Source organism: Stegodyphus dumicola, chromosome 1 (genome assembly GCF_044657685.1).
Source record: "Stegodyphus dumicola isolate Sdum_Otavi_A_Nest chromosome 1, ASM4465768v1".
Taxonomy (NCBI): Eukaryota; Metazoa; Arthropoda; class Arachnida; order Araneae; family Eresidae; genus Stegodyphus; species Stegodyphus dumicola.
The window spans coordinates 201,046,197-201,190,375 of record NC_140768.1 but is presented as its reverse complement, the minus strand read 5'-3'; the positions used below and the strand labels follow the sequence as shown (position 1 = coordinate 201,190,375).

General features: G+C 35.6%; 1 protein-coding gene across 1 annotated transcript; it reads right to left on the bottom strand.

The window, feature by feature from the left end:
- Nucleotides 1-43,983: 43,983 nt before the first annotated feature.
- Nucleotides 43,984-129,947, bottom strand: LOC118191183 (uncharacterized). The gene is made up of 6 exons (XM_035361986.2): nt 129,687-129,947; nt 90,434-92,646; nt 68,385-68,705; nt 65,174-65,448; nt 49,583-49,776; nt 43,984-45,200 (listed from the first exon to the last, which is right to left on the bottom strand). Exons 1-6 carry the CDS (start codon nt 129,705-129,707, stop codon nt 44,502-44,504), a joined length of 3,723 nt encoding a protein of 1,240 aa, XP_035217877.1. The 5' UTR covers nt 129,708-129,947; the 3' UTR covers nt 43,984-44,501.
- Between the last annotated feature and the right edge of the window lie 14,232 nt (nt 129,948-144,179).

Genomic DNA, 144,179 nt, shown 5'->3' with positions numbered 1-144,179 from the left:
TGGCTTGAAAACAAAATGAATAAATTTCTAAGCAGGTTCGGGGTTTACAGGGGTGCGAAATTATTAGAAACAGCTGCCACCCCTGGAAGCTAAAACGACTCTTATCCGGTTGGGCATGGAGTCGAAATGGGCTTGGATGACCCAAACGGGCAACTCATTCCATGCTGCTTCAAGTCTATGCCACACTTCATCAACCGTATTAGCTGGAGAGGGGTGAGCCAGTCTCTCAGCAACCCATGACGATATGTTTTCTCAGTGGGTGACAGATCTGGAGACCGTGCAGGCCAGGGCAGCAATTGAATACCCTGTGCATCGAGGAAGGTCAGAACACAACTTGCAACACGTGGTCTTGCATTATCTTGTTGGAAGACGACGTTTGACAGGCCTCGAAGATAGGGCACAAACACTGGACATAAGATGTTAAAAATGTACCGTCAACCCGATCTAGAGATGTGCGTGTTGTGTACCCAATGGCTGCTAAAACCATCACACAAGGTGAAGTTCCCCTAAGCTGACATCGAACGCAAGCAGGCGACGTACGGTCTCCTCAGAGCTTCCAGACAAGTGTACGGCCATCAGAATACTTCACGTAGAACCAGGATTCGTCTGAAAAGACGACATTGTGCCATTCCTGTATCCAGTTTTGTCGTTTGACACATCAGAGTCGTCGTTTTTCTCTATGCTGCATTATCAAGGAAGTCGATGTAATGGTCGCTGTGCTGATAGTTCACGCTGCTGCAAGTGTCGACACTCTGTACGAGCTGATACTGGGCGTTCTGCAAACATGTCATTTTCTGACTATAATGGTCCGTGATATGGTTATTCGGTTTTTCAGGGCTGACATCATAATGTGTCTGTAATCTCTGGCGTTAGTCATGGGAGGGCATTGATGGCAACCCATGGGCAACCCATTGATTCCATATTCGCATGACTATTTTTTGGATGTCGACCTGTACGAGGGGCGATATCACGGAATCATAATCCACACTCTCGATAGGCGGCGACAGGTGACGGAGGACGGGGACACCTGGTGTTTAACGGAGGTAAACAGGCATATGTCCCACGCCCTCCCCTATATAGATACAAGAACTCCCTGGGGTCCCACAAAGCCGCACCGGGAGTTACTGAGCCTTCATGAAAAAGTTTACATGGCCTTACAGGGGCTATTCCAGTTTGACATTGGTTCTGTACAGATTCTTATGTTAATGGTTGACCTGGGTGTTCATAGGCCATAATGCATACATGAAACATAACATTACATACATGATATATGACATGACATTAAACTTATACATAATACTTGCATGAATTAGTACATACATACTTGACATTAGACTACACATACATAATGCATGACATTAATCTACACTTATTAGAGTTATAACCTGACTGTATACTACGTTAAGCTAATTGTATTGCGAACTTGCTAAGTTACTTTATAACTGGATTACTTATAGTTTACATTATTGCTATTACTTCTTAAATGACATTATGCTATATAACAAGATAGGCACATATACTTTGCCTTATAATCATATATGTGTTACTTAAAATAATACACATGGGGCACGCGTTACACGCGCTAATGACTACATTACCGATTACGTTATGTTAAAAGTACACATAGTACGACGTATTACACTCATTGATTAAATTACTTACATTACACTATTACTTACATTACTTACATTACACAGTTACTTATACACTTTCATATTTACAATTTTAGACATAACACCTGCTAAGTTACAATAGAGACATAAAATTATTGCACTGTGTATGCTATTATTCCTATGTTGGTTGGCAGACATCCTGCCCTAGGGCGCTCAGCTGCTGTATAATTTTACATATATTTCTTATCGCAGGTGCGTGTTTGATGATGAACCTCTTGTAAGGTACTATATCCGTAGTGGGATATGGTAGGTGATGGCTCGTCGTGAGGCTACAGTTGAACACGTAGTGGTCGGGAGAGCCAATTTCCCCACACACACACGCTTCTGTAATGGAGATAGCACGCTTATAAAAGAAGGTGGGAAAAGGGCCATGCCCCGTGATATAGTTTACTAAAGGGGGTATGGCCTGTAAGCGTTCTTTATCTACTACAGGGTAGAATTCGAAAGTCCTTCTGCCGGTATCTCCATTCTCCCATTCGTGTTGCCATTGTTTATTCCCTATGTCTCTTAGTTGTCTTTTTAAAAATGACGGCGGGATTAGTGCTGAGACAGCCTGTGCATTATTGTTGATCTGCCATCTCATTGCCTGCGATCCCAGAGTGGCCTCTTACCCATTTTAGCTTGATGTTAGATTGCTGGTTGCTATGCAATGTCTGTTGGATTTGCAGGATTATGGGAGATGTGTGATGATGATTCTTTAATGCCTGCAGCACTGACATGCTGTCTGTGCAGATTTCTGTTCGTGCAAGTTGTATGTCATGTGCGTACTGTATTGCCGTTTCAATTGCTATGGCCTCCGCCTGGAAGATGCTATTGTGAGCTGCAAGATGACCTTTCCATTAACTGTGAAGTGTACCATGCTCATAATAAGCATAAGCACAACCCACTCCGTTATCATGTTTGGAGCCATCTGTGTAGAATTGCGAGGCGACTGGTACATCCTCTATTCGCGGCCTAGATCTCTTTGCTATTTTGACGTGTATGCCCGAGTTTTTATGTGCTGGGTGCACGTGCTGTGTGCTGCCTGGTGTTTCGTATTGCAGCGTGCTGAAGATTGTGGTGCCGAGTGCAGCATTCTCCTTTAATCTTATTACTCGCTCATATATTGCTTCTAACTTGGCCCTGATGTGAACGGGTGTGAGCCCGGTAAGCACAAGTGCTGCATTTGTCGCGGTTGTTCTATATGCCTTGCTAATGTTGAGAGCAAAAGGTCTTTGTATTGTTGACTGGGCTTTTATTTTACGGCTGCCCATTGGTAGTGCCCAAATAACTGAGGCATAGAGTACAATCCTTTCTGCAACCGTCAAGTAGAGCAGTTTTTGAATGTAAGGGTTCTGCCCCCAGTTTTGTCCCCGAAACTGCCTGGCTTTCTTTGCAATGTTGGCTGTTCTGACTTTGACTTCTTGTAGATGTGGTAGCCAGGTCAAGCCTTGGTCCCACATGACTCCAAGGTATTTCAACGTTTTGGTGATTTTCAAGTTTCTGCCCATTAGCTTAATACAAGGTCGTCTCGTGGGGTTTGTACCTTGTTTCAAAATATTCTAAGATCTATAAATCGACATCAATCACTTTTTAAATGTAACTTTTAATATGTAGAATATTTACAGATTATAGATCAAAACATGGTGGTTCAGTTGACAAATAAATCTATATGCTTTCATAATCGAAATCAAAATAGGAACCCAAGTGTTCCTAATCAAATAGTGTGCGAAGTATCAACATCCATCTATCGAGCTGCCGGTGGAGAGTCTCTGGAAATTCAGAAGGCACGTCGCGTCTCGTTAACAGGCAACGCTAGCGCCATCTATCAATTAATCAAAATAATTTCCACACACTCCCCACCTGAACTCTGTCAAGAGTTCACATCAATCTAACAACAATCAAATTTATACCAATAAGTATTTTAACATATAATTATAAAACAATTGATAAGTATATTAAATGAATAGAAAATATATTCAAATTATAATCACTATACTAAATTCTAAAAAAAGGTATGTTATCATCAAATACAATTTGACACTACTTTAGTAAATCTAAACTATTCTTAATCTAAGCATATGAAATTAAACTAGTAAAATAAACAATTGCATAAAAAACATATTCAATCTTATTCATATTATTAAACAATAAAAAATGTTTTTAAAGTTCCAAAGGATATAATAATTGAACTGGTCGTTTTATTATTGTTCCATCAGGAGTTTTTAGTTCACAAGAACGAACTTTGTTGTCACGACCATGAAAAATGTTTATCACTCTACCACAATTCCACAAAAGTTTGCACTTATTGTTGCCTTCAATTAATACAAGATCATCAACTTTTTGATCATCATAAACGTTAGGATTTTTTAATTGATGAGCTGTCCGAAGATCCATCAAATATTGTTTTTTCCATTTAGTCCACAATTGCCTAACCAATAAATCTTGATAAATCTTTCTTTTGGTCAGAGAGGACTTGGTATAGCCATCTTTAACAATGGAATTAAAGTTGATAGGTAATGTAGAATCTTTGTTTCCAAAAATCAAAAAATTGACTGGCTTCAGTGGCAACGGTTCCTTGTGGTCATTGTACACATATGTCAAAGGACGAGAATTCAAAACAGCTTCCACTTGTGCTAAAACTGTTGACAATTCTTCAAACGTTAGTAAAGCTTTACCGAGAATTTTTCGTAAGCACTCTTTCACTGATTTTACTAATCTCTCGTAGAAGCCTCCCCACCAAGCCCCTCGTTCTATTATAAACTTCCAACTGATTCTTTCATTCGACAGAAAATCTTGGAATTTCTCATTCGACAATAGTTTAGAGAAATGTTCGAGTTCTTTTTTTTCCCTTTTTAAAAGTTTTCGCGTTGTCCGAATAAATTACTCGACAATTGCCTCTCCTAGATGTGAATCTTTTTAATGCCATCAAGAAAGAATCTGTAGAGAGATTCGGTACAAGTTCCAGATGTATGGCTCTAGTGATAGCGCATGTAAATAATGTTACATAGGCTTTTTGACTTCCTTCGATGTTTTTTACGTAAATCGGTCCAGCAAAATCTATGCCAGATACGTAGAATGGTGGTGTCTCATTGATTCTGTCTTCTGGAAGTTGAGAAGTGGTCTGGTCAGCAGACTTCAATGAATATCTTTTACAAATAAGACACTTGTTTATTATTTTCTTGATAAATTGACGTCCTTTTGGGATCCAAAAGCGACTTTGAATTTCAGCTAAGGTCGTTGCTACTCCTCCATGCATCATTTTAACATGTGCACTTTCTAATATCAAATTTGTTAGCCAGGAGTCTCTTGAAAGAATTGCCGGATGTTTTTCATCATGTGACAAACTAGAATGTTCTAATCTTCCACTTGCTCTCAGTATCCCGTTCTGGTCTAAAAATGGGTTAAAAAGATATAAGGATGATTTCTTTTCGACTTTATTCGCTCTCTTCAGAGACTCAACTTCTTCGGGATAAAAACGTTCTTGTTCAGATCGAATCCAATAATTTTCGGCATCTACTATTTCTTCAGTCGTTAATGGACCTGTCAAATGGTTTGTTTTCCTAATTTTACCAATGAATCGTTTCATCCAACCAGTTATTCTCAACAATCTTCTTAAATTACTATATTTTGAGATGTCTATTACCCTTTCTTCAACTGCCGTGCATACAAATTCATAAATATCATTAATATTTTTGCGGTATTCTAATTCTTCTTCAGTGACAGGTTTCTCTTCATTCTGTCGAGGCCACAACTCAGACTACATTCTAAGCCATTCTGGTCCTTGAAACCAGATAGGATTGTTTTTCAAATCTGGAAGTTTAGCTCCTCTCGAAGCCAAATCAGCGGGATTACATTTACCGGGGCAATAAAGCCAATTTTCTGGGGATGTCAAATTTTGTATTTCCTGAATACGATTTTTAACGAAAAGCTTAAATTTCTTTGCACAGTCTTTTATCCAGAAAAGTGTGATTTTTGAATCAGTCCAGAAAAAAACAAGAAAGTTGTAACTTCAAAACTTTATTGATGCTAGTGCCTAATTTGGCTGACAAAAGAGCTCCCATTAGTTCCAACCTAGGTAAGGTGAGTGGTTTTAAAGGCGCTACTCTAGTCTTTGAAGCAACAAAAACCGTATATATTTGTTCATTGCTAGAAATTATACGTAGATACGCTACTGTATCATATGCCCTTTTGCTAGCGTCAGAAAAACAGTGCAGTTCAATCCGTTCCACATCACTATTACCGATTGCAGAAAAATAGTATCGTGGAATACCGATTTCGTCTAAATTGGAAACTTCTTTGCACCATGTTTTCCAAACAGAACATAAATTTTCTGGTAGTTCATCATCCCAATCTAAAGCAAGTGTCCAAATTTGCTGCAATAAGATTTTGACTCTAAGTACAAACGGTGATAATAGACCTATAGGATCAAAAATTCGTCCTATTGCTTGTAGGACGAAACGTTTAGTATTAACTTGTTTTGAGATAAATGTTATCAAATTTTTTACATCAAAGTAAATTATGTCACTTTGGTTGTCCCAAGCGACTCCTAACACTTTCAATGGAGGATTTCCAGCTTCCGAAACATGACTAGATTCCTCGAATTCAATACCTTCTTTAATCCATAATTCGCGCAGTTCTTGAGAATTGGTGTGCCATTTATGTAGAATCATACTAGCATCTCTAAAAATGCTGACGCATTCTAAACTGGTATTGAAAGCAAGTTCAACGTTTTGGTGTCCTCCAATGATGTCATCTACATAAATGTGATCATTTAGAAATTCGCAAGTGGCAGGGTAGGTTTTCTCATATTGTTTCAAATGGTGTTTAATGGTTGCAGCCAGTAAAAATGGACTGCTGTTTACACCAAATAACACACGTGTGAACCGATAAGTTATAAAATTTTGTGGATCATCGAATGGGTTTTTAGTAAACAGAAAACGCGTTACATCTCTGTCCTTCTCATCTACTTCTATCTGAAGAAAAGCCTGCTTTATGTCACTTGTAAATGCTACAGGATGAAGCCTGAAGGCCAACAGAAGTTCAAGAATGTCAGGATACAAATTTGGACCAATATGCAAGCAGTCATTTAACGAGATTTCACCAGGTCCATGTGAAGACGCGTCGAATACGATACGTAGTTTACTAGTAGTTCGATCACTACGAACGATTTCTCTGTGAGGCAAATAAAATGTGATTTGAGATTCACTATCAACAGTGTCTGGAACTGGTTCAATGATGTTTTGTTGTAAATAATCTTGTAGAACTGTTTGATACGAATAAAAGAGTTCAGGGTTATTCTGAAATCGCTTTACAAGTTTCTCAAATCGTTTCAGCGCAATCGCTTTATTGTCATGTAACTCATATTTTCTATCAGACTTCCATGGCAGCCTAACCTTGTAACGAGAATTTCTGTATAAAATTTCCGATTCGAAATTTTCCATTATGGTATTGTCTAATGGTTCGGATAATTCATTTTCAGGTTTTATACCTAAACTTTCAAGCTCCCAAAATTTCTTTATCTGATCAGATATTATATCTTCCTCAACTATGATATTAAAGGCTGTGGACGTGTGTGTTGTACCTTTAGTGTAACCTAGCAGAGACCAACCGAATAACGTTTCAGCAGCTACTAAATGTTTGTCTAAACGCTTAAGTTTCCCAGTTATTACATCATAATAATGATCAGCTCCTATCAAAAGAGTAATTTTTTCTTTGCAATTCCAAGAATCTGCGAGTTGTAAACCTTCTAACTGTTTGCCTAAAATGTGTCTATCCAGATTAGGAGGTGGTAAATCAGAACTTGAAATTTGTTCAGTCACGAGAGCTTCAATTTCGATTTTCAAATTCGGTGTTTCCTTGTTCTGTAATTTTATCTTAACAACGTCAAATGTTTTTCTAATGGGTGTTTTATTTCCAAACGTAAATACCGAAAGAGTCTCTGTTCGAATAACAGGAAGCTTCAATTTATCCGCGATTTCTTTTCTTAGGAAGGAACGCATACTACCTGAATCCAGTAGAGCTCTAATTAAAACCGACTGCGTAGTTGTTCGAAGTGTTACGCAACAAGTTTGAAGTGAAATAGTTTTAATTTTGCTGCGTGAGAATGCTGAAAGAACATGCGAATCTTCTATACTTTTATTTTTTTCATTTCGTTCTTTCTCAGCGCGAAAGCATATTGAACGGTTATGTCGACCTTTGCACTTGGAGCAGACGAGATCGCTTCGACACTGCTTTAGGCGGTGGTTTAATTTCAGGCAAAGGTAACATCGGGAATGTTTACGTAATAAATTTCTCTTCTCATCAACTGTCAGTGATTCACAGTCTTCAGTAACATGTTTGGATGTATTACAAAACAGACAGCAATTAGTAGTTTTGTTTTCTTTAACCGGCGCCAGCAGCTGCTGAGTGGAATGGACGATACTCCCCTTCCCACCCTTCTCTTTATAAACACAGGAAGTGCTTTCTGATTTATGAGTGGAAAGCAAAAGATGGCTTCTCTCGCGACTTTCCAATTCTAAACGAACAAAGTGCAATAATTCGTCAACATTAAAAAAGGATGACGAATCCGTTTTACGATTGAATTCTAAGGTTATATCAGACGGCAGAGTTTTCATTATGGCTGGAATCAACATATAACTGTATTTATCCGGTGTGACTTCTAATGATTTCAAGCTGCGTATTTGAGTTTCGATAGTGTCACAAAGTTTGCGAAGTTTTACAGTGTCACTGGATTTGGTTACTGGGGTAAGATTCAGGAGTTTTTGCATGTGTGAGTTTATAATTATATCTTTTCTGCCAAACCTGTTTTTAAGTATTTCGACAACTTCATCGTAATTTGGTTCCGAAATGCAAAAGCCTTCTATCGCGTTTGCGGCGTTGCCGCATAAGTACGATTTTAAATAATTAAATTTTTCGATCTTTGTTAAAGATTCATTATCGTGGATTGCTACCTTGAAAGAGTTCCAAAAACTTGTCCACTGGGTGTAATCTCCATAGAATTCAGCGATGGTTAATTTTGGTAGACGCGTACATTTATTGCTTTCGATTTTAGAATTAGTTTCGTTAAGAGAGTTTTCATTATCCGAATTTGTTACTTTATTCAATTCTTTCAATTTTTTATTTGCTCTGAATTGCCATAACTGAATTTTCTCTTCGTATTCGATACAAGATAGAATTTCTGTTTCAAACTCTTCTGCCTCTGATTTCAAGTCACGCTCTATCTGAGCATCTAACTCACTCAGAGCTTTTGATTTCGTGATTAATTGATCTAAATTTTCTTCTAATGTACATGTATCAATTTCTTCTTTATTCAACACCGATTCGATTTTTTTTAGAATCTTGGACACGGTGGTCCTGATAACTTTGCGTTTCGATTTTAATTTAACAACAGACTCTTCCGCCATAGTTACTCTACAAATCAGAAAGTTTAGCCTTACCTTTTTTGCCGACTTCGCACACTTGCAACGTGCTAAATCCAATTCTTGACGGCCTAATGCACCAGCTGTTTCAAAATATTCTAAGATCTATAAATCGACATCAATCACTTTTTAAATGTAACTTTTAATATGTACAATATTTACAGATTATAGATCAAAACATGGTGGTTCAGTTGACAAATAAATCTATATGCTTTCATAATCGAAATCAAAATAGGAACCCAAGTGTTCCTAATCAAATAGTGTGCGAAGTATCAACATCCATCTATCGAGCTGCCGGTGGAGAGTCTCTGGAAATTCAGAAGGCACGTCGCGTCTCGTTAACACGCAACGCTAGCGCCATCTATCAATTAATCAAAATAATTTCCACATACCTAGACGCGGTATGATCATGGCCGTAGATTTCTGGGCTGAGATAACGAGTTTCAGCTTTTGGCACGTGTCATAGAATTTGAAGCAAGTGGAGGAGCCGTTCCTCTCCAGTTCGTCTCGCGTACGGCCAGTAACTAGCAGTGCCGCATCATCGACATACGCCACTACTTTGGTGTGGTCAGGCCAATTGAGTTGCAGTAGCGCATTGAACGTAATTATCCAAAGCAGGGGCCCCGCGCAAGAGCCTTGTGGGCAGCCCCTCTCCTGCTTCTTTGTATAGACACCACTATTGTTTTCGATTATGAGACTTCTTGAGTCCAGATAATCGTTGAAGATGTTATATAGATTCCTGGGGCACTTTGCCTCCCTGAGGGCCTGCTTGATTGCAGGCCACCAGAGGGAGTCAAAAGCACTCTGAAGATCTAGTGATATGAATGCCGTGTGCCGGTTATTGGCTCTATTATCGTTAATGTGGCTTCTGATCTTATCTAGAGCGTATACTGTAGAGAGGCCAGTTCTGAACACATATTGGTTATTGCTAAGGAATTTGGTACGGTGAAGGTGGTACTTTAGCCTATTTACCAGAAGTTTCTCGTAAACCTTCCCCAGCGCAGACAATAAACATATCGGTCTGTAGGAGCTGGGGTCTTCTGGTGATTTATTCTTTTTAAGAAAGAATACGACTTGGCCCTTTTTGAAGGCCGATAGAAATATCTGCTGTCTTAGCAATTTATTAAAGAAGGCCTTGAAGTATGTTGGGCAGGCAGTGTATGCGACCCTGATGATTGCATAGTCCAGTCCGTCAGGGCCTGGCGCTTTCTTGAGCGGAAGATATTTGAAGACTTGCTTAATCTCCTCCGTTTCGAAAGGGATATCATCCGGGGTATCTGGGACGTCTTGACAGTCTCTTGTTAGTCTTTGTTGTGGCGTGTCATCCTCTGGGTTATCTTCCCTGAAGGCTGCATTCAGATATGTGGTAGCAGTATCTTCTGCTATGTTGCCGGTGGAGGGTGGATTTGTGGTCTCAGCGTACAGATGATCCGGCTTGAAGACTTTGGAGATTGCTATTTTGTGCAGTATTCCATATGGATTTGAGTTCTCCGTACAGAACTTCCGCCAGCTGGCGATCTTCGCCTTTAGGAGGTTAATCTTGTACGCTGCTCTTTCCTTTCTGAATGCTGCGAGGATTGTAATCTTTGCTTCCTCGTCTGTCGTAGAGCGTAGACGGCGTCTTAACGCCCTGCACTTCTGCCGTTGTTGGCGCAGTTCTTTCGTCCACCACGCAATACCCTGTAGTCGTTTTGCAGTCCTGGTGAGCAGGTATTGATCACATATGCATCGGATGGTGTCTAGAAGTTGTTCTGTATGGTCATTAAGGTCATTCTGATTATTGCATAAATCCAACGCTTGCTCCTTTTGTTGAAGCGCCTGCGAAAAGGCCCTTGTGAGTGCCTGTATTCTGTTCTTTGGTAACTTAAATCTCCTGAGTATGCTAATGCTCGTATCACCTTCTATATTGAAGTAAACATATCGGTGGTCCGAACAACTTTCGTCTTCGGCCACCTGCCAGTCATGGACATTGTTGGCGATGTCCTGGGTAGTGATAGTGATATCCGGCCAGCCCTGATGGTAGGTATTATCAAAGGTTGGCTGTGCATGAGGTGCATTGATAATTTGAAGGCCGTTAGAATTCAGGAAATCTTCTAGCAGTTGCCCTTTAGGGGTAGTGGTGGGATACCCCCATATGGTACAATGGGCATTGAAATCACCACCGAGTAAGTGCGGGATCGATGGGTACTTAAAGCTAATGTCCTCAATGCTTGAAATAGTCTCTTGAATGTCATCTGGAGGGGGGCTGTAAATTGAAGATATAATTAACTGCATCCTCGCAAAACTTAATAGTATTGCTACGTGGTCTCGCTGTTGCTTTATAATGAGAGGCGACCAGGCTGTGTTGCAGCAAACTATTGCAGTTCTTGGTGCAGGTTCATTTGCTGCGGCTTTGCACTGGTAAATCTTCCAGGCAATTGGTAGGCATGCCACCTCTCCAGTTCTGCAGTACGGCTCCTGTATTAAGAGTATATCTGGCTTATGGGTTACTGCGTGCTGTGAAAGATGCGCCGTTGCGGCTTCTGCCTTCTGCAGGTTTATTTGAATACATTTTATAGAGTCTCCTGGGGTACGCGATGCTGTCAGTTGTTGATCACGCAGTTGCGGTTCAGTCATATTTTGTGCCTCTTCTGATTGTAGTGACGTACCTGCCGTACGACGGGCAGTTGACATCGTAGGCAGGGTGGTTACAAGAGATGCTTCTGCCGGTCCTGTAGTTGTAGTCCGCGCAGTTAATGCAAGCAGGTCGTTGTGCACGGCAGTTTCTCGATAGGCAACGATCCTGCCTCTATCGCATTCTGACACTTGCTGGAAAGCATTCCTTGTTATTTAAGACATAATACGACATATTCTGAGTAAACGCTGACCTTACAAAGCGCTTTTCGAATGAGAAATGCACTATACAATTTTTCTTTTATGCAGATCTTCAGATGTCTTTTAAGTATTTGTGCTACTGAGTTATGTAGTATTGAGATTCTGCGAAAACTAAGATCTTTGATTTATCTTCATGCAACCAGTCTAATTACATCTTATTGATTTGTTGCCATTTTCTGTAATATAAAATCATTAGTTTTTCTTCCAGTTAAAGTAATCTAATTTTCTAACAAACTTAGTAGTTCAAAAGAATTTTTCTTGATAAGTTCAATATTTATATTACTGTTAATAATGCATCTAACTGATATGACTGAAAAAGAAACATTTATTATGAAAGAGCATTTATTTTACGTTATAGAGATGTGATAATCTTATAAAAATATGCAGTATTATTATAATTTAGTTAAAGGTTTCCAACACCAATAAAGGTATAAAATGAAAAGAAAATATTCACAAATTTTAAATCGTTTACTTCCTTAAGTATCTCAAATTATAGATAAATAGATAAATTAATTAAAGCAAAAATGTTAGTGAAAATAGTTAGTGGTAACAGTTTGAAGACTGGCTACTTGCGGTGTCCGCCGATAACATCGCGGCAAAAACACCGCGGACGAAAACGTCGCGGAGAAAACTACGGAAGGCGAAAACGTCGTGCTACAAAACATCGTGGGAGAAAACACCGTGAAGAAAAAACATCGCAGTTCCAAAACATCGTGGTACAAAATATCGTCGTCGAAAATAAAGCGGTTCAAAAACTTCGCAGTTTAAAAATATCGCCGTCGAAAATATCGTGGTAAAAAATAAAGTATCTACAAATCATCGCATGAAGATAACATCGCAGACATGCTTTTTTCAGGCTTTATTAATTGTAAATGGATATTCCCATGATGATTTGTGAGCGCAAGATAGAAAGAAGGATAATTTTTGCTTTCATATTTTTTATTCATTAATAATTTTTGCTGATAAAGTAAGAAGGAAACTTAAGCATAGAAATTCATGCAACTTATAGCACTTAACAGAATGTTAAACCGACATACTAGTTAACTATCTAAGGTCATTAATAAATAATTTTTGATAAAGTTTTTGCTGGTAATTTTTCATGAAAAGTATAATCTAAAAAAGATTAGAAAAAGGAAGGTAAGAAACTGCATGACGTTAAATATGAGAAAATTGCTAAATTATGAGATTATATTCTTCACTTTTGTTTTAATCTAATACTCTTATAGTAAAAATTATTTCTTGTTTTGTTTCAATTTATTCTTCAGCGTGCAGTCAGTTACTTGAATGTCGATTTGCTCGTTATGACGAAAATCAGCTATATAATATTTCAGCAGTGTTTAGATTTATTAGATTATGCCAAAGTACACTACGGCTATCTGCTTAAGGGTTGGGATTCCTTTGTGGGGTACATTCTCAGGAACTGGTTCATATGCACATTATACTTCAGGAAATTCACGAAAATCTTCACGCAGCTTTTTTTTTTTTTTTTTTTTTTTTTTTTTTTTTTTATATATATATAGAAATAATGTATGCTTGCAGTGAACCTTCTTGGTGACTATCTCCCTAAGACGAACAATGTTTTTGAGAACAATAAAAATATGTTTTAAGCATTGCGCAAATCCACCACATCCACACAAGATTAAAAAAAAATATGGAGTTTTGAGTGGTCGCTTTAAATTGGATAGCTTACATTAACTTTTTGATTTATGCCGCCAAAACGGTATGGGGAGCCGGGCTGCGATACCAAAGGTCCCGGGCTCGAATCTCGGAGAAGGCATGTTTGTAACTGTCCGTCATAGGAGGCAAAGGTGGTCCACGTATTTGGTGCCTCCATAATAAAGTAGGTCTTAGTAGTGGCCTAGCCAAAGTCGGCTGAGGGCCCGCCATTGGTAAAAAAAATTTTAGATTTAAACATTTCTTATTAAGCACTTAAAATTATTTTATTGAGATTCTATTTTGTGGCGATTTTTGTCGTCGGAATTCTTTGCCTAACAACTTTGAAGCGACTATATTTTCTTATAAATTTTTAATTAAAGATAAAGTTTAATGAAATAAAAACTTATTAAATTTCCCTTAAATTTTAGAAAGGATTAAAACTGCACATATTTTACATTGACTTTTATTTTCAGTGACTGAAACGTTTCAAGTACACTTTTTTTTTACTTAAATGACAATTTTTTTGAATAAGAAAATGTAACTTTTTTCTGTATTTCTTTAAATGTTTTATAAACATATGATTTTCAATATCGACCATAAATAAATTTTACAATCCGAGTTCGCTTCGTACATGATTATGTTTTAAGTAAAATAATCAGAAAGAATATTTTTCCATAAAATGAAAGTATTTAGTGTTCTACGCATTCAACTAAAAGTATTTAACACATTTTGGAAAAAGTTCTCTTTAGAGATAAGATATCGAAAAAGAAGTGAGTATCAGGGTTTGGCTGGAAACTATAGCAAACTGTATGCAAGATGAAAGCAATTAGGAACTTTTCCGGGAACTAATGCTTGAAGCTCTAGTTCTGAATATGCTGAAAAACAAGCTTAAGTGGCGGAACTCCGAGGGGGGGAGGGACGAATTACAGCTAATTGTACCATGGAGGTAGGAAGGTCCTTTCTTACTTCTATGAATTATACTATGGAGTCAACCGTGGGAGCGGGTGTTTCGATCAAGTTTAACTAATGGGGATCTGTCCCTTCTTGGCGCTTAAAGCTATTTGCTTAATAAAATACAGCTGAAAATTTCAGTCATTACTGACTCTACATGTCTGTACTCCACGTACAGACAGAAATAGCATTTTTTAACTTATTAGTACTTGTGTGTTTTACTGCTACCATGTAGTTTAAAAAGAGAACCCAGAAAAGTTTAGTTAGGGGTTTACCAAACATACTCAGATCGCCCTTCCTTGTTTGTTTTTGATAAAGCCCTTTGCCTCTTTTGCATATATGTATTCATACATACAGATTCATTTAATTAATATATAATTTCATCAAAGAATTATATTAAAATATAGATTTAATTGACATTTTTTCTTTTTCTTTCTTTTTTGGCTAAACTTCAGCAATACGAATAATTAATAATACAACATTTTAATCTTTTTCCAATAAAATGACATATATATTTAATTCGATTAAGGAGACGAAAGTATCCGATCATGCGTATGATAAAAACATAAATTTAAACTTTGTCGCTGAGAGTGGAAAATATTTAGAATCTGAGGAACAAGATTTTCCAAAATTAAATAATTTTTTTAAATTATATAAATTTTAAGCAGTGTCTTTTCAGAACTGTGCAATATGCATTTATTTCTTTATTTTTAAATACTTCTTCAGACCAAAAAGAGAAATATACAGATTTTCCTGAAACATGTTTTAACTGTCAAAATAACTTTAAAAATTTGGTGTCCGGTCTTTACACACAAACATTATAAAATTTGCGATGTCTTTGTTGTGTACAGGATCAATGCGAATTCGTAAATATTACTAAATTACATTATTATGATATGTAATATAATAAGGACTATTAAATACGGACAATATACAAAACGAATAAGGACTGTATGTAGTCCTCTTATATACTCACCATCACCACTACACTTTATATAAAAATTAGTCATGTTGCAATAATAAAATGAAAAAGAAGTTTATTTATTTTTTTGAGCAATTTAGCACTCAATAAAGCATGTGATTCGAGTATATACAAGTATAAATATATAGTATGAATCACAACCAACATGCTAATTAAGCCTTACATGAATATTAAAGATAATGCATGTCCCATATAAAACATGGTTGACTCTATGAAGTTATAAACTTATATGCAACATTTTGTTCCTTTTGTTTTATGCAGATGCAATAATAAACACTATAGTAGAGTTTTTATGGCTGGGAAAACAGATAAAGAAGCCTTTTTACCTCCCTGTGAAGTGAAAGATGAAGAAAATGTTTAATCTCGAGGTAAAGAAATCAGACAAGCTAGTACATTTGTTATTTACAGTGATGTGCATGGATAAACTGAATTCTATATTTACCTAATAACGCACCTCTCATTGATTTAGTTAATTCACAGTATATCTTTGTTTATTATTATGAACTGTAAAACTAAAACTACAGTTAATTACAGATGGAGAAAAACTATAAGATTTGTAAAATTATTAAAAGAAAAAGATACTTTTGTTTGATTTAAAACGTAAAATATGGAAATTAACATGCCTTCTTTCAAGATATCTTTTTCCAATAGTTTAATGCGTAGAACCACTAAATACTTTCAATTTATTAAAAAAAATTCGTTCTGGTGAATTTAATTAAAAAATAATCATGCAACAAAGCGAACCCGGATTTTAAAATTTAGTTATGATTGATATTCAAAATCATGTTTCTAAAGCATTTAAAATGATACATAAAAATGTTACATTTTCTTATTCCAATCAGTTTGTCATTTAATACAAAAAATTGTACTTGAAACGTTTCAGTCACTGAAAATAAAAGTCAATGTAAAATATGTGCACTTGTTATCCTTAAAAATAATATAAGGTAAATTTGATTAAGTTTTTATTTCATTAAATTTTATCTTTAATTAAAAATTTTCAAGAAAAATTAGTCTCTTCAAAGTTGCTAGGCAAAGAATTCCGACGACAAAGAATCGCCACAAAATAGAATCTCAGAAATTCAGAAATATTAATTTTAATTCGTTATAGATTTCTGGAGTGCATAAATTAAAATACTCTGAAAATTAAAAAACACGGTAAGGAAAACATTAAAAATTGGCTTAGGAAGTTGGTCACTGTAAGTTCAATAAGTAACTACGAAACTTTCGAATAAAATGTATATGAAAAATTAAGTAATACATTTAAAGTGCTAGAAGATTTTCGTGATTTTTCTGAAGTTTAATGTGCATATGAACCAGTTCCTGAGAATGTACCCCAAAAAGGAATGCCACCCCTTAAGCAGATAGCCGTAGTGTACTTTGGCATAATCTAATAAATCTAAACACTGCTGAAATATTATATAGCTGATTTTCGTCATAACGAGCAAATCGACATTCAAGTAACTGACTGCACGCTGCAAGAATAAATTGAAACAAAACAAGAAATAATTTTTACTATAAGAGTATTATATTAAAACAAAAGTGAAGAATATAATCTCATAATTTAGCAATTTTCTCATATTCAACGTCATGCAGTTTCTTACCTTCCTTTTCTAATCTTTTTTAGATTATACTTTTCGTGAAAAATTACCAGCAAAAACTTTATAAAAATAATTTATTAATGACCTAAGATAGTTAACTAGTATGTCGGTTTAACATTCATTAAGTGCTATATGTTGCATGAATTTCTATGCTTAAGTTTTCTTCTTACTTTATCAGCAAAAATTACTAGTGAATAAAAAATATGAAAGCAAAAATTATCCTTCTTTCCATCTTGTTCTCACAAATCATCATGGGAATATTCATTTACAATTAATAAAGCCTGAAAAAAGCATGTCTGCGATGTTATCGTCATGCGATGATTTGTAGATACTTAATTAAATTGGCTTAGGAAGTTGATTAAAAATTGGCTTAGGAAATTAGTCCCTGTAAGTTCAATAAGTAACTACGAAACTTTCGAATAAAATGTATATGAAAATTAAGTAATACATTTAAAGTGCTAGAAGATTTTCGTGATTTTCCTGAAGTATAATGTGCATGTGAACCTCTTCCTGAGAATGTACCTCACAAAGGAATGCCACCCCTTAAGCAGATAGCCGTAGTGTACTTTGGCATAATCTAATAAATCCAAACACTGCTGAAATATTATATAGCTGATTTTCGTCATAACGAGCAAATCGACATTCAAGTAACTGACTGCACGCTGAAGAATAAATTGAAACAAAACAAGAAATAATTTTTACTATAAGAGTATTAGATTAAAACAAAAGTGAAGAATATAATCTCATAATTTAGCAATTTTCTCATATTTAACGTCATGCAGTTTCTTACCTTCCTTTTCTAATCTTTTTTAGATTATACTTTTCATGAAAAATTACCAGCAAAAACTTTATCAAAAATTATTTATTAATGACCTTAGATAGTTAACTAGTATGTCGGTTTAACATTCTATTAAGTGCTATAAGTTGCATGAATTTCTATGCTTAAGTTTCCTTCTTACTTTATCAGCAAAAATTATTAATGAATAAAAAATATGAAAGCAAAAATTATCCTTCTTTCCATCTTGCGCTCACAAATCATCATGGGAATATCCATTTACAATTAATAAAGCCTGAAAAAAGCATGTCTGCGATGTTATCTTCATGCGATGATTTGTAGATACTTTATTTTTTACCACGATATTTTCGACGGCGATGTTTTTGAACTGCGAAGTTTTTTAACCGCTTTATTTTCGACGACGATATTTTGTACAACGATGTTTTAGAACTGTGCTGTTTTCTCTTTACGATGTTTTCTCCCACGATGTTTTTAGCACGACGTTTTCGCCTTGCGTTGTTTTCTCCGCGACGTTTTCGTCCGCGGTGTTTTTGCCGCGATGTTTTCGGCTATAACCGCTACTTGCAGTGCTGTGTAAAATGTAAAAGTACGATCTCACGTCTTGTGCACTTGCTAAATCAAGTAACAAATAAATGGAACTAATGCTCCAAATAAATGGAACAAATAAATGATCTAAAAATCTGGAAAGAATTCGCTATGGCTGTTTTTAATTTGAAAACCTTCTTCAATTAATTTAAAAATCTCTATAAATTTTCCATAGTTGATATTTATACCTTTTTCGTAATTTTTTAAATATGTCAAAAACATTTCGTTTCTTCTAGTATTTCAGCTTCTATTACCTTTAAGCACTTGCTTAGACGAATTTATAAAACTTTGCACAGAGTTTAACATATTTTGATTTTTTTACTGCATGCACTTTAAAAGCCAAATTTGAAACGTTCATATGCATCTGAAATTTTCCAGTGACCTTTAGACCCATCGTGTGCGGTGAATGGGAGCATTCTTATGTATTCAGAGCTCTTTTGATAAAGGATTTGCATTTTACGAAACAAGTGCGAAATATTTCTCCAAAGATTTGTCGACAAATTTTGCCTTTTAGGATCAATGCTTTGTCTGAACTGTTTGCCTATCTAACATCCTTCTAGCACTTTAATCTGCTATTATCATAGCTTGCATAACAATTTCCATTCTGAAGACTTTAGGTACTTCGGTAAACAATTTAAATAATTAAAGAAGATGTTTGCAAGAAATATTAAAAAGAACGGCTTTTCATTTGATGGTGAATGAAATAAATTAAAATGAAGGCTGTTCATTTGACGGTGAATGAAATAAATTAATGAAATTAATTAAAATTAATTAAAATTAATGGTAACAAAATATTAGACAATAAAAATATTTTCGTGTGAGATGCGTGCATAAAATGTTTAATGATCTCATTCAAAAATATGTAAAGGAAAAAAAAAATCTGTTGTGGATACCAATGACTTATGGCCTATTAAATTATAAACATTTTTTGCTGCATTTCATTTAAAATTATTTCCTCGAATTTCATTAGAGGTATATATCTCATTCAATGAATTCAGTTCCCATTTCGTAACAAAGCAAAAGTACTTAAAATCTAAAAACATCTGCATTAAAAATTATAAAATACAGAAAAACACAAAACACTAAATACAGTTAAAACAGTAAAACAGAAAAAAATTACAGTTTCAATTAGAATTTCTACGCAATAGCAAGCAAATCGGTCGACGGCAAGAAGGCAGATTTTTTGGTGCACAAAACTGAAAGATTACTTTTGGTCCCACCTAGGCAAAAAGACACTGAAGGAGCAGAAACTGAATGAATCCTTTACACTACTGAGTTTCAAATGCAAACAAATGGTGGTTCGTTAGGCTTAACTCGCCACTTTTAAATTGTTGATAATTCTACTACTACTGCATATAGGTTGGCTAAAGGCATAAAATCAACCGGAAAATGATTCCATGATTCATTAAAAACCACATGATTCAATCACTTCAAAGCAAAAAATGCTCAGTATACCAATATGCAGGGTGCGACAGCGTTCATAGTAGGATATTCAAAATACACCATAAGGTAGTAACTGTAATTTATTTATTATAACTTATGTCAATTAATAGTTAAAGGTATGCCATTTACTAATGTGCAAGTCTTTGTTCATTGCGTGGATTACTTTATTAATATGATGCCTGTCAAATGAGGCCCCCCCTCTGCACAACACATTCATCTAGGTGGCGTTGGAAGCTTGTAAGGATCTTAAGTTTTACTAACGTTTATTTTATTTTAAATCTTTACTATCACTTCTTATTTTCTACTTCCGGCCAGAATTAAAAGCGTTAACTTATTTATGCAAAATTTGTCTGGCGAACGCCAAGTACTTAAGTTGTGGCTTTTTGCCAAGCGAGAGAGAGGAAGGAGTTAGTCGAAGCAGGCCGCTTGCCATAGAAGTTTTACTCGGTTGCTGTTTGCCTTCCAGGCCAGAGGTTTAATCCTCGTGATAATTTTAAACGTATTGTAGTGTTAACAGTTCTCTGTACTACATACGGCTTCCTGTTAATATCCGGCCAATCTTACACGTAGGCCCTTGTTGATTATTCCAAATTTAAGTTAGAGTTTAGTTATAATTTCATATTCTTACGTTCAGACCACAAGTAGTTGGTCTCTGTATGCCGAAGTACGGAAATTATTGTAAAGAGTGAAAAATAAAGGGTTTCGTATACCCTTCCTGTGTGTATTGTCTACTTCACAATTTATTGAACATAGCTTTAGTAAGCTCCCTGTTCCGAGTCAGGTCTGTGCATGTTCCCAAAGAAAGTAAGACGGAACATAGAACCTGATAGTGGCGCCCAACGAAGAAGAATAACCATGGCCGAGTTTCAAGAAGAACCTGTGCTGCCTGCAGAAGCGGCTCAGAATCCAGAAATGCCAGCTGCCGCCCTGGAAGGATTTGGTTACATCGTCCAGACCATGCGCGCTTCGATGAAACCAGAAGCAACATTTAATGGAAACTCACCGGTAACCAGTTTTTTGGAAAAATTGGATGACCACTTCATGCTCTACCCCGTGCACGAGTTTCAAAAAGTTACCTTAGCTACCAGCGCTTTGAGGGGCCAAGCGCTTAATTGGTTCAAATGTATAGGCAGAAGTCTCTTGGGTCAAGCAGGAAGTCCCACCTATACTTACGAAAATTTCAAGACTGCCCTAGTAAAAGCCTTCCCTGTCGTAAGGGATCGTGCGAAATTAGAAACGGAACTTTTCAGCATATATCAGCAAAGAATCGAAAATCTCTCAAGCTTTATTTTAAGAAAAATTCACGTCTTCAAACTCTTGTATGGAAACCGTCCGGATCCTGAGATAATTCAAGTGATTTTGCCGAGGTTACTTCCCCAAGTGCAAGACTTTATTGAATTAAGGAATCCGACTACACTGGAAAAGTTATTTGAGCTAACAATCCAGTTTGAAAGTAGAAGAACGGCGGACATTGAAAGAAGACGCCAATATCAACAACGAAACCAATTTGGTGCGCCAAGACCACAGCAAAGTCAAGCACATGGCTACGGAAGCAAAGCGAATCAGTGGGCAAGGAAACCCGAGCATTCAAAAACAGCCGGTGAACGTCGACAGTTCAATAGCAATCCAGGAAAAAAGTCTCAAGGCCAGTGGAAAAAGAAGGAAAGCATGGAAATGAAAAATGATTTAAACTAAAACGGATTTCTGCTGACGGGAGGGTGCGGAAATCCGAAAGCCAAGAAAACCCCTCTTCCTTCAAGTTAAATACAGTAATGGTGAAAAATTTGACTCTTCCGAAGATTGAAGTGTTGGTGAATAATATCCCAGCCACCGCATTCCTGGATACAGGCGCGCAGTGTTGTTCCTACGTGGCAGAAGATTTTTTTAGGAAGTATTTTCGTAAATATCGCATATATAATTCGGATAATAAGACAGTGTTAGCTGCGCAAGGAGAAAGATGTAAGTGCATAGGTAAATTACCGCTATACATCCGTATCAAGGACGAACAAATAAAGGTTATGTTTTTCATAGTAAAGAATCTGCAAGCACATATTATCTTAGGAATAGATTTTCTTTCAGAGGCACAAGCAACGCTGGATTTTAATGAAGCGTCTCTTAAGCTGACGATGAAACCAGTTCGAGAAGAAAAAACAGAACCACCAACGTTAAACCTCGACCACCTGCCTAAGGAAGATCAACAAAAAATTCGACAAGTGGTAAGTGAATTTGCTTTGTTATTTAGTGATATTCCAGGATTTACTCAGGTTACTAACCATAGTATTGACACCGCAGATTCAATGCCAGTTCGCCACAAAGCATACCGGTATGATAAGAATAAGGAAAAAATTATAGAATGTCATATTACCGATATGCTACGTAAAAAGATCACAACGCCCATCTCAAGTAGTTATGCTAGCCCGGTGGTTTTATGTAAGAAAAATAATGACTATCCATTGACACATCCAAAAAGGTGGCGATTCGCGATTGACTACCGTAAATTAAACTCCATAACTAAATATCCGGTATATCCGTTACCTATTATTGAAGAAATTCTAAGGAACATAACGTCCACCAAATATATGACGACTTTAGACTTAACGACTGGTTATTTTCAAATAGGGGTTACGCCTGAGGACGTGCCTAAGACTGCTTTTATAACCAAGTCTGGCACTTATGCATTTCTGCGTATGCCGTTTGGCCTTTCAGGGGTAACGGCAACATTTCAGCGATGTATGGACTTTGTGTTAAGGCCTGTTCTTGGAAAGACCACATTTACATATTTAGATGATATCATTATTACTAGTGATAATCTCGACCAACATGTACAGGATTTAAGACAGGTGTTTTCTTTATTAAATGAGGCCGGTCTAAAAGTTAATGTCGAAAAGTGCAAATTTGCAGCCCCTGAATTAAAATATTTAGGTTACAAAATATCTCAGAAAGGAATCGAGACAGACGAATCAAAAATAATTGCTGTACAAAAGTATCCGACTCCAAACACGGCGAAGAAGCTCTCTTCTTTTCTAGGACTTTGTTCTTATTATAGGTCCTTTATAAAAGATTTTGCAGCTATTGCTGAACCATTGTTAAAATTAAAAAGGAAAAAGGCAAGATTCTCGTGGACGGCCGAAGCCAATAGTGCTTTCGAAAAATTAAAGCAAGCATTAAAGCAAGCCCCTGTGTTGAAATTTCAGCGGATGCTTCGGATTATGCGGTAGGAGCGGTACTTTCACAAAATCAGCAGCCCGTGGCATTTTTTAGCCGAACTTTAAATCAAACACAAAGAAACTATTCCGCGACCGAGAGAGAGGCACTTGCAGTTCTGTTAGCAGTGCAAAAGTTCCGAGTCTATTTTGGAGAGGCGCCAATAACAGTGTACTCTGATCATGCGGCGGTAACTAGATTGTACTCAGGGGAAAACTTATCCCCAAGGTTAATAAGATGGGCACTCAAGCTACAAGAATATAATCTGGTAATCAAGCATACCCCCGGAAAGGAAAATATCGTAGCACATGCCCTATCCAGAATTAAAATAGATGAAGAAGGTAATACTGTAAAGGTGGCAATGCTCATAGCATGTACAATATATTCCCGAGAAACTGTAATAACCGAACTGGGTAAGGATCCTAAGTTTGGAAGCATTTATGAGTATTTAAAGGATCCTGAAAATTTTAGCCACCAAGATATTGTGGCGATAAGAAATATGGCGGCCCATTACGAACTAATAGATGGTCTATTATTTTATGCAAAAACTACAAATTCCAACAGCGAATTTCAACCTGTTATCCCAGCTAGTCTTAGATTAAATATCCTGCAGGAGTTGCATGACAGCCCTTTAGCTTCTCATGCTGGTATTCGAAAAACTATACAACGCGTACGCGAGGCAGTCTATTTTCCTGAACTGCAAAAGTTAACAAGGCCGTACGTCCAGTCCTGCCCAACATGTCAAGCAGTTAATTATATTAATTTCCGCCCGGCCGGGTTTCTAAATAGTATTAAATCCGAATTTTCAAATAAAATAATTGGCATCGATTTATTGGGCCCTTTCCCAAAAAGTCAGTTAAATAAACGTCGCTATCTCCTTGTTATGGTTGATCATTTTAGTAAGTGGACCGAAATTGTTCCCTTAAAACGAGCCTCCGCGAAATTAGTTACTGATTCTATTTTAAATCAATATATTTTAAAATACGGGGCGTCCCTAAAAGTTATATCGGATAATGGTCCTCAATTTGTAAGTAATGTATTTGAAGACATGTGCCAAAAACTGGGCATACGTCATTTAAAAATGGTCCCGTATCGGCCGCAATCAAATACAGCGGAACGGGTCAATAGAAATATAGTGAAAATTATCCGTAGTTATGTTAAAAATTTTCATAAAAGCTGGGATAACTATGTCAATGAATTTGCTTTCGCCCTTAGGACCGCAAAACATGATACAACGGGCAAAACTCCTGCTGAGTTATTTTTAGGCAGAAAGATTATAACGCCGTTAGATAAATTATTTTATGTTCAACAAAGAGGCCCAGAATTTAAAATGAGCGATATAGAAAAATTAATTAAAGAAGCATAAAAGAACACAGAAGTAGCACAGAGAAAACCGAAACTTTATTATGATATGAAACGACGGGGAGTAACTTATAAAGTAGGAGATGAAGTGTTAAAAATTAAGCATTCACTTTCTTCAGCACCAGAAGATAAAACTGCCAAATTTTTTCCACGATTTGAAGGACCATATATCATAGAAAAAATAACTCACGCTGTAGTGGTGTTAAAAGCCAGAAATGGTGAAACATGCTCCGCAAACATTGATCAAATAAAACCCTACTTTGATCGTAATAAAATGCAAATTTTCAAAGATCTTTTGCAGGATCCGGCACGGCAGACACGGCAGGCACAAGCTCCAGAGGTGGAACAACGTCAAGCACAAGGACAAGCCATTAGGAGGCAGGAGCAATTGAAAAGAAAGTTTCCCCGTTGGAAAATTGAAGGTAACAAGAAAAAGAAGCCGTTCCACCGTCCAGAAAAGAGAGCTCACGAACACCCTCAGAATGAAGAAGGGAGAAGTACGACGAATGCAAAGAAAGCCAGGAGAAATAACGCCAACTATAACCCGGCTCCCAAACGGAAGATCGACTCATCGGACAGGACTCTCCGCAGCAAATGTCGCCGAACTGCGGAAGGGCCACTAGCGGCCGAGGAAAAGATACAAGGAAAATTTGAACGGCCAGCAACGAGGTCCAAGCAGGAACGCGAAAGAAGTGTCCCGGTTCCGCCAAGACCAGCTGCCATCAAACGGCCAAGACCACAGGCAGATGCGAAAAAGAAGGTATTCAATGGTGACCGAACTGGAGGAAAAAAAAGTTTCTAGAGGAAGAAACTGAGGGGCGAGCCCGCACAAGAAGGAGGATAAATCAAACGAGAATCTGCGCTACCTTCCAGGACTGGGCTCAGAAAAGAATGTCCGAATATCACAAAGATAAGTAAAATTTTATGTTACTTTGCAAACTTAAGTTAATCTTTCATTCTTACTGCAAGTGGCAGATTTCAAGAAGTTTTACCTCATGTGAGGTCTACCTTTATCGCCAAAAAGGCGAGAAATGAGTTGTTACCGATTTTGGTATTATGTTTTTCAATTACTCGCGCGTAAAACTAAAGTTGATGTATAATAGGAATATGTAAATACTTAAATATTGTAAAAGTTATTGTATAAATTTTATTTAAAACATTCTGGCAAGAAAGAAGTTTTAGTCTGAAAGACTTATTGAAATGTAGTATTTCAATGTAGAAGAATTGGCACTTGCTTGGAAAAGAATAGAAGTTAACAATGTACTACTAATGTATGTTTTAAAATGCGTAAAATTAAAGGCATGTTAATACGTTCTTATATACAATGTGAACTGTTATTTTAAATGTTAAGAAATACTGTGATATGGTAAAAGTGAAAGTAATGCCAAAAAAATTTTTTTATTCGTGTGACTGTAAAAAGACCAAATTATGGTGAATATGTGTTAAAGGTTGAATGAATGTAGTTAGGCTCTCTGACGCTACACTTCAGAGTTAGCCACTTTCAGAATAGTACCTCAGGGTTTAGAGTTGAAGATAGGGTGTGTTACGAGGTCTTGTGATATTGAATTTTAACACGTTAGTGTTTTGATTGTAGGAGGCAGTGTTGAACACGTATACATAAACACATTCGTGTTTGGTGTTCTTTTACAACACATGTCAGAGAGCACGGGGAGAGATAATTAAAGTCATGAATGAAATAAGAATGTTAAGAGAAATGTAAATATTTATGTGACTTGCCATTTCATTGTGTAACATTTCATTAAACTAGTTTTCCTTCCAGATCTCTGGAAGGAACAAGATTTGAATAAAAGCTCCTGTTTAGATGCAGTACAGATGAAAAATTGGTTGTCCATGGAGCTGCTATTGTAAAAACAAATTTTTTTTTTAATTTCTAGTTTCTAGTGAGAAATGTTTGTAAAAGATTGGCCTCGCGTTAGATTCTAGAGCTAAAAGTTTTCAATTAGGTCGTTTTAGACCTCAGTTTCAAACTAATTAACTCTGGCGGGAAGTATGTAAGGATCTTAAGTTTTACTAACGTTTATTTTATTTTAAATCTTTACTATCACTTCTTATTTTCTACTTCCGGCCAGAATTAAAAGCGTTAACTTATTTATGCAAAATTTGTCTGGCGAACGCCAAGTACTTAAGTTGTGGCTTTTTGCCAAGCGAGAGAGAGGAAGGAGTTAGTCGAAGCAGGCCGCTTGCCTTAGAAGTTTTACTCGGTTGCTGTTTGCCTTCCAGGCCAGAGGTTTAATCCTCGTGATAATTTTAAACGTATTGTAGTGTTAACAGTTCTCTGTACTACATACGGCTTCCTGTTAATATCCGGCCAATCTTACACTTAGGCCCTTGTTGATTATTCCAAATTTAAGTTAGAGTTTAGTTATATTTTTATATTCTTACGTTCAGACCACAAGTAGTTGGTCTCTGTATTCCGAAGTACGGAAATTATTGTAAAGAGTGAAAAATAAAGGGTTTCGTATACCCTTCCTGTGTATCTTGTCTACTTCCCACATTTATTGAACATAGCTTTAGTACGCTCCCTGTTCCGAGTCAGGTCTTTGCATGTTCCCAAAGAAAGTAAGACGGAACATAGAACCTGATAAGCTTGCCATAACTCGGCGTAACGTATTCCCTGGGACATTGCCGACAGCAGTTCTGATGCGATCCTTCAACTCAGGAATGGTGGCACAACGTATTCGGAAAACTTCTTGCTTCAGGTGGCCTCTAAGGAAAAGGTCTGCACATGAAAGATCAGGTGAGCGAGGCGGCCAGGAAATGTCACCAAAGCGGGAAATTACTCTACCTGGAAATGTCAGTCGCAATGGTCCGTCTATCTGGAACTTTCCCGTGACGTCCCAAATTGAAATGTTGCCGAAATAGACGCTGGGTAACAATAACAGAGTATTTATTCTTGAAATAACTTTCAACAGCAAAGGCACGATGCTGTGCACTCCACCGATCTATATCACTGTCGCACTCGGAATGGCAGCTCATTAGTACATGAATGCGGCACGAGCTGGCGAGCATTCATGCAGTACGTCATTGTACTACGCCACTCAAATTACGCTATGAAAGCTGCCGTAACCCAAAGCAACCAAAAACAAAAATAATATTTATTCTATTGTTAGTATTATTAACGATCTGTCTTAAAAATTGTACTATCATAACTGGTGACCCGTATTTATTACGAATAGCAACCTTCAATGTTGCACGAATATAGTGTTTATATGTCAAAATTCTGAGCAACAGTAAGTTATCCAGCGTGATGAGATGCAAGTAAGACATTTCACCTGTGATTTCAAGCATTGTGAAGCATTCTGGTGAGTCAACATATTTCTGTCATAATTTTAGCGGATATATGTATCGTCTGCTGCATTTGAGTTGCCAATTTCTCTGATTTCAAGTACCAAGAAACAGTATCACTATATACATATTGATTATTTTTCTATACATATTATTATTGTGCATATTCTATACATATTATTATTGTACATATTCTTTACATATTATTATTGTACATATTCTATACATATTCTATACATATTATTATTGTGCGTATTCTATACATATTATTATTGTGTATATTGGATTGATCTAAAATGGTTGACAACGATGCTGCTTCACAAATGGCGCGAGTGGCAGTTAAGCCACCGCCTTTTTGTCGCCGAGACCCAACATTGTGGTTCATTCAATTGGATGCGCAGTTTAAATTGAGTCGCATTACTGCCGACGAAACTCAATTTTATACTGCGATCGCCCCGTTAGAATCAGAGGTACTGCAATCAGCTCGTGAAATAATTTCGGCGACGGAAAAATATAAATCTTTAAAAAAAAATTAATTTCTGTCTATGAAGAATCCGAGACAGTTAAAGCTGTTGCACGATTTACAGTTGGGTGATATGAGACCTTCTCAGTTACTGTCTAAAATGTCAGACTTAGCCGCCCGTAACCTAACGGATAACATTTTTAAAACATTATGGATGAATATACTCCCATCTAACATGCAAGTCATTTTAGCAGCCAGAAGCGAGCCACTTAAAAGTCTTCCCGAAATCCCTGATAAAATTCACGAGCTGGCCATTCCAGCGCAAATACACGCAGTGCAAGTTCCTGGTGCAGGTATTGTTGCGTTACAGGCTCAAATTGATGATTTGTCCAAACAGATTGCTCAGTTAGTAGCCATCCAAGCTGAACCTTTACAGCACAACCGCTCCACATCACGTGGTCGAAATACACGTCGTAGCCCACTGAGGATACGTTATGAAAGCTCTCCTCCGGGTATTTGTTTTTACCACCACAAATTTGGAAACAAGGCAAACAAATGCCGCCCACCGTGTCGTTATAACAACCAGGAAAACGAGAAGGGCCGTCGTTCGAAGTCGTGAACGACAGCGGCCGGAATTTTGCACGCCTTTTCGTCATCGATAAGAATTCGGGCTTAATGTTTCTTGTAGACACCGGGGCTGATGTTTCTGTTGTTCCACCACATTTTCACGAGTAAAAATGCTACAAGAACACGCTCGGGTCGTCGATCAACCCAAAGTGTTTGTAAGATATTGTTAGCTCTGGATGGGAAGTACTGTGGCAACTTGCTTGCTACAACTCAACGCTGCCAGTCTGGTAACCCATAGCAACCAAAAACAAAAATAATATTTATTCTATTGTTAGTATTATTAACTATCTGTCTCAAAAATTGTACTACCATATATAAGAATAAAAAGGTAAGCTGACCGAGCCAGGTAACAGAGTGGGAATATATATATATATATACATGTGTGTGTGTGTGTGTGTGTGTACGACTGGTGCAGCCACTTGCAACGAAAAAGGGAGGGGCACAAGTACATGTTATAGCAGTCCAATACAATACTGTCATCCTTCTCTACTTCGCGCTTCATCTATCGCGGCCTCAGTACATTGCGAATTGCTCAAAAATATTCATCAAAAGTTCAAAATTGAGAAATTATAGCACGAAAGTTGCCCACGCCAGCAGAAGGCAGGAAGTGGCCACACAATTCAAAATTCACGTCACTTCTGACACGCAGCCTCTGAATTGTCTGGTTACGAGAGGTCTGATGTCACCCATAACTACGAGGGATTTACGCCTGATGAAGTTCATCACTCCGCCACACATAAGGCTGTGAGGCTCGCTTGGTTGGTAGAATTCTCCGACATGACAACGGAAGAAGTGAACACACAGATCGAGTGCCACTCGAACCCCCTAACCGATGAAGAACTCGTTGAAATGACAAGATCGGCGGGTGAGGAAGAAGAGGAGGTAGCTGACGACGGTGACGACAACCAAGCTGAAGGACGTAGCCTTACCTTGAAAAACCTGCAAGAGCTCTGCAACAAAGGGCCCAAGAAATCGACGACAACATGTTCAGAACCGTAGAATTCAGTAACTGTATTGACGGTGTAATGGCATTGTGCAAGGGCATCTTTGCTCAAAAGAAAAAAACAACGGTCACAACTTTCCATCACAACGTTCCTTATGCGCCGAAAACGTTCTGCAGAAGCTCCTCCTGCTCTCTCTATGCCGCCTCCTACAGCTACCCCAGCTCTATCCGAAGCTGCCCGCGATACTGCAGCGCCCCTAGTACCTGACGATGAGGCGTCATTCTGAGGAGCGGTAAAAACTCTCATTAACCTATGCAGTAAAATCATCTTCATCTTCTTACTTCCATCGTACTGCACAAGTGTTTCATCGACATTTATAAAGATTAAGTGAAGAGAAGTTATTGTCAGAGGTGAATTACGTACCTTGTTATAAAAGAAAAGCTGTTATAAGTATAAAAGAGTTTTAAAAGCATATTTACAGTATGTACACTTTAGTTACATCTACGTATGTTACACACACACACACACACGTATCATGTTTATATTATTTTTACATTATTTTATGTATGTAATTTATACTATTAACATTTTATTTGCATATTTGAAACTATTCTTTAATGTTCTAATGATAACATATGCACTTATATGGTTTCATATACACTTATTGATATTATACATACACAAAAAATGTACGTATGTTAAAAATGAGAGGGTGACACTACTTCGCGGTTTTGCACTTATTGCGGCCGGTTCTGTCCTTATTATCTGTGTTATGTTGCTAGTAGCTAGATTTCATTACGAATGAAATCAGACTAATTATTTTTCTTATTTAGAAAAATCTTAATTTTTATTTAATTCTTTGAATTATTTATGATTAATTCAATATTCGGTTACATAAATTCTTTAATTTTGAGGAAAACAGATGCTTCAATGAATTTATATTATTTTTCATTTACTTGAATTTAATCAAGATTTCTATGTCTTTGTGAGAGGATTCGAAAAAAGAGACGAATTTCGCCTAGTCATTCTCGCTCAGGGGGCTTTATTTCCTTAGAAAGATATATAAGGAATTGCTTTGTTTCGGGTGTCCTTTAGGACAGGTTACAGGTTACGGCGGACAGGGACGTCTGGTGTCTAACAGGGGTTAAACAGGCGTATGTCCCACGCCCTCCCCTATCTAGCGGCAACAACTCCCTGGAGCTCCAATAGGCTGCGTCGGGAATTTATTGAGACATGAAAAAGGTTGCACATGACCAAACAATGGCGCTCGTGTTTTGTTTTACACGCGGCGCCCTTGTTTGGCCATGTAAAACCTTTTTCATGTCTCAGTAAACTTTAGGACTGATCTTTAGGACAGGTGACCGGTGACGGAGGAAGGGGACACCTGATGTCTAACAAAGGTAAGCAGGTATATGTTCCACGCTCTCCACTATCTTGAACCGGCATCTCCTGAGTCTCAGGACAACATAACAAATCAGTATCAATTATAATAATTCTTAAATGCATGAAATCAGGAAGTACGTGACGAAAGGTTAAGGTTGTCATTTCACCTACAGTGGAGGTCGTTTAATTGGCGATCTAAGTGTCCGGTCGTTTGGCCGCTTTAGAGAGGTAGCGCATGTGCAGTATGCATTTTCCGGTCTTTTAGGGTGAAAATGGAAATTTAGTACCGAAGAGGAGGCGAAAAATGAAGCCATTATGATCAAAGAGAATGTATTGTTAAGAAGGAAAGCTTCGCAGCAGCAGGAGTGGCTCCCTCCGAACGAAAAGGGACTCAACTGCATGCGTGAAATATCTATCGCCAAAAAACTCCAAAGTTCGAAGCTGATGTCGAAGTTCGAACAGGTTCGACGGTCACGTTTATCAAGAATTTAAAGCTGTGTGACTCCATTTTTTTCCCTACATATTGACAGATATAAAATCGGACAACTGCGATATAGATAATACAAGTTCAAGTAGTAAAGCAAAAAAGCACGAAAATTCGAGTTTAAATTATCGCGAAAAGTCAAAGAACGATTCATCTTAACCCGCGTTCCTCAATTTCCTGTACACGTGGCGGAGGTGGAAAATCTCGGCCAGGTACATCACATAGGGGGAAATTCTCGCCAGCAGGTTCCGTCGCCTAATTCCTTGGCGCCAGCAGGTTCCGTCGCCAAATCCCTTGGCGAATTGTCCCTCTTCTTTCTAGCGTCGCAGAAGACAAACTGGTTTACATTACGTCTATGGATCCTTTCCTTCTTTACATAGACTTTCTTTGATTATGATAGCCGTGTTTTTGAAAGAAATGAAGGAAGATTTCGATGATTGAGCACTTTGGGCTCGGGTTTAAGTAAGTGATGGTCATTTTTAGTGCAAGCTACGAGGGCTAAGGAAAAAGGGGAAGCTGTTTTTATGCTTTCGACTTTTAGAGATGTTTTAGAGTGATAGTAATTTTGCTACCCGGCTGGGCTGGATGAACGCTAATGGAAGCATTCGGCTGAAAAGCGTGATAAAAAATATTGTTCCGCATTTTCGTCGCAGTTTCATCCTGCTTAGAGCTAGTATAGCCGTACGCTATGCCTCGTAGCCTGTTGCACGTTGAACGTTAGTCTTACCTTCCATGGGGTATGGAGGAGTCTTGGTCATCCCGAGTTCCATATATCGGACTGCTGCTCACTACAAAAATGTATGAATACTACTGTATGAGATGTCTATTATCCCTTCCTGCAGCCATTTGATGAAGATAGAATTGTGTGTACGAGTTGGGAATTAAACCTTCTTAATTGAAAACGGAAGAAGTTGTTTTGGATTTATACTCCCATGTGACAAGCCTTTAGCTGAAATGCTACAAGTCGTCGTGTTGAAAAAAAAATCCTGACTGTGGTCTGATGTTTTCTTCATCTAGGAGCAGAGCTGCGTCGCAGTATTTTGAGAACTTTTGGTTCCTTTCAAGCATTTTCGACGGCGTTCATCAGGTATCTCGGTTGGAGTCCTGGTTCTCCTACTATCTACAGATAAGTTATTTTTTTTTATTCATCTTACAACTAAGAAAGAGACTATTCGTTACGTATGAAAGTAATTCAAACTTTATCTTGGTAGAAAATTCGTCTTGCTCCTGCCTTTGCAGTTCATGGCAAGAAAAGGGCTAGTTCAACCAGAACGAACCGGACAAAAAAAAAGATAACGGTCCATAATTCACGGCAATAAAATAACTTTTTCTTGGTCCACGCAAAAGAACTACCTTCTATCCAGACAGTCAAAACTCAAGTGCCTGTTCTCGAAAACTTCCTACACTTCTTTCAGCCAACACGTCTACCATAATGGCTTCATTTATCGAACCCCCCCCCTTTTGGACTAAATTCCCCTTTTCTTACCTTGAAGAACCAAAATAGGTTCAATACACATGCACACCCTTCTCTCACTTAGCTAAAAACCGGACACCCAAATCGCCAACCAAGATGACTTACTTCGAATATGAAGTGTCAACCTTTCCTTCACGTAGATCCTGTCCTAAAGGTCAATTACGCAAAATAAATTTGTTCTCGAATGTTCTAAATGACAAAACGACCCTGCGAAGAATGATTTAGCAAAATTCGTCTCTTTTTTGGAATCCTTTTTACAATGAATAGAAATCTTGGATAAATTTAAATAAGGAAAAATAAATAATATTCATGGAAGCATCTGTTTTTCCTCCAAAATTAAAACCTTTTCAAAACTGAATACTGAATTAATAAGACACTAAATTAATAATTCAGAATTAAATAAAATTAAGAAAAGTAATTGACTGGATTTCGTTCATAACACCTAATTCATTGTAATTATCAACACAACAGTTTTACCTAAAAGGAATTTCTATTCAAAACATTCTTAAGTTGAAAAATCAATGTTTTTCTGTAGTTTAATTTCTGAAAATCAGATTTCTTCCCATTATAGTGTAATTCTAATTTATATGAAAACGCCCTGACTCTTAACTTTGAGGCTAAGCAACTGATAGGACATAATTTTAGTTTAAATTGGGTGGATTGTTCGAATCCTGTTTCAAGCGCAGTTGATTCTCAGGCCTTTTGTTATGCTGTACGAAAGCATCAATTTTTGCCGTTTTCAGAAAGCATTTTGAGTCTCAGCTCCTTCATTTGATGATTTTCATGATACAGTTTTATTGGAACCTTTATATCAGTTTCAGCATAGGAACTTCACGGTAGCGAGATCAATAAATTTAAATAACCCGAAAAAATTTTTCAAGTTAAAGTTGAAAATTTTACGCCAAATGTTATTCATATCAAAAAGCGAACGAAAGTGGTTGGTGTTTCTCCCGTTAATGTAACCCAGTTGACAGACGCCTTTGTGAATAACACTACAATGGAGAAAGGAGAAGATTTCGAGTCTTGGGGGTGGGAGATTTTGATCTTATTCATTTGTCAAGTGACCTGCAGCAAGAGTTAGAGGCGACTTTTAAACCAGTATACTGGCGTTTTCGCTTTCTCGGTGACGCAGTTTTCCGGATGCGATACAATTTAAGAGACAATATTCAGGTTAGGCAGAAGCCGTACAAGGTGCCATATCACCTTCGTGAGGAACTGGATAATCAGGTGGCGGAATTGTTAGAAGCCGGGTATTATTTAGAAGAGCGATAGCCCTTACAGCGCGCCGGTTCTCTTCGTAAAAAAAGGGGATAATACGTTTTGGCTTGTCACTGACTTTAGGAAACTTAATGAAAAAACAGTTCAAAACTCCTTTTCTCTTCCTAATATGGTTGAGCTTATTGAACAATTGGGGGACGCTAATTTTTTTTCTACTTTGAACTTAACCTCGGGATTCTTTCAGATAAAGATACACCCGGAGGTTACGTTCAAAAGTGATCATCAACAAAAAAACCAGCAAAGTCTGCCCAAAGCATAAGAAGCGCAGTGAAACAACGTGGGAATGCATAAAATGGCATTAAATGTTCCTGATTGTTTTGGAAAATACCACACACTGAAGTATTTTTAATTTCCTGTCATTGATTTGAAATGTTAGTAATAAAGCAATATACCTAATACATTTAAATAAAATTTTGACTAATACCCTGCTTACAGGTTAGAAATTATTCTTATTCAAGCAATAAATTTTACAGAGCAAATATTTAAACGACTGAAAATTTTTGCTTTTCTTGTTACACAACCATTAAAATATTGCATGAAAAAAAAACATTAATGCATGATTTCATAAAAGTGAAATGAAACAATAATAATATAATTATCGAATTCTGTGGTTTTAATCAAATAATAAAGATAGTATGTAAAAAGTAAAATTATTAATGTCTACCGGTTTGCACAAAATTTGGCCTGCGATAAAACTGCTTATGGTCACGACGCATAAGAAAAGATTTCATCGAAAAAAAAGCACACAAAATCGCCGCTCCATTCAAAAGACAAGGGGTAAATACACTGGTGTGCAAAAATTAAGGACGAAGTCCAAAAATTAGCATATCAGCTTGTAAGGATCTTAAGTTTTACTAACGTTTATTTTATTTTAAATCTTTACTATCACTTCTTATTTTCTACTTCCGGCCAGAATTATAAGCGTGAAGGAGTTTATGCAAAGTTGTCTGGCGAACGCCAAGTATTTAAGTGTGGCCTTTTTGCCAAGCAGAAGAGAGGAAGCCGTGAGTTCGAAGCAGGCCGCTTACCTTAGATATTACGCAGTTGCTACTTTGCCTTCCAGGCCAGAGGTTTTAATCCTCTTGATAAATTAAACGTATTGTAGTGTTCACAGTCTCTGTGCTACATACGCTTCCTGTTATTATAAGGCCAATCTTATTCTAAAGTTAAATTAGAGTTTAGTTTTATTTTGATATCTTTTAAGTTAGACCCCGAGTGGAGGGTCATTGTATTCCGAAGTACGGAAGTCATTGTATATAAAGAAAAAAATAAAGGGTTTTGTATACCCTTCGTCTGTATCCTGTCTACTTACTACAATTAGTGAACATAGCTTTAGTAAGCTCTTTGTTCTAGTCAGGTCATTGTATGTTTCCGAAGAAGGTTAGAAGAAACATTGAACCTGATAGTGGCGCCCGACGAAGAATAACCATGGCCGAGTTTCAAGAAGAACCTGTGCTGCCTGCAGAAACAGCTCAGAATCCAGAAATGCCAGCTGCCGCCCTGGAAGGATTTGGGTATATTGTCCAGACCATGCGCGCTTCGATGAAACCAGAAGCAACGTTTAATGGAAACTCACAGGTAACCAGGTTTTTGGAAAAATTGGATGACCACTTCATGCTCTACCCCGTGCACGAGTTTCAAAAAGTTACCTTAGCTACCAGCGCTTTGAGGGGCCAAGCGCTTAACTGGTTCAAATGTATCGGCAGAAGTCTCTTGGGTCAAGCAGGAAGTCCCACCTATACCTACGAAAATTTCAAGACTGCCCTACTAAAAGCCTTCCCTGTTGTAAGGGATCGTGCGAAATTAGAAACAGAACTTTTCAGTATATATCAACAAAGAATGGAAAACATCTCGAGTTTTATTTTAAGAAAAATTCACGTTTTCAAGCTCTTGTATGGAAACCGTCCGGATCCTGAAATAATTCAAGTGATTTTGCCGAGGTTACTACCCCAAGTGCAAGACTTTATTGAATTGAGAAATCCGACTACACTGGAAAAATTATTTGAGCTAGCAATCCAGTTTGAAAGTAGAAGAACGGCGGACGTCGAAAGAAGACGCCAATATCAACAGCGAAACCAATTTGGTACGCCAAGACTACAGCAAACTCAAGCACATGGCTACGGAGAAAAAGCGAATCAGTGGGCAAGGAAACCCGAGCATTCAAAAACAGCCGGCGAACGTCGACAGTTCAATAGCAACCCAGGAAAAAAGTCTCAAGGCCAGTGGAGAAAGAAGGAAAGCACCGAAAGGAAAAATAATTTAAACTAAAACGGATTTCTGCTGACGAGAGGGTGCGGAAATCCGAAGGCCACGAAAACCCCTCTTCCTACAAGTTAAATACAGTAATGGTGAAAAATTTAACTCTTCCGAAGATTGAAGTCTTGGTAAATAATATCCCGGCCACCGCACTCCTGGATACCGGCGCGCAGTGTTCCTGTGTGGCAGAAGTCTTTTTTAGAAAGTATTTTCGCAAATACCGCATATATAATGCGGATAATACAACAGTATTAGCGGCGCAAGGAGAACAATGTAAGTGCGTAGGTAAAGTACCTTTGTACATCCGTATCAAGGACGAACAAGTAAAGGTGATGTTTTTTATAGTAAAGAATTTGCAAGCACACTTAATACTAGGAATAGACTTTCTTTCAGACGCACAAGCTACACTGGATTTTAATGAAGCGTCTCTTAAGCTGACGATGAAACCAGTGCGTGTAGAAAAGGTTGAACCGCCAAGGTTAAATCTCGACCACCTGCCTAATGACGAGCAAGATAGAATCCGACAAGTGGTAAGTGAATTTGCTTTCTTATTTAGTGATATTCCAGGATTTACCCAGGTTACTAACCATAGTATTGACACCGGAGATGCATTGCCGGTTCGTCAAAAACCATACCGGTATGATAAGAATAAGGAAAAAATTATAGAATGGCATATTACCGATATGCTACGTAAAAAGATCGTAACGCCTATCTCAAGTAGTTATGCTAGTCCGGTGGTTTTATGTAAGAAAAATAATGATTATCCTTTGGAGCATCCAAAAAGGTGGAGATTCGCTATTGATTACCGTAAATTAAATTCCATAACGAAATATCCGGTATATCCGTTACCGATTATAGAAGAAATTTTAAGGAACATAAAATCAACCAAATTTATGACAACTTTAGACTTAACGAATGGTTATTTTCAAATAGGGATCAGGCCTGAGGACGTGCCTAAGACTGCTTTTATAACCAAGTCTGGCACTTATGCATTTTTGCGAATGCCGTTTGGCCTTTCAGGCGCCCCAGCAACATTTCAGCGATGCATGGACATTGTGTTAAGACCTGTTCTCGGAAAGTCCACATTTATCTATTTAGACGATATCATTATTACTAGTGATAATCTAGACCAACATGTACAGGATTTAAGACAGGTGTTTTCTTTATTAAATGAGGCCGGTCTAAAAGTTAATGTCGAAAAATGCAAATTTGCAGCCCCTGAATTAAAATATTTAGGTTACAAAATATCGCAAAAAGGGATCGAGACAGATGAATCAAAAATAATCGCTGTACAAAAGTATCCGACTCCAAACACGGCAAAGAAGCTCTCTTCTTTTCTAGGACTTTGTTCATATTATAGGTCCTTTATAAAAGATTTTGCGGCTATCGCTGAGCCATTGTTAAAATTAAAAAGGAAAAAGGCAAGATTCTCGTGGACGGCCGAAGCCAATAGTGCTTTCGAAAAATTAAAACAAGCATTAACGCAAGCCCCTGTGTTGAAATTTCCTGAAAAGGATGAAAATTTAGAAATTTCAGCGGATGCTTCGGATTATGCGGTAGGAGCGGTACTTTCGCAAAATCAGCAGCCAGTGGCATTTTTTAGCCGAACTTTAAATCAAACACAAAGAAACTATTCCGCGACCGAGAGAGAGGCACTTGCAGTTCTGTTAGCAGTGCAAAAGTTCCGAGTCTATTTTGGAAAGGCGCCGATAACAGTATATTCTGATCATGCGGCGGTAACTAGATTGTACTCTGGAAAAAATTTATCCCCAAGGTTAATAAGATGGGCACTCAAGCTGCAAGAATATAATCTGGTAATCAAGCATACCCCCGGAAAGGAAAATATCGTAGCAGATGCCCTGTCACGAATTAAATTAGACGAACAGGGTAATACCGTAAAAGTTGCAATGCTGACAGCGTGTACAATAAATTCCCGAGAAACTGTAATAACCGAACTGGGTAAGGATCCTGAGTTTGGAAGTATTTATGAGTATTTGAAGGATCCTGAAAATTTTAGCCACCAAGATATTGTGGCGATAAGAAATAGGGCGGCCCATTACGAACTAATAGATGGTCTATTATTTTATACAAAAACTACGAATTCCAACAACGAATTTCGACCTGTTATCCCAGCTAGTCTTAGATTAAATATCCTGCAAGAGCTCCATGACAGCCCTTTAGCTTCTCATGCTGGTATTCGAAAAACTATCCAACGCGTACGCGAGGCAGTCTACTTTCCTGAACTGCAAAAGTTAACAAGGGCGTATGTCCAGTCCTGCCCAACATGTCAAGCCGTTAATTATATTAATTTCCGCCCGGCCGGGTTTCTAAATAGTATTAAATCCGAATTTCCAAATGAAATAATCGGCATCGATTTATTGGGCCCTTTCCCAAAAAGTCAGTTAAACAAAAGTCGCTATCTCCTTGTTATAGTTGATCATTTTAGTAAATGGACCGAAATTGTTCCCTTAAAACGAGCCTCCGCGAAATTAGTTACCGATTCTATTTTAAATAAATATATTTTAAAATACGGGGCGCCCCTAAAAGTTATATCGGGTAATGGTCCTCAATTTGTAAGTAATATATTTGAAGACATGTGCCAAAAACTGGGCATACGTCATTTAAAAATGGTCCCGTATCGGCCGCAATCAAATATAGCGGAACGGGTCAACAGAAATATAGTGAAAATTATCCGTAGTTATGTTAAAAATTTTCATAAAAGCTGGGATAACTATGTCAATGAATTTGCTTTCGCCCTTAGGACCGCAAAACATGATACAACGGGAAAAACTCCTGCTGAGTTATTTCTAGGCAGAAAGGTTATAACACCGTTAGATAAACTATTTTATGTGCAACAAAGAGCCCCAGAATTTAAAATGGGTGATATAGACAAACTAATAAAAGAAGCAAAAAAGAATACGGAAGTAGCACAAAGAAAACAAAAATTGTATTATGACTTGAAACGACGGGGAGTAACTTATAAAGTAGGGGATGAAGTACTAAAAATTAAGCATTCACTTTCTTCAGCACCAGAAGATAAAACTGCCAAATTTTTTCCACGCTTTGAAGGACCATATGTTATAGAAAAAATAACTCACGCTGTTGTAGTGTTAAAGGCAAGAAATGGTGAAACCTGTTCCGCAAACATTGACCAGATAAAACCATTCTATGACCGTAATAAAATGCAAATCTTTTCAGATCTTTTGCAGGATCCGGTACGGCAGACACCGCAGGTACAAGTTCCAGAGGTGGGAAAACGACAAGTACAAGGGCAAGCCAATGAGAGACAGAAGCAAGTGAAAAGAAAATTGCCCCGCGGAAAAATTGAAGGTACAAAGAAAAAGAAGCCGTTCCACCGTCCAAAAAACAGAGTTCACGAACACCCCCAGAATGAAGAAGGGAGAAGGACGACGTATGTGGAAAAGACCGGGAGAAAGGACGGCAACTATAACCCGGCTGTGAAACGGAAGATTGACTCATCCGACAGAACTCTCCGCAGCAAAAGTCGCCGAACTGCGGAAGGGCCATCAGCGGCGGAGGAAAAAGTACAAGAAAAATTTGAACGGCCAACAACGAGGTCCAAGCAGGATCACGACAGAAGTTTCCCGGTTCCACCAAGACCAGCTGCCTTCAAACGGCCAAGACCACAAGCAGAGGACAGAAGGAAGATGTTCAAGGGTGGCCGTAGTGGTGAAAAACGGAAGCTTCCAGAGGAAAGCACTGAAGGGCGAGCCCGTACAAGAAGAAGGATCAACCAAGCTACGGTCTGCAGCACCTTTAAAGACTGGGCCCAGAAAAGGATGTCTGAATATTACAAAGATAAGTAAAATTTTATGTTACTTTACAAACTTAAGTTAATCTTTCATTCTTACTGCAAGTGGCAGATTTCAAGAAGTTTTACCTCATGCGAGGTCTACCTTTATCGCCAAAAGGGCGAGAAATGAGTTGTGACCGATTTTCTTATTATGTTTTTCAATTACTCGCGCGTAAAACTAAAGTTGATGTATAATAGCGTTGTATAAAGACATAAATATTGTAAAAAGTTATTGTATAAATTTTATTTAAAACATTCTAACAAGAAAGAAGTTTTAGTCTGAAAGACTTTTTGAAATGTAGTATTATTTCAATGTAGAAAGAATTGGCACTTGCTTTGAAAAGAATAGAAGTTAACAATGTACTACTAATGTATGTTTTCAAATGTGTAAAATTAACGGCATCTTGATATGTTCTTGTATACATGTGAACTGTTATTTTGAATGTTTAGAAATAACGTGATATGGTAAAAGTGAAAGTAATGTTAAAAAATTTGTTATTCGTGTGACTGTAAAGATTAAATCATGGTGAATATGTGTTAAAGGTTGAATGATGTAGTTAGGCTCTCTGACGCTACACTTTAGAGTTAGCCACTTTCAGAATAGTACCTCAGGGTCTAGAGTTGAAATTAGGGTGTGTTAAGAGGTCTCGTATGTTGAATTTTAACACGTTAGTGTTTTGATTGTAAGAGGAAGTGTTGAACACATAGACAGAAACACATTCGTGTTTGGTGTTTTTACAACACATGTCAGAGAGCACGGGGAGAGATAATTAAAATAGTCATGAATGAAATAAGAATGTTAAGAAAAGCATATTCTATATGTTATTTGCAATGTCATTCTGTAACATTTCATTAAACTAGTTTTCCTTCCAGATCTCTGGAAGGAACCAGAATTGAATAAAGCTCCTGTTTTGATGCAGTACAGATGAAAAAGAAAAAAGATTGTTGTATATTCCGGGAGCTGCTATTGTAACAAATTTCTTTCTTTTAAAAATTTCTAGTTTCTAGCTAAGTTATGATTGTAAAAGTTTGGCCTCGCGTTAGTTTCTAGAGCTAAAAGTTTTCAACAAGGTCGTTTTAGACCTCAGTTTCAAACTAATTAACTCTCGCGGGAAGTATGTAAGGATCTTAAGTTTTACTAACGTTTATTTTATTTTAAATCTTTACTATCACTTCTTATTTTCTACTTCCGGCCAGAATTATAAGCGTGAAGGAGTTTATGCAAAGTTGTCTGGCGAACGCCAAGTATTTAAGTGTGGCCTTTTTGCCAAGCAGAAGAGAGGAAGCCGTGAGTTCGAAGCAGGCCGCTTACCTTAGAAGTTACGCAGTTGCTACTTTGCCTTCCAGGCCAGAGGTTTTAATCCTCTTGATAAATTAAACGTATTGTAGTGTTCACAGTCTCTGTGCTACATACGCTTTCTGTTATTATAAGGCCAATCTTATTCTAAAGTTAAATTAGAGTTTAGTTTTATTTTGATATCTTTTAAGTTAGACCCCGAGTGGAGGGTCATTGTATTCCGAAGTACGGAAGTCATTGTATATAAAGAAAAAAATAAAGGGTTTTGTATACCCTTCGTCTGTATCCTGTCTACTTACTACAATTAGTGAACATAGCTTTAGTAAGCTCTTTGTTCTAGTCAGGTCATTGTATGTTTCCGAAGAAGGTTAGAAGAAACATTGAACCTGATAAGCTGAACGAAGAGGCAGAGCGGACAGAAAGACCAATCAGGAGATTAAGTAAGGTGATGTACGGTAGCACATGCACAGATATGCAGGTAGACGTAATGGGGGAGTGTCTGAGTAGTATAAAGCATGTTGTCGGTGTAAGATCAGTATTTCTGGCAAAGAGATTACACGCCGTACAGCAGTGAAAATCACACCGAGTTGCTGCCTCAGCGAGAAATGGCGAATAATCAATCTGTTAGACGACATATGGATGCTTTTACCCGAGGTCGAATCATTGGGAAGTTGGAGGAAGGCCGCAGTGTGACAAGTGTGGCTGCAGAGTTCGGAATTGCTCACAGCATCGTTTCACGACGTTGGAAACAATTTCAAACTACAGGAACAGCTATCCGGGGGGGTTAGTAGTGGTCGTTCACGAGGAACCACACCCGCAGATGACCGATATATTGCCTTACAGGGCAGAAGAAACAGGCGACAGACAGCGGGAGAAATCGCTAGACACACGAAACAGGCGACTGGACGACCGATATCGCGTTTTATCGTGGCCAGAAGACTGCACGGTGGTGGTCTGTTTGCACGACGCCCTGTACGGTGTGTACCTCTAACGCCTGCATATCGGAGAAGGCGTTCTCTGTGGTGCCGGGAACACCGGAATTGGAGAGACAATGAATGGGGACGAGTACTCTTTACAGATGAGAGCAGATTCAGTCTGAGTAGCGATTCTCATCGCATACTCATCTAGAGAGAGCGGGGAAGCCGCAATCAGCCCTCGAACATCATTGAAAGGAACAGGTATGGAGGTGGCGGTGTTCTCGTTTGGGGAGGCACATGCTTGGTAGTCGTACAGACCTTCACATCTTCGACGCAGGTTCAGTCAACGGGACCCGTTATTATAACGAGATTCTTCTTCCATATGTGCGTCTTTTTAGAGGCGTTATGGGTCCGCAGTTCCTTTTCATGGACGACAATGCACCATGTCATCGCACAGTAGCTGCCGAACAGCTCTTAGAGAGTGAGGATATTGAACGTATGGATTGGCCTGCACGATCTCCGGTTCTCAATCCCATCGAGCATGTATGGGATTTTCTAGGCAGACGCTTGGCAGCTCGTACCTTACCACCAGTAACGATTCCGGAGCTTCGATTGGCGCTGCAAGACGAATGGGCAGCAATGCCTCAACAACTCATTGACACCCTCATTCTCAGCATGGGCAGACGCTGTGAAACCTGCCTAGCAGTCAGGGGAGATCATGTCCCCTATTAAAGACCGGATGTTTCTTGCTGGACACCCATCAGAGGGATGTTTCGGCCTTCAGTCGCATTGCGCTCCATGCTACTTTTTCAATAAAGCTTCTTTTTATCCCTCTGATTTCTCTTTTTAGTAAGTGTTGCTTACATTACTCATGTTCTTACGTATTGGGGATCTTACGGTATTAAATGTGTTGATTTGGAAAGCTTTTGTACAAAGTTATATTGAAAAAAACCATCTCGTCCTTAATTTTTGCACACCAGTGTATATAGTATAGCAAGCATGTGTTCTGTCTCATTCTGCCTTTAATTACAGTGTTAAATTACATTTTATTACTAATACCGTTTTCCAAAAATTATTTTCAATTACAGTTTCATGTGTGCTTTTAGCCTCAAAACGAAAGCTTTGACAAACTGAAATAAGACACCTGTCATATGATAAGCTTATACAAACCAAAAAAATAAAAAAGAACTTACAATTGGTAAGAAATTGTTCAAACACCGGTATAAAAATTGTTTTATTTATCTTCAATTAATCACCTACTGAATATTTCAGTACTAATATTAATATACGAATCAATCATTTAGTAATATGTTTAAGAAAATGCAATGGTCTGCCAGCAATAAAATCGTCTATTTACAAAATAAATTACATGAAATGATTTGTAACGGATATTTCCGAAAGGGAAGATTGTGTCGTTCAAATGCAAGATGAAGCAGCTAATCTATACAGTGATTCATATAAATGAACTGAACCTAAAGCTTTATGATATAGATTCAAAAGTGATTATAAAGGCAGATTTCTAGAAGTTTCTATACCAAAACTTTTGGACTTCGTTTCATATGAATCACTACGTAGTATGTTTTAATGTTTGGAATAAATTAGTAAAATGAGTAAAAAGGTGCCATTTTCTAATCAGCAAGAATTTCCTCAGATTTCAGCCAAGATGGTAAAACGACCTTAAAAAGCAGACATTCCATTAAGCTCGATAGCTGCTAGTACTAAAATTTCAGTTTTTTACATATTTAAATATTCTAAAATAGGATGATATGAAAAGTTGATTCTGGAATCCTTCTCTTGAGATTCCTCACGTTTATTATTCTCCTTTTCAATTTTAAAAGTATGGAAATCTTCCGATTTCTCAACTGCTATCAGATCTTCGTCTTCAACAATCCTTTTGTCTGAACCCTTTGGAGCGGGCATGGGCTTGAGGATTGGTTTGAAGTTTCCATCGGAGTTGCCATCATCAGAGAATTGTGGAGCTACCGGTACCAGGCTCGCCTCAGACACATGCATCTGTTCGCCGCTGTTTAAGGAATACATCCCTGGACGGATTTTGAAGGTCGACCTGGACGAGGTCGTTCCGATTCGTAGTCGCTGATCGCCCTCCGAGCTGGTTATTCTTATGACCTCCGTGGGTCCTTCCTTAGTCAGACTGAATATCTTTGTCGGTTCGGAGGTTGAAACAGTTATGACTTTCGCATGTCCATCAGGAGGCAGTTTAAAGATGGGACGGGTGTCGATGGGCACGGCACTAACCACGGGTCTCCGGGCTATCATTTGAGGGGGAGGAGGAGGAGCAGGCAAAGGCACAGCGACGGGTACCGACTGAGTGGCATATCCCCCGGATGGTAGGCGTTCGGACGGCTGGTGGCGGATTCTTTGACGTCGAATGCTATAGTCTTCCTCATCATCCTCCAGAAGCTGTTTTAGGACCTGAGAAAAAGGAATGATAAGTTAGATAAAAAGTTTAATCTTGAACTGCTGTTATCATGTCTCACAGCCATTTATGTTATTAAAAAAAAAATCCACTTCCTCCCTTTCAGATGGAAAATGAGGTTCACTATTTCGCTTGCAATATGCCAAATAAATATCAGATTCACTATTTTGTTAACAATATTATAAAAATAACCATTAATAACTTTTTGATTTTATTATATTTTAATATAATACAAACTACCATCTGATAGGTTGCATAATAGCAGAATTTATACCATTTTCTATCGATAGCAGCTAAAAGTTAGTTTTAATACTTAAGTTCGTTCTGTCAATACTGCAACAATTTGACAAATGTTAACTTTTGCTCTGAAAGAGTCATATTAGTTGGTTCAGTTGTGTTTGTTATGCAACGGATATCGAATGAGCACGCTTTGCAAAGCGTTCATACTCGTATAACTTCCACATCAGACATAATAGAATCTATGTAGGCTTTATTTAATTTGTTTAAACAATGTTTTGAATGTTTACTGTCACTTCTCTCTTTCGGTTTTCCCGCTTAGTAAGAGTAACTTAGTAAGAGTTAAGTGAGGGTTTGAGATTGTTTAGACGGAGGATGTTCTGCTATTGAAGGCCGCTTTACAAGGATTTTTATTTTGAGATAAGAGTTCCTGTCTTCGGCCGTACATTATACTTTCCAATAGCAATTTCACGCCAGTGAAAGTCTTAGAGCCAAATTCGCAATTAATTTACTCTGCGTAGCCTTTGGCTATTAAATATCTAGATTTAGTTGACTTTCTACTTTGAGTTCTCGCCATAAATGCTAGCTGATTTGTAAGCCCCAGGTATGTTCATCTATTTTTAGTTTAAAATAAAGGTTCATTTACACTTTTCTTAAGTTTCCGTAGTACTTTTAAGACATAGCGATAAATCTCTTACAGTCTTACTGAGGTTTGGTCAGAGGTTACAACAGAGAAAAACTACATATCTTACAAGTACATTAAAATTAGTTTATTGCTGTTGAAAGACTTTTCTCATTATAGTGTGAAGGTTTTAATTACGTAATTTGGATGCATAGAGTAATTTTGATTAACTCCTGATCATAAGTAGATATATATAAGTGTACAAAAAAAATGTAATCCTTCGAAATTTTTGGTGTGCCACCAAAAACTGTCTCCCGACCTAAACTTCGCAAAGCACTATACTAGGTTTTTCAAATAAGAACCGGTTAAGCAGAATGATTGAAAAAGTGGCATTGTTACACCTGCAAATTGTGTCACAATTTGAAGTAGTTATCCTATATGCAAAGCACTTGGCATAATGTTCTGGAAGGCTTTTATCCTCTCTTTCAAAAAAGCACTTAATTAGGTGCATATCTAAACTAAATAATTTTTTGAAAGAAATTAAACACTTTTTGATGATACTAGGGAACAGTGGATTTTAAATCCGAAATCTAATGAGGAAGTGGCAACACATACGCATGACAGATATTGTGCTGACAGACAGATAGTACATGGCAGATATTCTCTCCATATCGTCTCCGGAGGCTGGCCTGCCATCCTTTCTTCCATTAAGATCTTAACGACAACTTTTCCTTCCATGGACCATTCACACAGGTGCCATAACATGCTAACAGAAGGAAGTTTCCATTGCGTAGTAGGTAACCCCAAACAATCAGAATATCCATTGCTATTTACTGAGCCACTAGAATCATCGCGAAAAACATCAAACATTCCAGTTCATAATTCAGAAGTCAAACAACAAAAATCAGCGTTAATTTTCAAAATTTTCACAGGACTAGTTTCGAGGGTTTACCGAACCACCATCCTCAGCTGCAAAACCGCAAATGAACAAGATAGGAAATAATGATTAGATAAGATAAGAAAGCCTGGACAAGAATAAGCAAGTGGCGCCATCTGTTGGTGAAACCAGAACTAAAACATAATTTCTTTAAAGGCCGAAGGCAAATTTGGATTGGAATTAGGATCGTTAACAAGAACAGAAAGATTTTTTTGAATGTGAAATGCCTCTAGAAAATCTAGTTCTCCAATGGTAGATGCTTTTTGAATAATTTTGGCAGCAGAAAAATTGAAAGTGTGATTTTCGGACCAACAATGTTGAGCAACAGAAGACTTCTGTGTTTCCTTTTTTCTAACATATGCCTCATGTTCCTTGACGCGAAATTTTAAGGCTCTCTTAGTTTGGCCAATGTAAATTAAATCACACTGGCAAGGAATCCTATAAATACCCCAAGAATTCATATCCGGAATGGGGTCCTTGAGTATGGAACTCGGAATTTTATTGATGGGAGAATAAACAATCCGAAAGTTAAATTTCTGCAAAATATGAGCAACTTTATAGCTAATTGATGGAAAGAAGGGAATGACAACAGAATTTTTATAATCTCCTGAAACAAGAGTGTGCCTTTTAGTGTGTTGAAATGAGAATTTTTTAACTGCTTGATTAACAATGTTGGGTGAAAAGCCCCTGTCAATAGCTATTGCTTTTAAATAATTTAGTTCTTCATCAAGGGCTAGTTTGGAGGAGCAAACTTGAAGAGCACGGAAAACATAGGAATAAAATGAAGCTAACTTTTGTTTAGTCGGATGACATGATTTAAAGTGTGGTGGAAGGCAAACCGATGAAGGTTTACGGTAAACCGTAGTACTGAAGTTGGATGTTACGTGTGGCCAGAATATCAAGAAACGGAAGAGAATTGCAAGTCTCAAGTTCAGAAGTGAACTGAATAGCAGGATCAATAGAACTCATTGTTGAAAGAACTTTATTTAAATCATCTTTATTACCTTCAAACAGGGTAAAAGTACCGTCTACATAGCAGAACCATGCAGGGAAGTTTAAAGTTTCAAACAATTTTGATTCATAATAATGCATGTAGATATCAGCCAGAATGGGACTGAGGGGGCTTCCCATAGCCAATCCCTCAGTTTGTATGTGTTATTTTGGAAAACAAAATGTGTTTGTTTCAAACAGAGTTGAGTGAGAGAACAGAGTTGAGTTTCAAACAGAGTTGAGTGAGAGAACAGAGTTGAGTTTCAAACAGAGTTGAGTGAGTTTGTTTCAAACAGAGTTAAAAGCAATAGCTATTGACAGGGGCTTTTCACCCAACATTATTAATCAAGCAGTTAAAAATAATAAAATGAAAGTAATAAAGATGATTTAAATAAAGTTCTTTCAACAATGAATTCTATTGATCCTGCTATTCAGTTCACTTTTGAACTTGAGACTTGCAATTCTCTTCCATTTCTCGACATTCTGGTCACACGTAACACATACAACTTCAGTACTACGGTTTACCGTAAACCTTCATCGGTTTGCCTTCCACCACACTTTAAATCATGTCATCCGACTAAACAAAAGTTAGCTTCATTTTATTCCTATGTTTTCCGTGCTCTTCAAGTTTGCTCCTCCAAATTAAAATTAGCCCTTGATGAAGAACTAAATTATTTAAAAGCAATAGCTATTGACAGGGGCTTTCCACCCAACATTATTAATCAAGCAGTTAAAAAATTCTCATCTCAACACACTAAAAGGCACACTCTTGTTTCAGGAGATTATAAAAATTCTGTTGTCATTCCCTTCTTTCCATCAATTAGCTATAAAGTTGCTCATATTTTGCAGAAATTTAACTTTCGGATTGTTTATTCTCCCATCAATAAAATTCCGAGTTCCATACTCAAGGACCCCATTCCGGATATGAATTCTTGGGGTATTTATAGGATTCCTTGCCAGTTTGGTTTAATTTACATTGGCCAAACTAAGAGAGCCTTAAAATTTCGCATCAAGGAACATGAGGCATATGTTAGAAAAAAGGAAACACAGAAGTCTTCTGTTGCTCAACTTTGTTGGTCCGAAAATCACACTTTCAATTTTTCTGCTGCCAAAATTATTCAAAAAGCATCTACCATTGGAGAACTGGATTTTCTAGAGGCATTTCACATTCAAAAAAAAATCTTTCTGCTCTTGTTAACGATCCTAATTCCAATCCATCTTTGCCTTTGGCCTTTAAAGAAATTATGTTTTAGTTCTGATTTCACCAACAGATGGCGCCACTTGCTTATTCTTGTCCAGGCTTTCTTAACTTATCTAATCATTATTTCCTATCTTGTTTATTTGCGGTTTTGCAGCTGAGGATGGTGGTTCGGTAAAACCATCGAAACTAGTCCTGTGAAAATTTTGAAAATTAACGCTGATTTTTGTTGTTTGACTTCTGAATTAGTACTTATTCGGCGTGTTATTGTGTCTTAATTATTCGAGTTCATATCTGAGTAGACTAGCATTTATTTTAAAAAATGCCACCTGGCAGAAGGCGAACTGTACCCATTGAAAGGGAATGGCTTTAAATTTTACTAAAACTTTCTTACCTGATTGGGAGATATCTGCTTCAGAAGTTGAGGAAATTGTTTTAGTTGCTGGGTCCAAGTAATTTGTTTTTGAACTTCATCTAGGAATTGCGGCTGTTGAGCGAGTTGGCTTGCTTGCTTGCCGCCTCCTAAAATGGCCCAGAGAGTACTGCTGAAAGAATTTTTCTTTTTCTCTTGGTTTTCATCATCAGAATCTAAAATATGATCAGAAAATAGAAGAATTATATTAGAAAGTCGACATGCTGTAAACTCGAAAATAACTTAGCGTATCTTTAATTTAAACGAAGAATGAATTTAATTATGATGCACATTATCACATAAGAAGTTTTGAAACAGATAAATTCCAATCTGAATTTCACATTGGTCTTGCAGGGAGGAAAACGATCCTGTGCCGTGGTGTATAAATATACGGCTTTAAAAACATGTTTCATTTAGTTATAATTGTGCTGCAAGTGTTTATTTATCGACTGGATATTAGGCTTGAATCTTGGAGAAGGTATGTATGTTTAGATATACATAACAGCTTTGCACAATGAGTCATATAAAATACTATCGAGCCAAATGTCAGTATTTTTGTTTGGTTAATTAACTAACGCAGAGTATCGAAGGTTGTTTTGCTTATCGTCCATCGGGAACTTCATAATCTGAACTGGCCCCCAATACTTTCATTACATATAGTCAAAAAACCAGCCACACACATAAAAAAAATCTGAAAGGTTTCAGATTTTAGCGGTTGCTCAAAGTTGTTTGTTGAGGATGTTTTACGCTCTCGCTGAGTCGCAGTCTACCAGTCTGCTATTACACTCCCTCCTACAAACCCTCTTTTTTTTTTTTTTTTTTTTTTTTTTTTAACCATATTATTAAACATCATTTTCTTCGCCCTTACGCCATATACAATTCAACAGTAAAATTGCAAAAATTTTAAAAGCAGCATACGTGTAGAATTCCCGGTGCAGCATTAAGTGCAGCATACATTTTTCTGTTTTTTCAGTCTTTTCTTAGTTCATCATATCAATGTTCAGTTTTCTTACTAAGATGGCTTTGCAAAAACTTTTGTCTTTTTATTATTAACATTTGTATGCTTGCTTTATTAAATATCACGTTCTTGGCGCTTACGCCACGTAAAATCCATTTAACATTCATTTAACAACAGAATCACAAAATATTTGAAAACAGCAAGTGTTTAAAATTTCCGATAGATAGTCTCGGACGCTGGGGTTAAAAATGTTTTATTCCGTACAGCGTTGCCATTGCTCGCTTTGAAATCGTTTGAGTTTTTTAATCAAATATTAGTTAACGTTTTACAAAATATGAATAAAACAAATTCAAAATTCCAAGGTGCGCATATTCAGGTGGAGAAGTTATTTAATGGCTATAGATACTGTTTTTTTTTTTTTTTTTTTTCAAAATGCGAGAAACATACATACATTCATGGAGTTTCTTCGTTATTTAATTTCTTTAACCATGATACAGGGCGATAGTATTTGGTTGCAACAATTTGAAACGTGAAACGAACATTTATAGTGAACCGATGCAAAATGCCGTTTCGAGACTAATAGTCCTTATGAGCTAACACTGTTTTGGGTTTAAAAAAACCAACCTCCTTACCAGGTTATTTACCGACATTGAGTTGAACGCAGGCTGAAATAGTAAGCTTCGAAAGCGTATTCCTCTAGTGGTCTCAAAATTCAAATTGCATGCTTGCCAAATGTTGACGCCTGAAACCAGTTGACGGGCTGGAATTTCTTTTTAACTAAAACAAAACTAAATTTTAACTTAGTTTCAACTTTTTTTTATTATTATGTATATTTATGAAAACATACATAATAATAAAAAGTAGAAAAAACTAAAATCTGAAAGAAAAAACTAAAATCTGAAGGTTTTTCAGATTTTAAAGTACGTCCAAAAGGGCTTTTTCTTTTAAAATTTTGTGTGTTATCTTTATTTATTAAATATTTGCAGCAATCTTGCTTTTAAGCAAGAAGAAAAGAGATGGGGACTTGAACGAACGCCGTTTCCTCCAGTCCGTGAGTATATTAAATATCATATTCTTCGCATTTAACCATAAAATTCACTTCAAGAGCCATATCGCTAAATAATTTTAAATTGAGCATATATCTTTAATTTCCGATACACAGTCTCACGCGCTGGAGATAAAAATGTTTTTTTCTGTACAACGTTGCCATGGCTCGCTTTGAAGTCCTTGAGTTTTTTAATCAAAATTCGTTAAAGTTTTACAAAATTGGACATGGATAATAAAACAAATTCCAAATTTCAAATCTGGGCTTCCAGATGACCATATTTTCTGTAGGATTACGTCATTGAAAATTGGATGTCTCTTGGTAAGTTGTTTTAACGCAATGCGAGAAACATACATACATTTATGCTGATTATTATTTAATTTCTTCAAATAGCGATAATATTTGGTGGCAATAGTTTGAAAGATGAAACAGACATTCAGAGTTATTCGAGGCAAAATCGCAAAACGAAAACAATAGTCCCTCAGGGACAAAGCCCCTTTGGACTAATAATAATAATGACGCATAGGAAAAATTCAAGTTTCCAGCATTAATTTTCTGTAAGAAATTACCTATACGAAATATTTTTTGATTATACTTTGGAATTCAAACATATCAACATATATATTCAAACATATCAACATATATATTCAAACATATCAACTAAATATTCAATTTTTCGAGAATTTTGAACACAAAAGTGCGGAAGGTTTGTTTGTGTTATAGCGAATTTAGAGAGCCCTAATAATTTTAAGTTTTTCGTTTGGTATGCTGTACGTATGAAGGATCTCATTATGTTTGTATGCAGATGGTTATAATGGTGACACTATATCGTTTAAAGGGGAAGCCACGTGAAAATTTAGTAACCCAACTGATCGGCTGCAAGGAAGAAAAAAAAGAAAAAAGATTGCCGATTATTACAGCAGTGATCATGAAAGCAGATCTTCGAAAAGAAGCATCAGACGAATTCCCACCGGTGGAAAAAAAGGAGCCAGTTGCCCTGATAGGAATTATTTTGTACTTACTACTTATCCGTACACCCGACACCGTACAGACCACATTTATGAAAGGCATGCCCACAGTAAAAGTTCACAAAATAAAGTTTACCGTACAGAAATCGTCCTAGCTAAATTGATTGTTTGTTTAGTCAAATACAAGTGACAAGTGACGGGGTACGTGGGCACTGTGCCTCTACCATGCTGGTTAAGCACCACGTCCACCTCTAGAACAGCCCCAGATGTCAAGAAGGGGGACCACACTGACGCTTCGCTAAATTAGTACGCATTGATTGTATATATAAATACAGTGTCTTATACGTCGTTCAGGCGAATACAACAAAGCATATGAAAGCTGTCTAGTGCCACCTAGAACTTTCTTAGGGACGTTGCTTGTAGGCGTTAAATGACGAAAACATCCAAGCGGCCAGCCCCTTCCTTGAAATTCGAACGTGGTTGAACTACCAGTATTCGGTGGTCTTTGTTACACTGATAGACCGTAACTTAGTTGATTGCTTAAAAGAAACCTAGTTAGGCTTAGTGCAATAGATGGTATTAACTTTGCCTAAAGTTTTTTACAATTGTCTTGTTCTTAAACAGAGTATAATTGGTTCTTAATATGTCTCTAGCCATCTGATTTTTTTAAATTCTCTCTTATTTTATTTTTATCCATTTGTAAATAAAATACACATTTCTGTTAATAAATAATGAAAAATCTCTATGTATGTGTGTGTATGTATGCATTAAATGTATGCGCCTCGCATTGTGGAGAAAATAATCTGATGTTTACACCATATGACTTCCTTGTACGGAATATTAAATTATACACATTTTCTTTTCTGAATTTCATTTAAACTTATTTCCCCGAGTTTCATTAGGTATATTTCTCATTCAAGTAATTCACTTCTCACTTCGCGGCAAGGCAAAAATACATAGAAACTCAAAATATCTTCATTAAAATCTGAAAGATATCGAAAAACATAAAACTCCAAATACAGTTAAAACAATTTAAAAAATTTTACAATTAAAATTACAGTTTCTACACAAAAACAAGGAATTTCGCCAGCAGGCGAGACGGCAGATTTTTTGTGCACAAAACAAAAAGTTTCCGTTTGGTCCCACTCACCAAAAAGACACTTGAAGGTGCAGAAAGACGTAATTCACTATTCTACTGATTTTCATTGTAAACAAATGGAAGTTCGCTAGGCTTAACCCGCCACTTAAACTTTTAAATTGTTAATAATTCTACAACTATTGCATGCAGATTTTTAAAAAGGTTAAAAAAAACCTTAATTGGAACAGAAGAACAGCATAATTCATTCACTTTTAAAGCAAAAAATGCGCAATTTACCAACATATAAGAATAAAAATATATGCAATAACATTATCTATATAACGAAACATGTGCTGGAAGTATTTGTGATCTTCAGTTTTAGGTTAAGTAATAAACTTATATTCTTGGGTAAACAGGAATATTTCGCAAATTGCTGTTGAAAAATTTCCGCCCATTGGCAAACCTTGTACTTGCTTAAAGATGCTGTTATTAAATTTAATATAATTGTTAAAAAGTACACTTTTTAAGAACAGTTGCCAATTTTCAGTAGGAATAATTGTAGTAATCTGAGGAAATAAATTTGGTAGAGTAAGTAAACTTTTATAAATTTCTTCAAAGTAGTGTAAAGGTTTTCAAAATCATAGCATTGGATATGTTCTATTTCCAGCGAGGTGTTTATACTTATTTGCATAGGAACGAAATATCACTTTACACGGATGTTGAATATCTTAAAATTTGGACGTTTTAATACTTTTTTAAACTTAACTTTGACTTAACTTTTCTTAACTTTGACTTATGGTGCCGGACACACTAACTCAAGAATATATATATTCATATGAACATTCATATATCATATCGACATTCTTATAAACATTCGTATAGTGGTAGTACAATTTAACTTTTAGGTTCGCGTTGTGAGTAACCTATGCAAAAGGAAAAATCAATAACCTAAATTCAACAAAACTCCATGTTTCTTAAAAGCTTCCCGGCTCAAACAAATGGAGGAACATTACAGACCACAGTAAATTACACACTAAATTAAACAAATGAAACATAGAATATATATCAAACACATTTATTAATTTCTAGAATATTCAAACATATGATAACTAGGTAAACTGACCAGTCCCCTACAAATTAAGCTTAAGATGTAAATTAACATATATATCATTTTAAATCTTACACTCATGTTAAGTGTAGGTGTACTAATTTCTTTTAACATTCTATAACTCACAATTTAGGTGGTTGTACCAATTTTCTAATCATTCGTTTACAGGTATATTAAAATAACTTGTCATTACTTAAATCTTCAAATCATTTCGTTTACAAGTACATTAATATAACTACTCATTATTTAATTCTATTCACTTCGTTTACACGCATATTAATATAAGTATCATTACTCGGTTACAGTTTAAATAGAAAAGACAGGAAAAAAAATCCCTCACAGGGTGAAGTTCATACATCAAACCCCTATTTTCTCACGTATGCCATCATCGACGGATAAATACGGAGTTTAAAATAGTTCAACAGATAGTCCTGCTTATTTCTTTGACTGATTAATACGGAGTGTTAATAGTTCAACAGATCGTCCAACTCATTTCTTTGACCATTCGAAGAAATCCACAAAACCCAAACCGGGCTGCTTGCCGGATGCAGGTCAATGATACACACTGCATTCAGGAACACTTCAATCAAGTTAAACCCCCAGGAAAATACTGGTATCAGGCAGCTTTTTTTTTTTTTTTTTTTTTTTTTTTTTTTTTTTTTTTTTTTTTTTAAAATCAGGAACACTCTTAATTAGGAATGCTAACGCTTCAACAAAATCAAGACCCAAGTAAGACGCAGGTATCGGGAGGCTTCTTTTAAATCCGGAACAGTGTTTATCAGGAACGCTTCAATAAACCAGGAAAAATGCCTTGAAAGGACCCAAACTGGAAAGGCACTAGGCAGGCTAAACAAGAAACCCACTGGTATCTGCATCACCCTGAGAATACCTAATAACAATTCTCGGAAAATTATAATGGAGAAACGACGATGCTATAAATTTTTGCGATGAGCTCTAGCGCCTTTTTTTTTAATGTAATTTCTCATCTGATCAAAGCCAAGAATCCGTAGCCGCAGCCGACTGGTACATGCCGCTCGGTAGAGCAAGACCCGCAAGGGGTCAAGCTCCCACTTATTCTCTTAGCTTGAAAATCAGAATCAGAATGAATCCTAGCAAGGTGTAAACCTCCCAGGAAATCTCGGTTTCTCCGCCTCTGTGAGTTCAGACGCTTTCAAAAATCATAAAATTAAAATCACACCAATGCCAGAATTTTACTTTACCTAGACTGAGAAAATGGCACCCCCATGACGAATCCAAAACAAGAAAAATCTCACAATGAGCCAACATCTGTACTCAGTAAAAACGTGGGAAACAAAGTGGACCCCCAACTAACAAGCGGAACTAAGCTTTACCAGACTCCAATTATCTAAGCTTAATACACCCCCCACTGTCTTGAAGTAGACAAAATTGAAACTATAACAAAGCGAAAGGAAGGCGATTTTCATTTCAAACGCCATTAGTAAAAGGCGACAACACAACACCCTACTGCCTCCATTGTTAGCAAAAAGGCCATAAACCAATAATGTACAATACATATTCTTTGGTCTTGCGCCTCCAATTCACTCTCGACTTTGGTTGACATAATAGACCTTCGTGGTCGTAATAGACTTCACAGCAACGCTACTGTGTAAAATTTTGGCAAACCAGATGTGTTTCCTTCCAACCGTCTCTCGCCTTTGTTACAATTCCTACTCAAGAATAACGAGTTAACTAAAGCCTTAACAACTTAAGAATACATTTTTCCAGATTTAAATATACCTGAATACAAATAAAAATATTAGAACAATAACTTAAAACACATACTAATAATTGAAATTCGCGACATAACACGTAGGCTATAGCTTGAAGAATTACTTTTAAATTTTATTTGTATATATATATATACTTACATATTTTTTGTGCGTCCGATTAAACAACAATACAATAGCGTTCTCTTCTCGAACATCTCACATTCTTAAACCTGAGAACTTCGATTTTTTTTTTTTTTTTCCTTATTTTTTCTGAATTCAATGAATTTTGATTAACTGACTCAGCTACTTAAAAGTAATATGTTACCACTGCTTGAAATAAAACCTTTTATCTTCCGTTTCCCAATGTGTTGCCATTTAGCAATTTTTAAAATACATACCACACAAATAGGTAATTTAAAAACAAAGTAGGACATTTAAAAACAATATCTTACCACTACCAAATAAAATACTATTATTTTCACGAGTCAGTGTGTTGCCATACAACAAAGCATAAGATATTTATATTTCAGCTTTTATCTGCCTGTTATTGATTAACAGTTTAAGCGATTTCAAAGCAATAAACGCAAGTTCTTAACTATACTTTTTCGATGCTCTAATTGATTTAAATAAGAATACATTTAATTTCATAACATATCTAATTAGTAATGTTAATTATTTTTTATAAAACGTTTTTATAATTTTTTATAAAAGATTTCTTGTGAAATATGGTACGTAATTGATACAAAATTCGTTTCTATTACCTTTTACATCCTTTAAAGACAAATCTTTTGTCGGAGTGTTGTATTGCAACTTTAAATTGAAACTGTCTTATCTGGCTGAAACCGTACCTATAATTTGCATGGAATTTTCGTTATTCGTTATTTCAGTATGTCTAGTCAATTTTGTGATATTATTGTTAAGCTCCTTTCTTGAACTTTTTCTTTGTTCTTTGAGAAAGATTCGTTTTATTTCATTATATAGATATAGAGAAAGAAAAAGGAAGTGAGCTACAGAAATAATATATATGATGATTACTACATGACATTTTTGTCCTCTACCATCAAATCTTTAATTTAAAAGCAAATAAAAAAAATCGATAGTTCAGCTAATATCAGTACTGCCATTATATACCCCTAAAAAAGACAGAAAAATACACAAAACTAAATATACTTGAGAAGATTGATATGTTTTCATTCTTCGTATTTAATTGTTAAATAATAAGATGTTTTCATGAAATGAAAAAGGTAATACTTGAAACCTTCTTCCTTCGAGCCAGTCCTTTTTGGAGCATAATTAAACGCAGCTGCTTTATCAAAGAAACTATAGAGTGAGCTGCAGTATTCACTCAGTAATTATTTAATTTCTATTGCATCTAATGTGTTGAGTTGTTCAACTGAAACGATTCATTAAAACCTTGCGATTAAAAAAAAAGCAATATTTTTGGTTTATTACTAAAAGCATTAAATATTTTTATGAAATTACCTGATTGGTTTACTTGAAATTAGTTAAATTTCATATGAAATTACTTGATTATGAATAAACTTTAAATCTTGGTGCGCTTAAAGCTTTGTCTTTTCGCTCGTTGACCAAATTGCTTATTTTCTGGGTGGAAACTCTAATTTTTAGTGCAAAAATTATGTTTTAATTGTTTTTAACTGTATTCGGTGCTTTAGGGTTTTTTGTATTTCACAATTTTTAAGGAAGATGTTTTGAGTTATTATAATTTTTGCCTTACAGCGTAATGAGAACTGAATTGACTGAATGAGAAATGTATCTCTAAGGAAATTCGAGGAAATAAGTTTAAATAAAGCGCAGCAAAAATTGCGTATAATTTAACAGGCCGCACAAGGAAGTTATTTAGTCTCTGGAAAGCGACTGGCTGTGCAAAAGACGAGCAAAAGAAATATTTTGTGCTATCCATTTTGAGCTAAACTCATTAAATAAGAAAAACGCAAATCATAAAATGCACTAAATAATCAATGATAATTGTTTAGCTATCACAACTATGCTCATCGGTTACAGCCGAAAACATCGCGGCAAAAACATCGCGGGCGAAAACGTCGCGGAGAAAACAACGCAAGGCGAAAACGTCGTGCTACAAAACATCGTGGGAGAAAACATCGCAAAGAGAAAACATCGCAGCTCTAAAACATCGTGGTACAAAACATCGTCGTCGAAAATAAAGCGGTTCAAAAACTTCGCAGTTTAAAAACATCGTTGTGTAAAATATCGTGGTAAAAAATAAAGTATCTACAAATCATCGCATGACGATAACATCGCAGACATGCTTTTTTCAAGCTTTAATAACTGTAAATGGATATTCCCATAATGATTTGTGAGCGCAAGTGATGTAAGGAAGGATAATTTTTACTTTCACATTTTTTTATTAACTAATAAATTTTTGCTGAAAAAATAAGAAGGAAACTTAAGCATAGAAAATTAAATGCAACTTAATAGATTATACTTTTTATGAAAAATTACCTGTAAAAACTTTATAAAAAATGATTTATTAATGGTCTTTGTTAGTTAACTATGTCGGTTTAAAATTCTATTAAGTGCTATATAAGTTGCATTAATTTTCTATGCTTAAGTTTCCTTCTTATTTTCTCAGCAAAAATTTAATATTTAATAAAAAATATGAAAGTAAAAATTATCCTTCTTTACATCTTGCGCTCACAAATCATTATGGGAATATCCATTTACAGTTATTAAAGCCTGAAAAAAGCATGTCTGCGATGTTATCGTCATGCGATGATTTGTAGATACTTTATTTTTTACCACGATATTTTCGACGGCGATGTTTTTAAACTGCGAAGTTTTTGAACCGCTTTATTTTCGACGACGATGTTCTGTACCACGATGTTTTAGAACTGCGATGTTTTCTCTTTGCGATGTTTTCTCCCACGATGTTTTGTAGCACGACGTTTTCGCCTTGCGTTGTTTTCTCCGCGACGTTTTCGTCCGCGGTGTTTTTGCCGCGATATTTTCGGTGGACACCACGCTCATCATATGTGACTAAGTAGTACAAAGAAGAGAGGTTATTAATACGCACGCACGGAAATTTTAAAATCTTTCAGATTTCAAACCAAAACTTTTAAACCAAGAGAAATTTAACGATATTCAAAGTAGTCATATTTATATATGCCATTTCTATGCTATCAATTCTATTGTTACATAATTTTATTAGTGTTGATATTTAGCCTAAAAAGGCGTTAGCCCAGAAGGACTAGTAGTCTGGTTAGGTTAGGTTATTTAATTACAGCAAAGCCTCGAGAGCTATCTGCCTAAAGGGAGGGATGCCTTCGTGGAGGACTTTCTAAGGGAAACTGGCTCTAGTAGTCTGGAAATGGCATTTTGCATCGAACCAGTATAAACGGTTGTATCACTTTTTAAAATTGTTGCCACCAAATGTTAAATTTGGCGTATTATACTATAATGTTTAATTTGGCGTATAATACACAGCGTATTATACTTAGAGAAATTAAATAATGAAGAATCTTCATGAATGTACGTATGTTTCTCGCACTGTGAAAAAGAACGACACCTACAGCCATCAAATTTTGAATAACGTTCAACCTCCAACCGAAATCCAAATCTTGAATTTCGAATTTATTATCTATATCATATTTTTTAAACTTTAGAGAATTATTTAGAAGGATTTCAAAGCGAGCAGTGGCAACAAACTGTACGAAATAAATATTTTTATCTTCAGCGCCCGAGACTGTTTATCGGAAATTCTAAAGACATGCTGGTTTTAAACACTTTTAGCCCAAATGCTGTCAAAATCTGTAAATGAAAAAATAAATCCCTTAAGGCGTAATTTGAGGGCTTTTAGATTTTTATTATTACTATTTTCATAGGCGACCCAAGAATTGATTTTTAGTAATTTGTAAGACCAAGATTGTTGTGATAGGAAAAAGCATCATCTGAATTTCCAGCGCATTTAAAATCGTTTTAAAATCTTTTAAAATACTTAAGATGGTTGTTATTTACTTATTTTGTATTTCAGAGGGTGGAAATAAGCAAATTATTATCTTTGAACATAAGAGAATTCATCCCTCTAATCAGCTGATAAAGAAATACGTGATATCACCGTTCTTCTAAAGCCTTTCGAAGTATTGGATGATGTGAGATTAATATTCAGGTAATTTAATTTTTTTTTGACGGTTTTGATTTGAAAATCCATCACTGATAGCAGGTCCATGATTATCAGCACCCATCGATCAATCGATCAGTATCGGAAAAGTATATAACCTATATTAAAAATTCCAAAACAAATTTCATTTCGTAAATTATTTACTGATCTATCCGAAGATGTAAAGACGGAAATTCTACAATGATTAATTTGATGAATTAGCAAGGATATATAAGAAACATCCGTTCAAAATCACTTACACGTTAATTAACAAAAATAGAAAGAAAAAAGATATTAAATGTTGCATATACAAATGTGCAGAAAATTCCAAGAAAATTTATCTTCTCGATAGTAACAGGTCAACACATTACATTAATATTTGAAAAAACAAACAGAGAAACTAACCTAAACAAAACTGTTTAATAAGATTGTAGAGATATTAGGTTATTTGGAAGCAGGAGAGATGAAAATGACCAAAATGATCCTCACCGGGAATCGAACCACGGACCTCTGGAATACGCGCTCAACGTGCTGGCTACTACACTACGAAGGCAGGAGAAATACCTTATATACTCCCCCTTTTAAAGGGCGACTGGGGATTAAGGGGGCCCAATCGCCAAATCCTGGGTGTGGAGAATCATCATCCACCACCCTTTCAGTTCGGGTGCGACTGTAGAGACATTGGGTTATTTGGAAGAAAAAGAGATGAAAAATGAGCAACGCCCTCGCCGGGAATCGAACCACGGACCTATGAAATACGCTGACCACTACACTACGGAGGCATGCTAAGAAGGCGGGAGAAAATACCTTATAAGATAACATGATGCAAAGGAAGTTTCTCTTTCTAGTGACTGCGAATACAGTCAACTCTCGATTTTCAGATATAATACTGGGGACAATGTGCCTGGTTATCTCAAAATCATGGTTATTCCGGACTGTTAAAGCAGAGTAAAAAAGCTTAGCCCATATTATAGTCAACAGAAAAATACTATTAGGAATTTTCTTGCATTTTTAAAGCAGTTAATATGCAGGTCATTCTGCTATGTAATTTAAATCAGTTTCAGAGCAAAACAAATGCACTGTAAATGATAGGAAAATGAACATCATTGCAAATGAAAAAAACTGAGTTATAAAAGACATTAAAGAAAGTATTTACAAGAGAACTTGAACGATATTTTCTTGAACTTGAACGATATTTACAAGAGATATTGAACAGTGTACAAGTCCAATTAGAACTTGTACATTGTTCATATAATTAATCGCACAGTTAAATCACATAGTGTTGCAGATAAAAACAACTCCAAAATATTTTATCATTTGTTATCACTGATGTTATTCCATTCATTTTCTTCTCCATTTTCTGTTTTCGGTAAAAAATTTTGCTTGAAGTATATAGTTCGTTATAACATTTTTCCCAACATTCTGCAATAAGGCAACCTAACGTTTTTCTAACATTGGCTTGTTAATCTGCAACAAATTAATTTACTCTCAGTTAGTCGGGAGTTATTTATAACAAAAATATGGGAATTACACTAAATGTAATCTTAAGTGATCATGTTTATGTGTTTGCTTAGAATGCTATACAGAAATGAATTTCAGACTTTCAACTACTCATATGAAAAGCAAAAAAAAAAAAAAAAAAAAAAAAAAAAAACCTAATGTGAACGCCACTTGATTTCCTTGTACGGCCTATTAAATTTTATTTATTATTTTTGCTGCACTTCAATTAAACTTATTCCTTAGAATTATTCTAAGTTAACAGATCCCTCAAAACAAGTTGAAAATGGCATCAAAAACTGCAAATTTTGAAATTAAATATCCCGGTCAATTTTTGCCGTACGAGAGTCAAACTTCTTATAATTTTATTTTCTCTTATGAGAAAATAAAACTTTCCCATATATAAACATAGGAACCGTCAGATCGCATTAAAAGTTAGATTTCATTATCTATCGATTTTTTTAATTCAGCATTGCCAAAGTATGAAAATATTCGTCATTTAAAAAACTATGTTAATAAGACCAATGACTGCGAAAATAATAGTTTTTACAAGGACCTTTAAACCGGTTAAAGGGGTGGATATATATACATATGCAACCACGTTCTCTCCCGTTTATATATGTATACTTGTATTGCCGATTGCAATAAGAAAGAGAGAAATGTTATAACAGTCAAAATACAGTATACAAAACTTCAACGTTCTACGGCTAATCGTTTTGGTGTTATGCGAGATACGTACATACCTATGTAGATAAAGACAATCATGGGGAAAAAATCCCTCTTGAATTTATTTTAAATCGATTTGTGAAAAAAAAAAAAAAAAAAAAGAGTCCTTCGTTCTGTCCTTTCGTACAGACGTCACGTAAAGAAGTAGTCTTCAAACGGATTCGGAAACGGTTAAAATGGATATTCACGTTGAAATATGATACCTGAAAGTTTTCGCGATTTCAATACTTCCTTGACTTCGTACAAGGAAGTAAAAAAGGGAAATACAGCAGCTATTGATTACGTAAAGTGCAAAGAATGTTTTAATCATGGAAACAATAAATGAAAACCGTATAATAAGTCAAATTTTACCCCAGCCTCTTACGTAACCTCTGTGTATAATTTGAACTTGTTTTTATGCAGCTCTGCAACTTAAATATTTTTACTTGAGATTAGTACTTAATGAAATAAAGCCCGTGGAGACCTGTTTTGAATGATCTACATTACTCTGCGATTTAAGTAAGGTATATTGAGCAAAAGAAAACGTTTAATTATCTTTTCCACTTCTCCTTTAATACAAAAAAATACTACAAATAGTAAAATGTACGAAAAATCATTGTATGATTAAAAAATGGAAAATATCGAAATTTCCTTAGCACCATGAAATAAAAACATTACTCGAAAAACAGTTTAATTAAAAATTAATAAACAACATTTTTAATCTTCAGGATTTTATGATTAAATTCAGAATTCCGAAATTAACATTGAACAAAACTTCATTTGCTCTTCATTACAAATCACTGGCTTGTAAATTGTTAAATGATGCTGTATTAAAGAAATATATGACATCAGAAACATTTAAAATTGGATAACGATCGACATTTTATTGGTGCCGACTTTTAAAGCAATCATAAAATCAAATGTTTTCTACACCCTAAAAAAAATTACCTATATCTGATCGCCGTCGGAACTGATAGTTTTGTTAAAAATCTAGGCTAATGTAAGACTGCTCGTATAATTTTAAATTTTATATTGGCGTGTTTCTATAATTATAAATATACTTCATTAATGTCTATAATGTCTCATAAAAGTTATTACTCGAATAAATTATATCGAATAAATTATAAATTATATCAATTAGATATATTATTCAAAAACTAAAATTGAAGTATTAAATAAAAGGGAAATATATTTTCTTATTATTATTAAATATTTTATGCACAATTCTTAACACTAAGAAAAATACATCAAATTATTCTGTTAAGTGCATAAAAATGGCAGTAGAAACAATTACGCTGCAAATCTTACAAAACTCGCTCAGCTGGAGAGAGAATAAATTAAATATATTGGACAAAATTGTACCAACTTGTATGAAAAGTATGTAAGTAGCAACTTTTATGAAATTAGAATCGTATAAAATTAGAACTATAATCAAATATAGCAATTAATAAGAAAGCATTCGAGCAAAATGTGAAAAGTGCAACTCCAACGCAAAGCCCGTCAAGAACAGTTTGAGCAAATGGAGGACTTTCTAAAGGAAACAGACTCGTGATTTCGTTACATATTTTCAGGAAAATCACGAAAATGACGGTGACATTAACTAGTTCGCCAGTTATCAAACTCATGCCAGTAAAATGAAGTTTTCCACGTACCATGCATTATAATTGAATTGACTTACAAGGTATTTCCCCCGTCTTCCTAGCGTGCCTTCGTGGTGTAGTGGTTCTGCACGCTGGGCAGGCATTTCAGAGGTCCGTGGTTCGATTCCCGGCGATGACGTTTACTAATTTTTCATCTTGCCTGCTTCTAAAAATAATAACCTAATGTCTCTACAGACTGTTTAGCTGTACATGCTGTTGTACGATAAAGCACGGATGAGTTATCTGTTTAATGGAAAGGCTGCCTTGGTACAAGACTGTAAAGGTGAAACGGTTCCTATTCGGATTAGACTCGCGAAAATCCACAAAAACCATCTACATAAACACTTCAATCATCAGTATACGAAACAGAATCTAGTTACCAGCCTTATCTATTCCACCATGATAGTCCTAACTAACCGAGACATTGACTGATCTATAAAAATTGTCGGCGATGTTTAAAGAATGGGAAAGCTTGAATGATCAAAGGATTTTTTGCTTTGAAATGAAAATTTGAGTCCCCCACCAAAAAACAAAATGCGTTTTTCCTTTTTTTACATTGATTATCACAATATATTTTGTAAAATGTACGACTAAACGGATTTCTTCATTTTAACTTTTGACACTATGTGTGATATTTCCTATTAGTAATTCAATAAAAATTGGTGATCAGCAATATGTGATATTTTAGTAATTTTGAGACGTCTGTTACCTTCTGCGTGCTGCGGAGCTGGTGCTGTTTCCACGTGACCTCCAAATTCTTCATATGGCTTAGGACGTTGGTGATAGGGTGGTGGAGCAGAGTACTTCGAGATATAGTTAGCAGGCATAGGCCTCAAGTGGCAGGCGCAACCAGTAGGTACTCTGAAGACATCGATGTGCAAGCCACTTTCTTTATTGAACACTAGAAGTCGATGATAACTGTAGACTTGCGCACATGTTGACTGCATGCGACTGACCACATACTTGCATGGGTTACCTGAAGCTCTGAAAAGAAGTAAAAGAAAAAACTTACACAAATACTGAAGTGACCAGAACTCTCAATAATAAATATGTACAAATACTGGAATCAGAGTTAAAATTCATTTGAGTTTCACCAAAGCTTTCTTTGCGGCATTAACTTTCCGTGTACACGCATGTAAAAAATTATGAGAATTTGCAAATTATGTCTGTTTTTAGAAAACGTATTAAAGCAAACGTACTTATTATACGGCCGAAGAATTATGCAAATATTCAAGATCAAATACATAAGCGTGCACGTGCGTATCTGTGCAGCTGTGAGTATAGAGCGGATATAAGCGCACGAGGGGTTTTCGGGAATTTCCGTGAGCGTTGTAACGTCACCGAGCTAACTACACAGTTCGTCTTTTTAGATTAATTTAAAAACTTAAGATAGGCTTTCTTGGTTAATTAAAAGAGTAACGTTACAGCCTTATTACAGAAGAGGAAAGACAACAGCTTTCAGCAGGATGAGTCACCTCCCAAGGGGGATATGCTTAATCAGTTTTTTCTTGATCACTTTCATCGGCTCCCACGGTGAATACTGGGGTTCGTTTCCAAGATAACAAGGAAGTTCTCTAAGGATATAAACATGTCGCATTATTACACCGTATTCCTTCATAACATTCGCCCTGTTTCTCACAAGAGTTCGGTAAGTTTTATAAGGTACCGGATAAAATAAGTATCCACGAACGTATGGATGATAAAATAAGCTGGAGAAGAGTCGGTACATTAGAAGCAGACCAATGACAAGCGCAGGTGTCTACAGAGCTCTATTTAACGCCCAGGGTTGTTTGCAGTTTGTGCAAACAGTTTCAGGACATTGGATATATATCGAGAAGATCTGGACAAGATCGATGAAGACAAACAATGAAATTGAAGATCGTTATTTGGCACTTTCCACGCGGCGACATAGTGTTGCTACAGGTTCACAGTTCTCATGTGAGCTGTATTCTACCACTTAAATCCGAGTTTTACCGTCTACAGTACCCTGAAGGCTTCATGAAATAGGGCTATATGCCAGAAGATTCGTTGTCTACGTCCTACTCATTGCAGCACACAAGAAAGTACGTTTACCATGATGCAAGGAACATGCAACAAACTTCTGTAGAGTACAGCGCTTTTCACAGATGAGTCAAGATTCAGCCTGGACACTGGTCTTTGTATCTGGAAAGAACCTGGAACACGATACCATTCCTCCCTCATCAGAAAGTAATCATTACTGTGGTGCAGGTGTAATAGTTTAGGCAGGCATTAGATTAGTATAAATATAAGGTTAAAGTGTTGCCTAAGGATTAAATATGTGTGTAATATATATATATAATAATAATAAGGTGTTGGCCTAAGGATAAAGTGTTGATAAATAAGCCTTTTTTTCAAATGTATTTAACAATGATAATTAGTAAATTTCTCTGTTAAGTGAAGCACAATAATAAACTATAAGTTTTTATAAAGCTCTTATAAATTATATAGTTCTTATAAATTCTTATAAATTACGGCATTTCACTATAAGAGAACCGATAACTATCAATGGCAGTATATTATGAGAACGAAATTTTTTCGTTTGTAGCAATAAACTGTTCCTAAAGGATTGGGGGGGGGGACAATCAAGTATTCTCAACCCCAAACACGAAACCTTTTTTCATCAGGTAAATATGTGACATGACTTATTGTGAGTAATATGTAACACATTTTTCGTATGTTACTGTGAAAGTTCACAGAGCATTTTCAAAATAAATGTGTTGTCTGCCTACATCAGCGTTAATGAACTTATTAAAAGTACCAACTGTAAATAATTTTAAAAGATTTAGCCTATAATGAGAGCCTATAATGTATTTTTCTGAATCAGTAACGTCATGGGACAATACCTCTAGCACTATTTGTTAAGACCCCGGTGTCTTGTATGCTTATTTCTACCTTATCCTGTTGTGATATCATGCTCTTAATTGTGATAAAATGATGAAATAGCAATAAACTTCGGCTACAGATCAGATGGCATTATCTACAGATTTACACTACGTATAACCTAACGCAATATATAATAATAATATTCAAATAAAAATCTCATGAAGATATGAAAAAACACGAAAAATGAGAGAGAATTTTTGTGCATGATAATACGCGACTATGCATAAATTTTAAGATGCGCATAAGTAACATATTAATAAATCTAAGACAAAAATATTGACATAAATATATTTTGGGATGTAAGGCGACGATTTAGCTCCCTGCCAGATTCACTACCTCTTTTGTATAGAGAATAAAGCAGTTTTGAGCCTTCTTATAGTTAATGGTACATTTTATATTATTAATTATGTTAGCTACGATTGTTTGTTGTAGGTTTTGCAGGTGACAACTAATCATAGGCACACATTAAAAAACATAATAATCCAGATCACCAGTTTCACCGCTTCTGGATGGATCATCTTCTCTGAGATCGAAGCGTGGCGATCGGGTCATGGCTAGTGAAGAATTGCATCAAGTGTGATTTTTCACTTGTGTTGGCCATTTCTGGTAAAAGTTCTAGAGCCTACGACACCTTTTGGATAAACCGACCCTGGACCCTAGTATTTTCTGGAAATTTCGTAAAATATTGCCAAGTTGGCGAGAAAAGGCTAGTTATCGCAACGGCTACAAAAAATTGAGCGTATTTATCTCCGATCTTTTCTAAGCTATTTTTGCAACCATACTGCCTATTTACTTAGAATTACAAATATTTCAAAGTAATAGCACAACTAAAAATAAACAGACACAATAAGTGGTCATAAATTAAAAATTACATAAAACACATGATGAATAAACGTCAAAATATCATTAAAATATACCGAATGGTTAAATAAAAATAAATATATGATAATAACCAATAACCATATAACAAAATACAAACAATTAAACATAAATTACAACAATATGAGATGACTTACAGACACTTCTCCATCCTTAACGTCTGAGTATATTCCCCCACATTAACGACAACTTTCCATTCGCCTTTCCTGTTCTTGGCTCTGTGCGGCCTGCCATAGTGTACCTCCGAAGGACAGACGAAACCTCCATTGGGCCCATAATCTTTAGGCACCATACTGGACCCAGATGCATGAGGATATGAGCCATAATAGTGGTCAAAGGAATATGCCTGCTCCTGCTTGCGCGACAAGCCCTCCACTTGACTCTCACGAACTTTGACTTCGGCATACATGAGGTCAAATTTAGCCTTATCCTTGTAGATGCTGCTCATGATGGCAGAGCTGGAGATAGAAAGAGATTAAAACTTAATAAACACATAGAGTGCTATGTGATAAGCATGTGAACAATATTGCCATTTGATGACAAGTATCCTCTTTTATGAATGAAGTCGAACATATTTTGTTAAAAGATAATAATGGCATTAGTATACAAGTAACATAGGCACAAATTCTTGATGTTATTTTCGGTAATGGTTTGTGAAGAAATTAAGCATTTTTTAACGTATTTAAAACAAGTTTACCGACAAAAATGTGGTTATATTAAGAAATTTATGCTCAGATTTACAAAATCAGAACATAGTGATGGAATGCAAAGTAAAAAAAAAAAAAAAAGATTTAAACCTCGATTCAGTGAGAATTTCAACTTTAAAAACTTCGTTTTTGTTTCTTTTTTTCTTTGGGGAATTAAAATGGTACAAAAGGAAAATATTAAAATATTTAACTTGAAAATTATTACCGTTGGCAAAATGTTTAAAAGACTAGATGATTCTATACGAGATATGTATAGTATAAGCAACGGAAACATCTTTTATTAATTACAATAGGCCTGCAAATGTGCATAAAAATATCAAATGGATATATTATGAATTAAATGGTTTTAAAAAATGAGTCAAGAATATTATTAAAAAATTAAAATCAAAATCTTTATTTCTAGGAAATGCTTTTATTGTTTTTTAATTAAAAAGTTTATTAATCAATAACAGGCTAACTAAACATGAAAAATAAATTTAAAATCATATGCTTTGTCGAATGGAAGCACTGCATCAAATGGCATTCGCGTATCCCCGTGAAAGATACAGACTTTATGTTCCACGCATTACAACATTTGCTAAGTAGAGCGGATGATGTGCAGTGTCTTATAAAAAGGATTATTTTTATTAATTACGCCTGACTTTGTAACAGAATAGAGGAGGCAGAACTTCAGAACACCTTAGTGTTATACGCCGTGTCCCATCAAGACTGTCCAGACTCTGCATATCCACATTCCTCGTGTGGAATACTCTGCATATCCACATTCCTCGTGTGGAATAAAAAACGACAATAGTTTTCGAGATAAAATGCAAAATAAAAGTATGACGTCATATCCAGTGCAATGGGCGGGAAAACCTTTATTTGGTAACATGAACATCAGTTTTCATACGTTTACACAGGAAGATGATCAAAAGGTCCACCCCGCATATGGAAGCATGCCTGCGCCCGCCGTGGTATGATGTCAAGCGGTCGTTTGAATTTCATTTTAAAAGCCTGCATCTAATAGCTACCGATAATCTTCGCCATGGCGATAATGCATTCCATGCCGCCCAACCGGGATGGTGGTTAGCGACGTTGACTGCAGTACCAAAGGGCCCGGCTTCGAATCCCGAACAAGACACTGATGTTTGTAAATTTATAGTGTCTGCGCCGGCATGGAGACACTCTAAATACACTTCGAACAGAAACTTCTCTCGAGAGGTTGTTGAAAGGGTTGCAGACCCTCGAATTTGGCGTCGGAATTGAGCAAAGTCGTACTTTCACCTGTATGGTGCTCAATGTATCAGGTTCAGTGTTCCGCCCTACTTGCTTTGGGAACGTGCAAAGACCTGACTCGGAACAGGGAGCTTACTAAAGCTATGTTCAATAAATGTGGGAAGTAGACAAGATACACAGGAAGGGTATACGAAACCCTTTATTTTTCACTCTTTACAATAATTTCCGTACTTCGGAATACAGAGACCAACTACTTGTGGTCTGAACGTAAGAATTTAAAAATATTAACTAAACTCTAACTTAACTTTGGAATAATAAACAAGGGCCTACGTGGAAGATTGGCCGTATATTAACAGGAAGCCGTATGTAGTACAGAGAACTGTTAACACTACAATACGTTTAAAATTATCAAGAGGATTAAACCTCTGGCCTGGAAGGCAACCAGCAACCGAGTAAAACTGCTAAGGCAAGCGGCCTGTTTCGACTAACTCCTTCCTCTCTCTTGCTTGGCAAAAAGCCACAACTTAAGTACTTGGCGTTCGCCAGACAAATTTGCATAAATAAGTTAAAGCTTTTAATTCTGGCCGGACGTAGAAAATAAGAAGTGATAGTAAAGATTTAAAATAAAAATAAACGTTAGTAAAACTTAAGATCCTTACAAATGTTCTTGCTAATAACAGGCGCAATCTTGCACTTTTTATCTTGCCATGATGAATTTCGTAAGCCTTTTTCTACTGCAAGTGAGATGAGTCACATCAATAACAATACGTTTTCCGTTGGTGAATGTTTCGACATATAAATATTGGGTAAATATAATGGTAATGCCTTACGAACTGCTGGGGGAGTATGCCCGTCGCTATCCATCACGCTGTCCTCCCGATACCACAATCATCCGTAGATTGGACAAGAGATTGAGAAATACTGGAAGCGTTCGTCTGACATGCAAACTCAACGACGCTGGTGGGAGAATGAACCACGGGCTTAAGCCAGCACAAGAAAATGCAATACTTCGACGAATGGAAGAATGTCCCAAGCTGAGCGCAAAGGCACTAACTAGGGAGCTGAATGCGAATAGCAATAGTGTTTCGCAGAGGTTATTACAGTCAGAGGAGCTATACCTATTTCGCTATACAACCGTGCAAGTTCGACATCCAGATAATTTTCAGCGATGTATTAGCTCTTGTGATTGGCTAATGCAACAACATGAAGCCGAAAATGTTTTGATTGCTCATATCTTGCGAACGGATAGACTCCATATGTGATGGAGTGTTCAACCATCACAACAGCCATATGTGATCAGAGTACAATCATTGCGCAATGCACCCGGGGAGGCAGTACGTAAATGTGTGGGCCGACAGACTAGGCAGTCGCACGATTGGACCATATCTGCTACTTGAGCGCCTCACTGGACATTCATATTTGGTATTACTCCGTGATGTATTAACCGATTTTCTAGATGGCATACGTTAGCGGCAATACAAAGCCTGTGGTCCAGCATGATGGAGCTCGGGCGCATTTCACAGCTAGTGGGTTATTGGATAGTATGTTTTGTACGTTATTGGGTAGATATGGAATAACCAGACCGCTGGACCGGAAGTGGGGTCCGTGTTTATGGCCTCTATGATCGTCAGATCTGACACTTTTGTATTTCTTCCTGCGGAGCAAACTGAAAGAATTGGTCTATCAAGACCTAGTTACTAAAGAAAGTGTCTTAGTTGCTCGTCTTCATGCTACGTGTACTTTAGTGGACACCAACCTGCTGCAACGTGTGCAGTCAGCCATTCCACGGCGCGCATGCGTGCCTCGATATGTGCAGTGGGTATTTTAAACATCTTCCGATTTAAACATATGCAAGCGCCGATGTTTATGATTCAAATAAAGTTGTCTTTCCAATAAAGTTGTCTTTCGCCGAAATTAGTTTTTTTAACGTCTTATTCCTGCTTTTTCCACTCAGCTATCACAACTACGCACTTAAAATACTGCATATATATATATATATAGAGAGAGAGAGAGAGTAATCGGAAATTGTGAATATAATTGCCGAGTAGCAAGTTGAAAATTCCTCGGTAGTGAAGGAACAAAACCTTTAGCATTCATTTTTAAAATCTACAAGAAAAATATGCTCCTTAAAGTACTAAAATAAGAGATTATTTCATGAAAGAATTTAATACCATATCTTCGAATAAGATACACTGAAGACTAAAAGGAAGTATTTCAAAAAACAGAAGTTAGTTCCAGCAGGAAAATGTAACTGAAGAAAAGTTACGATACAAAGAGTGCATGTCGTTTTCAAACCTTTATATTCTTGAATTTTATTTCTTTTATATTGAATCAAAAGAATTTTATTTATGTTATAATGGATTAGTTCAAACATAGTGATATTTTAAATTAGAATTTATATCTCCAGCACAAAAACAGAACCTGTAAAATAATACCGAATTTTACCAAAATGTTGATCCAAATATACTGTCATGAATATGCGACCCTGCTATTTACTCATGATATTTCCTAAGTGTCAGATTTTTAAATTCTGTTTATTCATTCTGTAAAATTCGAAACATATTTCTATAAAGCAACGAATGAAATTAGCAATGCAAAAGGAATATAAAATCCTTACCCCAGGAATAAAAAAATTATTTGAACCCATGGAAGAAAATTAAATCATGCTTTGTAAGCTAATAATAATCCATCAAAGTATTATATTTTTTATTTGAAAGAATTATAAATTCTGAATTACATTTATAACAGATTTTCCTGCTCAAAATCGAGATATTACTTTTTCAAGTCAATACTTCAATTTTAGGGAAAATATTTAGTGTAAGAATCGCACCAGTCAATATACTACAAAATGCTGCAATACGATAATGACAGTGTTTATTGGTATGCCATCTTAAACTGCTTTTCCTAAGATATCGTTTGCTTATTGGCTGAATTTTGTATGCATTCTTTAAAGTTTGCTTTGATTCTTAATCGTCTGCCAGTGAACATTCTCGAATCCACTGAAAAACTGAACTGAGAAAAGAATAGCAAAAACGTTTTGTAGATGATTGAAGCATAGCAGACATCTATTTCTGAATGGAAAACAAAATAATTTTCGCATACTACTTTATAACCACAAGAAAAATAAGTAATATTTTACGTCTATATTTCATACAACTAAATAATTTTTTACTGAAAAAACTAAACGGAAATTATAGATCTGGAAATTAGTAAACATCAATACTACGTTAACACACTTTTAAACTTATGTTGTTAACTATTTAGTTTTTTAATTAATTAACCTCTTTATAAAAACATATTACTAGATATTCATAGAAAAATATAGTATAAAAAAGATTAGAAAGAGGAAAATGCATAGGTTTAAAACTGTATTAACAGCAATACATATCAATGATTTTTTTCAGATTTCCAGATGTTGAATGCGTAAGTTTCCTTTTTATATTTTCATTAAAAATGTATCAATTAATTCAAAAATATGAAATAAACATTAAAATTATTACTTCTTCTCGTACTCACAAATCACTGCGCGCAAATTCACTTAACATTTTTATATTCAGAAAACGCATATCTGCAATTTTATCGCAATGGAATGATTTGTAAGCGTTTTATGTTATACGTTACCGAAATTGAAATTTAAAATGTAACACCAAGAAGAAATAGTCGGATAATTATACACATTTCAGGGTAGACGTATGTTACCGTCTTATGCGATTGATGTGAAATGCGCAACTCTCCAGCGCTCGTTGAAGAAGATATAAGGAAAGGAACTTGCAGAATGTTCAGTTTTCGTACCGTTAATTTCTGATAGGGCAACAATAGTAGAAAATTTATTCTTGTCTCAGGACACGTGTAATAGCAGAGAATGCCAGACCGTCGTCAATAGAGGCAGTTCCAGCAGACAGACGATTTTACGACGGACATGGTGATCGGACTTAAGAAGGCAGGTTGGTCCATTAGGCAAATTTCAGGTGACGCACACCTGGGCGCATCAATAGTGCACCGACTGTGGCGACGATGGTGCCACAGCCGAGGTGGTGTCGGTTCAGTCAGAATGACGTCAGCATGCGTGAATCCACGCATCCGCCGACAAGCGGTGGAGCACCCGCAAGCCACTTCTACCTCCATGTTCAAGAGACCTTGAATGTTCCCAAATCGACTAGAACCATCTGCCGTTGTTTGGTGGCTAGTGGCCTGCACTCTAGACGTCCGTTATGAAGACTGACACGACATCATAGACGCGAATGTCTGCAATGGCGCCGGGCTCGAGCGATGTAGACGACGGAATGGCAAAGGGTCGTAATCTCAGATGAGTCACCTTCTGTTTCTCCAATGATAGTCGCTGCGTACAAGTGTGGCATAGTCCAATACGGCAGCAGGTGTGGAACGTCCCACCGCACGAAACGCAGCATCATGGTTTAGGGCGCAATTGCGTACCATTCCAGGTCACCTCTAGTTCGTATTCAGGGCACTATAACGGCCCTGCAATACATCGATGATGTGCTGCGGCCGGTAACATTCCCATACCTTCAGAGAGAGCAATGCCTTTTATCAGCAGGATAATGCCTGACCATACACTGAAAACATATAAAATACACTGAAAAATAAACCAGAGTGGAAACTTTTTACGTCTAATTGAGTACATATTTTATAATTCTCAACTGCTATTAATGCAGTTTCACGAATCTTTCTTGTGACGTACTCGCGCGTAAATAAGTCTTCATTAATTTTGAATTGGAAAATGACATTTTACTGCCTGCTACATCAACAGACAAACTCAATAACAATATTCTTAATGAAATGGACAAGCTAGAAAATATAATTAACTGCAGAATATCAAAGGAATTTTCAGTTTTAAATTTATCTTTGTAAATATCTTTAAAGCACTTATCTTATTCTTATTTTAGAGTAAGAACAAGACGGAATTTCTCTTTTTCAGATTGCTTCAGTTTTTTCGTACATCTTCTTTGCCAGTTTCTGATGTCAGATTTTTAACTACAAATTTAAATTCAAACTCCTTATTTACATCTTCACTAAGTTTTTAGCAATTTTAAGCTTCTTACTGTCATTAGAATTTGATTTGTACTCTAATAAAAATGCTTTTTTTTTATTCAACGAATTCTAAAGCAAGCTTAATGTTCATAGCTTCAAGCCTTTTGCTGATAAGAGTTATTCTATTAAGAATATTCTACTAAATTAGTACAGAGGAAATGTATTTTAAATATTTAATTTTAAAATACAAATCTTCTGCTTCATATTATACTGCTTTATTAAAATATTGTCGTTCGTTATTTCATAAAATGCGTCTTACATTTCTCACAGTTAATAGCTTCGAATTTGCTTTCCCGTCGGACTCAACGTTAAGCTAAATAATAAAATTGCTGAATTCGGTGAAGAAGCGAAGAATAAACAATTCGTTAAGATATGTTGGAAACGTTTTTAAATTGGAAGTAACAAAATGAAAGAAAATGACAGTTTCATGAAATTCGGAAAGGGGAATAAAAGGAGAACATTTTTAATGAATTGGGAGAATATTAATAGTGGTTTTTAATTTAAAAGTCAGGCTGTAGTATATCTTTGAAAGTATTGCAGTATGAGTCTTCTCGTGCAAATCTTGTAATACCATAATCTATTTTACTTCTGTTAACTTTGAGGGTAATAATAGTATTTGGATCACAGTTATTTGCATACAAAGACGTTTTCAATTGAATCGGAAAATACAAAAAGGGCCTATAGTTACAACAGTCAAATTTTACAAGAGTAACAAAAAATTACCCCATTTCTCACAAGAAACTCAGAGGACAACAACAAAAAGTTATGATATCAATGTATCTAGGTTCCATGCAATTCAGCTTTATTTAAATGTCTCCTGTTATTTTTGTGAGGCATGGGATAGTTTTTTGTTGCTCCTGTAAAATTTAACTTTTTTCACATAGTCCATTGTCGCACTTCCCGATTCAGTTTTAGAGTAAGATCAAAACAGAGTTGTTTATCGATTTATTTATAACAGAAGTTAACTTTATTAGCAGTATTACCACTTGGGTGGTTTTCCTACTGTACAGGCCGATTTTTGGAACAGTCTGTCAACTGCTGGTTTTATACAATGATTATTCTGTTCTCAAAGATTTCTGCAAGAAGTTTCATCACATAGACGCAGTTTAAATTAATTACTTTGTGTAATATTCATAAATAAATGTCTTCATATATAATTTGAATCTTAATCATTCGATAAGTAGTTACTCACCATATATCAGGAATTAAGTAATCCATGCTTAATAGAAATCCATCTTAACAGAGACTGTGTGGAAAAAAGTGTATTGGCTCACAACTGTGTCCAGTATCTTTTTTCGGAAACCTGGTTGCGCATGTAAACAATAAACCGTGAACTAAATTTTTTTCAGGAGATAAAGGGTACCCCAAAATAAAAGAAATTTGGCGACTAATTTTTTTCTCCAAATTTGGCGACGTTTTAGTTCGGTTCCTGTATAACTGTCATTGGTATTGTAATTGAATAACTGTTATTGATCCCTATATGTAACTGTAACCGTATCCACTCCTCATATGCCTTCCAGTAATTTCGAGAAGTGGAAGGTACAAGGGATTTCTCATCGGCCAGGGTAATACTATATAAGACCTGAGAAAGCATCAGCTCTCAGCTGTTTAGTTAACGTGAATTCGAAGTATTGAGAGAGCTCCTTAGGAGCTTCACCTTTACATATGCGCTATGCATTGTGTTGTGTTTAACATTTTTAGTAGTTTAAAGTGTTATTACTGATTGTGCTCTGCGATACTGAGAAAAACTATACGAGTGGCTTGGTGGAAAGTTCCAGAACTGTGAAATGTTTTGTAGAGACATTAGGTTGTAAGGATCTCAAGTTTTACTAACGTTTATTTTATTTTAAAACCGTACTATCACTTCTTATTTTCTACTTCCGGCCAGAATTAAATGCTTAAACTTATTTATGCAAATTTTCTTGCTAACGCCAAGTACTTAAGTTGTGGCTTTTTGCCAAGAGAGAGAGAGGAAGGAGTTATAGGAAGCAAGCCGCTTGCCACTGTAGTTTTACGAGTTTTCACTCTGTTGCTGGTTGCCTTTAAGGCCAGAGGTTTAGCCCTCTTGATAATTGCAAACGTATCGTAGTTTTAGCAGCTCGGCGTACTACATACGTACCTTTTTTAATTAAATGCCAGTCTTAGTGATAGGCATTTGTATACTAATTCAAAGTTAGTTTTTATTTAGTAGTTTTTATATTCTTACGTTCAGACCACAAGTGGTTGGTCTTTGTATTCCGAAGCTCTGAAGATCCTGTAAAAGATAGAAAATAAAGGGTTTCGTATACCCTTCCTGCTTGTGTTGTCTACTTCACACTTTCGTGAACATAGCTTGAGTAAGCTCCCTGTTCCGATTCAGGACATTCATGTTTCCAACGCAAATCAAGAGAAATACAAGTCCTGATAGTGGCGCCTGAAGAAGAAGAATAACCATGGCCGAGTTTCAAGAAGAAACTGAGGTGCCTGCAGAAGCGGCTCAGAATCCAGAAATGCCAGCTGCCGCCCTGGAAGGATTAGGTTACGTCGTCCAGACCATGCGCGCATCGATGATACCAGCAGCAACTTTTGATGGAAACTCACCGGTGACCAGTTTTTTTGGAAAAATTGGATGACCACTTCATGCTATATCCAGTCCATGAGTTCCAGAAAGTCACCTTAGCTACCAGCGCTTTGAGGGGCCAAGCGCTTAATTGGTTCAAATGTCTAGGAAGAAACCTCTTGAGTCAAGCGGTAACTCCCACCTATACTTACGAAAATTTCCAGACTGCCTTAGTAAAAGCCTTTCCTGTCGTAAGAAATCGTGCAAAATTGTAAGCGGAACTCTTCAGTATATACCAGCAACGAAACGAAAATCTTTCAATCTTTATTTTAAGACAATTTCACGTCTTTAAACTCTTCTATGGAAGCCGGCCGGATCCTGAAATAATCCATGTAATTTTGCCTGGGTTACTTCCCCAAGTACAAGACTTTGTTGAATTAAGGAACCAGACGACACTGAAAACGTTATTTGAGCTCGCAATCCAGTTTGAAAGTACAAGAACGGTGGACATTGAAAGAAGACGCCAGTACAAGCAACGTAGCCAATTTGGTGCGCCAAGACCACAGCAAAGGCAAGAGCACGGCTACGGAAGCAAGTCGAATCAGTGGTCAAGGAAACCCGAGTATCCAAAAACAACCGGCGAACGTCGACAGTTCAATAATAAGCCAGAAAAAAAGTCTGAAGGCCAGCGGAAAAAGAAGGAAGGCATGGAAAAGAAGAAAGAAGATTTAAACTAAAACGGATTGCTGCTGACGGGAGGATGCATAAAATCGAAACCCAAGAAAATCCCTCTTCCTTCAAGCTAAATACAGTTATTGTGAAAAATTTGATTCTTCCAAAGATTGGAAGTTTTGGTCAACAATATTCCAGCCACCGTACTCCTGGATACAGGCGCGCAGTGTTCCTGTGTGGCAGAAGATTTTTTTCGGAAATACTTCCGTAAATATAATTCGGATAATACGACAGTGTTAGCTGCCCAGGGGAAAGATGCAAATGCATAGGTAAAATACCACTCTATATTCGTATTAAGGACGAGCAGGTAAAGATAATGCTTTTTATCGTAAAAAATCTACAAGCATATGTAATTTTAGGGATAGATTTTCTTTCAGAGGCAGAAGCAACGCTGGATTTTGACCAAGCGTCCCTTAAGCTGACCATGAAACCAGTTCTCGAAGAAAAAAGAGAACCACCCACGTTAAATCTCAACCACCTGCCTACGGAAGAGCAACAAAAAATTCGCCAAGTGGTAAGTGAATTTGCTTCGTTATTTAGTGATAGTCCCGGATTTACTCAAGTGATGAAACATGAAATCGATACAGGAGAATCACTGCCCGTTCGCCACAAGCCATATCGGTACGATAAGACTAAAGAAAAAATTATAGAGTGGCACATTCGAGATATGTTACGTAAAAAGATCATAACGCCCATCCCAAGTAGTTGTGTTAGCCCGGTTGTGTTATGTAAGAAAAATAATGACTATCCAGTAACACATCCGAAACGGTGGCGTTTTGCAATTGACTGTCGTAAATTAAACTCCATTACTAAATATCCCGTATATCCATTACCTACTATTGAAGAAATTTTAAGGAACATAACTTCTACGAAATACATGATTACGTTAGACCTAACGACGGGTTATTTTCAAATAGGTGTAAAACCAGAAGATGTACCTAAGACTGCTTTTATAACCAAGTCAGGCACTTATTCATTCTTGTGTATGCCGTTTGGCCTTTCAGGAGCATCGGCAACATTTCAGCGATGTATGGAAATTGTGCTAAGGCCTGTTCTAGGAAAGACCACATTTACATATTTAGATGATATCATTATTACTAGTGATAATTCGGATCAACATATAAAAGATTTGAGAGAGGTGTTTTCATTATTAAATGAGGCCGGTCTAAAAGTTAATGTTGAAAAGTGTAAATTTGCAGCCCCTGAATTAAAATACTTAGGATACAAAATATCTCAGAAAGGAATCGAGACGGACGAATCAAAACTAATCGCTATTCAAAAGTATCCGCCGCCAAATACGGCGAAGAAGCTGTCTTCTTTTCTAGGACTTTTTTTCATATTAAAGGTCCTTTATAAAACACTTTGCATCTATTGTTAAAATTAAAAAGAAAAAAGGCAAGATTCTAGTGGACGGCCGAAGCCAATAGTGCGTTTGAAAAATTAAAACAAGCGTTAACGCAAGCCCCTGTTTTGAAATTTCCTGAGAACGATGAGAATTTAGAAATTTCAGCGGATGCTTCGGATTATGCGGTAGGATCAGTACTTTCCCCAATCAGCAGCCCGTGTCATTTTTTAGTAGAACTTTAAATGAAACTCAAAGAAATTATTCCGCGACTGAGAGAGAGGCACTTGCAGTTCTGTTAGCAGTGCAAAAGTTCCGAGTCTATTTTGGAAGTGCGCCAGTAACAGTGTATTCTGATCATGCGGCGGTAACTAGATTATACTCAGGGAAAAACTTATCCCCAAGGTTAATAAGATGGGCACTCAAGTTACAGGAGTATAATTTGGTAATCAAACACACCCCCCAAAAGGAAAATATCGTAGCAGATGCCCTATCCAGAATAAAAATAGATGAAGAAGGTAATACTGTAAATGTGGTAATGCTCACAGCATATACGATACATTCCCGAGAACCTGTAATAACCGAACTGGGTAAGGATCCGGGATTTAAAAATATTTATGATTATTTAAAAGATCCTGAAAATTTTAGCCACCAAGATATTGTGGCGATAAGGAATAGAGCGGCCCATTACGAACTAATAGATGGTCTATTATTTTATACAAAAACTACGAATTCCAACAACGAATTTCGACCAGTTATCCCAGCTAGTCTTAGATTAAATATACTGCAGGAGTTGCACGAGTCGCCTTTGGCCTCTCATGGTGGGATTCGAAGAACCATCCAACGCGTACGCGAAGCAGTTTATTTTCCTAAGCTGCAAAAGTTAACAATGGCGTATGTCCAATCCTGCCCAAAATGTCAAGCAGTTAATTACGTTAATTTCCGCCCGGCTGGGTTTCTAAATAGCATTAAATCAGAATTTCCAAATGAAATAATTGACATCGATTTATTGGGCCCTTTCCCGAAAAGTCAGTTAAATAAAAGTCGCTATCTCCTTGTTATGTTTGATCATTTTAGTAAATGGACCGAAATTGTTCCCTTAAAACGAGCCTCCGCGAAATTAGTTACTGATTCTATTTTAAATAAATATATTTTAAAATACGGGGCGCCCCTAAAAGTTATATCGGATAATGGTCCTCAATTTGTAAGTAATATATTTGAAGACATGTGCCAAAAACTGGGCATACGTGATTTAAAAATGGTCCCGTATCGGCTGCAATCAAATACAGCGGAACGGGTCAATAGAAATGTAGTGAAAATTATTCGTAGTTGTGTTAAAAATTTTCATAAAAGCTGGGATAACTATGTCAATGAATTAGCTTTCGCCCTTAGGACCGCCAAACATGACACGACGGGCAAACTCCTGCTGAGTTATTTTTAGGCAGAAAGATTATAACGCCGTTAGATAGAATATTTTATGTTCAACAATGAGCCCCGGAATTTCAAATGGGCGATATAGAAAAATTAATTAAAGAAGCGAAGAAGAACACTGAAGTAGCACAAAGAAAACAGAAGCTGTATTATGACATTAAACGACGTGGAGTAACTTATAAAGTAGGGGATGAAGTGTTAAAAATTAAGCATTCACTTTCTTTAGCACCAGAAGATAAAATTGCAAAGTTCTATCCACGATTTGAAGGACCATATGTAATAGAGAAAGTAACTGAGACTGTAGTGGTGTTAAAAGCCAAGAATGGTGAAACCTGCACCGCAAACATTGACCAGATAAAACCATTCTATAATCATAATAAAATGCAAATATTTCAAGATCTTTTGCAGGATCCGGCACGGCAGGCACAATCTCCAGAGGTGGCACAACGACAATCACAAGAACAAGCCATGAGTAGACAGGTGCATATGAAAAGAAAGTTTCCCCGTTGGAAAACTGAAGATAACAAGAAAAAGAAGCCATTCCACCGACCAGAAAAGAGAGGGCACGACCACCCCCAGAATGAAGAAGGGAAAAGTCCTACTAATGCAAAGAGAGCCAGGAAAAATGGCAGCAATCATAACACGGCTCCAAAACGAAAGATGTACCCACCGGATAGGAGTCTACGCAGCAAATGTCGACGAATTGACGAAGGAAAATCAGCTGCAGATGCAAGGAAGCAACATACGGTTGAACAGCCAGCAACGAGATCCAGGCAACAACGGGAGAGAGTTGTCCTGATTCCGCCAAGAACAGCTGCCATCAAACGGCTGGGAGGCATATAAGCAAAATGTACACTGCTAGGACAACGGCTTGAATTTGGCCAATGACAGTCCAGATGAGGGTCACCATTAACTCCGCCCACATGAGTGATGTCACATTTCTGACGTTTGTTTACATTCCGCTATTCGGAGTTATCCAGTGCGTTCTTTGAATGTACATTTAGCTTTTCGTAGTTGAAAGTGTTTATATATATATGCGTGTGTATCTGTATATAACGATTTAATGTTTGTTATAACGATTTAATATTAAGGATTAAACTACTGTTCCAATAGAAGATTAGATCTAGCCGGATGGAAGTTACTGATGGTTGGAAGATGCATGTAAAGTGTGGTTTACAAATTATTCTGCATATTGATAATCAGAAACTTTTAAGTGACTTAAATCATCTAATATATAAAATGTACCTGCGTGAATTAAACCAAGTGAAGTTAATACTAAGTTAGTGAAACCAAGTGCTAATTTGTGTCAGTAATTAATGCAGTAAATATTTTGAATCAAAATGCAACCAGTTACCATTGCATTAACATAGTGTCTGTCAAGAAATCCTTAAAATACATTTCATATATATCTATCTGAATATTTACAGCATTATTAACTGTGGTTTGATTTCTTTATTGGATTCAATATGCTTTCTTAGAAATAAACTTCATTTTATTATTAAAACGTAAAGAGTATAAAGATGAAAAAGTGAGTTCACTCTAATGAAGATATTGAAGTGTAATTTAGCTGTGAAACTACTGAAGTTAAATGAAGAACACGTTATTTAATAAGAACTGAATATATTTAAGATATGCTACCAGCTCTGATATATCAAGACTATTGTATATGCTTGTCTATGAAGATTAAATCACTATTAACTGATGGGGTTATGGTTCTGGTAAAGCATATATCATATTTGGAATTTTCATTGCTCAGTATGCATTCTTAGAAAGGAAGTTTGTTGTTTTGCTGAAATGTAAAGAAAATAATACTGAATATTTATGTGCTTAGTGTAATAGACTTACTGAAATCTAATTTAGCTATAAAAGTGCAAATGCTAAATGATGCTGAACATAATTTAGCAAGAAGTGAATTTAGTAAGATTTGTTTCCAGTTATGATATTTCAAGACTATCGAAAACGCCTAACAATGAGGTATCATTACCTGTTCTAAGGTGTAACGCTGAATTCAATCCAATAAGTACACTTTTATTTCCTGGAAACATACCTTCAAGTGAGTTGCTCGAATGTGTGTTTATAGTTCTTTACATCTAGTTAAATACAGTAAAACTTACATAAGCCAAAACTGAGTGGATTAAAAAAAATTAGCTTAAAGTAACATTTCAGATTTTACGTTTTACAAAGACTGATTACCTGGAGTTCCACTGATGATTGGACTCAATAAAATATGTCTTGTACCGACATTTTTTTTTTGACAAAAAGCATTTAATATTAAATTTTCTTACATTAGTATGTATTTTTGACTGTGAAGTTTGTGCATTTAAAAAATCTAATGAGATGCAGATTATAATATTTTCATTTATTTCCAAATTCATTAAAAGTATATTTTTACAATTTAGTGCCTGATTTTATACATTATATGTATGAGTAATAAATAATTATTGTAAATATACTGTGTAACTTATATTGGGTTTAATCCTAGTATCCGGTGCACAAGGGATTTGGCTACTTTTGGCGACTTTATGATGAGCAGTACATGGGATATATACGATGAGTAGTTAAACGAGTCATTTTGGTGTTGGCGATAATTTTCAAAATCGTACCAAGGCTGCACCGTATACTAGGATTTTACCCTTATATTGTGATCTTTGTATTGAAACAACTTATTTATATATATATATATAAGATATGTATGAGTCAAGAATCTACTCATGGCAAGTGAAATTGAATTGTTAGTAAGAAATTAATGATAATAAGATGCATTGCTGATGTATCTCATAAGATGTATTATTGATGACAGTACATAAAAGTAATCAAAACACTATAAGATTAAACTGTAAGGTTAAAAGGTACTATTATATTTTCGGGACCAGATTCAGAAATGTATGTATGTATTCATGTACATGTGTGTATATACACACGTGCATAGGCCCATCAGTGGCTGTTAAAATCTTTGAACATCCCTTCCCACAGGCAGATAGCCCTAGTGTGCTTTGCCATACTAAACTAAAATGAAACCAAACCACTCGTAGCTACATACATTACATCTCTGAATCTGTCCCGATAACAGAACAGTACCGGTTAAAATTTGGCTTTTAAAGATATGTGAAAAGAGTTTTGAATTAAAATTCAGACCATATTTCATTATCTTGTAATAAATACATTGAACTTAAGATTACACTGTCACTACTTACTATGAGTTCCACTAAGCTGTCAATAAGACTTTATATTTACATTAAGTACTGAAATCAATATCAGAATGTTGTGAATTAGTATTATTGTTCGCATGTGCTTCACATTTACAAGTCCATTCTATTATCCATAATTTAATATCCATTCTTAACAAATAAGAACAGTATAATACTTATTATCACATTTATTCATTTATAAGTTCTATTAATTGAATTTCCTATCTTATTTTACAAAATACTTTCAGCCTATAATTCATTTTTTAAATGTTAATTTCTCTTCATCTTAAGTAAAATATATGCACACATTATTGATGAAAAATGATTTAATTAAAATGTTCAAAGTATATGTTACAGAAAACAAACATATTGGCATCTATAATGCATTTATTAAAACTTATTTATTATAGTGAAATGCTCAGATTCCCAGATTAATAGATAGAGTTTGAAAAGCAGAGGTCTAAGATATCATGTAACGTTTATTTACATAAAAATGATTGTAAATACATAATGATCGCAAGTTATCTTATACTCAAACATTTCATGCTAACCTGCGCCCACCAGCGGCCGAGCGGTAAAGTCGCTGAACACTGGTAGTTCGGTCCGAGGTTCGAATCCCGCGAACGGGCCGGCTGCATGGGCGTTTTCGTGGTTTTTTCCATGTGTAACGTGTATACGAGCCAGTTTCCCTTAGAAAGTCCTCCACGAAGGCACTCCTTCCCTTAGGCAGATAGCCCTCGTGTGCTTTGTCGTAATTAAGTACACACACACGCTAACCTGCTTTTATTGCATTAGAGTTTTAAAAATAAGTACTTTTAATGGTTTTTCTACTACTGTTTCAAAATTATGATTTTTATGCCAGTCGGAAATGATCTTCTTCCAGTATACAGAATTAAATTATTTATTTCTGGAAGAGCCATCGAGTAATTTAAAATATAATACTTAGTACTCCAAAATATTCGCTTTAAAGTTTTTAACGTGCTGCTTTTCATCATATTAAAAAAAAATGTAAACTTGTAATATTGAAAAATTTCTGTCTTAAGTAAAATTATTGTCACTACATAATTTCAGTACAAACTAAATATTGCAGTATATAAAAGAATACAGTATACTGTCTGTAAAATTAATGATACGTATTAACACAAACACCTTGGCTCAATTTGGATTTAACATATGAAAAGGTAAAAGTTACTCATTGGGTGCAAGTTGATGGTTTTCACAACTTTTCTTATTCTATTTTATTATTTTCTTAGGATTGTTATGCCAAATTATTGATATTTATCGCAAGTTGACTTAACATTATCAAATTATGAAAATAAAACATATTTTAGAAATTTTAAATATAAATTTAAATTATTAAATAAGGATTACATAATAGTACATTAAAATTAAAACACGTTCATCTCCAAATCTTTCTGTAATTTTTTTGCCCTATTCTTTTCCATGAGCGATTTATTTTTGCTTGAAAAAACATTAAAGAATTTCAGAGACTCGGCATGGCACAAACCTCAGCAGCATTGGGTATGTACCAAATGTATTTCCTTTTTGTTCCTTTTAGAAATTTGTTGGGCAAAATTTTGTATTCCTGTAGAATTTTCAACGTAGTTTTTTCCATTGTTGGCAAATTCCAAAGCGCATATTTTAAAATTAAGGCAAAAAAATATCACAATTTGTTCATAAAAATTGTTCAAATTTGGAATACAACACAAATAATGTATACGAAAACGGCGACATTGCCCTATTAAAGGATTGTTATGAGCATGCTTGCCGGAGTTGGCACATTTTAAAAATTTGACGAGTTCTACTGAGTTGGTTGTGAGTAATAAATGAATAAAATTGTAATATGTGCATTTTTACTGTTAGGAATATAAAATTTTTACTTGTAATTAAAATCTGAATATGCTAATTATTTATTTGCCTTCTTATGTAATTTTGATAAATCAGCCACTATTTATTTTACATCAGTAATCTTCAGACTAATTTTTAATTTAGTTTCAGTGTGAATTTCTTTTGTGCTCTGCTTTCTTTTCTTATGTTTAAATTGACTTCATGTAAAGCAACATCAAAAATAAAACTATTGAAAAAATATATGAAAAGCAAACTAATAAAAGAGACAGATATGAAAATTTGTGAGTTCAGTTTCATATATATTGTGTACAGTAATAATTAAAAGGTGGGACTAATGAAAAGTACAACTTCACATACAGAATATGTCAGAAAAATACATACAGACTTTAACAGATGATATCTATATATTGGTTTCAAAATTTAATTATCTTTATAATATGTAGTATGATATTTCCTTAACATGTTGGTACTCTCACATATGTGTGACACATGACAGTGAACCAAAATTAATTTGGAGGGATGTTGTGTAGTATAGTAAATCGGTGAGGCTACAGGTCCTTCATCAAAAAATTATGGCAGAATGTGCAGCAGTCCCCTCGGACACATCGACTAAACATTGTTCAAATAACTGCTCAGTATTGTGCTATGTGTCTAGCTGTTAATGGCTACCGCTGTAACACTTTGAGCAATCTAAGTAACTGTATAGGTACATATTCAGGAATATTATATTAAACCTAGGCTAACCTTTGTATGATTTAATTAACTTATAATTAATTTCAATACCAAAGCACAAGAATTTTCTTTTATTAATTAAAGTGTGTGCATTTTTCTGATGGGCCCTTTATAAATATAGATGAATTTTAGTTTAATAGCACCGATGGCCAGACCACCAGCAAATGAGTCGTAGAGTCGTTGAACACTAGCAATTCAGTCTGGGTTTCAAATCCTGCTAAATACGCTGGTTGCATGGGCGCTTTCATGGTTTTCCTCAGGTGTAATGATGTGAGTATTAAGACTGTTGCAATCCAAATAATGTTATCAGATATTACAAAAGAATTTTATTTACCATCCTTGTGATATAAAACAACCTTTGTTGCGAAATGCTTCTAAAACGTACACTTTCCATGAAATCCCCATCTCTCTCAGGAACTAATTTAATAATTTCAAATTGCAGTACTCTTGCTTTTAATATTATTATAAAAATTCATTTCAAAGAGCATTAAAATCATGCTTAATCTGCGCTTTTATGTTCCCGCAGTCCTTTACAACCATCCTCTTTGTATTTAAATATTTGACTATATCCATAACCTTTGTGTACGTTTTTTGCGTAATAATGAATTTCACCATTAGCAGAAATTCTACTAATTACTCGACAAAAAAAGAGTTTCAGAACTGTACTGAACTAAAAAAAACTTCCAGTTCTCGAAACTCATTATTTGACTTCTGAGAATTCATTATCTGACTTCTAAGAACCATTAGCTTTTCAATATATGAACTTGTTAAAAGTTACAGGCATTAACGCTTATAACCAATATCGTATTTATCACGCTTTTCAAAGTAAATTTTAGGAAATCTTCTCAGAAATCTGCTAATGGGGATGTTCAAAATTGCTTAGACATGAGAGCTTCAAAATTATTTGAAAATGTAACTGTATCCATTAATCCATTCATTCTATTATTAAAAGTATAACTGTTACAAATAAATAATTTAAATTATTAGAATTAGTGTAAAATAATTTACTTGGGGTTGAAAACTTCAAACAACAGTTAAACATGAAAATTTTTCTCTTTAATAAAAATTTTTAAAAAGCATACAAGTATTTCTGTTTTCTCCTTAAATAAAAATATCTACCTTTGACCAATTGATAAAAATAAATCATTACTGTTGAACAAAATTAAAACTCAACTAAAAGGTTTTTTCAGTTTTGAAAATGTCCGTGTTTGTTTAGAATCAAAGATAGGTATGAATACATTGTTACAAAGTTCCATCATTAATTTTCGATTTTAATTCTCAGTGCAGACGATTCTGTAGCGAATAGGTGGAGGAGTCAGAAATTATTTAGTCGATAAATTATAAGATATCAGAAACGTGTTTCCACTCATAGTATAAAATAACACTTGTTATAAAATGCTATTAAAGGACACAGATTTAAAGAGATCTTTAAAATAATGCTCTTTCATCTTTCATAATATCGGTGATAAATGCATAGCTAACTAACTAACAGCAAAGTATTCTCAAAATTTTCATTTTTATTTCTAACGGTAGGATTTTGTTACTAACCGAAAACAGAAATATGTCTTAGAGATACAGAAAGATCAGGATAGTGTCACTCACTATTATGCATTGAGTGAAACCTCTCATGGCGACAGTTTCCTGCAGACGACTACTTCGGAAAGCGATCACTATTTCTGAGAACGCAGGATTGCTCTGATTTTCACCGACAGTCACCTTGACTGTCGGTGAAAATCAGAGTCCTCATCTATAAAGAAGGCCAATTTAGCGTTTAACCGCGGTGGTCGTTTTAGAGAGGTTTCAATATACAGGGTGTTTCAAAAGGTCGTTGCCAAACTTAACATGCCGGTCTGCCATACCATGACAAACAACATTTACGTAGAAGCGTGTGTCCGAAAATGCAAAGGGAGACCGCTAACGGGCAGAGTTGGCGAACGTAAAGGGAAGAAAGAAAGGATGTCGAAAAACGTGTTAATATGGCTTATATTAAAGAACATTGTTAATTACCCGAAGATATTCAAAATTCCTTCCATTCGCCACAATACATGCTTCACAACATAGACGCATGGATTTACGGGCCAGTTCAAAATGGGGAGGTGTGTCACGTACATGTGTCGCCGCTTCCACGATCCTGGCGACGAGATTCCAGGTCCAATGTTTCTATCGTCTCGTACACTATGGACTTCACGTATGCCCACAGGTAGAAATCCAGAGAAGTCAGATCGAGGTATCTCGATGGTCATGCAACTGGTCCGCTTTTGCCAAATCCAGCCATCAGGATATGTCCTTTCGGAGGTATTCCCGCGCACTGTTGCTAAAATGTGCAGGCACTCCATCATGCTGAACGCCTGAAATGATCACACTTCCCACTCTTCTGTAAGCCTGCGAACATCGCCCTCCAGCGGTCGCCGTTCGCATTCTCGTACGCAAGTTCCTATGTAAATCTTGTTTGTCATTGTATGACAGACCATCATGTTAAGTTTTTCAACGACCTTTTCACACCCTGTATTTATTTTTAATGTAACAATCATGAGAAGCAATTGTCCATTTCACCATCTTGAATTAAAAACATTTGATATATAAATACCATATGCTTTCCTTATATTATTATGTCATGTTAAACCTACAAGAAACGCACGTAAATCCTCTCTAAGACGATCACCCAGGGTTATAAGTCATTTATGTCTTCCCTTGAAACTAATCGTCTTAGAAAGCTTATGTTCTCAAAAATACTAGTTATTTTCAAAAGGTGACTGCTTTAAGAAGGTATTTCGCCCCGAAAGAGTTATGTGTATTTTAATAATTAACACAATAACAACTAAAAATATCAATTTGATGGATTTTAATTAAGAAGATAACTTTTGCTAAAATACTCCTCAAAAGTCATCATTATTCAAAAATGGTCTTAAAGACGAAACAGGCAAAAATATTTTCCCTGCATTTTTTAAAGATTAAAAATGAATTAGTTTTCAAATATTTAAACTAATTCAACTGAACATGATACAGTTTTTAAATATTTGTTTTAGTCACTGTAAAGATGAAATTAGGTTTAAAAAAGTCACCAAAAATCGGAGTAGATTTTGTAGTCATTTTTATATCGAAATTTTCGATCCTGAAAAAAAATTTACATAACTAACTCTTACTTAAGGAGTTAAAATAAGTTACGTTTTCAATTAATTTATTAGTTATTATTAGAGTTTTTATAATGTATTGAAAGCTACAGATTTTTTTCCTTCGTGGCAGCAATATATTTTTCTAATACCCTGAACTTTCTTTTGCAAGCCTTGTAAGTATACGTTTTGTAAATAAACCTTTTGTAAGTATACGTTACAGAACACAAACAAGTAGAATTTCTATTTAAATAAAATGGTCATCAATAAAATTTGCATTAGCGTATATTTACCTGGGATAATCAGAATCATCAAGACAGATTTCTTCAGTAAGGCGGTCACACCTTGGACCCATCGACCAGTCATTTGGCTTGTAACTGTAAGAAGGCTTGGGCATGGGATCTGAAGATTTTAATGAACCAATGTAGTTCGTCGATGGAGATTTTCTGTTTGCTTTGTGCCGCACTGGGCTGTAAACAGGACTCAGTGGTCGAGTATTCCCTATTTCCTCATTCTGAAGCAGTGCATAAATTGCATTATCCAAGATATTTTCTGATGGATCTTCGTTATAGGGTGCTCGTGTTGTTGTATAACTTGGCTTGTAAGTTCCTAGAATGATCGGTATTAGTTCTTGTGGTAAATCAGGCAAAGGAACAATTTGACCTCTCAGAATGCGAATGATTGGCATGGATGATTTAGAAGATAAAGCTTCATGGCTGTCGAAAGGACTGACAACTATGCCAAACTGACGCTGTTCTGCCGCATGGGTATCAGAAGAACGAACTGTTGCCTGCTGGATACCACTTGATTGGACAAGAGTTGAGTTGTTAGAAACATTTCCAAAATTGAGCATATTATTAAGCAGCCTGGCAGCAACGAGCTTTCTAAGCAAAGGAATTGTTGTGTTTTTTATAAAAGATTGGAAATTATGCCCAGAAATAGCTCTTGAGCTCTCTGTAGTGTGACTGTCATTCGGAAGACTGGAGTTTCGGAAAAGAAACTGGCGCTCAAGGCGAATTTTATCAACTGCAGGTGACATCAAGAAATCAGAAAATGACATCACATCACCATCTACGCTGTCCACATTGTCTGTATCATAGCCACCATACTGTTTCCTTTCTTTACTTTCATCGGAACTATAACTGGATGTTTCTCCGTGATTATTTACCATTACATTTGGTACGTGATATTCAAGGCTATCATCGTTAAACTGTACATTGTTTGCTGTCACATTTTCTTGATTTTTAGTTTTAAGACTATTAGTCTGACGTGGAGGTGTTTCTATATTCTGAGAGCCATACACACTAATTTTGCTGGAATTGAAACTTATATTTTCATTCTCTTCGCTATCGTGAGAATCATCGAAGTCAACTTCAAACCTCCTTTTCCGAGGAATTTCGTCAGGATTTCCTTCAGGAAATATATAACTAGATGCTTGCCTTTTACGTCGAACTGTTTCTTGACTGTCTACGTCAAGAGATCTAGGTCCAAACGCAGGTCGGTCAGAGCGCCTAGCGAGCTCATTCACCGTGATTTGATCTTTCAATATGAAGGATGGCTTCCTTATGATAAGATTATAAAATTCATGTTTCTTATTAGGTACATTCAACCTTAATGTAGGAGTCTCTGCAATAATAGTCTTATTCACTTCGGGTGGTATTAATGAAGGACGATACTCATTTTCTTCATTTCCTCCAACAGATGAACCAGAACGTGACTGATTCACGTCATCTATTTCATGATTGGGCTTACTTGAAGTATGGAAACTTCCAATAGGGTTATCTTGCCCATTTGACTTCATTTCATTCTGATGTGAAGAATAATGTTGTCCATTTGGATTTCCAGGTAATTGATTTTGTACATCTTGTGTTCTCTGATGTTGCTGGGGGTGAAAATTATTCGGAGAGGCTCCGTTTTCTTTACCATTATCCCCTAACCGAACATTAGGACCTTGATGACGCTGAATGTATGGCACAAATATAGGTGGCCTATATGCTGGAGCAGGTCTATTGAAATATCCTCCAAGCCCATGATGCTGTTCTTGGAGAGAAATGCCTCCTCGAAGCACTTGCCTGTTCTCATTTAGGTAATCTCTTCTGTCAATTGATGGTGAATAAGGAGTGGGTGCCCTGTACCTGACATTTGCATCTACCACTACTGGCCTGTTGTGTTGAATAGGATTAGTAGGATTAGGTTGACGATTAATATGACTGAATCTGTTATTATTATTCTTATTCGAAGATGAGGAATGTGTGGCATTATTTCTGCTGCTTCCAAGCCTCCTTATTCGAACAGCAGAAGATTTACCTGTATCCAAACCTGCACTAACTACAAATTCAGCTGCAACATCTCCATAAGAACCATATAAAGCTGGTTTTTGACGCAAATGATCTCTGGTGATGATGACAGTTGGCAATCTTCTCCGACTACCACTTGAAGAGGGCTGGCTCTCTTGGGCAATACTCTTTGTGAGCAGGAAATACACTCCAATAAATGACCACAGCAGCTAAAATAAAGAAAATGCAATAGTTTTTACTTTCATCTTAGCCATATATAAAACTCAAATTCTCTTAATAAATAAAGCTATATATTCTGGCACTAACTATAAATAAGGCACTAATTCTGGCACTAATTATAAATTCTGGCACTAAATATAAATAAAGCTATAATACGAGTATTCTGACAATACAGTGCCAGTATCTGTTACAACTGCCTAGTGGGAATTGAACAGGTAACAGGTTCAATTGCCTAATTGTAATTGAACAGCTGAGTTTCTTCTGTGCTTACAAAGTAGTTAGTTTAAAACTGTAATTAACTGGAGATTTGAATTTGCTGAAAAGTACTAGTTTAGTTAGCACTCGCTCTGAGAAAATACTGTTTAAGTCAAAGATAAACTTGATAAGCTTTTATTGTTAAAGTGAGTATTATTTGTTGGCCAGCTCCAACACATTTGGCGCCCTAAGCTATCAATATAGTTGACACCTCGTACAAGTTAAAAATATCAATAATTCAAACATAAAAAATTAAATTAGGAAGCTGTCACTTGCGAGAGCAACTTATCTGGTGCTTCCAAAAATCAGTACCTTAAGCGGCTGCCCGTGTAGCTTATCTTTCAAGCTGACCCTGATTATTTGAATTTAATTTCTGGGAGGTTCTAAATAAAAAAAATTAAATTGCACTTCATATCTAAAACCTAAATAAAAGTTGTAGCCAATAAAAAGGCTTTAGTTCCCCCCTCCCCCCATTTTCGTCTTATTTCTGTTGGCCAATTATTATGTGATATACAGTGATACAATGATATCCAACTTCTTTAGTTTTTATTAATAAGTAAGCTACGACGACCTTATTATTAGCGGAGACTTTGGAAGAGTTACAACGGTAACAGAAGTACATCATACTCTCGATTATCCAGGCGCAGATTATGTGTGTGTGGTGATGCGCAGCACATTCAGTGATATATACTAAAATGTGTAACAAAAAACGCGTGAAAGTCCTAGAATCCTCGCTGAACAGCGTATTCAAGCTTATTTTCAACGATTACACTGTACAACTCGTTCTGTGTGTGCATAATCCACTGAGATATTTTTTGTTTCGTAACGTATATTCGTGCATATTTTCTTCTTATCTTTTCAAAATTGATTTAAATTTTTAGAACTTTATGATTAGAGAACACACTACAAGTACTAAGCTCAAGGGCGTTCCTTTCACATTAAAACGAAAGTTTAAACTAATGGAAATAGCCTAACGCAGTAAATCGAAAATAAAGCTCGCCGAAGAACAGAGGATTGGTGCGCAAATTGTCCATGATACTTTTAAACAGCAACATAACTTTCACAAGAGAGACACACAAGCCTTCACAAGAGATTATGACAGAGCTGTAGATGCTTCTAACTAAAACAGCATGAAATTCTCAAAAAGCTTGGCCGAAAGCCTTAGAAAGTCTTCCACGAAGGCATCCGTCTCCTTAGACAGATAGCTCTCGAGGCTTCGCCTTAATCCCATAAACCAAACCAAAACCGTTAACCGAGGTAGTCTTCTAACTACACTGGTGAAATAAATTAAGAGAATTTGCACATCTGATCTACGATCTCCAGAACTATAGGACAGATTTTAATAAAATTTAGTATGAACATAGGTTGATATAATACAAACAAGCTAAACATTTAACAGTTATACTAGACACACATGTTCGTGTGTAACACTCATGGGAGTCTGAAGGTCTGAAACAGCGGTTGCAGAACAGCGAGTTACTTTTACCATTTCTTCTACTCTATCAGACTCTCTAGATTGAAGTTTAAATAAGGGAAGACAATCTTAGCTTAAGGAAGAGACCGGCAACCTCAGCGTGCCCTGATGAACTAAGTAAGGCAAATGAGGAACATATTAATGACTCGGAGGACGTTTTCGCCTTGCTACAAGATGTGGGTTTCAAGATGAGTGTTTCAAAATGTAAACTCCGAAGAAAGAACTTCAACAATTAGGATGTTGTCCAACAAAGGTCTCAAATCTGATGAATTTAAAATCATGGCGTTTAAAAAATTGCACATTATACGTAACAATGCAACGGTTAACGTCTTTATTAAGACTCTTACCACGGAACTTCCATTAAAGATTTCTCAGCTACTGTGGAACCGCTGCTAATGCTTAAAAGTCCGCTTGAAATGCAACTAATCGAGCGGAGGAAAATACAACGTTTTAAAAATTAAAAGCAGTATTCATTGAAGCTCGGGAGTACAAATTTTCCGATCCGGAAGGTGAGTTAGAAATCGCAGCAAACACATATTTCAGGAAAATCATACACGATACTCACAATAGATAACATCACGACTGATCCTGAGACATTTGCTGTCTTATTAGCTGTTCAGTTGTTTAGGTTTTATTTTGGTAAATAATTGGTGACGGCTTGGCAATCCACTATCCTCAGCTTAGATTCTCACAATCTTACTTCTAATATTAAACTTACTTCACTTAATACTGTAGTAAATTAGACGAAATAGTAAAAATGCAGGAAAGATTCAAGATAGGAAATTAATTGTTAATTAAATAAATCTTACACCTTTTCATCTGATTTCCTAATTTAATCCTGTCAGCCGAGGACTTTTCGACACGTGCCAAAAAAATAAATAGTCTGTAAAATATTATAGGTGCTAGAAGCTCTTAAACGTATTAACAAATTCCAACTTGAGTTGTAAAAACTAGAATGTCGTGGAAACTATTATTTTGCGACCAGGTAAAGTGTATAGTCAGTACAGTTAGTACACATTCGGGCAAAATGCCAAGAAATCTCTTAAACATATTAACAAATTCCAACTTGAGTTGTAAAAACTAGGATGTCGTGGAAATTATCATTTTACCGCGAAATCTTAAGGTGTGCAGTCAAGTCAATACGGTCAGTACACATGCGGACAAGCTGCCAGATGAGATATCTGGTGGTGAATAGAAAGGCAATCTCTACTACCAATAAAGTAGACTTCTACATATAAAAGAAGCCCCTATAAATAAAAAAGGGGCAAACGTTACAACAAAACCGAAAGGAATAAGAAAAAACTTGAAAAACTCTTAGCAATCAACAATATCCTTTGAAGCGTAGAAAAAAAGCTGTATGTTATTCCAAGTCATTGACATATGTCGAACAGAATTCTGAAGCACACAAGATTAATTCGTAAATCTACTAAACCTTTCTGCAGAAAAATAGTGAATGCTAACAGATTTTAAATACTTTTCTCTATGATTCGTCACTATTCTCGAAAGACACAGTGAAACGACTCGAAATAGCAAAATATTCAAAAGCGCGCACTGCTTTCGTTTGAGATTAACATTAAGAGATCGCTGGTTTTGGTAAGTCATGCGTAATGGGATTCATTAAGAATTGGGAACAAATTTCTTGATGTAGGTCATTATAAAAGTGATCAGACTGAAATGGACAAAAATTACCGAAAATAATTAATTTTTTATATTAGAATCCTGGTAAATAAAGTGTGTTTCAAATATAATATAATTTATAGATCGTAGAATTTCTAATTCTGTTCTCTTGTGCAGTATCTTTTAGAACCAAAATAAAATCGGATTGAAATAACGCAGTTTCATTCATAGGGTAAAAACTACACTCGTTCTCTTTCATACATTTCTTTATTTTAAGATTGCGACATTTATTTTTCTATGCCAACTGACATTCCAAAACGAGAAACAGAAGTACATAGTGAAGCTTTCAAATTCTTCTTCAATTTTAAAATTATTTAACAGATTAAAGATTTTGTTTTATGAGTTGGCAATAACATTGTTTTTATTTTTATTTAACTTTTTATACTTTTAAATATATTTGGAACTTACCATGCCTCACGGACTGGAAGAAACGGCGTTCGCCAAAGTTCTCATCTCTTTTCTTCTTGCTTAAAAGCAAGATTGCTACAAGAAAATATATTCGAATTTTTGAATGGTAAATTTTCGTTTCAGTCTCTAGTTGAGAATTCTGATCTCCAGTATTCAGATTGCATTTTTTTTCTTTCATAAATACGAGAAATTAAAATAAATAAACAATAGTTCCTAATTTTTAATTGCCGAAATTCTGGTCATTTTGTATATTGTGAAGAATTTTTGCAGTTTTAGAATCTTAGATAACGACTAAATTTCTTTACATCTATGTTATTATTTAGGCAAATTTAAACGATAACAATGTTTTTGTGGTTTTCCGGCTTTCTTACTAATAAAATATTATCAAAGTTTTTCATATGCCTTTACAGGTAACGAACGCATATGTTTAATAAAGTTAAACCAAAGGTACTTTCAAAATAGCGAATTCCTCTTTCAGGGTTAGGTTAGGTTTCTGAAATAAACTAACTTAACCTTCAAAGGGGAATCCGTACAGCAAAGTACACGAAGGTTACCTGCCACGGAATGAGTTGCCTTACAGAGAGCTTTAAGGGAAATATGGTTCTTATTTACGTTACACATGAGGAAAGCCTTTGGGGTCTGATTTATGGCTAGACACCCAATTTAGAAAAATAAATTCTTTAATTAATCGAAATACGTACATGGCAATAAATAACAGGAATCTCAGCGATGAGTAAAACGCGTGCATGAACTTGTAAAAACAGAAGGCGAAAGTTCTCTTTTGCAGTCGCGCAGAGATAATATTCTTATAGAACTCGAAGCGCCGAAGAAATGCGGGGGGAAATTCTTATTGCGCATGCGCGAAGAAGAAAACTCGAAGCGCCAAAGAAATGCGGGGGAAAGGTAGCCGCAGCCCCACAAGCCACGAAAACTAACCACGCAGCCAGCCCTTTTGCGTGGAATCGAACCAGGTCAAACTCCCAGCAGCAGTCTAAACCACTCGACAACTGAGCACTCAGCTGCAGCAATGTAGCATAGACATATTTATAATAAATACAGGGCGGTCGATAAACATTGGTGAGATTAGGCATATCAGTTTTTACTTCTATATTCAGAAATGTATAAACTTGTATATACATTTCAGTACGTTTCGATATAGTATGTACCATTAGTTGCGCGAATGAAATCAAGACGACATTTAATTTCATTAACGGTTTCGACTGCAGTTGTTATTCGATAATTAAGGTATAGGCCATAATTTTCGACAAAATAATATCGGCGATTAAAAAGAGAAAAGTTCTGCATTAGCTTCGGAAAATATGGTTACATCCCCCAAAAGCCAAAGTAGATCAAATGAAATTACCTTCAAACAATTAATTGTTAGTGGAAATGCTTATGACTCTTTTTTTTTTTTTTTTTTTCCCCCATTAAATGGATGATTTTGCTGGCTTCGAATCTCACGTCTTCGCTAATACCCAACGTTTCCAAACTGCGTAGAAATAGGAATACGTTTAAGAGGGTTAAATGCTCCTCGCCCCAATCAAAATTCATTTTACGAAATTATACCTTGTATTTTATTTCATTCCGAAAAATCATTCCAAGTTCCATAACTGCCTAGGTTGTCAACATTTGCTGCAGATTATTTTACAATGTCGTTAAATTAAATCTAATGAAAATTTTATTCGTAATTCGCGTTGCCAGTTTCACATTTACAACTGTCACTCAGAAATCTCAATTGAAAACTCAAGTGTGACTTTTGGCGCCATCTATTGATCTGAACTGAAAGTAATTTTTAAAGTTATTTCTTACAATTTTCTGTTCAAGGAGATAAATTTCGCATGAATTAAAGTTTTAGGTGCAGAGTTGAGAAATTCGAGTTCTGTTATTTTAATGTTTGTAAAAGAGCATTTTATGTAATATTCATTCTTAATTTCACGTCTAAATTTCGTTTTGATTATTTGAATATACCATATCTTATTATTTTTTCCAAAAACTTGTGTTTCATTCTCTGAAAAAAATGTACTTTACGCACATTATTAAAAGATTATAATGATTTTTGTTTCATCATCGTAGATAGCCTTTCTCATGCTATAGGCTATCTGCTATGGGAATAAAGCCTCAAACACCGTAATGGTTTTTATCATTACAGTGATGATGTAATAATAAAATTAATGTAATGATTTTTATCATTTCGATTCTTAAAGATAGGAATATTTACATGCTTAATAGTAGAAATCAAAAAATATACTGTTTCATTTTTCAAATTACTTGGGCATATATAAATGCAGTAAACTTAACCGTATTTTTTCAATCCACATTTTATTAACTTCAGTGTAGATAATATTTTCGCAAACTTATATAGTAAAATATATGTTTAAATCAATGAAAATCATCAAACGCTCTGATAAGATTTGCTTGAAAACAAATTAGTATTCATAATAGGATTTTTCCAATATAGAACCAATTTCAGGAAATTGTTTTTATATGCATTTCGCAGATCTTCCAAACTTTCCGATAAAGACGGGAGCCTTCTATTTTTCATCGCATTTTCCGGTTTCTTGGCAGATGTCCGAATAATCCGATTCCTAATTTGACTGAATGTAGATCGTAAATGGGGAAGGAACATTGATATATGACAGTAAAAAAAAAAAAAAAAAAAAAAAAAAAAACAGAAACCGCTGGGGGGGGGGGAATTGTCGAGTTTTTATATATATATATATAAAAGGCAGCACTGTTGTGATTTCTTCCCACATTTACTTGTTCGAACCATGTTCGCCCTAGCCGATGCACCGTGCTCGCATCCATGTGGGTATCAGCTGCTATTTGACGTAAGGACCAACCCGCCCTTCTCAGTCCGATCACCATACCCCTCCTAAAATCGTCTATCTATTGGAAGTGCCTTCGTTGACGGCGGCCTGGCATTCTCTCCTATTTACACGTATCCTCCGGGACAAAACCCAAGTTTCTTCGATAATTCGTCTGACAGAAATAACGGCACGAATATTGCCCATTCTTTCCCTTATATCTTACTTCATTTCACATCATTCGCATAACTCAGTGACGTGCATCTACTCTAAAATTTGCATAAATTTCTGACCATTCCTTCTTGGTGTTGCATTTTCAATGTCAAGCAGAGCAGAGTATTTCTATCAGTATAATTTTTTGCGTTTAAATTAATTCAGGTTTTGTGTTTAAAACGTAGATCAGGCAAAATAATTATGTTTTTACAACAACTGTAGATACTTATTATCAGTAGAAAATTTTTATGTTATAACAACAGACTCGAATTAAAAACTGTATAGATGAGCCGTCCATATCCATATCAACAGCGACTGCTTTGGATTTGTCAAACAAAAGTTCAGTGTCGCCCCATTCATTTCCAATAGAAGTTGTTAAAGAGTGCCAAAAATTAACACTATCAGAATTTCATCGAGAGACAGATAGCAGTACAGTAAGCATACGTTTCAAAATTAACTTTACAACCATTCAGTGCTGCTAGGTGTACAAGCAGAGTAGATGCGTTAAGACCTCTAAGCTTTTCAACTTTTATAAAACTATGATGCATTGTTCCAAATAATATAAAACGTCAACAGAGATGTAAAAACTGAAATTAAAGCAAGCGGGTTAGCAAAAGACAATCCAAATTACAAGTTTATGTGATGTAACTCTTTGCACTCTATTTTGTATGAAATAAATTCAATCTGGAAGTTATTGCAATCTGTAACTATAAATTTGTCAGATTGTTTAAGATGTTATCAAGAACCATACAAAATGTGAAATGTTATAGGGAATATGGATATGATCAGATGAAAATTGCTGCTGATGAGATTGCAGAGAATTTTGAATGAAGTACAGAATCTCCTGCGATATTTAAGTCAGAGCTAGAAAATAAAATCGTCAATTTGACTATGAAAAATTTGTCGATGAATCTTTAACAGAGGAAATAAATTTAAAATAAATGTTTTCAAATACATTCTCTTCTTAATTATGAGAATTAAGTGACATTACTTCTAATAATGTGAATAAACGATAGGTTCTGAAACTTTTCAGGTTTTATATGGCATTTTACAATTCAAAGGTTTAGATAACAAAACATTAGAAAATTATTGTATTAGTCTTCAGTTAGCAGTTTCGGTCAAAACGAATCAGATATATACATCATAATATACATACTGTTACGAATTTGGTATTTAAAAAGCAAATGTTAGTTCAATTATAAATTAAATGGTTTTATTTCTCGCGCAGTGCAGCGCGTGACGAATATTAAAAGAAAGCTAAGCCGGAAAATTGAAAATACAAGAGCGCGTGCATTAAATAAATAAATAACTCTTTTTCATTTCGAGAAAGTACTGGAAAATTCTAGCGCGTGATTTTAAAATCTTATAAAAGGAAGAAAACATCTCAGTTCGTAGTAGTTGCTTAGTTTGTTGTTGTTTAGAAAACTACTGTTGTTGATTGTAGCGAATTCGCGGAATAGCGTTCTTTAGCTGTTTTGAATTACGTTCTATTGGACATTTGAGTAGTTAAAAGAAAACTACTGTGAGATATTGTAATACTGCGTGATAATTTGAGAAAATTTAAGCATTTTTGTTGTGATAATAATAAATTTTTGTTCATTTTTCATCGGACTTGTGTATTCATTTAGTAACGAATCCGTACGCACGCAACAATTTTTGGTGTCAGGAGTGGGGTTTGAATGCCAATAACAAGAGCGATGGAAGAGCAGTTAAGGCAATTGATAACAGCCTTTGCCTCGTTTAAAGAAGAAATGAAAGAAGAGATGAAATCTAGCCAAGGAAAGATGGAAGGGGCCGTCAACTCTGTTAAGGACGAAATGAAAGCCGTTCAAGCTGGTCAAGAAAAGATTGAAGCAGGTCAAGAAGAAATGAAAAGAGAGATTACCTGCATAATAGAAAATAAATTTGAAGCTATGGAAGGCAGAATTGACACAGTTGAAAATAAAGTTGGACTAATTGAAGAAAGAGTTTCTTCGGTGAAAGAAGAAATAGAAGAAAGAGTTTCTTCTGTAAAAGAACATATAGAAGGGAGAGTTTCTGCTGTGGAGGAACGAATTGAAGGAAGTGTTTGTGCCATCCAACACCAAATCGAACAACAAATTCATGAGAGAGTTTCTGAAGTTGCCAAAGAAATGGATACTTTAAAGAAATTCGTAGCGTCGGCAGGGAGCAGGAGTGATGATTTTAAATTCTTACCAATGCCTGCTCGTCCACCTCTGAAGCTATCCACATATGATGGGAAGACCTCCTGGCAGGTGTATAAGACACAATTTTCTATCGTGGCGGATGCAAATGGATGGGATTCCCAAGCTAAGGCCTGTCATCTCGCCGCTTCTCTAAGAGCCGACGCAGCGGATATCCTTCAGACTCTTCCCGAAAACAAAAGGTTAGATTTCGAAGCTCTGTCCGGCGCCTTGGAGTTGCGCTTTGGGGAGAAGTGTTTAAAAGACTACAGCAGGCTCCAATTAAAATCTCGTCAACAGAAGCCTACCGAAACACTTCAGGAGCTCGCCGCGGATGTTGAAAGGCTGTCCCATCTCGCCTTTTCGGAATGCCCGACAGAAACAAGGGAAATCCTGTCCTTGCAATACTTTATCGACGGCATCCGAGATACTGAAATACAGAAAGCTCTACGAATGGCGGATGTAAAAGATTTAAAAAGTGCTCTAGTGTACGCCATGAAATTTGAGGCAGCCCAGCAAGCCACTCGTCGAGACCGCCACCCAGTCAGAGCTGCTCAAGTCCAGGAGCCAGGGGATCAAGTCACCGCTCGACTTGACAATTTAACTAGACAACTGAACGCCTTGAGACGGAATATTGGTGAGAAGAAACCGACCGTTAAGTGCTGGAACTGCGGTGCTGAAGGACACATACGAAGAAACTGCAAAACACCCCAGGGTACTGATGTTAAGACCGCTTCTAACAAGCAGCAGGGAAACTAATTAGTGGCCATCTCGCGGGGCGGAGGTTGCCAGATAATGAAAAGCCCCCGTTTAAAGCGCTTCAGATTTCTGCAATGAGAGGCGGCAGTAATGGACTTTTCATAATAGGACATATTAATGGAGTTCCGTGCAATATGACTATAGATACAGGAGCCAACGTCACTATCATCCAAAAAGATTTGGCTCAACAACTAGGAAACAAACTTATCTGGACGCCGCCCTGCGTTACCCTCCAGACTGTGTCCGGTGAGAAGATCGACATCGACGGAAAAGTAAATGTTAACATCACGTTTGGAAGTGCCGCTTACCATCACACGGCATATGTAGCAGAGATCACTGATTCTTGCATACTCGGATTGGACTTTCTAAGGAAATACAACTTTTCCTTGGATTTTAAAAATAACGAATTGCATTCTACATCTGAGGACATAGCGTTATTTCTCGTTAATGATGAAGAAGTTAATTCTGTCCATAAAATCATAGCACAAGACTATATCACAATACCGGCAAGAACAGAAATTTTACTTCCTGGATCCATAGCCGAAAATAGAAATTTCCGCTACGGCATCATAGAATATCCCAATAACTGTAATATCCCAAAAGGAGTACTAGTAGCCTCAACACTCGTCGACCTATCCAGAACGGTTATCCCGGTGAGAGTCGCCAATGTAACTGAAAAGTCGAGAGTTATTAAGAAAGGTGAAGTGGTTGCAACATGTACTCCAGTAACCAGCGTTGAAAGAAAGAGTAACATCCCAGAATCCGTGTCCTCAGAGAGCATTACATCGGAGTTATTGCAGAATGCACAATTAAACGATAAAGAGAAAAATGCTGCCGATCGCGTCATTAAAGATCTTCAAGTTGTTTTCTCCCGCTCGTCTTCTAACGTGGGTCGAACTAGTTTGACAAAACATAGAATAGATACTGGCGATCATCCCCCGATCAAGCAACATCCAAGACGTCTACCGTTTGCTAAACAGGAAGAGGTGCGAACACTGTTAAAAGATATGGAAGAAGGCGATGTCATCGAGCCTTCAGCGAGTCCATGGGCATCTCCCATCGTTCTCGTCAGAAAGAAAGACGGCTCAACAAGATTTTGCGTTGACTATCGCCGGTTGAATGAGGTTACGAAGAAAGACAGTTACCCTCTTCCTAGAATTGATGACATTCTAGACACTCTTTCTGGAAGCAAGTGGTTCTCAACACTTGATTTAAAGAGTGGGTATTGGCAGGTAGAAATCCATCCTGATGACCGAGAAAAGACGGCATTTACTACGGGACAAGGACTTTGGCAGTTCAAAGTGATGCCGTTTGGACTGTGTAATGCGCCGGCAACATTCGAACGTCTTATGGAGACTGTTTTGAAAGGCCTTTCCTAGGAAGCCTGTCTGATATACCTGGACGATATCATCATCATCGGAAAGAGTTTTGAAGAGCATCTAGAAAATCTAAGAAAGGTGCTTCAGAAACTGAAAGAGGCCAATCTGAAGCTGACTCCCGCTAAATGCAAATTGTTTCGAAAGGAAGTGACTTACCTGGGACATGTCATCTCTGCAGAAGGTGTGCGCACGGATCCTGAAAAGGTATCAGCGGTTAAATCCTGGACGCGTCCCGAAAATGTCCATCAGCTGAGAAGCTTCCTAGGGCTTTGCACCTACTATAGGAGATTCGTGAAGAACTTTTCTTCCATCGCAAGACCACTTCACAAGCTGACAGAGAGCAAGCAAAGATTCTTGTGGACAAAGGAATGCGAGGATGCATTTAACAACTTAAAGGAAGCTTTAACATCTGCTCCAATCCTGACGTATCCTCAGCTCGACAGACCATTTATTCTCGACACCGACGCGAGCAATGAAAGTGTCGGTGCTGTTTTGTCCCAAGAAATAGACGGCCAAGAACGTGTAGTAGCTTACTGGAGCAAGTGCCTGTCTAAACCGGAGAGGAATTACTGTGTCACAAGGAAAGAGTTGCTCGCCATAGTCAAAGCTGTAGAACATTTCCATCATTATCTATACGGGAGAAAATTCCTCCTCCGCACGGACCATGCCTCATTGGCCTGGCTTTTAAATTTCAAAAATCCTGAGGGTCAAATAGCCAGGTGGATACAGAGACTCCAAGAATATGACATCACTATCCGTCATCGTAAGGGATCATCACACGGAAACGCCGACGCCCTGGCTAGAAGACCTTGCCAAGGAAGCTGCGGATATTGTTCCAGGGTGGAAGCGAAATACGAGCTGCTGACTCCGGTCGCAAGACAAATTACAACATCAACATCGGCTGATCGAGACCCGTGGAGTGATGATGAAGTCAGGAAAGACCAGCTGGAAGACCGCGACATTAAACCCATACTTGATTTAATAGAGTCATCAAACAGAAAACCTACATGGCAGGACATTTCTATCTGTAGTCCTACAACAAAACAATACTGGGCACTCTGGGATTCACTTCACATTCGAAACGGCGTCTTATACCGGAAATTCGAGTCGGATGATGGGAAGACGTTCCGATGGCAACTGATACTTCCAAGATCCCGGATTCCTGATGTCCTCAAAGAACTACATAACAGCCCTACAGGAGGTCACTTTGGAATTATGAAGACCTTACAGAGAGTTCGTGAGCGCTTTTACTGGAATAATGCAAAGAATGACGTGCAAAAGTGGTGCCGATCTTGCGATGCCTGTGCAGGTCGGAAAGGACCGAGGAAACGCAGCCGAGGCAGACTGCAACGTTACAACGTAGGTGCGCCTTTTGAACGTATCGCCTTTGACATCCTGGGACCTCTGCCACGAACTGCTGATGGCAACAAATACATACTCGTTGTCATTGATTACTTCACCAAGTGGCCTGAAGCTTATCCTATTCCTGATCAAGAGGCAGTCACAGTAGCTGAGGTAATGATACAGCACTGGATTTCCAGGTTCGGAGTGCCTCTTCAGTTACATTCCGATCAGGGAAGGAATTTTGCCTCGGCAGTAATCAAAGAACTATGCAAACTACTTGGCATTGACAAAACTCAAACGACGCCATTGCATCCCCAGTCGGACGGCATGGTAGAGAGGTTCAATCGAACCATCCTTAATAACCTCTCATTAGTGGTTTCCAGAAACCAACAGGACTGGGACAAGAAATTACCACTCTTTTTACTGGCTTACCGCAGTGCTGTCCACGAGACTACCAGCTATTCTCCATCACAGATGCTCTTCGGTCGTGACCTTCGTCTGCCTTGTGATCTATTGTTTGGCCGCCCTCCGGATGCTCCTTCATCGTCTGAGGAATATATTCAAGATCTCCAGGCCCGGTTTGAAGTGATGCACAATTTTGCACGAGAGCGAGTCAACTTGGCGACGGAGAAGATGAAGACCCGATACGACACAAGAGCTACTGAACATCAATTCCACGAAGGAGACAAGGTGTGGTTGTGGAATCCGACTCGACGGAAAGGACTTTGTCCGAAATTACAGTCACCTTGGGATGGCCCGTACACAGTCCTAAACAGGCTGAATGACGTCGTGGTTCGGATTCGTAAGTCTTCGAACTCTAAACCTAAAGTCGTTCATTACGACAGGTTAGCTCATTACTATGGCCATAGTACATAATGTAAATAATTGTAAATAGTATAAGACCATGGTCCTTTTTGTTTTTAAATGTGTATTTGATTTGATTTGTATTTAGTAGTTGATTTGTATTTAGTATTTGTTTTATATTTAGTATTTGATAGCATTTGATTTGTTCAAGTTAGTTTTTGCATTTATTGTTCATGTTGTTTGATATTGTAATGTAATGTTTATGCCTCAGTTGCATTTATGCCACAGTTGTAAGTTTAGCTTCCTATCCAGGGATTGTACTGCCCGGGACGTGCAGTCCTTGGGAAGGGGGCAGTGTTACGAATTTGGTATTTAAAAAGCAAATGTTAGTTCAATTATAAATTAAATGGTTTTATTTCTCGCGCAGTGCAGCGCGTGACGAATATTAAAAGAAAGCTAAGCCGGAAAATTGAAAATACAAGAGCGCGTGCATTAAATAAATAAATAACTCTTTTTCATTTCGAGAAAGTACTGGAAAATTCTATCGCGTGATTTTAAAATATTATAAAAGGAGGAAAACATCTCAGTTCGTAGTAGTTGCTTAGTTTGTTGTTGTTTAGAAAACTACTGTTGTTGATTGTAGCGAATTCGCGGATTAGCGTTCTTTAGCTGTTTTGAATTACGTTCTATTGGACATTTGAGTAGTTAAAAGAAAACTACTGTGAAATATTGTAATACTGCGTGATAATTTGAGAAAATTTAAGCATTTTTGTTGTGATAATAATAAATTTTTGTTCATTTTTCATCGGACTTGTGCATTCATTTAGTAACGAATCCGTACGCACGCAAAAAACGAATCAGATATATACATCATAATATACATACAAATGATCTTCAAGAAGAATTGCGTGATGTATTCGAATGCTGCCCTATTCTATGAAACCTTTGAATGTTTTAAATTATTTGTGGCAAAGTAACTTTAAAACTTTGCATCCGAATACTTTTTGCAGCTCTGATAATTTTATTAACACTCTCTCTCTCTCTGTAGCGAATGGGGAAAGAAATTTTTTCAAATTAAAATAAATAAAACATTACTTAAGAACTTAAGCCACACAAAACTTCGAAATCTGTCATTATTAGACTCTATTGAATCTATACTGGCTCCCACTTTAGACTACACATCCCTAATTAAGGAATTTACTAAAGTTAAAAAGGTAAAACTGCAGTAGATAGTTGATACTATTACTTTAAAGTACTTTGTATTTTCAAAATAAAAACAGTGTTTGTACGATTTTTTAAATCACACTCGAAGGTTAAATTAAAGAAAAAAACCTTTAAGGGGAGGCATTTCGAAGACCATCATCGTACTGAAAAAAATCTACCGCACAGCCCTGATTATCAGTATCGAAAAGAAGAGGGTTGAGAGTCTCATAACCTTTTGTAATCGAACCGGTCGAACCGAATAATAAATAGCTGAAAGATCAACCCTACACACTGACCTTCCCCATCCATTTCTGTAAAAATGAAAGTGTCGCGCCCGACATTGACTGTTGACCCTCGCTTGCCTAGGCGCCATAAAAAGACGCAGGAACCTGTTCTCATAATAATGAGTGGGACAATAATTTACTCCTTCTTCTTCACATCTTTCAGAAGTTTCGCTCCAGTGAGTATCATGCCTTGAAGAAAAGTCTCAAGACTCACTGCGAAGGCTATTGTATAACGTGCATAACAGTGATTACTTTTTAATTCTTGACCTAAATGAAAGTCTTCTGTATCATTCTTTATTAAACTTAGCACACACTCGTTGAAGAGAAACAGAGATCTCGTTATGTTAGAGCTATTCATTGCAATCTTTTGCCAAAGGTGTTGAACACAAATTTCCGACTTTCTCGAAGAAGGGAGAAAATCAGAAAAGGGATTCTCTTTGAAAGGATTTATGATTTCTCTTTTCGAACAACAGTTCAATATAGGAAAGATTACTTAGAAGACATAAATAATATACAACGGCAACAATGCCTTTTATAAATAATACAACCTAGTGCAAATATATATCAGACTGATTCCCAAGAATTCAATGACATTTGCAATAATATTTGACTGTTAAACAGAAACATCCCTTTCATTCTTTTGTAGTACAGCTTTGTACTATAATTAAATAGTCATACAAAAGTGAATAATAATAATACATATTTAGGCATGTTCGCATAATACTTATTTTACAGTAAAATGAAAACTTTTGCGCAAATTAACGTAAATATGGAAAACAGTTTAAATCCCGTAGCACAATTGTGATGTCACGCTCAGTATGTTTATGCTTTTTTTTTTTTTTTTTTTTTTAATTCCCAACAACCAATTAAAGATAGAGAAATCGCATTGGAATTTTTTCAATTTGATTTATTTCATATTATTGCCAGCTGGGTGAAAAATTTCAACTTCGTTGCTGCCACTTTTACATATAAATAGAAATTAATATTAAAATTTCAAAATCTTTGTGTCACATATTAGAGTCTTAGTACGTATATTACCTGAAGTTCAGGGATAGTTGCCCTGTAGTTTAGTGGAAAAGAGTGGTGAAAGGATTGGATCGTTTACATTTTGGCAAAGCATGCGAAGGCAATCAAAATCGTAAAAACAACCTTGTATTTAGCGTAAGTATATTGAAACATTCAATCGATTTTGAGGGCAGCTAAAGGTCCCTTCTCATCAGGAGAAAAAAATACCTAGAAAGAAGAAAAATAAAGGGGGAAGGAGTCTCAGAAACACGTGGTCCTTATAAGCACTGCACGTGGTTATAACCGGATATTTAATCAGAGTTACACTGGCCGCCTACTTTTACTGAGCCAGGCTATCTGATTAAACATGTAACACAAAGGACAAGAAAATTATGGAAGTTAAAAATAGGGAGCGAGGGGCAACTGCACCTTCAAGCTCAAAATCTGAACTTCGAATAATGGAAAGCAACCACTGAACGGATTTTTATACCCTCTGGTAGTACCAAACGGGAGGAGGTAACGCCATCTATCGGCAAAAATAGTAACTGAATTAAGATATTAGAATATTAAAGGCATTAGGAAGGACAGGATTGGACTTAAAATCGTTAACTAAACATGCTAAATCTTCGTGAATATGAAAAGCCTCAAGAAAATCCAATTCACCTATGGAAGAAGCCTTTTGGATAATTTTTGCAGACCCAAAGTCAAAATTATGGTTAAATGTCCAATTATGATACGCTATTGAAGACTTGTTAATTTCGCCTTTTCTGACATAAGATTCATTTTCCTTGATACGAAACTTCAACGCTCTTTTTGTTTGGCCAATATATCTTAAACCACACTGACATGATATACTATAAATTTCCCAAGAATTCAAGACAGAAACGCAATCTTTTAGAATCGAAGGGCGAATTTTATTAATAGGGGAGAAACCGACTTGAAAATTGAATTTCTGGAGAATCCGTCCAATTTTATAGCTAACAGAAGGATAAAATGGAAGCACGACAAGGTCATTCCCTCTAAGCGGCTATAATATTTATTGTGATATCTGTAATAACGTATATATAAGTGCATATTAAAATATGTCAAAGGAATTAAGGCAATATATCAAAAGAAAACAAATCCAGGTATGAAATACCAGGAGAGTTTTTGCATTAAAATCAAAAAAATAATTTGTTCTCATAGTAGTTTTGGAAAATTTGTGCTTCCTTAGCGAAAACCTTGGCCGCCCAGAGGGTTAATATTATTTATAACAGTGGAATGTCTTATTTGATGGGAATCTGAAAATTTTTTAACAGCTTTATCAATAATCACGGGAGAAAATCCACGGTCAATCGCAACTGCTCTCAAATAATTAAGTTCATTGGTAAGCAAAGATTCAGAGGAACAAACTTTAAGCGCGCGGAATTCATAATAGTAAAAAGAAGCCATTTTTTGCTTAACAGGGTGGCATGACTTGGTATGGGGTGGTAAACAAACTGTAAAGGGTTTACGGTACACAGTGGTGCTAAAATCAGTTTCATCGCGGATTATAAGAATATCAAGGAAGGGGAGGGAATTGTTGGATTCAATTTCAAGAGTGAATTGGATGTCTGGATCAATTGAATTGATAATACGAGTAGATAGAATCTCGGATAAATCCTCTTTATAACCGTCAAAAAGCGCGAAAGTGTCGTCTACATACCGAATCCAAAGACGAAAAGATAGTTTATCAAGTAATTTCATCTCAAAATAGTGCATATAAATGTCAGCAAGTACCGGACTGAGAGGATTACCCATAGCCAATCCTTCAACTTGACGAAAATATGCATTTTGGAAAACAAAGTGGGTTTGACTTAGAGAGACTTTAGTAAGCGAAACCAACTCATTAATTTCAGTATGTGTGAAGTAAAATTCCCGAAGCCTAGTTTCAAGACAATTTAGTGCTCCTTCGACCGGAACATTAGTAAACAGTGATTTGACATCAAATGAAACCATATTGGAAAGAAGTGGAGAAATATTTTTAAGTTTATCAATGACTTCAACAGAATTTTTTACAGTGTGAATATTGTTAGCAAGTAAAGGAGAAAATCTGGAAACTAAATATTTGGCCAAAGGATATGAAGCAGTACCTATGTTGGAAACAATATGTTGGAAACAACTGACATGCGAAGACTATCTGCCTAAGGGGCAGGGTGCCTTCATGAAGAATTTTCGAAGGGAAACTTACTCGTATTCTCATTAACCATTGAAAATCCAGTGTTAAACGACTTCATTGCTCGACTGCTATCGGACAGGATAAAAACGACAAATTCTCATAACCTGACTCTAATTTAAATACCCCGAATCGGCCAAATGTGTTTTCGCAATTTTCTCCATACACAAATACGAGCCAGTCCCTCGGACGATCATCCAGAAACCATTCTTTAGGAAGATAGTTATTTTTATGCTTTTACTTTAATCATTCATTCAACCAACTAACTACAGCCTGGCTTGGCAAAAAGCTTAATCTGGAAGTCATCAACTAAATTTATGAATTACTGGCAGTCACTTCTGACTATTTTAGCCGGTTTGGCTATGGCATATTTTTGAGTATATAAACTACAACAACCAGGCCATGCCTACGAATATCAGACACTTGTTGAGTACACCTTAATATATAAGCTTTTATTTAACCCTCATTACAGTACCCGTTGGCTGTAAAAAAAAAAAAAAAAAAAAAAAAAAAAAAAAAAGGAAAATGCCAGACACATTTAGAGTTTTGTTTTTTCTCACAGAATTTCTTTTTTAGAAAGTTCTTTTCTGTGTTATTCATGAACTGGCCTCCCAGTAACCTACCTATGGTAAGTACTTATAACCAGTAAAAACAGTCAAACAATCGTTTTTCTCCAAGTTACAAAGAGACCAATGAGTTGGGGAATTTTCATGAGAATGAGAAGAATCAGAAAGTGTTAAAAAAAACCTACATTAGTAATGAAAATACAATGTAACAAAACAATACAATGTAAAAATACAATGTAACAATGTAACAAAATATGTAACAAAAACTTCTACAAATATATGACATATCTCAGGAAAAAAACAAAAAACAAAAAAAAAACTTTGCCTTCTTAACAAGTATTTAAACCATTTTTTGTTCAAAAATGACTTAAAAATGAAACAATAAAAAAGAAAGAAAATCTGAAAGGTTACAGATTTTAAATTACGTCCAAAGGGGCGTTTTTTTTTTTTTTTTTTTTTTTTTTTTTTAACATTTTGTCTGTTACCTTTATTTATTGCTGAGCGGTAAAGACGCTGAACACTGGTAGCTCGGTCCGAGGTTCGAATCCCGCGAACGGGCTGGCTGCATGGCGTTTTCGTGGTTTTCCCCATGTGTAACGCGTATACGAGCCAGTTTTCCTTACAAAGTCCTCCACGAAGGCATCCCTCCCTTTAGGTAGATAGCCCTCGTATGCTTTGCCATAATTAAATAATCCAATCTAATCCTTAATTTATTAAATATCACGTTCTTCGCACTGGAACCACAAAAGAGCAATATCGCAAAATAGTTTTAAACTGAGCATATCATTAGAATTTCCGATACAGAGTCTCGCGCGCTGGACATAAAGATGTTTTTTCTGTACAACGTCCATTGCTCGCTTTGAAATCCTTGAGTTTGTTAATCAAAACTTCGTTGAAGATTTACAATATATGAAATCGGTCATAAAACAAATTCCAAATTTCAAATTTGGGCTTCCACATGCCCATATTCGCAGTAGGATTACGTCATTCAAAATTCGATGGCTCTATATACCGTTGTTTTATCACAATGCGAGAAATATACATACATTTATGCAGATTTTTCATTATTTAATTTCTTTAAATATAATGCAGAACTCTAACATTTGATGGCAGCAGTTTGAAAAGTGACATTTATAGTCAACCAACGCAAAATCGCAAAACGAAAACAACAGTCTTTCAAGGACAAAACCTCTTTGGACTACAAAACAATATCTAAAATAAAAAGAACTTCCATTCTGAAAATTTCAGGTTATAGTCTAATATCTCTGAAGTGATTTTGCTATTAAAAAAAACCAAAAATAATATTAACTGTTATAAACTCATAAACTGATACATCACAAGCAGAAAACAAAAGGCGTTTAGAACATTTATTTCATTAAATTTAAAATTGCATTTTCGCCCCCCATACTGAACGCACCAAGTCCAGACTTCGCAAGAGACACGAATGACAATATAAATAATTCATAATAGCTAAGATAATAATTCAAGATCTAGATCACTAGGCGTGCTGTCAATCGTAAAAGCTGCAAATCCCCTGAACTGCATTGCAGCTCATTGTTCAGATCATGCGTTGATTATAATCTTTCAAGAAGGTCACATCTATTTGAATAATACAATAGTAGGACGCACACTAACAAATGTAAGGAATGCCGATGGAATTTTGGGAGTCGTGTTTGCAATTTTAATTATAACGTTACTGTCAGTCTGTACTTCGCAATCCGAAATATTGCAGTTGAATTGAAATTCGAATTCGAATACTCACATTCTATGAGTCTCCTAAAATATTCTAGATTTAAAAATTCACGCTTTTTTAGGTCATTCGAATTCTTTGAGACCTAACTTAACTTAAAAAGAATATTTAAGTTTTAACGCGTTAAATGTTTCAAGAAATTGATTTTTTTAAAATCTAATAGAAGCATTTTTCCAAAAAAAAAGGAGGGAAGGAAAGAAAGATAGGAAAAGAATATAATTCTTGTAACTTCAGTGTTTTCAGAATCATCACTATCAATCTCAAATCGATTCTGAATGTATCATACTGCAAGTGAGAAACTCTGAAAATCAAAGCGCTTCTAATTTTACTTATGGTTTTACTTATTTTTTCACCAGATTTATGGTTTTACTTATTTTTACTTACTTAGGTTTTACTTATTTTTGACCAGAATTTGAAACTCCATGGCTTCATCTGGATTTTTTTTTTTTTTTTTTTTTTTTTGGTCATTAATTTAATTCATCACCAATTTTCACCTTTCGTCTCGGTGACACATTACTAGTCAAATTATTCAATCAGAAAATCATTTTGCAACAATGAATAATCACTCAACAAATCTGCTGCGTCAAATGGTCGGGGAAAAAAGTGATTTTGCTAAAAAATAAGACATTACGTTAGAAGTCTTATATAAACTTTTTTAAAGATAATTTTTCCGTTCTATCCGATAGTTCAAAAAAGAAAATTATGATATTTTTATTTGTTCGTTAAACAAAGATATGTGCAAAAAATCATTTCAAAATTAAACTTTAAAAAACATAAATCGAATTTTTAAAACCTCGCTTCACAGCGTAGCATCGTCATCATAAAAATTTTAGAAAGCTACCTGTTTAACATTTTTTAATCTATCTGTAAATAAAGAGAGAAAGAAATAACATTTATAAAATAGCAGAAGGTTTCTACAATAAGATTAATTTGTTTGCAAGTAATTATTTTTAGTAAATCGATAGAAATACATAAACAAAATCACTATTAGATAAATCTGTACAAAAGCAAGCAAAAAGTGTGACATATGACACTGTAACTTCGAAATTCTAAACGAATCACGTGATGTCAAAGTAATAAATGCAATTTTCCATACTGCTCAAAAGTATGCTGTATATATTTTAAAAAATGTAGAAAATAATCTATTTACTATCTTTTCATCATACTTATTTTAAGAGAGAAATTGTCGTTTGTTGTACATGTTGTATAAAGTGTTTTTAAGGTTTTTTTTCATATGCGAAATTTTCGAAACTTTATAGCAGACATATTTTTAGACGTTGAAATTTTAAAATCGTAGACATCAAATAATTGAAAAAAAAATTGAGCTATTTTCGAAAATTCGACCCAAAATCAAAAATTATGTTACAAATTTCATACACATTTTTTGAAAAGATTTTGTTCGTGTCAATCCGATGGTACAAACTGTAAAATTAATTTTTTTTACAACTGTAAAAAAAATTAATAAAAAAATTGTAATGTAAAAACTGATAGTTAATAGTTTAGCAAATCTAAAAGTTTTTTTTTTTTTTTTTTTTTTTTTTTTTTTTTTATATATATTCATTTTATATTTTAAAAAAACCAAATCTGAAAGCATTTAGATTTTATATAAGCCCAAAAGGGCACTTTTTTAACGTTTCGTGTGTTACCTTTGTTTATTAAATATCATGTTCCTTGCACTTAAACCACAAAATTGAATTCAACAGCAATATTGCTAAATGATTTTTAAATTAGCATATCTTTAGAATTTCCGATACAGTCTCGCGCGCTGGGAATATTTTTTTTTTTTTTTTTTTTTTTTTTTTCTTTTTCGTACAGTGTTGCCCTTGTTCGCTTTGAAATCGATTGATTTTTTTGACCAAAAACTCATAAATGCTACATAAAATATGAAATAGATAATAAAACAAATTCCAAATTTGGGCTTTAGATGTTCATATTCGGGTGCAGACGTATGCTATTCGAAATTTGATGGCTCTTTGTACCGTTCTATGACAATGCGAGAAACATACACATTTATGCAGATTCTTCATTATTTAATTTCTTTAAATATAATACAGGTCTCTAATGTTTGAAAAGTGATTCGCTGTTTGTAGCGAATCAACACAAAATGCGAAAACGAAATTAAAAGCGCTTCTGAGTTAACGCTCTTTGGGTTAATAAATAAAAAGAATAAAGAACCGATTTTTTAGCTTATTCATTAAACTGAGGTACATGTAAAGAGTCGTTTAGACATTAAATTTAAAAGAAAAAGGCAAATCGAATTTTGAAACATGAGCTTCACTGCAATGTATTGTCTTCCACAAACACACAGTGTGCAAAATTCTAACTGGGTAGATCATCAGTAGGAATGTGATGATTCATTTAATGAATACGTTTTCAAGGCCCCCAAATGAAACCTGTATGATAATTTGTTAATGATAATACGCATATTATTAATTGTTTAGGTATTTTTAACAGTTATTTACTATAAAAATAGCTTTGGAAACATCACGCCTTGGTTTATTAAATGAGTGCATAAAGTATTTTAGTTTAATAGAATAATTAGACATTTTGAAGATCACATTAATAGATATATTTTAATGGTCCCGTTGGTTTTCACCGTTAATAATGTTATCATAATTATAAATGCCGATGGTTTTTGTAATTTTATATCAAACGTGTTGGTCACCATCAGAAATTTTTGTGTTTGCAAGGTTGTGAACATGACATTCCACACTGTGACTCCACCAATTTTCGTAAACAGATCAAAACTCAAAATACCGGTACATAGATCCAAAATCTCGTCATTCTTTGGGGCGTTAACAAGGAATTATTTATTTCTCAGCCTTTTCGTGTTATATACTAGTCTTTAAGCAAAGCACATTCAAGTTTTGTACAAATTGCAACAGACACGCTTCTTCACGTCCATTCAACCATTCAGCCACTGGGACTAACTCTATGCTCATCTATCTGCAGACATTTCCAATTGTTCAACAAGGCCTATCCTTAGTCACGACACATTGGCTCTGTCAGGTCAATTCACATGAAGGTCGCTCCATCATGAGAGAAAGATTCCGTTTCCGGTGATGTTCCACTCCACTGGTCCCTCGGTACTCTTCAAATGTTCACTGGGTCAGTAAGTATGGAAGGACGTTCGCGTGTCGTCTTACCTCCTGTTTAGGATCGGATTAGTGTCATTTTGATGACTCCTTTGATTGGTAAGTCATCGCCATCGATAAAAACTTTTTATATTTTTGAAATGGACATGCAAGACTAGTTATATGTAAATGTCGCTGAGTCATCTGGCAGAGGGTAGTAAATATATCCAAGTAACAATTTTTATGAATATTTGCATCTTCCTTGGGCAGCAATTGTCAGAAGAATTTACCGAGGGTTCAGTGGAAGTCATTCTGCATTCTGGACTTCCGTCTGTGAGGTCACTTAGAACATTTTGAAACATTCCCTGTGGTTTGACGAAAAGAAGTTTATAACATTAAAATAAGCAATTATGGTACTAGATGCTTAATAAATTGCGTTAGAAATGTATTTTAGTCATTAAAAAAACGCTGCAAATTTAAAAATTATTAGTTGAACACATTATAAATTAAATGAAACCGAAGGTAACATTCAGGCACTTGTCACCAACATGAGATGGCAAGGTATTTCGTGCACTCTCAAGTTAAATATATGCTAATATAAAATTCTATCTAAAAGTTAGGGAAAGCTCTAAAAGTTAGGGAAATACTTCTCAAAAATAACTTTTTAATGTTAAAATTTCGAAATGTAATACTAATAATTTTACATTAATAAATTTTTTTCATATGGAGGAATAACAAAAACATATGTTACGTATATTTAATAAGTCCCTAATAAACAGTAATTTCACTTTTGAATTTTGAATAACAGGAAGTTCAAATTTTTCTGTATTTTCTGTATGATTCAAATGTGAAACCAAGAGATAATATACAGAGTGTTTACTAATGTTCAGAATGATATCGATAAAGAATTTAAAAACAGCAGATGTTTAGAATAAATATTTCTGACGACAGCTTATTACTTGAAATGAGAACCATCATCTGCTACGTTTAAATTTATTTTTCTTTTAAATGTCACGTAAATAAGCTGTGGATTGAAGGATGATGGTTTGCCCTTTCTACAGAGAAATATTCCTATTTCGTAATTCAAAAACATAGTGAAATGTATGGTATTAAATTTTACTAGTGCAAAATAGGCAGCCCACCAGCGGCGAGCGATAAAGTTGAGAAACACTGGTAGCTCCGGTGTTCAAATCCCGGCGAACGGGCTGGCTGTATGAGTGTTTTCATGGTTTTCCCATGTGTAAATATATATAATCTATTTCTCTCAGAAAGTCCTCCACGAAGGCATGACATCTCTCACACAGCCCTCGAATGTTTTGCCATAATCACAATAAACTAAAAAATATAAGTAATTATTAATCGGAAAAGCAAAAAAAAGTCAACCATTACTTCGGCATCGAAAGAAGTTTCTAAACGAATAACCGAGTTTCTAATGTTTCTAAATCTAAATCATTTGCAATAAGAGAAATCTAGTCTTTAAGCAAAGCAGAAATCATGTGCAAAGTCTAAATACACCTGTAGCAACAATAAAAAATAATAAACCAAGGTTTACAACAAAAAAAAAAGAAAATAATAGTAATGTTCACCAACTTTTGCAGACGCATGTGACTCAATGCAGAACAGTTTCTAGAGCCCTGTTACAAAACTATTTAGCAGGAGGTAAATGAAGATACATTGTGACCTTTGATTGAAGAATGGGTTACCTAAATGACTGCAAGAAAATAAAGTCTTTTTTTTTTTTTTTTTTTTTTTTTTTTTTTTTTTTTTTTGAAAACGAAGAGAAAAAAATGTATAAACCTGGTTTCGTTTCTGGAAAGTGTCAGTGGAGTCTGTGATGGTAGAAGGATGGTAGAAGTATTCCCTTACAATGGGAAATTAGCAATAAGAAGAGTGAAAAAATGTTAAAAATCAACGTATTATCAAGAGAGTGTTTTACATTTGATATTTACAGAAGAAATTCCATTTCTGTATTCCAATAACTTCCAAACAGTGAAGCTTCATCAAGACAGAGCTTCAAATCATACTTCGAAAGGTACCGCTGCATTCCTTGAGAAAATTAAACTTGATTCAGGTATTGTGTATATACTTTTCAATGTATTTCTGCAAAATCCCCTGACGTTTCACCTATGCACGGTATGCCTTTGGTATCTTAAAAGGAACTCTAAGTGGAAACCCACCGCAATTTATGGAGGCTGGAACGTATTGAAGGAGAGAAGAAAATCAGCATCCCTGCAAATTTTATGAAAGGCCCTTGTATCATTGAAATCATGATGCAGACCTTTAGTTCAGGAAAAATTCTATCAGAGCGAACACTTAAAAAAATACTCTTTACATTTCAAAAATTAATTAAACGGCACCAATATCGTTCTAAAAATGTGTAAACACGCTCATCGAAGTCAGCGGGCGCCAATGGTTTTTAATATAATTATTATTTAGTCCAAAATGAAGAAGCATGATAGATAGCTGCGGCGAGTTCCTTATTCATGATACGACAGTTATTTAAAGGATCATTTAAGAGAAACATTTCTCACTATCCTCATGATCAAACATTCGTCATAATATGTTTATTAGCACAGTATATGGGGGCATTTAATGGACATTCATAGAAACAACTTACTACGGGATCTGTATTTTGCTTTATTAGAACTCCATACAAGATTATTTGAAGGGCACTTTTGGGAAATAACCAGTATGATTTGTACTTACCAGTATGATTGTTTAGGGTAATTAGCTTCGCAACTAGGAAACTTAATTAGATAGTTTATGTAAACAGCTTACTTAAAGATTTGTACTCTAATAGCAGATACTGCATGCGGGGCTATTTAAAGAATTGTTTGTGGAAGAAATTTACACCATTTTCACTCCAGCTACATATAAGCACTAAATAATACAGTGGTCAGCAGAATTGAAGGATTATGAGAAAAATATTCCCACTAAGTTAATGTTGCAACCAGTGTCCAATGATCTAATTATTTATGTTAGTTAAATCCAATGAACACAAAACTGCATTTCCGAGCACACGTTAGCGCTGGAAGTATGCATATTCGTTGATTGGCAATGTGGTGTGCAACGGATGTATATTGGAATTTCGGTCTAGTGTTGTTTAAAATGAATGTGGTTTCTGAGATTGATCAGTATTCAGTAGTTATGGCTCCAAGACATAATTTAAGTGAAGGTCAAAAGTGTCGAATAACTGGTAGAATCGAGAGATGTAAGACACAATGGAAGTCCCCACTCGCCAAAGATGTGAATACCCCCCAAAAAGTCATATCATAAGATTGGAGTTGCTTTTCAAGAACTGCCTGTTCAATGGCGACCAAAAACAATCAGAAGACTGTTTTCTGTCGTTATAGGCTCAAAGAAATCGAGAAGCGACTACAAGAGATTTAGTTTTAGACCTTTATGTTGTCACAGGAATTCGAATTAGCCGTTCTACTGCTGCACGAATACTCAATGAGGTTGGACTATGCGAAAAAACCAATGGTTTGTGTCCCACTCACTCCAGCTTCCAGAGAGGTGCAATTTAAACTGCTGTCGTCGTCGTGTTCAATGGATCTAAGATAACTGGGCCCCAGTATATTTTACTGAAGTGTCGATATATAGTCTGAACAGTGATTCCAGACGAGTTTTGACCTGGAGAGAGGAAGAAATACGCAACTTGCCTTCCCTTGTGCGTGAAATATCCCGTTTCCTCGACCGCGGTTTAATTGTTTGAGTTTCATAATGACAAATGGCTGCACCGACTTGCATAACTTCAAGACAAGGAGGTTCTGTAATCGCTAGGTAATATGTGGAAGAATTAGAGTACGAGGAATTAGAATCCCAAGTTAGACTGTTTAGGGTTGTTGTTGGCCCAGATGTTTTGCTAATGGATGGCAATGGTCGGACTTATCCAGCATATGTGGCATCAGAATGCTTGCAAACAGAAGATATCACTCGAATGGATTAGCCGATTTACTCACCGGACTTGAACCTGATTGAGCATGTGTGAGATGCTTTAGGGCGTCGAATTAAATTACTCCCCGGACCCTCCAGGAGCTGAAAATTGCATTTTTAGAAGACTGGCATGCAATCCCACAAGACTTCATCAAAACTTTGGCAATATGAAAGCAAGATGTGAGGTATGCATATCTGTCCGAGAGGGCCATACAGCATAATAAAAAATGTTTTTCGCAAGAGGTGACTTAATTTTTTCATCATTTTTCAATTTTCATAAATTTGGCTTTAATTTCGATATTTTGTGAATAATCAACTGCCAGACATTGTAATTTATGTTACCTAATAGTTTTGTACAAATTTCTATTAATAATTTTTCATTAAATATCACTTGTGTTTTATTTCTATCAATTTCCTTTAATTTTAGTAAGCAGTGCATTCAAAGAACTCTTTATAAAAAAAAACTATAAGATTTGCATCTTTACAATTTTAATGAAATATTTAAAGAACTGTGTATGTAAATAATGTACATGATGCGCACTTTTGTTATTAGTTCTATATACTGAAAATATTTAAAGAACTATTTATGAAACCAAGTATTATTCGTTTATCAAGTCATCTCGGGCTGAGATACGTCGGGAAAGCAGATGAGGTAATATAAATATTTTGTTGTCTGTAACGCAAATGTTATTTTTAATTCCTTCTTTTGATCAAAGGCGCTTTTCTCAAAAGTCATTGGCAGGTGTGTAGAAGTCGTAAATAAGATTATAGTAACACAGAAGATGCAAATAGACCTACGAAATATTAAATAGGAAGATCATTTTATTAGTCATTTATCATTATGAAATTATTCAAATATTTTTCCAAAATAAAGCTGTTCTTTAAATGTTCTTTATGGAATTAAGCTCGTTAAGAGCACAAAGCGACATTTAAAAGCAAAAATAAGCTTTTACCATTTACCATTATGAAAATTGTCCTCGGTAATTTTTGCGGGAAACCCATAAGTGGGTCGCAATTATTCCAATTTCTGACAGACCAAAATTTATAATTATTTATTAATTGATAGTAAACGTTAGGCGGTGTGTTTAAAACGAAACTTTGCCAAACTGCCTAAACTTGAGATCTTAATGAATATGAATATTCTTGATGAACAGAAGAGTATTGGTAATGTGAATAATGTTATTCTGAAAAATTTGCAGCTGGCTACATTGAGATTTTGTAGCAATAGTCCAGACTGAGCACAGATAAGTTAAAATAAGTCTGACGTTAGGTTAGGCATAAAAGAATTTAATTTCTGGTGTAAGGATTCCATCCTGGTAAGATATATAAGGAAATAGCTGACACTTTGGACGTAACAGACTTTGGTACGTGTTCCTTGAACTATACTCAATAGCTCTAAGATATTGACGTGTCATAATGAAGAATAGTTGGATAAATCATTTCAGTATTAAAGTCTAATCTCTGCTTTCGGTTACGTATTGTAAACACAGATAACAGAGATATAATTTTACTGCATAAGTAGAACAGCAGGGTGGGCCACTTCTGCTCAAACTGTCATAAGTGGTCATGCATGTCCTAGACCACTAAAGCCTGAGTGGATAGATATTACCAATAACTACTGAATATTAGTACTTGAAACACAGGCTCAAATCCTGGCAAACAGAATGGTTAGCACGGTATAGACGTTTGCGCGGCTTTCTCCGACTATAACGTGAATGGGCCAATTTTAACTAGTCAGTCAGCCACGAAACCAGCTGAGTTAGCGAATATCAGCCAATTCAAGACCTCCCTGAGGACATCTCTGACGACGGTCAGTCCCTCGTATGCTTTGCCATTAGTAAAAACACTTAAAATCAGACCTGTACGTGACCTCAAAAATGGCATTCCACATAAAATGTCGTGGCTGGCTTAGTCATAAGCCTTACGATTTTTGATTTTTTTCATCTAGGAATGCCCGAAAATAAAACCTTTTAAATGTAAGTCCCGGACTTCTAATAAATTCTTGGATCAGTTGGAGAAAAAATTAATAATATTTCCCAAACTGGAACAAAGTTCGCAAGTCTCTGTACGTGTGTTCTTACCGCTCCAATGTTCGCACACGCAAAAGCCCACCAAGTGATGGCAAGTCAGTTATCATTCAAGGGCACAATTCTTTCTTTGCCTCACCTCTAAATTTCCAATTCACACCATCTGGCCGAACACTCCAGGCAGCGAATATTCCTTCTGATATGAAATGCATCTTTATTCAGATCGGTCAATGTTCGTCAACTTAGGAAATAGTGCTTATGAAGGTATCAGCATTTTTTTAATCAGTTCTTAACTTGAAACTGGTAACCTTTACGAATTAGCAGTACTGCAGTAAACTGTTAAACAGGAATCTTATGCACAGTATTGTAGAATGTATTAGATAAAAGGAAATGGGAAAATTCAACCTTGACTCAGTCACAAAACAAGTGCGGAACACTTTAATTGCCAAATGGAAGGACTGATCATTACGCCAGAAAGAGTCATATGAGGAAAACCTTAATTACTTACTTAAATACATTACGTGATTTAATTACTTACATCCCTCATATTTAAATAGTGATTAAGGGGGGGAAGAGGCAAAATTTAGATGTGCAAGAAATGGCAACATTTTTTCATTGAGGCCTAAAAGCTATTAGATTTTTTTTGAAGCAAGATAAGTGAGTAATTAGGCATACCCTATCCAGAAATCGAATCTAAAGAACAGAAAAAAAGGAACAGAAAAAAAAAAAAAAGAACAGAAACTTTGTACTATAACGGGCAGGAGATCATTTGTAACTGGATGTCCTGCCCGCTATAGTACAAAGACGCAAGAAACAAATTTCCTTAATTCATTGCAATATTACAACTGGTTTGTAATTAAAACAAAGATAATGCAAAGGAATCACCTTTTTCACGAAACACTGATTTACGAATTGTGCGCTTTTACGAAGTACTGCATTTATTAAGAAGAGTTTATGGTTAAATCGATACCATTACCATTACATGATATTTTTATAGTCTTTGATATCTTCGAAAGCTAAGAGTTCATTTACTGCGTTGCATTTAGCGTCAGAGTCATCGAAAGCGTATCACAGTAACACATGCTGCTATTATATATCATATAAAATTGAGAATAGTATTATATATCATATAAAATTGAGAATAGCCTGAAATAAGCCATTTACACCGTTTAAAACGTGAAACGAAAAATAACACGACTGAGTGCCCATTTTCCGATGTGAAAATTCAGCAATAACAAATCATCAATGGTTTTTCCATTTTCTCCCCATTTGCTACTCAGCTACATTTTCTCGTAAAAGAATGAAAAGCGAGAATGATGAGCCTCATTACCGAGATTTTGAAAAAGAGAAAAATGACGCTTAAACCGACTGAAATTACCTCGGATACAGTTCATAAGATAAATCATTCAGATCGTGTAAAATTTTTCCATTTCGGTTGGTAGTTCTTTTACTCTTCAGTTCCAGATTGTGGAGCATGAACATTACTTTTACACAGAGGTGGTACATAAAAATAGACTCTCAGGCATAAACGGAGAAGGAAGATAAAAAAAAAAATAAGTTTGCTTTCACAGTTTCTTTTCTACCTCACAAACAAAAATCTTGTACACAATGCAGAAACTGTCTCTTATTTTTTTAACCCTCTGAGCGGCCAGGGTTTTTGCTAAGAAAGCACAAATTTCCCAAAACTACTTATGAGAACGAATTATTTTTTTGATTTTAATGTAAAAGCTCTCCTGGTATTTCATGCCTGGATTTGTGTACTTTTGATATATTGCCTTAATTTCTTTATCATATTTTAATATGCACGTATATATGCGTTCTTACAGATATCACAAAAAATATTCTAGGCGGTATATATACGGCCTTGGCGCTTAGACAGTTTTAAGGTATGAGAAAAAGGCGTGAACATTAAGATCGTAAGACCAGAGAGTAATTTTTTTAATTAAATTCAGCATTATATTTAAGATTCTTGTTTCTTTCTATCATTTTTTACATTTTTCTGCACAAAAGTAAAATGTAACTATGTAGTCTTTTGCAAAAGTTAATTCTTATGGCACCGATACTCATCGAGTTTCCTTTTTGCTAAATTTTGTTTGATAGTAATTGCGATAGATAATAACTCTAATAGATGAAGGGTAGTTCATTTCGTCGTTACCCATATTTTATTCACTTTGTGCCTGGCTCTTCACCTCCCGTCTTCAGTGCAGAATTTCTGCTCCTTCAAGACATTATTTATATCAGTTGCCAACGAAACCGATACCAATTTTTGTAAGATTTATTGTGTAATTTAAGGTTTTTATTTTTGTCTAATTTTATCCCCCCCCCCCGTCGACTGGGAGCAATCCTGGCGTTCTGACTAGGTCGATATCTAGACAGACTCCACTTTGGGAGAAAAATTAACAGTTTTCACAGTAACTAGAACAATCGTTTCTATGGTGGTAGGTTCAGGCTTGGCATGGAACATATGGTACTGTCTCGTCTTGTGGAGACGCTACATGGTTAGATTTCAAAGGTTTTCAGATGGGGTTAGCTCTCCCTGGTCAACACTGGAGGACAGACCTCTTGAATTATGATCGCGCTGTTGACGAATGTGTCACTGATTTAGCATTGTATTTACCCAGACTTTGTGTAATTCTGTGTCCTCCGGGTTGATCGGAGGGGTTAGCCTCCTCGGATCGCCTGCAGGGCCTGGGTGTTTAACTATCTATCGCATCTAAGCTAGGTCTGGGTACACTGTCCTCTGTCTAATTTTATACAAGCTTATAAAAGAATCCTTACAAGGAAAAAATGGGAGAGATTTTATTTAACTGAAAAACCAATATTTCTCATAGCACAGAAACAACTCATTGACCTTCTAATACGGAAAATATTAAGATTTGCAATGAAAACTGTTCTGCGCAATTACTTCGTTTTGGAGGACATACATCAAAGAGATAGTGTATTTCCTATTACACTATTTCTATCTGCGAAACAATTATGGAATAAATTACAGCAATTCGTAACCGAAATTCTGCTTGTACGGTAGATAGGGCCAGTCCATACTTGATATTTGTGAGACTTCTTTGAAATATTTATTATGCGCAATGGTTTGAAGTCACTTTTATTTAATTGACCAAAAATGTCAAAGAAACAATTTAGTAAGTCTCGATATGTGCACTATTGACAGACATCAGAGTGTTGCTCAATTTCCGTTGATTATTCGATAAGAACTTCGTATATACTGCTCGACACTGTTTTGGATATAGTCAAGTGGTAAAGATTGTCAATTCTCTTTCACTAAAAATCTGGTTTTTGAATAAACTGCAAAGAAAAAATTCTGTTGGGGTAAAATGCGAATTTCTTAGAGGCTAGGAAATAGCTCAATTTCTGCCATTCCATCTTCCTAGAAATCAACGATTCAACTCATCTCTCATATGATTCGCAAAATAGGGTGGTGTTTCCTCTTGTTGAAGAGAAATGTTAAAACCAATGTTTTCCATTTCCGTTTGCTGTGTCTGATTGGATAAGATCTGTAGCACGTGATTTTCGCAACTGCCAATATCCTAGAATTGCTTGTACCATCGCCTGATCTTCTTTTCATGTAATGCGCATAATCTTTTTGAATGAATGAATTTAATAAAAACGTTTTCAATACATTTCGCGTAATGTATAATTCAGAGATGCCTAAGGAAGTCCTGCCATTATTCTTCAGGAACTGTTTATTTTCTATTAGAAAATTTAGATGGTTATTTTTTACAATTATTGTAATCGGTCATTCATTCAATAATGAAAACAGTCCATATAATCAAATATACAGAATTCCCATCACTCGTATCTGATTCCGTCAAGGGCCTAGCAAAATTTGGATTATGTCTCCTATAAGATTTCTCGACTAGTGACGGGCGCTCTCTTTCTTTTGGCCATGATGAATTCAGGGAGATGATTTAAGCTTTGGTTTAGAAACAGGAAGATAAGTAAAAACAACAACATGTCTCAAGAGCATCCAATTTTGCGTCATCATTTAAAAATGAAAAAGGACACAATGGATTCCACACAATTGTTACAAGCTCAGAAAGATGCTCGTATGAAATAGTGGAAGTAAAATCGCAAAAGATTCTACTGATCTATCCATGTCATTGCAAAAGATAAAAAAACATGGATTGATTCCTAAGAACCAGAAATACAACCCTGGTTGACTACTACCATGTTCTTCAAAATTTTAAAAATTCTACAAAAGTTGTTCGTGTACAAATTCTTTCAAAAAAATGACAAAAATGACTACTGCGTTTTTTGCGAAATCTGTTCATGTTGAAATTATTGCTTTGAGTTACCTTAGAACATTAATTACTTATTTGTAAAAAACATTTTATCCAGAAATAAATTTTTAACTCAAAAAAAAAAAAAAGAAAAAAAAAAAAAAAGAAAAAAAAAAAAGAAAAAAAAAGAAAGAAAACGAAAGAAAGAAAAAGAAATGCTGAAAGCTTCCAGACTTCATATTAGGCCCAAAGAAGCGTTTTTTCCCTCATATAGACACACGTGCATGTTTTGAGAGCACTTGGGGCTAAAAATATTTAAAAACAGCATATCTTTAAAATTTCGGATAGGCAGTCTGCCACGCTAGACATAAAAGTGTTCCGTTCAGTACAGTGTTGTCACTGCTCGCTTTGAAATCGTTGAGATTGTTAATCAAAAATTCGTTGAAATTTTACAAAATCTGAAATAGATAATAAAGCAAATTCGAAATTCAAAATAAGGCATCCAGGGACCATTTTCGGGTAGAGGATTACATTATTCAAAATTTGATGGCTGTAGGTACTGTTGCTTCTTCACAATGCGATAAGCATACATATATTCCTGCAGCTTCTTCATTATTTAATTTCTTTAAATATAATACAGGGCGGTAATAGTGGGTGGCAATAATGTTATAAGTGATTCAACGCAAAATGCTGTTTCGAGGCTAATAGCCCTTCCTAGCACTTTGGGATAAAAAGAAAGAAAAATCACGAAACGTCATACTTTCAATAATGGAAAACCAAGCTCACAACACTGCATTGCAAACAATAAATCATTTAAAGCGTAAAAAAAGAAACAGTCTAATGAGTTATTATCATTAGTCGCCTGATTTAGCCCCCATTGTTTCAATAATCAGACATTAAATTTAATCTAAAAGCTGAAATTGTAGATTTGTGACTGAACTTTTAGATTTGTGACTGAATCGTAGTCACAAATCTAAAAGCTGAAAGGAGCAGTTGAAGTTTATAAAACGCTCTCTACTATGTATGACTTTCTTAATAGCAAAACAGACTAGAATGGAAATTTGCATGCCAAAGCATTGATCCTAAAAACAAATATTTTGAAAAGCCCAAGAAAAGGGGGGAACAGTTTTTCATAAAAAATATCATAATAAAATTAATAATAAAAGATAATCTTAATATAATAAAAGATATAAATGTAAAGTATTCATATCTTTAAAAAAACTTTAGTACCACTAGCCTATGAATAATATTTAACAAAACACATAGAAATGATCTTTTGTATGGTATCTGTATTCGTTTAACATTATTTTCAGGAATGAACTTTTCGGTAAAATCTTTTAAATCGAAGGCAGCGAATTCTGTGAAACAGTTTCAGCATTGCCGATTGAAGGGTTGTGTAAATATAAAATCAAATTTTTATACGGTAGAACAATTTGGGTATAAATTACAGACCGTTAAAATATTCATTAGGATTTGATAGAAGCTAAATACAAAATGTTCCGTTCCTTTAAGTACAAAATTCACGGATATATAAAGAAAGTGAATAATTTACTAAAGACTACTTTTCAAAGTTCGCCAGTTATCAAATTTTCACATTTTTCAGCGAAATTTAGGGAGCAAATAAATAGTTAACTTTTCTGACTTTAGATAATATTAAGTGTTTATTATTCAAAGCAGCATCCGTTGGATCAACGAAACTTTTTAATTTTTAATAGATCAGAAAGTTTTGCATGTTAAACTGTAGAACATTTTTAACTCATCAAAGCCTGGTACTGTTCTGTTATCGGGACCGGATTCAAAAATGTGTGTATGTTTGTATGTGCCTATTTGTGTATATAATATAAATGTTCACACACATTTGTACTTACATACACACATATATATATATATATATATATATATATATATACATGAACACACACATCCATACATTACATTTCTGAATCCGGTCTCCATAACAGAACAGTACCGAAAAGCTTTACCGTGTGAAAATTTTGCTCTGCAGATACATCTAAAAAGTTAATTCCATATTTACATAATTCTGCACCCACAAAGTCAAAACTCTTTTCATAAAATTTTCTACCTTATTTTAAGAAACTTTGACATGGCATATATAATATACATATTTTAGGAAATAAAGCATGTAGACATCTTTCTGGAATAGCCTGTATATACCATGTATATCACTTGAAAATCCAAATTCTTCTCAAAGGTGAATGCATTATAAATACATTTAATATTGAGCAAATCAGGTTAGTGTGGGTTGTGGGTTTTACTTACATACGGCTTCTAATATCTCGAAAATGTGTTACTCTTTCCAGTTAGATGTAAAATTATGTTTGTTATAAATAAAGATCAGAGACGAAAGAGCATGGAGTTGCCAGTCGCTAAAGCATTACATGTTTTATTTTGCATCATAAAAGTGCGCTTCCACTTCTCATAAGCGTAACGAAGTAGATTTATTAAAAAGTTTTTTTCTGCTAGTTTGTTTTATTTTTGAATAACATTTTGGATTGCCCGGTATTTTTATAGCATATTATGTTATTTTGTAGCATATTAATAGTAGCAACAATTTCTTTTTTTAAACATGTGTATCATCAATTAAATACATTTTTACTGATCTATAATATATCAATTGTAAAATTTCTATTTCTGTTTTTTATCGTAACCTGCATACAAAACTAAATCTAATCGTGATGACGAAATTTTCATTATGCATGAAAAAATCTACTTTATACACATTTTTTTATTTTATTCAAATGGGATATATTACATATTTATTATTTATTCTTTTTAATAGTTTTATAACTTTCTGTTTTTCTGTTTTTACTGTTTCGCGTATAAAAGAAACATACAAAAAAAGCGGAAACTTTTAGAATTGAACTACTTTTTGAATTTTAATTTCACTTAATAACAAACGTTTAATGCTATGAGTGACAGCAGAAAATATTTTCATTTAAAAAACGAATCAAAATATTTCCACGAGTTTTTGTATTCATTAATTTTTAATTTTCTTTAATTTTTTATAAATTTTAATGGTAAGCATTTCTTTGAGATATCGGATCATAACCTCAATTTTGCAGATTGCCACTTATTTTTTGCATTGTGTCATTCATTCATCTGGGGATGATGTAACCTATATATATATATATATTTATTTATTTATTTATTGAAGGGAAAACTTTAAGATATGTATATATTTTGCTCGGTTAATATATTTTAATTTCTTCAGCCAACTTCGGAGAAGGATTTCTCAAGATTATATGACGTATGTAGATTGGGTAGTGGGACTTGTAGGAAAACCTGAACAATTATTGTCATGTTTTTTTTCCTAAGCGTAAACATGGCATACTCTATATTCCTGTTTACATAAATTTTACAAGCATGGGGAAAACAGATATGTTATATAATACTTCCAAAATAACTGGTAACTTAAATCTAATTATGAGTTCTTACCTTTAGTATTAGATTGTCCATCGCAGTTAAAGATTCAAGTAACCCGCGTGCACAGGTTTTACCCCTTCAGAAAAAAATATAATATTAATATCAATTAAACAGTCCACATTTCCTGGTTTGTGTGGCCATCTCTTTCGCTTTCGCTTCCGCACGCAACATTCGTAAAACTTCTCCAACGATTCAACTCAGGCGCTCCGGCAGAATTAGCATCTTGAATCTAAAAGACAACAGTGTTGGGGTTCGATGCCTTCTGGCTAGTCTTTGACCGTGACCGTGGCCAAGAAAAGGAACAACAGGGTTGCAGAGTGGTTTTTTTGCCAATGAGGCGGCAGCAGTCGCCAAACCGCCAACAGTTTCTTCAGGCTCAACAAGAGATTTCTTTTATATCTTGTTCCCCCGCTTTTTATAGCCCTGTACAGGAAAGCTCATTTAATTTATATCCTGGGGTTTGTATTAATCTTTCGTGATGTTTGCTAAAAAAGGATCTTTTCTTGTTTTACATGTTACATTTATTTTGACTCTGTGTGTGCTCCGCAACATCCGGCTTTTACCTTCTTTTTATACTTAAGATCTCCAGAACGGGGGCCTGTGCGCATTTGAATGCCTTCCTGAGAGGCTCTCGTAAGGTATCAGTAAGACAATTAACTTTATTAGTGTAGAAAAAGACAAAATTCAGGACTATCAAGAAAATTTTGAAAAAAAAAAGACGAAAATCTATATTTTTATTACACATTTTTGGGCACGTAATTATGCTCATGGTTTATATATTTTCATGAATGATATGCTTAAAAGACTTTCCTGGACTCAGCCGTGACAGTTTTCCCCAGGTCGAAAGGTCGAATGGAAGTTAATGACTCTTCACTTTCTATTTTTACTTCTTTGTACGAAGTAAAAAGGAAGTATTGTAATCGCAAAATGTTTCAGGCATCATATTTCAACGAAAATATCCATTTTGACCGCTATCGAATGCAATTTAACGATGTTTTTGTGTGACATCTCTACGTAAGGACAGAATAAAAGACTCTTTTTTCCAAAATAAAAATTATAAAACTAATTTAAAATGAATTCTAAAGAAAATTTTTCGTGGCGTCTGTACGTACGTACCTACGTATGTATCTCGCATAACTCAAAAACGAGTAGCCTCAAAATGTTGACATTTTGTATACGACTGCTATAACATGTAGATGTGCACCTCGTATTTTGGTTGCAATCGGCCTCACCAAACGTATATAAATATTTTATATATATATCCACTCTGTTAACCGATTCAGTGATCTCAGTTTCTTTACGCTTATATGTTTGTAAGTTGTGCATTTTTTGCTTTAAAAATGATTGAATTATATTGTTCTTATCTTCCAGTTAAGATTTTTATGCCTTTAGTAAATCTGCATGCAATATTTGTGGAGTTATCAACAATTTAAAAATTGTTTTAGAGCAGCTAAGCCTAATGAATTTTGTGATGGCGGACATGTTTGTTTACATTTTAAACTTGCAAAATAGCGGATTTGTTGCCAATCTAGAAAAACTAAGCTTTGCAACAACAAAGATAACGCCTTCTTTTATTATTACGAATTAAATCATGTTTAATCCATTCTGGAATTTATTCGAGGAAATAAGTGCTTAAAATTTACTTCGTAATTTTTAATATAGATATTTTGAGTTTTTATGTATTTTTGCCTTGTCGGGAAGCGAGAACGGAATTAATTGAATGAGAAATACTGAATCGTATGTAAAAAAACAGTTTCTTTTTTGTACATCGTTTTAGATTTATTATAGTATTTGAATAGAACATGTGGCAACGATTAGATAATTATTCAAATGATATAAATTTATATGCATTTTGAGTTACAATATGAACGAAATGTAACGGTGTTAAATGAACCTAGCACCAGAGTGTCGCTATGGTAAACATATATAGTGAGTTTTAAAGAGTGCATTTATTCTATTGTGGTTTATATACTATCGACGAAGTAGATTTAATTCAATCTAATAAAGTTTAAATGAAATGCAAGAAAAAATGCATATAATTTAATATTCCGTACAAGGAAGTCATGCGATGTACACATCAGATTTTTTATCTAAAACAATCACGCAGTTTTTATTAATATGTCTTCTCATTTGACCTTTCTTAACCGTAGAATACAAGTGTTGTGCCTAAGTCCAGAGCTATTTCAATTTGGGAAGTCTTATTTTATGATACCTGGTAGCTTTGAGATCATAGAAATTCTAAGAGGTTACGTGTTTTCACGTACTTAGTGCATCATGAATCCACTTTTGAATGTCAACTTCGTATCCCCTTTAGAGCTATGGACCCAAAATTTTAGTAGCAGTTTTTTTTTTTTTTTGTTTTTTTTTTGTTTGTTTGTTTTGTTTGTTTGTTTGTTTTGTTTTGTTGTTATCTTATTGCTCTGTAATGTAATATTTACGATAACACTTCTTTCTGAAATGTCTACAAAAGTATAATGGGATATATTAAATTTAAATTGGCCCAAAAATAAATAGTGGGCCAATTTAAATCAGCCCACTAGTTTATCATGGCAAGTCTTTTAAGTTGAAACATGTCTATAAAAAGGGAAATAAGCATTCGGTCTGCCGATCTACAAATCGTAATGATAGTATTCTTACATTAAATCTAAATTCTTTTAGCTTCACTTACTTCTCAGTCACATTTTTTGATAGTTTTAATTCCATTTAATGTTCACTCCGTTGATGCACGCCACTTTTCTATTTCTATTCGTTTCTTTTTCATGTCTCCTACTGTTACCCGACCATTACCAAAGTCGTCAGTTACCTTTTGTATTGTGTCTGTCCAGTCTCTTGACTGTCTCAAGTTTGTGTTCCATCGATATAACAGCTTCCTTTCTTTTCCTCGTCGCTCTTTCTGTACTTGCGTAAGTATCAACTTTTAAACACCACAACAGTGTTTGTGGAATTAGACACATATACGCATACGCATCAACAGTAATAGATGATAAACCGATCCGCATGCAATAATAAACTACACTTCACTGAATGACAGGCACGTTAGTCATAGTGTAGACATGCGCGCCGCGAGGTAGAGGCAGAAGCAACAACAACAAACATACAAAGAAACAAAAGACTACGCCCACAACTTTCAGTTCCTGTTGATTTATACTTTTTTTATCTCTATGATATGTCGGATATGCGAGACTCTACTGTATATCAATTAGATATATAATTAAGAAAGAACTAAACTATTCTCTAATGAAGGTATGTAACAAACAGTGTTCATAAAATCTTTTATTGATAATGTGAATCATTTTTTGAGCTGTGAATCATTTTTTGGAAATATTATAAAAAAGTGTATTTTAAGTTACGTCAATAAACGCTGCAATAAAGCTTTAAATTACTAAGAAAAGATTTTAATGCTTTTAACAACTTGTTGAGCAATGAACGGAACTAAATACAATGACTATTTTCTTAGCGATCACTGTAGACGACTGAGAACATAAATGAACATCATTATCGAAAAATCACCTCTTTGACGCGACCACCTCCGAAAAATAGCCGAAATCATCTGGAACCGTGGATGGGTTCACCTTAGGATAGGTTCACTCAGTGCCGATCCTAGATCGTCTGCCGTCCACGTGCAAATTAAAATTGGCAGCCCTTTTTACTGAAATATGATATGTTTGATAATCATTTCACCGGTCACATCTTATGCACTATCTTGTTCCCGCTAGCATATAAGCATTCTGTACCGCGCCAAGCGCATATGGAAAAATCAATCTTCGTGATTGGATATGGATTTTGATGAGATCATTTCCTCTAAGCTTATGAACGCCCTGACTTTGCTTGGGCTCGAGAGTACACCTCCAAACCATTTGTTTACATTTTGATAGCAGTAACGAAAATATTGTTACTATTAACAAAGTGCGCTGTATTTTTGTTGCCATGAATTTATACTGCTTATGGGACTGCAGTGTGGTGAATTTATGTAAAAATGTATTTTTTTCCTAGAGAGGAAACGTGTTATTTCTTTTAGTGTGCTAACTCCGTAAATATGTATTCATATTAGGTGCAGAAGTTTCTTAATGTAAAACAATTCATATTAAAGGTGTTGTGTTCATTCATTTATTGTTTCATGTTCATTTAAATATCCATTCTTTGAAGATGCAGTCTCCGAAAGTATGAGAAAAATCAATTTTCGCAAGTAGCAAAAATGTTGGAAGCTAACATAATACAGTAAATTCATAATATTTGTTGTCAGTCTGAAAAAATAAAATTTATTTTTGAAGACTACTGTAGATATGAAACAGAGAAATACAGCTACCTTGTATGTTTAAACTGAATAATATTACTTAATGGAAATTGCCCACTTTTTAATGTGTAACGTCATTCGTACTTTTGTATGAAAATAGTGTATATCACAGAAGGAATTTTCCTTTCTTGTATATGTATATTAAATTCAGCGACACTACTGAATACTCTTTTTCTTTCATTTAAGGCACCAGAATATTAGAAATGTGAAAGATATGGACATTAACATAGAAATAGCATATGCAGTTGCAAAGGAAATAGTTTCTGCAATGTGAAAGGAACAGAATACAACAAAATTGCAATAATAATATATACGTACTAGCAAACAATGCCTTCACAGATGGGTGGAGATCGTCGTGTAATCCAATGTGTTTTCGTTTTTGCCCTAAATTCATGAACTAAACTCTTTATATAATAATAGCGCTTAACCTTAATTTTGATATTAACAGCATTTTGAACGATTTTATGATTTTATTATTCCATGAAACAGGAAACTATCAATAGAACACAGCTTGAAAATGTTTTCGACTGGTATTATTATTCAAAGAAAACAAACGATAATTTTCACGCTTTACTGGCACTGAAGCGAGTATTTCGACGAAAACAAAACCGCAAAGATCCCGCCTAAACATCATTACGCCAAGAGAAAATGATGTCATTGGAACATATGTCCAATCACAAGTACGGATTTTTCAACATGCGCGGTACAGAATACTTATATGCTTCCCCGCTAGGATCGACCCTGGGTTTACTCTATAAATCTGTCATGTCGATGATGTGGTGTATTTAATCATGGCAAAGCACACTAGGGCTATCTGCCTTGGGGGAGGGATGCCTTCGTGGAGGACTTTCTAAGGGAAACTGGCTCGTATACACGTTACACATGGGGAAAACCACGAAAACACCCATGCAGCCAGCCCGTTCGCGGGATTCGAACCTCGGACCGTCCTACCAGTGTTCAGGGACTTTACCGCTCGGCCACTGGTGGGCCTTCTGTCATGCCGAATGATAACATTCTGGAAATTAACCATTTGTGAAGCTACCTAGAATGCAAACTGAGGACCTTAGTTTCGTGTGATGGTAATATTTGTGTAGTCGCTCATATAGGTTTCGTGGTACCGTAAAGTAACATATAATTTCAAAATTTAAATTCATAATTTAATTGTTAAACTCATTTCTAAGCTTCATAAGTTATTTTTAATGTGAAAGTAATAGTAAAATAATTTTTATGAGGAATACTTTTAGCAAACTCTCGAGGCTACGAATTATCCGTTAATTATCATTTAGTCATTAAATCCTTTATTGACCAGTATTGTTGATTCCCGGACCTGTATTCAAATATGTCATCGTAAATAATTAATAGTTAGTCATTACGCTTCGATAGTTTACTACCGAATGAAATCTACAATTAGAAACTAAAGCCATTAAACCAGTGCTTGGAAGTCAATGGAAATATTCTATAAATTATACTCTTTTCGTTGTTATTACACCTATGTAAAATTGCTCCTTAAAGAAATATATTTCTCGTCTAAATTATCAGCTTTTCGGGAACCACATCAGATTTTATTAGTTATCATTATAATTTAAGGAATATAAGTTGTACCCGAAATGCTAAGTTACAAGGATGCTCCATATTTGTCCCGGGAAGCTTGAACTTAAAGGCTTAGGTTTGTGTTTCGTAAGAATAAAATACAGATAACTGTTGCTAACTTGGACTTAGCTAACTCGAGTGAGTATCCTATTGTTTCAAATTATTCTAAGATCAATCACTTTAAAAAAATGTAACTTTTAATATGTACAATATTTACAGATCATTAATCGAAACATGGTGGTTCAATTGACAAACAAATCTATATGCGATCGAGAATCGAAATCTTTTAAATAGGAACCGAAGTGTTCCTAATCAACTAGTGTGCGAAGCATCAAACATCCATCTATCGAGCTGCTGGTGAAGAGTCTGTGGAAATTCAGAAGGCACGTCACGTCGCGTTAACACGCAACGCTAGCGCCTTCTATCAATTAATCAAAATAATTTCCACACACTCCCCACCTGAACTATGTCAAGAGTTCACATTAATCTAACAACAGTCTAATTTATATCAATAATTATTTTAACATATAATTATAAAACAATTAAATATATTAAATGAATAGAAAATATATTCAAACTATAATCATTATACCAAATTCTAAAAAAATATATGTTATCATCAAATACAATTTGAAACTACTACAGTAAATCTAAACTACTCTTAATTTAACCATATGAAACTAAATTAGCAAAATAAACAATTGCATAAAACATACTCAATCATATTCATATTATTAAACAATAAAAAAAATTTTATAAAGTTCTAAAGGATATAATAATTGAATTGATCGTTTTATTATTGTTCCATCAACAGTTTTTAGTTCACAAGAAAGAACTTTGCTGTCACGACCACGAAAAACGTTTATCACTCTGCCACAATTCCACAAAAGCTTACACTTGTTGTTGCCTTCGATTAATACAAGATCATCAACTTTTAGATCATCATAAACGTTAGGATCTTTTAATTGATGAGCTGTCCGAAGATCCATCAAATATTGTTTTTTCCATTTAGTCCACAATTGTCTAACCAATAAATCTTGGTAAATCTTTCTTTTGGTCTGAGAGGACTTGGTAGAGCCATCTTTAACAATGGAATTAAATTGATAGGTAATGTAGAATCTTTGTTTCCAAAAATCAAAACATTGACTGGCTTCAGTGGCAACGGTTCGCTGTGGTCATTGTACACATATGTCAAAGGACGAGAATTCAAAACAGCTTCCACTTGTGCTAAAACCGTTGACAACTCTTCAAACGTTAGTAAAGCTTTACCGAGAACTTTTCTTAAGCACTCTTTCACTAATTTTACTAATCTCTCGTAGAAGCCTCCTCACCAAGCCCCTCGTTCTATTATAAACTTTCAAGTGATTCTTTCATTCGACAGAAAATCTTGGAATTTCTCATTCGACAATAGTTTAGAGAAATGGTCGAGTTCCTTTTTTCCCTTTTTAAAAGTTTATGCATTGTCCGAATAAATTACTTGACAATTGCCTCTCCTAGATGTGAATCTATTGAATGCCATTAAGAAACAATCCGTAGAAAGATTCGGTACAAGTTCCAGATATATGGCTCTAGTGATAGCGCAAGTAAATAATGTTATATAAGCTTTTTGACTTCCTTCGACATTTTTTACGTAAATCGGCCCAGCAAAATCGATGCCAGACACGTAGAACGGTGGTGTCTCATTGATTCTATCTTCTGGAAGTTGAGAAGTGGTCTGGTCAGCAGAAGCCAATGAATATCTTTTACAAATAAGACACTTGTTTATTATTTTCTTGACAAATTGACGTTCTTTTGGGATCCAAAAGCGACTTCGAATTTCAGCTAAGGTCGTTGCTACTCCTCCATGCATCATTTTAACATGTGCACTTTCTACTATCAAATTCGTTAGACAGGAATCTCTTGAAAGAATTGCCGGATACTTTTCATCATGTGACAAACTAGAATGTTCTAATCTTCCACCTGTTCTCAGTATCCCGTTCCGGTCTAAAAATGGGTTAAAAAGGTATAAAGTTGATTTCTTTTCGACTTTATTCGCTTAATTTAGAGAATCGATTTCTCTGGGAACGCTAAAGCATGAGAACGCTAAAAGAACATGCGAATCTTCTATACTTTTATTTTTTTCATTTAGTTCTTTCTCAGCGCGAAAGCATATTGAACGGTTATGTCGACCTTCGCACTTGGAGCAGACGAGATCGCTTCGACATTGCTTCACGCGGTGGTTTGATTTCAGACAAAGGTAACATTTTGCATGTTTACGTAATAAATTTATCTTCTCATCAACTGTCAGTGATTCGTAGTCTTCAGTAACATGTTTAGATGTATTACTAAACAGACGCCAATTAGTAGTTTTGTTTTCTTTAACCGGCGCCAAGAGCTGGTAAGTGGAATAGGTGATACTCCTCTTCCCTCCCTTCTCTTTATAAGGCCCACCAGCGGCCGAGCGGTAAAGGCGCTGAACACTGGTAGTTCGGTCTGAGGTTCGAATCCCGCGAACGGGCTGGCTGCATGGGCGTTTTCGTGGTTTTCCCCATGTGTAACGTGTATACGAGCCAGTTTCCCTTAGAAAGTCCTCCACGAAAGGCATCCCTCCCTTTAGGCAGATAGCCCTCGTGTGCTTTGCCATAATTAAATACACCAACACCCTTCTCTTTATAAACGCAGGAAGTGTTTTCTGATTTATGAGTGGAGAGCAAAAGATGGCTTCTCTCGCGACTTTCCACTTCTGAACAAACAAACTGCAATAATTCGTCAACATTAAAAAAAGATGACGAATCCGTTTTACGATAGAATTCTAAGGTTATATCAGACGGCAGAGTTTTCATTATGGCTGGAATCAACATATAACTGTATTTATCCGGTGTGACTTCTAATGATTTCAAGCTGCGTATTTGAGTTTCGATAGTGTCACAAAGTTTGCGAAGTTTTAAAGGGTCACTGGATTTGGTTACTGGGGTAAGATTCAGGAGTTTTTGCATGTGTGAGTTTATAATGATATCTTTCCTGCCAAACCTGTTTTTAAGTATTTCGATAACTTCATCGTAATTTGGTTCCGAAATACAAAATCCTTCTATCGCGTTTGCAGCGTTGCCGCATAAGTACGATTTTAAATAATTAAATTTTTCGATCTTTGTTAAAGATTCATTATCGTGGATTGCTGCCTTGAAAGAGTTCCAAAAACTTGTCCACTGTGTATAATCTCCATAGAATTTAGCGATGGTTAATTTTGGCAAACGCTTACATTTATTGCTTTCAATTTCAGAATTAGTTTCGTTAAGAGAGTTTTCATTATCCGAATTTGTTACTTTATTTAATTCTTTCAATTTCTTATTTGCTTTGAATTGCCATAACTGAATTTTCTCTTCGTATTCGATACAAGATAGAATTTCTGTTTCAAACTCTTCGGCCTCTGATTTCAAGTTGATGCGTGTCTACAATTTGTTCTTTTTTCGTGTCTTTCTGACGACCATCTCCAATCGTTTCAAGAGAAGGCATTTTGTCAAGAAAAATAATAGTAAGTGATACGAAGATTCAACTAAAATTGATTTACATGCTAACTTCTGCGGTAAATGAATGATGTTTTACAACTTGAGACGTTCTCGAAAGGAATTCCCGTGCACGTGTTGCGTCTTGATGATAGAACTGGCCTTGTGTTTCCACAAAAATATACTGGAATAATAATTCAAGTCAAAGTTCTTCGCTATAAAAACTGAATTTTGTTATCATGTAACTTTGTGTAACGAAGATAAACTGAGATTTTTTAGATTGGAACTTTATGCATTTTGTGCACGGAAGGCTAGGACTCAAAATGGTAGGACTGATTCTTACTGCTGCAGTAGTTTGCCGTCTATTGTCTTCTGTCTGGATATGTTTTCTTGATTTATACTAGTATTAATCGAATCAGATTCCACAACCACACTTGTCTCCTTTGTTAAATCAATGTCCTGTCGCCGCTCTCTTGTCATATTGGGTCTCCCTTTTGTCCGTCGCCAAGTTGACTCGCTCTCCTCCAAAACTGTGCATTACTTCAAACCGTGCCTGGAGATCTTAGATGTATTCCTCAGGCGATGAAGGCCCACCCAGAGGGGAACCAAACAACAGATCACAACGCAGAAGAAGTTCACCACCGAAGAGTATCTGCACGATGAGGAAAAACCGGTAGTCTCGTGTACAGCTCTGTGATAGGCCAGTAAAAGGAGATAACTTCTTGTCCCACTCCTTTTGGTTTCTGGAAACTACCAGCGATAGGTTATTAAGGATGGTTCAATTAAAAATCTCTACCATGTCGTCTGACTGGGGATGTAAAGGTGTTTTTTGAGTTCTCTCGATGCTGAGTAGGTTGCAGAGTTCTTTAATTATAGACGAGGTAAAATTTCTTCTAATCCAATGCTGTATCATCATCTCTGCTACCGTGACAAACTCTTGATCAAAAATAGAATAGAATACTCTTCAGGCCACTTGGTGAAGTAATGATAACGAGGATGTATTTTTGCCATCAGCAGCTCTTAGCAGAGGTCACAGGATATCAAAGCTGTTACGTTCAAAAGGCGCTCCTATATTGCAGCTTCCATCGGCTTCGTTTCTTTGCTCCTTTCCGACCCGCACAGGCATCCATAGATTGGTACCATTTTTGTACGCCTTGCGTTACTCCAGTAGAAGCGTTCACAAAATCTCTGCAAAGTCTTCATTATTCTGAATTGGCCTCCTGTTGGACTGTTATGTAATGCTTTAGGGACATCTGGGATCTTGGAAGTATCAGCTGCCATTGGAATGCCTTTCCATCATCCGATTCGAATTTTAAGTACAAGACGCCGGGTCGAATAAGAAATGAATCCCAGAGAGTCCAATATTGTTTCGTTGTAGGACTACAGATCGAAATGTCTGCCAGGTAGATTTTCCGTTTGAAAATTCCATTAAGTCAGCTATGGGTTTAATGTCGCTATCTTCTAGCTGGTCTTTCCTGACGTTTTCGTCACTCCATGGGTCTTGATTAGCTGATGTTGAAGCTGCAACTTGTCGTGCGACCGGATTAAGCAGCTCGTACAGGGCCGTTCCTAGGCCATTGGTTGCCTGCGTACTTTCCTAAGACTCCAAATTTTAAAAGAATGCTCAATGATTAATAAAAATTTTATTACATACTCACTAAGTACTTACATATGACAAACTGCATAAAATGTACGTGCATAAGATAAGTAATGACAATAACTGTAAGGAATTCAATATATTTAGGCGTGATATTGCTAGAAATCGGCCGCCCCGGATTTTGGCCGTCCGCGTATTTTTACGCGATGCATCCCCGCTAGGAACGGCTCTTAGCTCGTATTTCGCTTCGACTCTGGAACAATTTCGGCAGCTCTCTGCACAGGATCTTCTAGACATGGTGTCGGCGTTTCCGTGTACCGATCCCTTCCGATGACGGATAGTGATGTCCTATTCCTGGAGTTTTTGTATCCACTCGGCTATTTGTCTTTCGGTATTTTTGAAATGGTGTCCGCCGAAAACATCGCGGCAAAAATATCGCCGACGAAAACTTCGCGTAAAAAACAACGCAAAGCGAAAACGTCGTGATAAAAAACATCGTAGGAGAAAATAAAGCGAAGATCAAACATCGCAGTTCTAAAATATCGAGACACAAAACATCCTCATCGAAAATAAAGCGGTTCAAAAACTTTAAGCAATTTAAACACATCGTCGACGGAAATATCGTGGTAAAAAATAAAGTACCTACAAATCATCGCAGGCATGCGTTTTTCAGGCTTTAATAATTGTTAAAACTCGCATAATGATTTGTGAGCGCAAGAAGGATAATTTTTAATTTTCATATTTTTTTATTAACTAATAAATATTTGCTGGAAATGTAAAATGGAAACATAACCCAAAAAATTAATGCAACTTATAGCACTTCTAAACTGACATAGTTAACTATAAAGGTGATAAATAAATTAATTTTTATAAAGTTTTACTGGTAATTTTTCATGAGAAGTATCTAAAAATGAACACAAAAAGAAAGATAAGTAACTGCATGACCTTAATCGATAAAAAATTGCTAATTATGAGATTATTTTCTTCACTTTTGTTAATCTGATACTCTAATAATAAAAATTATTTCTTGTTTTATTTAAATTTCTTGTTTTATTTAAATTTCTTGTTTTGTTTTTTAAAAATTTAATAGGTAACAAAAAACCATGAATGGGAAAATTATCCCTCTTTCCCTCTTTTGCTTACAAATCATTATGCGAATATCCATTTACAATTATAAAAGTAACCATGAACGCTTAAATACGCAGTCTGCGATGTTACCGTTCATGCGATGATTTGTAGGTACTTTATTTTTTACCACGATATTTTCGACTACGATGTTTTTAAACTACCACGACACGTTCTTGAGTGTTTATTTTGTGGGTCAAAACAGCGCCGACATGATAATTGCTCGCATAATGGTTATAATAAAATCCCAAATATTCGATCAGAGCTGAATCGGAACATTGGAGGAGGCTATGAAACTGCTGTTTAACATGATACAATCACCATTGTTGATAAATCTTGAAGGAGTGTCCTGCTGATCGTTGTCCTGCTGGAAAGCAAATGTAGCTCAAAAGGACAATATTTCGGACTGGTTACAACGTTCTGTTTAAGAATATCGATATATATATATATATATCCATATTTCTTTCCATGAAAGGTAAAGTGCCGACACCAACGCACTCATACACCCGCAAACCATGACGCCTCACCACCGTGTTTGAGAATAAATTCTTAATTAGCGTCTGTAAATTTGGTTTTCTCGAGACCATAACTCGATCATCTGGTCTATGGATCTTAAATTGTGATTTATCACTAAAAAGAAACGAATGATAAAGATTTACTTACATGCTTCTTTACAAACTCCAGGCTTCTTTACAAACTTCTTTACAAACTCTTTTTTCTGTTACAGAGACTTACAAAAGGCCTCTTACGAGACACACATATATAGTAATCTGCATTTTTAATGACATTTCTCATCGTTTGAGATATCTCTTCAATGTTTTCATCAGTCTTTAAGTCAACGAATTGAAATGCGTGGATTATCTTAACCCTTGCTCATGATATTTCTCTTATGCAACCGATCTAACTTTGCGGGTCTTCTAGATCGATCTCTAGCCTCAAAATTTTGAAGCTCACGGTATCTTTCTATAACATATTGCAGTGTAGACTTTTACTAGGTTTATTAAAGATTATTATCAGGTTTATTAAAGATTTCATCAGTTTGTTTCATAGCTAATCCATCTTTTCCTAACTGAACTCATCAACAGCTTTAGAAATTTCCATGTTAAGACAATCAGTTACAAGTCAGAATTAAGCAACTGTGCTATCATGTCTTTGTAACACTTAAGTACTATCCGTTTCGAAAATTTGCTGAAAGTCACCTGTAGGAAACGTCAGTGTTAATTTGCATTTTGCGTACTTAAACATTTTTTGCATAACACTCCGCAACATCAATTGAAATACTTCGGGTATTTTGTACAAAAAAAAAATTATGATAAATTCATTTTAAAAATTCAAAATAAAAATATTTCAGTAGTTACGAAGCAAATGTGAAGCAGATATGAAGCAAAGATTAGAAATTATGGTAATATATTCATAACTTTTGGCTTCCGCACAGAAATCTTTTTACCCACTGTATAAAATAATTCACACATTAAATATTTTTAAGCACTTCACTTTGGGAATCCATTTCAGTTTCTTTAAGGTATAAATAACAAGTAAAGGCACGTTCATAAATCCAAAATCTCATTTTACTTTTAGCAATGAATACTTCTCGATTAAAAGCAAAGTACATTTCCCCTGACTCTCATACTTTCTAAAAGTAATCAGTAAAGTACCTAAGTACTATTTTTGCATCGCTATCACCTTAGTTTTCCTTAATAAAATCCTGAAGAGAAAAAGAATTTCCTGCAAATAAATCTATTCATAAATGTCAGCGTAATGAACAGACGACAATTTAAACTTTTAAAAAATTTCTTTTTTAAACTGGCACTGGTTGCACAGCGAAGTTCTATGAATTTTCAAAGAGATAAGCGGGGTTCCAATTCTACAAGAAATAAAAATACTTTAGAGATGTTTTATTAATAAGGGTAATTACGGTATTATCGCAATGACTTTGACGTAGTGTGGCAAACTTCGGCAGAAAAAGAACAATTACTTTTATTGTAAAACGTTATACATTATGTGCATACATATTCTATGTTTCAACTATAAGTTTATTCTAAGAGCTAATCAGTAAACGTTTACAAATGGGTTTTTGTTGTTGCGGAAGTTTGGTAGCGATCGCTTTGAGAAAAAATTCGAAGCATTGTTCCTTCAGCAATTTTGCGACAAAATAAATGTATTCCTGCAGGAATTTCCCCTCTCTTTCGTCTATTATAGAAAATCCTGCAAGCACAAATTTTTAAATTGAGTTTTAGACGAAAAATAATTATCATTTTTCTATAGAAGCCATTAGAACTAGGAATACAACAAAAAGAAAGCATACGAAAATGGCGATGTTGGAAACTGAATATTTGCTATGTACATGGTTGCCTAAGTAATTCTTATGCGCGTGGTTACTCAAGTTTGATGTATTCTGAAAGCTTTGGGAATTTCTA

What these genes read in the sequence shown, in the direction of transcription:
- LOC118191183 (XM_035361986.2), bottom strand. Translation starts at nt 129,707, where the DNA reads ATGGACAATCTAATACTAAAG. An exon ending in GATGATTCTGATTATCCCAG is followed by an intron (nt 68,706 to 90,433) that starts GTAAATATACGC and finishes TTCTATCTCCAG; the next exon opens with CTCTGCCATCATGAGCAGCA. An exon ending in TTAAGGATGGAGAAGTGTCT is followed by an intron (nt 65,449 to 68,384) that starts GTAAGTCATCTC and finishes ACTTCTTTTCAG; the next exon opens with AGCTTCAGGTAACCCATGCA.